Below are 124,889 nucleotides of genomic sequence, written 5' to 3' on the forward strand. Positions count from 1 at the left end.
ATGTGCTAGGCTTTCACCACCCTTCTAATATATGAAGACAAAGAGCTGGATATACATATACTATATTCATCACATTAAGATGGTATATTCAACTTCTGGAAATCAGCATAGAAGAGTATGCCCTGGTCAGAGTTTGCAACTAATGTAGGTGGACTGTATCATCTGCTACAAGATCAACTGGAAAATCTGTTTTTTCCTGTGTTCCCTGGTCACTGAGGATCTAGAAGTGATTTCTGCACAGCAAATGTGAGTAGCCATGATGTTAATTAATGTGGGTTCTCCGCAGCGTGATCATGAACTTACATCAGAACTAGCTGTCTAGCTTCTGCCTGCTGCACGAAGGACAGATTCTCTCTGAAGAGATCTGTTTTCCTCACAGGAGAGCTGAAATGGCATGAACTGTCTGCAGTACACCTGCCATGCTTTCTCTGTCAATAACCTAACATCAGTCTTGCACCATCTCTTCAGGAAGGATGCTGAAGTTCTCCAAAACTCCAGAATTATGTGTGGCCACTGTCATTTAGCAGAGAATTTGTTTTCCATGGGCAAAAGTGACAGCAAGCCTCTATTACTCATTCAGACCAGACTTTAAGAATTGCACATCGATAACAAGCTCCATTGCATGAACCATGGACCCTTTAACAAAGGAAACCTACCTTGCCCTCATTTTTCCACTCAGGACTGCACTGGATTGTGCTGATTTGCCGCCTGTTGTTCTGCCCTGGAAGAGAGCTGGTGTAGCCCAAGGGCTGCCTTTCTTCCTGTAACCCACAGGACAGAGAGACCACAGAAGCTTGTGTGACCTCCCATATTGCAGATAGGATATAAGGCAGCATTTTGCTGCAGTTTCAGACATTCAAATTCAGACATCAAGGCTGAACTTGATTTTCTTTAGTTCCAGCTCCAGAGGATGTTTTCAAGAGTCTCGTGGGCACTGTCTACAGTGCAGCAGAGCTCAGTGCTACAATTTCATTTCACAAAGACCACTATGGACTTTAAAAGCCCAAAGCTGGGCCCAATGACTGTATACTGTCTTCTCTAGTCCTGTTCAACTAAGTCCTTATTAATGGAGCAGAGAGCAAAAAAGCTGACAGGACCCATGAGTGCAGTGCAGTACCTTTCAGCAGGTTTCCATTCATTCTCCCATCCGCAGGTATGGATGCCCACAGCAAATCAAGAGCTGGGTTACAACCAAGATTCAAGTCACTTCCTTGCCAAAGCAGGACCCACTCATACCAGTGACGGCCCACTTACACTGAAGCCACTTTTATACTCCAGGCAACTGCTCAAGACTCCTTAGAAAGGATTTTTAGGTCATCTTCAAGCCTAGATTCAGTGGACCATTACACAACTCTTCATATAATTGCCCTTATTGTGGTCTTTGGTTCTCAAGAGCCAGAAAAAATAGCAAGGATTGCCACTGTCTTCTTGCTGTTTTCTTTGCAGTCTCAGTTCCTACTGCTTCAATTGCTGGCAAAGTGGATCTCTATAGTGCTTCTGCCAAGCAGAATTACTGCTGTTGCCTCAGGGTCTGATACAGCTGTTGGTAAACTTCCACCCTGCTCTCCCAGCTATTTTATAAGGAGCTTCAGATTATCTTCTGGGCACAGCTACTGTGTTCTCATTCTATGTCAGATACAGAAATGATCTGATTTTCCTCTAGCCTAGATAAAACACTCCAACAACTGCTATAATTTAAAAAAAAAAATCATTTTTATTTTACGTACATAAACATAACAGAGGAATCCAAGCCATTACAGAGGAAACAATGCACTCCTTTAGATCAGGCACAAGCATTTTTCTTTCCCTTCAGATCAGGGAAAAACCCATCCTAACCAGAAGAAGTCCATCACCCCTGCAAAAAAATGGTGGAACCTCTACCCACTTTGCTTGCTCACTTCCAAGAGACAGTTAAACCACAACAGAGGCTTACCTCAATCACTCATCCCTTCCTCTGGGTAGGAGCCCTACATAAGTCTATTAAATACTGCTCCTACCTCTTGACTGATCCTGAACACTCATACTCTACCAGAGCAGAGTTAGCTACTTTGATAAAGCAACCTGTACACTTTTTATACCAGCTCTCACATATTGCTTGAAGTAAGCAATAAGTGGCCAACAAGTGTGGAACTAGAAGTACTATGAGTGCTTAGATTGGAGTTGGATAAGACCGATGGAGAGGAGCACAGTTTGTTGGAAGAAATGCCACATAAATCTGAGGTTCCTCCTATGCAATTTGTGTGTTCATGAGACATCAGACCGCTGTGACATCAGTAATACTGCAGTATTGCAATGTACAAGCCAAACTAACCCAAAATATGTTGTTTTGCAATTTTACAAACATGATGACACAACTTCAGCAGGAGAAATGATACTATCACAACAAAACTCAGTCTCCGAAGACTAGATGGACCTTAGGAGTTTATATACTGTATATATGTAAACAGTTTAAGAAAGGTCATGTAATTTCCATTCAAGTAATGATAACAGCTGTTATCTTTGAGGTACCTTTATGTTTTGGTCCAAAATGTTTGTAAACTAGATAATGCAGATTTTCTTGTATCAAGTGATCTTGTAAGACATTGGTGAAGTCAGGCTCTGTTTTTCAAGATATTTGCAAATTTAATAGTTGTCAGCGCTGTGCTTATTATTTTAGTCTGTGACTGATCCTTAAGAACACTACAACTATTATATGGCAATTGTAATAGTAACTAACTGAATAAGGCAGATTAAGTGTATTTAGAATTACCTATCCAAATGTATACTTTAGAAAGGCATATGTAAGTTTTATAATTAGGAGATTAAAATGACATGGCTAGAGAGAAATAAACTGTTTTCTTGAGATCTCTGGTACCTGTTTTTGTCTTGGTTGAACCACACCAGAGAGAGACTTTGAGTATAAAAATTGGTCAGGTTCGAACTTTGTTCAGAAACTTGCCTGATAATTAGATGCAAAGGCTGTTAAATATATATCATTTTTCCACTGTGCAAGCATAAATTATTTCCTGTAATAAATTTCACTGTACATGTTACTAGGCTGTATATAGATCAGAAATGGATATTTATAATTAGCCTGTATTTGTCTTCACCTCTATCTTTGTTTCCAAGGGTTGCTATGGATAACTGTTCTTCCACCTCCAGTGTTCTCATTTTGCAGGTCTTGTGAGTCTCACAAGGATGAATCCTCTCTTCCATAGCATTCAATATTTATCCAATGACCTGATGAAGCAACCTAGGTGAACATATGGGCAATACTGCAATAAGTATTACATCTTCTTGCTGTTAAACCTTAACAAAAGCATACTGCAGCCTTCCTGTGCCTTCCTAGGACAGATGCCACAAGCAGCGTAGGCAAACTGAGAAATACGCCAACAACAGAAACATTTTCAGGAGTTTGCCTCTTCTCTAAACTCATATTTCCTGGGAATGCTAAAATTTATGCTAAGAACTATGCCCAATAGTTACAAATGACAAAAATGTCCACTTTCATTTAGACCAAGCCAAGATACCGTATCCCATTTTCTTCAAAGGATATTGCCACAGTAATCCATTTATGAATTATTTCAACACATATCTGGGAATGGTAAGAACTGCAATGAAATACGTGCTACAAAATATTTCTGCCTAGCAAGGAAGATCGCTTTCAGCTCAGCACTTCATGCTTTGAGAGACTAAGTTCTCTCAAAAAGAGACCCGTGGCCCCATGATGGCTCAGGGGTATTGCTGCCAGAGGGACCTCCAGCCCTTGTCCGTGATGGCAGGATGACATATGTTCTGCCCTCCCAGAACCTGGAAGTTGCTGAATGATAGCTGAGAGGCTGGGATACTCATGATTTTGAGCAGCTGACCTTGCCCTGTGCCATTAGAAGAGAGCAAACTTTTTCCTGGAAATAAATGTAGATTCTGGGATTTACTGCTAGACAAAACTGGAGCGATTATGGATCCCACAGTTTTCAGGCAATGTGCACGACCCTTGGCAGTGGCAGAGCTTTCCCAGTGTGTCGCCACACACTCCCTTGCTGATTCTCCAGCTCTGCCCGGCACATTGACCCAGCCAGTGGCGGGGTGGATCAAGCCGCAGCTCCGGGTCACGGGTGGGGGCTGCAGCGGCGGCCTTGAGCCCCTGCCTGGCCTTCGGCTCACTCCTGCCCTGCTGCCACAACGCACCGTGCTCTCGGCCAGGCCAGAGAGCCGACACAAATTTTAAAAACCCCAAGGGAAAGCGAGAGCGCTGGAAAGCAGCGCTGCTCCCACACCAGAAACCGTGGCCTGGCGGGGCTCCCTCTGTCCTCCTGCAGACCACGTCCCTCTGCACACCTCGCATCCCTCTGTCCTCCCGCATCCCTTTGTCCTCCTGCTGCATCCCCCTGTCCTCCCGCATCCCCCTGCACGACCTCCCGCTCCTCCCTGCCCACGAACGCTCGCAGCTCCCTCCCGCGGGGACCGCAGCTTCTCCTCCGTATTTCCCCGCGCCGGGGACCACCCCCCCGCGCCCCAAAACGCTGCAAGCCGCCAGCAGCGCACTGGAGCCGGCGCGGCAGCTCTCTGCCCGGTGCCGCCTCGCCCCCCCGCGGTGCCAGCGCGGAGAAGGGAGGCACAAAGCCGTGACGTCAGAGCGGCGGGGGGGGAGAAATGCCATTGTTATGACGTCATCCTGCTGCCATCCCCGCGCGGGACGGGCGCCAGGAGCCGCGGCTGCCGCCGCTGCCCGCCCGGAGCCGCCCTCGGCGGGGCGGGTCGCGCAGCGCAGCGCGGCGCAGCGCAGCGCAGGGCGGGTCCCGGCGCAGAGCCGCTGCCGGGTGCGCTGGGCCCGGGCAGCCGCCGTGCCAGCAGCTCTCGGCGGGGCGATGCGGATGGCGGTCGGTGCGGCAGCGGGCGAGGGGGCAGCGCAGAGCCCCGGCCCCGCCGCCGTGTCGCTGGGCTTGAGCGTGGCCGTGGTCTCCAGCCTGGTGAACGGCTCCACCTTCGTCCTGCAGAAGAAGGGGATCGTGCGGGCCCGCGGGCGAGGTAGGGGCCCGGCGCTGCGGTGGCGGCGGGCGGGAGCCTTCCCCCCCCCCCCTCAGGTCTCCCGAGCATCGCCCCCGGCACCGTGCGGGACGGGTCCCCCCGCCCCGGGAGCAGCCGGCCCTCCCCCGGGCCGCTCCCTCCCCTCGCCCCCGCGCAGCCCCCGCGGAAGGGCCGCGGCTGCCCCGCGCTGCGGCGGCGCCCGGCCCGGGCGGGGAAGCGGCGGGGGGGCGGGTTCTGCCGCGGGCCCAGCCCGTCTCGCAGGGGCGCAGCCCTGAGGGGCGCGGAGGACAGGCACCCCCGGGTCGTGGCAGACCCTCTGCCTTGCGGGGCGGGGGGTGGTGTGTGTGTGTGACGGTGTCGCCTGGAGCAGGGGACACCTTCCAGGCGGCTGGACCGGGGGAGCCGGCCTTAGTTTATCATCACCTTAAACGTCTTTGACATCAGAGGTCGATGACTGGAGCGCGGCGTAAGGGATGTGATAAATTACCGAAGAGACGGCAGGTGGGGAGAGCGATGAGGGTATGTTAACGTAGTCATCAGCAGCAGCTTCCCGATGTACGGCCAGCTCACTGGTCTTCTGTCACGCTGTAACACAACACTGGGGACTCGTGTGTGCGTGCAGACATAGGTTTCTCTTGCGGCATTTTCATGTACTTGTGGGACTTTTCGACCCGTTTCCTTGGCTCAGATAGTTTCTTGCCGTGAAGAGCGCCAGCACATCTTGTCACTTGTTTATTCTAGCTCTTCCACGGACACACACGACAAGTTACATCAGTCACGTGGTGGTTTCCTTTTGTAGAGAAGAAAGGCACACCAGTAACATGAAATAATGTCTTTTATTTTTCATATTGAAATCCCATAGCTCATGATTGTTTTCTGAGATTAACATGTTCAGGAACTGACTGTGCTAGCTTGACAGTTTAGCCGAAACAAAGCTGTAAATTCAGAGTATGAGTATCTTCTGTATTTTATTCTGAAATTGGAGCTCCCCAAAGCATGCAGCCTCTGAATAGCATTTGCTAGTTGCATCTTGATGCCTTGAATATAGGAAAATGCAATATATTTATTTGTTCTTAATGTCATGCTTTTATGTGAGGGGACAGTTGTAAACACAGGTTGCATGAAGCCTTTTAATTGTATTTCTGTGGTCAATAGCCATTTGTTTTGTAGGTGATGGTGTCTGTGTATGTATAAGCATGTGTCCATAGGTTCTGGAACTCTTTCTTATGAAAAATCCTTTTTAGGGACCAGGACATGCTAGGTATTTTCTCTGTATACGTGTGTGTGATGTAAATATATATACACATACATGTATTTGAGATGGTTAGTGTTAGAGCAGCAGTGCATTTCCAGTGCCTGCTGCATCTAGCGTGTTCAGGGTGGATGCAGTGGAGCAGAGCAAGCTTGCAACTATGTTACTACCAGCTGGCAGCCTGATCTAACAAGTTTATTTTGCCTTTCCTGCACTGACCTCAACAGTTAAGGGCCTTGTTTTGTGAGCATAGTCTCCCTTTCCCTCTAAAATGGCTGTAATCCATTTTTATTGTCCACAGAGAGATCACGTTTGCATCATAAATACGAATCTTTTTTTGTAAGGCTGTGCTGGTTTTGGCTGGGATAAAGTTAATTTTCTTCACAGTAGCTACTATGGGGCTATGTTTTGGATTTGTGCTGAAACAGTGCTGATGATACAGGGATGTTTTAGTTACTGCTGAGCAGTGCTTACACAGAGTCAAGGCCTTTTCTGCCTCTCACACCACCCCACCAGCAAGCAGGCTGGGGGTGCACAAGAAGTGGGAGGGGACACAGCGGGACAGCTGACCCCAACTGACCAAAGGGATATTCCATACCATATGAATGCCATGCTCAGCATATAAAGCTGGGGGAAGAAGGAGGAAGGGGGGGATGTTTGGAGTGATGGCGTTTGTCTTCCCAAGTCACCGTTAGGCATGATGGAGCCCTGCTTTCCTGGAGATGGCTGAACACCTGCCTGCCGATGGGAAGTGGTGAATGAATTCCTTGTTTTGCTTTGCTTGTGCGCGTGGCTTTTGCTTTACCTATTAAACTGTCTCTATCTCAACCCATGAGTTTTCTCACTTTTACTCTTCTCATTCTCTCCCCCATCCCACTCGGGGGAGTGAGCGAGCGGCTGGGTGGTGCTTAGTTGCCGCTGGGGTTAAACCACGACAAGGGGAAACAATGAGAAAACGCGAGAGAAAGGAATGACTTTCCATCCCAAGGCAGTTGGAGGAAGTTTCCATTTTGCAGTATAGTTGGGTCTAATTCCTCCTGAAGAGCTTTCAGTGGAGCACTGGGTTAAGTGGGTGATGGGTGTGTGCCTGCCTTCTCAGCGCTGACAGCTGTAAAACATCCTGTTTTGAAGATATTACTGATGTTTATTTGTGCATCTTGCCGAGCGATTCATAGTATTTCCTAGTGCCATGCTCGGTGTGGAGACATCCGGGCAAATACCCTAGGTTTCTCTCTATTTAATGTTGTGAAGCAGTGCGGTTCTGCCTTGAATCTAGCAGTCGGAGCTGTGAGCCCGAGATCGTCAGTGTCAGATGATGTCTTTTTTCCATTGGCTTCTGTAGGTGTTGTATAATTAACAAGGAGGCACTTCAAGTCTTTTCTGTCTTTTCTATTGAATCAATAATATGGTATCAATGCAATTAGTAATCCTTGCTTAGTTAGAAACAGCAGCCGGTGACAAATATTTTGCAAAGTTATCTTACTTGAGTCAATATTTTCTATAATTTGTGCCCCCAACAGTGTTTCTATTTTATGTGCAATAACAAAAGTCTAAAAAATGATTACACCCACTCTAAAGCTGGCCATTCTCATTAGTCATTTTCCATCTCATTTCAATTATATAGTGTGATTTCCAAGCGCTTAATATTTCATACGTCTCCAGAGTTATAGATTACTGTTTTTCTTTCATTTGGGATTTCAGAGTAGGTACAATATTGCCTATTGCTCCAGCAGCTCTTGAGAGAGCATCTTCCCAAATAAATGCAGAGCTGAATTGCTAGAAAGAGGAGCAGAACATAAGAGCATAACGTGATGCCAAGGTCACGCTCGGTGGAGGCTAGGCTTTAGTTTAGTAAGCGGTCATTAGCCTTGATGTTCTACAGAAGCAGAACTTATAAAATGTGGCGCACAGGCTCCCCTGGCGCATTCTAAGGCAAGAGCCTATAATCTGACGGTGAAAATAACCATCCTTGAGCTTGGGAGGCACTAAGGGACAATCCAGAGTTTCTACTCCTCTCTTTGAAACGGGGCAGTATGTCAGGAATTCAAAGGCTTCAGTCGTAGCACTTCCCAATGCTCAAATGCAGGAGGATCGGTCCATGCTACGGTACTGCCAAAACAATTTCTCTGCTACAATTTCTCCGATACAATTTCATTGAGGTTATATTAGCAAACTAATTGATCCAAATCATGTTTTGTTTCCATAGGTTTCCCATTCTCCTAGTAGTGGTTCTAATCTGTATGTTTGAATGTCACCCTCAGAAGCATTTGGTGACACACTGGGATGCTTTTCTACGTAGTACCTCATTAGCATCACATAGGTACTTCAAACTGGAAATCAGAAGTTCTGACTAATACGTTGCCTTAAGAAGGTCTAACTTGGACACTTAGGCCAAATCCAAGCACCCTCTCTCTTTTTTTTCCTCCCACTCAGTTGCCTTGAAGAACAGGGTTAAGATGAAGGTGCTTAATAGTTGAGACTGTTGAAATTATTCTGTTTCATAGTTTCAATATTGCAATTTCATATTTTTCTAATACGTCTTCCTATACTTCCTCTTCCAGGTACTTCGTACTTAACAGATATAGTATGGTGGTCTGGCACTATTGCAAGTAAGTATCTTAAAAGGTTTGATTTTTATTGAAGGGAGAAGTTGCGCTTAGATGGTGAAATGAGACATCAGGAAACTTGGGTTCTCATCTTGAATCTCATGCTCACTTGTCACGAAATTCCCGTCCTTCAGAAATATCCCACTTTTAGTAAACTCTCACTCTGGCTACTGTGTCTGACGGTGTTTGAGGAGGCAAAGAGCTGGGACAAACCTGAGGCAGACATCTTTCCACATTGCCAAACCATTTGGTACTTACAGCCCTTGGCAGCCGTGCACTGCTCTGACTCTGGGTTCTTGCACGGTTTGTGTCTCTGGATTGCGCTGGTCTGCTCAGTTTTTAATAAAAGTCAAAGCTGAATAAGAAATTGTCGCTCTGCACAAAAGGGCTCATTGAGCACATGTTATTTTTTAGATCAGAAAGCCCTTAGCCAGCCTCAATTAAAAAAAAAAAAAAATCCTCTTTGATTTCTAGTTTGACAGATACAGTTTCAGTTTTGCTTTTAATCTACCAAGATTAATGTGAAGCCTTGTGTGGTGCTGATATGAGATCAGTGTAATTTTACTCTTAGTATCTTTGTAAACTCTGCTCATACTAAGTTCACTCTCTGATGTGAATCCAGAGCATGGGGAGCAGCTAGCTTTCTCCTCTTGCAGTTCAGCCCTCGTTCTACCCACGAGCTTAAAATCATACCCCACTTTTAGACTCTAATCCAGCCTTTTGTGAATTATTTGGAAATGTTCTGATGCTGTTTGAGAACTATATGAGTCCAGTTGTGCCCCTTGTTTCGTGGCAGCAAGGTAAGTGTCTGTTTTTGTTGTCTTCAAGCTATGCAAAAGGAATGGAAACTGATAGATTCATTGAAGGACAAAGTTCACAGCAAACGTAGAAGCCAACAGAGCTTCAGAGGAAAGTCCTCAGCTAATTTAACCTGAGTTTAAGTAGTTCTTTGTCAGCTTCCTCCTCTGCCAGGATCACTACTGCCTAAGTAGCGATAAATCTGTGCATTAATCACCGTTGTTTGTCACTCATGAGTCTCCCATCTTGAATCTCCGAGCAGAAGGAGTTAAAATAAGAAAGGTTTTATTACAGGAGTTTATCTTGGTGAATCAGAGAAAATGATTTCATGCTTAAAACAGTTGACTGAATTGAATGAAGGCAAAACAGCTGAAGGGAATGGTATCAGTTGGCTTTTGTCCAGTAGCTAGGTGCAGGTATTTCAAAACAAAGCCTCAGTAAGTTTACAAAGGAACCAAGGGAAGAATTGCTTAAGGATATTGTAGATTCAGAATTGCAACAGAATCACAAACAGCAATAGCAAGGGCCAGGTAGGCACCTATGGGATGCAGAGAAAGGCAATGTTTGGGGAATTACCAATATCCCCAGTTATCTGGGCGAAATTATAACAGCTGATATAATTTTTTCAGGCAGGGCATTTGGAGTTTGGATGACTAACAAAACCCACATAAACTCTATCAACTTGTTTTCACAATATTTGTTCAGATGGTGAACAAGCATTTCTGTGTTGGCATGCTGACTCAGCATAACACTGCCTAACCATTTTGGGGCCTTGGGATCCACTGGATTACTGAAGACTTCAAAGGAAGGGCTACAGATTCTGCTAAGGGACTTTTTCTTACACTGTAGTTAAAGGAGTGATTGCAGCATGTGTACAGGTATTTCAATGAGCATTAAACTAATTAATTGGCTAATTAATTAGTTTCAGTGCAGGTTTTGATAGCAGTATAGATGTGGCTCGTTTTTATAGTGGATACATCTATGTTAGTGTTTTATTGCAGATGGGGAATACACTTGTGAAGCGAATCTCCTTGTCTCCATGAATTGGGCTTTATTTCACGTTGTGGAGCAGTGTTGGAGCTCCTGAACTGGACTTTAAGATGAAACTAGGCTGGAAGATGCACTCTAGGAACATGCCTAATGCACACCAGCTGCAAATAGACTTTCAGTCCGTGGGAGCAGGCTGAGGTTAGTCTAAAATAAAACCCCTGACATGCATAGAGCAGACATCTTTTGCTATACGGATCTACTCCTGGTCTCCTTGCTAATGTAGACATGTCAGTGTGCATCGAGTTTTGTGTTGCAATAACTTTGGGGATGCTGGTACTCCTTTCGCAAGTTTAAAGCTTGGTCTGCCTTCAAGAACTGAAGCCATGTCTTGACTTACAGCATTGATGTATCTGGAGAGGAATTTCTATCCAGAGAGGACTGGATAGGTTGGCAGCAAAGGTCCTCAACATCAGGTAGATGGTAACAATTACTGAGATTCTTTTTTTAATTGGTCTTAATTAGTCCTGGTCTGTCGTTCGTGGTGGTAAGAGACTGTTACTATTACTCCATGGTGATACTGAAAACCTCTGGTAAGTTCAGTTGCCTTACAAAATGTGCAGTTTGACTGAAGCTTCAGAGACCTAATTTATGGATCGGTGTTGGTGCCATCTGTTAGGGTTCTTCCAACAGAAAGTTAAGGCACCTGACCTCCAAAAAAAGCAACCTTTTGTCAGAGTCACTTGGAAATGGATGTAATCTGCAGAAACACAGCATGCCAACTGTGCCCCGTCCTCCGTGCAAGATCTGCCCCAGTGCTTTTGGATGCCTTGAAGATAATGCCCAAGTTGCCATGTACGTCTGCTGAAAACCAAGCCCGAGGCTGATAGCTGAGCTACTCTGTTCCCAGGGGCAGGGAGACCATCACTGACTCTTGTGCTCTAGAAATGCTGCTCATTAACTTCTCTGGCTCACTCCTGCACGTAGAGAAAGCCTCAGTGAATTGAGTTAGTATAATTTTGCAACACTCTGCAGTTTTGTCAGTTTGTTTGTCTCCTTCGTGTTTCCTATAGGTTACACAGGTCTTCAGCTCTGCTGATAATGTGAGCTAATTTGGTAAATTAATTAATGTTTGCACAGTGCTTTGCAGGTGTAAAGAACAGGATGATGGTAACGATATTTGATAGTCGAGGGCAAAGCCAGCATGAGCATAAAGACAACCTGGATTCTTGAAATGTTTTTAAATGCTGATAATGGCTCTTAAAATCAACTGGGAGTTTGAGCTGTATGTAATTTGTGTTCAGTCTCAAGGTTCTTGCCAGTTACCACAGACCCTGTAACTATGCAAGCATCATGTTGACCTATTATAAACTTGCCAGCACTTGCAAAACCATGCAGCTTTTCTTTTTTAACTGAAAACTTGAACGCATGAACTGTTTATCACAGCTGTGATGTGCAATAGTGTGGTACATCTTGGAATTTGCTTTTATTGGGGGAAAGAAAAAATAAGATATGGAGGCTGTTATTGTGACTTGTCAGGGATCTGTTCTTTTTACAATGGTCAGGAATTACTTTTGATGTTATATAGTGTTGTGAAAATTTGATGTGGTCTACTGTGTATTGAAGAGCCCTTATGCATGTGCTTAGTATTTCATTAGTAGATTCCTTTCCTCAGTACTGTCCTTATTTTCCCCCCAAAAGGTAACACTGCTGTTAGGAACTATAACCAAGTGCATTCATGTTACACGTATGCACGTTCTAAAGATGAAATCGTGGGTTATATATACTTTTAGCCCTCATATAAATATTTGAGTCTAATATTGAGATATTTGAGTGTAATCCATGAGTGTTTCTAATTCGTAGTCTTATTTATATTCAACTAAGAGAAGTTGCAAATGAGATTATTTACTGTGCCCTCTTGGATCTTCTTGTGTGGCAAATATAAATCCTATATTAAAAAATAATTTAAAAATATAGAAAAATTCCAGCCATTTTGTTCAAGTGCAAACTTAACAGAGCTAAGCAAATCTGTAACATCTGTTTTCCAGTTAGGTCAGTCTTTCCCAAACAGTATTGGGTAAGTTTTCATTACTTGTTTTTACAAAGGGATTTAAAGGCTTATTTCTGGTTCTCTTGACAGTGGCTCTGGGTCAAATAGGGAATTTCTTGGCCTACACTGCAGTCCCAACTGTGCTAGTGACGCCCCTGGGAGCTCTTGGCGTTCCATTTGGGTAAGAGTTTGCTTTTCTTGTTCTTATCTGAATGTTGTTACTACTTAATAAAATGTCACATAGACTCAGTGATCACTGGGGGTCCACTGAGAAGATGTCAGGCTTATGACTGTTAATGATGTGTTGTAATATCACCTAGTCCTGTTTTCCCTGGCAAAGTGGCGGGGAGCTGGGGGGGGAAGGCAATGGTGAAGAAAGGGTTCCTGAGTATCTTCTGCTTTAACTATCACTATGATCTGGAATGCATAAACATCTTTTTTTTTTTTTTCCCCCCTTTTCTTTTTTCCCCTTCCCTATGGTTATTCTGGACTCTTCTGCCTATTCTCTTATTCACAGTTCCTTTACTATGTAGATCTTTCCTTTTGTCTCACATTCTTTCTCTCCCTGCTATCCACAGCCCACGTGTTTACTGATACTGATTTTCATTTAATTGGATTTGGCCCCTTTCCTGAAGCAAGGGAGTCCCCTTGCATATGCATGCCCCCAGCTTCTTGAATGTTATATTCATGCGGGGGGGGGGGGGGGAACAAAAAAGGCAGTGAGTGTTCCTAAAAGGAGTTTAATATGCAACTAAATGTTTTGTGAATAGCTAAACTACAGTTGTGAAACTACTGCAGTGAAAAAGTACAATTCTTTTAAAAACAAAGCTGTGCATTGCCTCGAGATTTTTCTGTTGCCTGCTGTTGGCTGCTGAATTGTGTATCTGACTGCACTGGTCATCTACTTCAGAGTGTAGATTGCTTTGTATGGGCTTTGTGGCTGTCTTTAGTTTTATACACTATGAAGCACACTGATGGTGCTCTACTTACCACCTATTATTGTATCCTAGGCCACATAATTTTGTGTATTTTGGTCAGCTACGTGTCTGAACTGAGCCCTGTGATCTTTGTAACCAAAGGTCACTTTTATCTCATGACTACGTAGCACCTATAAAATGGGGCTTTGACAGCTCACCAAATTGTTAATGGGTAGATATCTGCCTCAGGTGCCAGATGCCTGGTTTGGGAGTTTGGGTTTTTTTGGAGGGGTGACGTGGTGTTGTTTTTTTGGGGTGTTGTGGTTGGGTTTTTTGTTGGGTGGTTGGGTTTGTTTTTTTTTTTTTTCCCTGAGATGAGACATCAAGGATTGATTAAGACTGAGACTGGATGAATCTTTCCTAAGATAAGTCAGAAATGCATTTTGAGGATCCACCAACATTTGGTCGAAGATCCACCATTATTTGATACTATTCCTTTAAGAGGGAAATTCATGTGGCACATCACTGTTAGAGCATTAGTAACAGGATGTAGTCAAACTTTTAATTTTTTCCTCTTTGTGAAAGGTCCATTTTAGCTTCTTACTTACTGAAAGAAAAACTGAACATTCTTGGCAAGCTGGGATGTTTGCTGAGCTGCGCTGGGTCTGTTGTTCTCATCATCCATTCCCCGAAGTCTGAGAGTGTAACAACTCAGGCTGAGCTTGAAGAGAAGCTTACAAATCCAGGTACTTTGTTCTTTTATTAACTCATAATGATTTTGTGAGATTGATCAAGAGCACACAGGAGGAAGAGGCTTACCAATTCTACCAGGTAGGAAAATTGACTTCTGAAGAAACCATGACATGACAGAGGCAAACCAGTACAGCTTTTGTCTAAGAAAACTATGCCTTGCTGTACTTGGAACTCATCAGATTTATTGATACATGTGTGCAGAAAGGAAAATGTGAATACTTTCGAAAACATTATCCTACACAGCAAGCTTGGAACAATGGCCATTTGAACTTGTAATTTTCTAAAATTATGAAAAAGTGTATCTTGCTACTTAGAGATGAAAGGTATAATTCTAGGATCTCAATTTAAGTTGTTTTATACAAAGCAAAAAATACTGATTGTCTTTTGTTCTTTAATTCTGCATTTGTTTTTTTATTAAAAGTTTATACTAGATACCAGTTAGGTTCCAAGCAGATTTCTTTGCACAATAAAGGTGTGTAGAAATAGGCTGTTGAGACATGCTGAAATGCCTGTTCTTTCTCACAAACAATGTGAAGCCCCACTAGCTAGCTGCTAGAGGACACATACTAGTGCTAATACGTGCCAGACCCACTTTTATTTTTCTTGCATAAGAGCTAAACTGCTAACTATTAGCATTTTCTTTAATTGCTTTAGGTGAGAGAAACTCAAACCGAGTAACATCAGCTATCCAAAAAATCTGCAAACCAAGAAAAGAAAACATACCTTGGTCTAAATTTACCATTTCAATCTGATCAAAATCAATTGGAAATATATTTCTTTAAAACTGTAAAGCATGAAATGTTTTTCACCAGTCTAATCTGTGTATTGATGCTATAATGTAAATTATATGGCGTCCTGGTTCTTCCAACTGTCCCTACTCATCTTGCTCACCTTAATGGGATCTAACTTTATGTTTAAGCTCTTTGCTGGATCCACACACCATGCTTTATTGAACTGGTTATGAACGAGGTATTATCACCACTGTCTGTCGTAGGGGGCTTTAAGGGGTATAGTCCTGATGGAAGAGAGAATAAAATAAAAAAAGCCATCTTAAATCCAGTTCAAATGTGCAGCAGTGTGTATTTTACTACACGATGATTTGTTTTAACCCAAAGAACATGACAACATCATCAGTTGCAGATGCCCACAACATCTCTAAAAGCTCGGTGATTTGGATCTATATTCAATAGCAAATCTTAATCCTGGTGTATACCTGAAGTTCGCTGGTATGACATGATTTGTCTGCTAAAATCTTTAGAAGACCAAGAGTTCTCATCTTGCTATTATCTTGTTTTCTTTTTGCTTTCCAGTTTTCGTGGGTTATCTCTGCATAGTGCTGCTAATGCTTCTCCTGCTTATCTTCTGGATAGCTCCAGCTCATGGACCTACTAATATCATGGTTTACATCAGTATTTGCTCTCTGTTGGGCAGTTTCACTGTTCCCAGCACAAAAGGCATTGGGCTGGCTGCTCAAGATATCTTTCACAATAACCCATCGAGTCAAAGGGCTCTGTACCTCTGTCTGGTACTTCTGGCAGTATTAGGATGTAGCATTATCATTCAGTTCAGATATATCAATAAGGCACTGGAATGTTTCGACTCCTCTGTGTTTGGTGCCATCTACTACGTTGTGTTTACCACCCTAGTCCTGCTGGCTTCAGCCATCCTTTTCAGGGAATGGAGTAATGTAGGAGTGGTAGATTTCTTGGGAATGGCTTGTGGATTCACCACAGTATCTATTGGAATTGTTCTTATACAAGTCTTCAAGGAATTCAACTTCAATATCGGGGATTTAAATAAACCTAACATGAAGACAGATTAAAATATTTTTTGAGGGGAAACTGGATGGCTCAGGGAAGGATGCAGAGCCTTTCATTTCTAGGTCACTGATTCAAATATGATTCAGGTTGGTAGTTACCCTCTGACGATTTGGTGGCCTATGTGAAATGAATTGGAGGCCTCCATCCAGTTTCAAAGGAACAGTTGTCCATGTACCCCAGTCAACACAATAAATGACCTTAATTGGAACCACTGATTGAGTCAGCATAGAGACCGATGTATTTCCTTACTGTAAAAGGTAATCCATCAGAAAATATCTGGGGATACTCCGACAGACCTGTGTGTGAAAGCTTGTATTGTGGCTTCTGAGGTACTGTTTCTGTGGGCAGAGAACATCAGTTTCTAATGCACTCAATCTGACACCTTTAATGAGTGATGTATACCTTAAAATATAGGGAGGAAAAAAATTGAGTGGAACGATTTGTTAATCTCAATATAGCAATGTGTTCACCGTCAAGGCTGTGAATTCGGAGACAAATGTTGGTTGAACCATGGACTGCAGATTTGTCCTTTTTAGTGACTGTCTCGGCAACTTGGTCTGCCATGCGGTGAAGACACTGGGGAGTTTTAAATTGAATTCTTTATACAGAGCTGTGGACCCTTAAAAATCTTTCACTAATTACTTATCAGCTGATGGTAGTGTCCAGGTATGCATTTTTCTTTGTAACTTACGTGCATTAAGACATAACCGCATTCATCTGAGTTTTTAATTGGGAGCAGACAGAAAGACTGTGAAGGATGTGGAAATGATGCACAGACTCATTGCCTATATGGTGGCTTATTTGTAAGCAGCTCAGAACTATTTCAGTGCCTTTGTAATCCAAAAATACTGCGTAAATGTGAATGTATTTGTTTCAGATGGCCTATACCGGTTTAATAATTCAATTTCACTGTCTATAATATTGGACTGTATTCAAATTCTAAACACGCAAAGCATCCAGAAGGAGCCACACATTTTTTGAAGAATTTACAAACCCGAACTGAAACCCTTAGATGCCTTGACAGCTTCTGAAAAACCCATAGTCCTAATGGGAAGAGGTAATCTACGGGAGGACTGTTTAAAGCAGTCCAGCATACCTTTATTTTAGTTAAGTGACTAAATTCAGGAAACCATTTTGTGAAGTAGCTAATAAGCAGGGACCACAAAAAAAAGCAATTTAAGAGAGAGAAGAGCATGAGATTTCTCATAGCTCAAAAAAAGATAGTCTGATCCTCTTGTAACATGGGAAAAGGTGGTTAAAGACTGAAAAAGCATAGGCATTCAGAGAGCCGAGTTTCAGATAACCAACAGGGATATACATTCAGATCCAGTAATTTACAGACCTGTGTGAACAGTACAGCCATAATGTTTTAACAAATAGTACAGATAGCTTAAGCTATGATTGGAATGATTCTGAACTGTTCAGTTTAAACCATTTAGAGAATATTGACATGTCAAAGAAAGAAATAGGTAATTTTCATGTTCTACTTAAATTTGGTAGTTAAAACAGCACGAGTCAAAAACTTGTAAGGAAAGCTTGAAAGTAATGAATGTTGGTTTCCATTTAAATACAAAAATGGAAGTGGAACTCAACATCTCTAGTTCAGAATGTCTCTTGAAACAAACAAAAAACCCCAACGTGATTATGAGACAGTATTTGAAAAAGTTCATGACACTTTACCAAGAAATCATGAATGTAGCTTTGTGGCTGGCTGACAGGAATACAGACGTCGATTAATGGGGAGTAATACTGTCCACTCTTGTGATGTTTTTTGTTGACCTGAATTAACGTTACCTTAAAACTCAGCCTGCATTTTCATTTAAAAGGAATGTTATAAGCCCTTCTGATGGCAGCAATAATCGTGAACAGTGAATCCTAAAGATTTAGTATTCTGAAGAGACTGTTCTGAGGGAGTAAGAGCCCCACTGTGTTATTTGGAAACTTGTTTTATAACTCCAAACTGGGGGGAACGACTCTGAGTTGGCAGAAACCTACGTTGTTATAGGCCAGCACAGAAACTGGGTATCTTGGTGAAATAAAGTAGTGCTAGCAGAGGAAAGGCCATCTTCATGGATTTTCAAATATTGTGTATGGTTTCTAGAAAGTTTGAGCATTGTACATGAGGGGAATTGGACTATGAAAGCTGGTTAAAACTAACTTCTGTCCATTATTGATTGGAAGATGGTATCCTGGTTCTCAGCAGACAGTTATGTTTTGTCATATGAATTCCCTTTTTTCTGATTGAAACTGGAATTGTACATAGGTTATGAGACCTGTAGTCACCTACTTTTTAAAACAATGTTAGCTGTTTTCTGAAGCAGTCAAGCTGTCTTTTCAAAATTCAAATTCAGAGTTCATGAGTTGCATGTTGGTTTTGTACTAGCCTTTAATCTCTGAAGACGTCTGTGAAAATCTTTAGGTCAGAATGGAAATGATTGTGGTCTCATCTTAGTCCTCCTTTGGCCATATTTGTTTGTCTTGTTTTGTTTTAAAATTCATTCCTATTTATTTAGAAAGTGCCTATCCTAGTATGTTAGGTGCGTATGCAAATTATTAGTAAATATTAGATCCAAAATAACTTGACTGCCCTGTCTAAACCTTGCCATTTTCTACACCACGCACACAAGTTTACTTGATAAGCACTCACTATGCAGAGTAAGAATAAAGTAGCAGCCGTGTTCTGTGGTCCTCTGACCATCCTTACAGCTGATAAATGTCTACATAGGTTTCTTCTCTTCTCCCCAGCTGCTCCTCATCTGTGATGAGCTTTCTAGAAATGTCTAGTTAACCTTGTTTAAAACAGAGATGTCAAAAGCCAGCACATAAGGTGAAAGAAATTCTCGTGGCCTTGCGCATCATTTATATCTGCAGCCTTTTATGTCATGAATGCTAAATAATGGAAACCTTTATTTTTGCTACTTTGTTCAGTATGTAGCAGTGTTCTTTTGAGTTCTGCTGTACCTGAATCTGGTTCAGTTCTAACTTCAGAAATACATTAGCGTTTTCTGTTGTCACTGTTGGTATGATTCTTCCCCCTTCCATCCACCCTCGTTCTAGGTGTCCTACCTTTTTTAGTCCCGTTGCTTTTCTGATTTAAAAGGAGGCACTGTTGAATTTTAGCCGTTCCCTCTTTTTTTTTTTTTCACACCTTTGACAAGTAAGCACTTTGATTAAGACAGATATCTGAGTTCCATCATCTCAGGGAGCAAATGTGCATAGTTGTCTCCTGAGCTTTGGTGTCCCTCACGGGTCTGCCCTTTTCATGTTCTCTTTGCATTATGTCTGTTGATAGCTACGAGCCAGGTGACTTCAGTTCTGATTCCAAAGTAGAAGTGGGAGAGGCTACGCATACAAGAAGTGGACTCATTACAGTGGAGGGATGCATTTGAATTAAATTCAAATCCATATGAAAGGCGTTTCACTCTGTATGTCTGGCTTCTGTTATACTTGTCAAACATATTTACTTGGTACTCACTTGAAGATAGTTCTTTAATCATTATCCCTTCAGTGTATGGAGGATTTACATGTATCAGTCACTATCTTTATTAGGTGTCAAACACAAAAATCCCTCAAATGTTCAGTAGGAGAATAGAAACCTTTTTGATACAACCAAAAAAAAAAAAATTTGTTACACCTTAAATACTTATGTAAAAAAGGAAAATATCTAAACAAGTTATCTGCTGTATTGACTTTCCAGGACTCTGTATGTGTAAATAGAGCCTATTTATTAGTGAGCTGCAACTAACATTAATAAGAACCTGTCATATCACAGTTTGACAAGTGAGGCTTCCTATTAATAATCTTGGTTTATATTGAACATATGTACTTTTCTGAAGTAACTAGCACTGAAAAATGAAAACACTGGATTAATTTGTTGAAACACTAGAAACTGAGGTTTAGCTTTCCTTTTTATTTAAAAAATCGAGGGTTTGTATTTGAAGAAAGATTTGGGGTTAATATATATGGGGTGCTTTAAATGAGCAGTTGTTTGCATGTTGTACCCCTCTCACCTTCTTGTTTCATAAATATAAACCATCAAGGATTCTACAGATCTTCCTCAGTTGTCTTGAGATGGTGTAACTGCTGAAGTTTTACTGTTAAATCAAATGTTATCAAATGTTTATCTATTACCTGTTATCTTTTCTTTACAGAGATCAGACTTTGTAATAACTCTTTGGTGCAACTGAATATGGGCTTAAAAGTGATGCAGAATTTTAGTGTGTACTGTGTTAGGCACCAATGATGTCAACAGTTATTATGACTAGTGCCCAAGTGTTTCAGACAGCAGTGTTGAAATGTTACAGATTAAGAAATCTTTTTTTAACGCTGCAAATCAGTTTGGGTTTTTTATTGTTTTTTTTGTTGTGTTGGGTTCCCCCCACCCCTCGAGACAGTTGCTCTACAGAGTGGAAAATATTACACAAAAGGGGTATTTTTAAGTTAAATCCTTTTTCAACTGTGGAACTTTCTCTCTTCCCCCCCCCCCCCCCCCCCCCCCTTTTTCTTTTTCTTTTCCTGGAACGTAAAAACTAGTTCTAATGGGATATAGGGAAAAGGTGGATGGCAACAAACATACGGTGTCAGGTTTGGTTGCTTCAATGCTATTGCAATATAGTTACTACAGATTACATAAAAATGGTTTATTTTATTAGCTTCCAAATAATGTATATATAGATTTGTTAATGGCTTACAAGTCAAGCTTACTCTCTTTGCTTTTTAAAAAATAATTATAGGCATGTTGTATTTGCCTTGTGTAAATTATAAAAGGCTATTTATTAAGTTTTCTGATAACTAATCTATTTATTAACCTGTATTGTTTTAAAATAAATGATTTATTTCTAGCTCAATGCTTGTTTTGTGACTCCTCTTTATCACATGGGGGGGGGGGGGGAAATATCAGTTTCCCACACATCTAGTTGCTGTACAGCCTAATCCCAATTCATAAGCCCAAACTATTTCCATTACCCTTTCATAAAATAGCAGCCTTGCTTTTACTGAGAGTAGCAGATTCTTTCATGGGTACAGATCAGTTGCGAGACGAAGGGCTCAGTTGTCGTATAGCGGTGTCTACCAGCAAGCCGTAGTCTTAATGTCTTCATTGTACTGAAGTTTGCTCACAGGTAAAATGAATGCTTCTCTGGCAGAAACATTTGCTGGGGCCTGAGTCACTTCAAACTGTGTCTTAAGGGTTATCACGTGCTCTGTTCATGTATTGCTGTACATTGGCTACTTGCTAGAGCTTTTATTTCAAGATCTACTACTCCACAGTTGGGTGTGCATCGAGTGGCAACAGCTGTAGCGAAGTCTGTGTCACCAGCCTAATTTACTGTCACAGGAGCTTCCTGCAGAAAGAATCACTTGGAAAATTACAGTGGCTGCCCATCTAATCCTTCATCTGAAATTCCTAGCTCCTCGTATCGGGTACTGGCAAATACATGACTTTGAGGCATGGCTTTTTGGGGGTTGTTTTTTTTAATGGTGGGATTTATGATTAAGAACTGTTTCAGTCTTTGCGCTTGTGTTTTAGGGGATGCATCAGTATTACTGCCGGTCAAAACTGAAAGTTATTTTTAAACAAGGAAATTAGCTCCTTTCCAGTATAAAATGTTGTATGCAGTGGAAAAGATTGGCATGGAGTCTTTCCTGGGTATGTCATTGCAATTTTATTTTTAAAGGTGGTGATGATGATAATGCAACATACAAAGATAAACCAGAAAACTAGAGAGGCTTTCCCTTCTACATGTAGCATCTCTGATTTTTAAATGAATAGGATAACAAGTATGTATTTTGAGAACACGTTTTTAGCAGGAAAATTCAACTCTCTATTCTTTTCTTGAGCATCTCTAGAGTTAGGCCTCTAAGGCAGCATTGTGGTAAAGGCAAGTATGGTATTTACACCACTGTTATGGTTGAAAGTCTGGGACATAACCAATCCTGAGCGTATGTATCTCACCAACACAGTTCATATGGGAAGAGTGTTAAAGACCAAAATCTGATAGTGCCAAAAAAAAAAAAAAAGTCCCATTGATTTTTCTGAGGTTTTTTCAAAGAGCTTAAGCCTTAAGCAGAGTCCCTTAAGTTCCTTGTATGTGACAGTGCAACTGTTGTACGAGCAGACTCGCAGACATGGCTTCTTTGTTCTGCTCAGCTGTCTTTGTGAAATGCAGCAGGGACGTGGCCACCAGAGACCCTGTTACAGCTGCCTGATTCCCTAATCAATTTTCTGCCAGGTACAGACCTCACTGGATTCCCACCCTGGTGGGATGCTTTAAAACTCTGCCAGCTGGCACCGTTCTGCCCAGGGACCATGTACCAGAGAGCAGCTCCGGGCAGCTGGCGCATGGTGGTTTTCATCGCAACCCCTTCACTGTGTGTACACAGTTGGAAATTACTGCACAGGAATCCGTCGTTATGCAACACAAGCTAGGCTACCTGCTAACCTGGTAATGTTTCCCGAGGTTGTATGGGTGGTAGTTTTGCTTTTTGTCCTTTTAAACCTTATGAGGTGTTTATACACATAGTAGATATTAAGCCCTGCAAAACCATGTCCATAGCCTTGCAAAAGTACCCACGCTAGCTGGCCCCTCTTGTGAAATTCATTGAGCACAAAGATGGCTTGCGCTGCTGAGTTAGTTACCCCGCAAGAACGGGTTAGCTTAGGCAGGTTACCACCGTTCTGGTGTTTGGAGTTCTTTCCAGATACTCAGCAAACATGCCTAAAATACCATGCTGTTGTAAATTATTCAGAGATGCTTTGAGTATTTTCTGTTACTGAGCACAACCCCTGGCTTTGAAGTAAACATTTGGTGATTTGTGCCGAATTGAGAGCACTTAAAAAAAAATCGTATTTTGTGTGAACAGGTGACAATACGTTAAGCAGAACTAGCAGTTGAAGACACATGAGGATTAACAGATAATGACTGAAGTCCCACAGAGTCTGTAATGTTTAAAGGAGTCCAGTTAATATTTTCAGGTGTTTATTTCCTTCACTGTTTTAGGTTGGTTGCGAGGTGGTTTTGAAGGGAGGAGAGTAGAAGGAGAGGAGAGTGGAAGAGAAGACTAAATTCACTTGCTTCAGACATTGTTACTGTTTAACTCAGGAATATGTATGTGTATGTGTTTCCAGCATTTGGCATGATCACAGGCACATTAATTTCTTTAGCTCCTTTAAACTTTGAACTGTCTTAGATATTGGTACTTAGATGCTCCTGTTTATACTGTATCATTTTAGGTGGTACAGTTGTTAATTTTTTTTTTTTTTAATCCATTTGAGGAACTCTTTTGACCAGCTGCAGAGCTTTTTCAAAGACTTCACAGTTTTGGTGTCTCTAAAACACAGAAAAGCCAGCCTGCTACTGTGTAATTACATAGGTAATAACTGCATATTACTTAGTGGGTTTTATATATTAAAAATATATTGTTATATACACACACACATATATATAAAACTACTTCACGAGTGCAAAGTTGGTGTCATGAATACTAGACTAGTTTTAAATTGGGGAATGGAATATTGCCTTAGAGAATAAAATAGGCCTAAAATTTATCCATTTGCTTTGAGTGGTGTAGAAATTTTATTTTTGTGGCAGAGTGAGGGACCACTTTTAATAAGAAAGAACACAGCAGGTAGCGTGATGAGGAGTAGCTTTGTTATGGGTATCCTGTGAGGTAAAGCCAAGATTGCTTCTCTGGTTTTGTTTCCAAGTTTAGCAAAAATGAAGCAGCTGCTTGCGCAGACTATGATAATGTCAACACAAATCCTCAGGCAAGAAGGATAAAGAAGTAGGAAGCGTTGTCACTAAGGGACATGACAAAACAGTCTCGTCCTATTTGAAAAGGCAGAGTTGCATCTTCCATGTGGAGCTATCCCATGTATTTTGGCAGCGTTGGTTATCTAGACCTAATGTTACAAGGCAGCTGCGTAAAGCCAAATAGTTTTGAAGAAACGGAAGAGCCCTCTGCGTCTGAAGCTTGTTACGATTGTTTCAAAGACTCTTCACCGTAAGCTGAGGAGAAATATTTGTCTAACCATATATATCAAGTCTACTTCGTATGAGATTAAAGCATTTTCGGTTGTAAAGCATGCAGTAACAGCGTAGGACCTGAATTAAACAGATTAATAAACCGTGCCGTTTACCCAACCCTGTAAAATGTCTCTTTCCCGTACCGCATATGGTTTGTAAGCCTAAGTATCTCTTTTCTGTGAGAGTGTAAAAACTGGGTAACGTGGGTTTTGGCGGGAGTGCCTGGGGTAAGACGCGGGAATGACCGAGGCACGGCTGCAGGGAAACAGCGTCGCTGTGAGACGCTGTCCGCCATCCATTACAGGCTCTTTCAAAAGCCGAAGCTGACGCTGAGTAAGGCAGAGCCCTTTCCACGGCGAGTTTTATCCCGTCCCGGGGGGAGGCGCTGGCCCGCCTTGCCCCGGGCTCCCGCCGTCCGGACGCTCACCTGTGACCGGGGGGGGCGGCGGGGCCCAGGCGGGCCGCTGGGGGGAGCCGCGGGGAAGCGCCTGCGGGCCGTTAACGGCGGCGGTGACCCCCTCGCGCCCCCGGGCAAGGGAGAGGGAGGGGTTACGGGAAGGGGCACGTGATCCGAGGAGGGCGGGGCGCCCGGCCCCGCCGCTGCCTCGCTCTGGGCCGGGCCGCGCCCCTTCCGGCGGGCGCTGCCGGAATCAGCGGGGAGGGGGCGGCCGGGCCCAGGACGCCGCCTGCCCTCGCCTCCCGCCGTCGTTGCCCGCCGCGCCCCGCTGCCGGTCCCACCCCTCCCCTCATGGCGGTGGAGCGCGCGGGCACCCGCCCCTCCCACCGCCCGCACCGGCCTCCCCCTCCCCCCTCTCCTCCTCTTTGTCCGCGCGCGGCAGCGGCCGCGGGGCCCCTCCCGGCGGGGATGTGAGGGGCGGTGACCGCAGGTAACCGGGAAGAGGCAGGCGGGCGGGCCGGGCCGGCCCGCCGCGGGGAGGGGGCCCGGCTGGTCGCGGGCTGGCTGAGGGGCGGGGGCGGTGCCGGGCCGGGCCGGGCCGGCCCCTCGGAGGGTGGGGTGAGGAGGGGAGGTGGCGGTGGGGGGCGCTGGGGACGTTGTGAGGCGGGGGAGGGCGGTGCCTGCGGGCGCGAGGCGCGTCCCCGCCCCCACGTGCGGCCGCGGCCCGCCCGGCCGGAGCGAGGGCCCCGCCGCCGGGAGGGGCCCTGCCCGCGCCTCCGGGCTCCGGCTCGGCCCCGCCGCCCAGGGGCCCCGGCTGTTCCGGCTGCTGCCTGCCCTCCTGCATGCCGCCTCGGGAGCGCCGGTGTCGGGGTGCCTCCCGCCTCGCTTCGGCTCCCTCCACCTGAGCCGCGCAAGGCCCTTGGCGTTCGGCACTGTGGGGAGGCGCTGCGGGTGAGGAACGAGCAGGCCGGGGCTAGCCGTGCTTCCTCCGGGTGGGTGGCGGTGGTTGGGTGGCTGTCACGGCTCCGGGCGTTGAACCTGGCTACAGAAGCCCAAGGAGGCCTTCACCGTGTTGGTTTCTCCGTCGTGGGAAACTTGCTGTGGTTAAAAAAAAGCCAAGATTAAAAAAATAGAAATCTGGATGTGTGTTCGGTTCTGTAGCTGGACAAAACTGGCAAGTTACAGTATGCTAGTTCTGCCAGAGCTCCAGAGCTGTTGTACTTCTTAATGGAGTGTGCATGTTGTTAATCAGGGAGCCAAACCAGTTTGTCTTCGGTTTGGTTCAGGATTGAGTTTAGCTGAGTTTGAGGGTTGTGCAGCTTGGTTCCAGATCTACTTCAGCAGAACTTCAGAGCCCTGGCAGTGCTTTAGTTTGAGGTGGAAAAAAATAATTTTAATTTTGCATTGTAGTTCAGAATGATGATTTGTGTTCGTTCTCATACTGTGAAGACAGAGGCAGGGTCTGACTCTTTAGTTCCTGGTATTTTTCCTGATCTTTTTCAACCAGTCAACTTTCTCCATTTTCCAGCAATATCTTTGACATTAGTTTTAATTAAAACATAATAAAAATACGTCATCATGGCTATGTCTGAATGCTTTTGATGTGCCTCATTGGATACAGTTGGGTTTTTTCCCCTGAAAGCTATCGAGTTCGTTGATAGGAAATTATTGCGTAAGTTTTCATCAGTATCATTGTATTTAGAATTGTGTCACACCAATTCTGCTTTCGTTAAAGTTATTAATTCTCAGGATAAAATCCTGGCAAATAGAAAGCAGGTTATAACAGATTATCACTCATGTCAAAGGAAAAACAGTGACTAATGTCTAGATTTGACTTTAACTTACTGAGTTATCTTAAATTTGAAACTGCCCATCTTAAATACTAAAGGTAGAACTTCATTGAACCTGTGCTGGTTGGTGACTCATCCTACTGAGAGTGGAGCTAGTGTGCTAGGTACAGCAAAGATGAAGCAAGTCATATCATCTACTCTTATCTTAAGTCTATTTTGATAGACTTCTAGGAAATACAGTCCATACAGTATCAACTATAAAGCACCGTCTGTACTTTGCATTTAGTTAATGAATAGCGCTCTGTTTTAGTGAAGATACTTTTTAGTTTTATGTGAAAATGCTTTAACTGAAGGTCATTCTTTTTATAGAAGAGAATAACTACAAATAGCAAATACAAAGAATAAGATGTACAAAAATTTTTAGTGTGGCATTTTTCTTGTTTTCTCCCAGTTTCTTGAAATGGAATGCTTGTTGCTTTGGCTTTGTTAATAGAAATATGCTATAAAGGATAAGTTTCCCCACAGTTTAACTAAAACTTTTAAAATAGGCAACTTTAGAACTGTTAACGTATGTTTTGCTTTCTGAGTGCTTCTGCTCGTGCCTCTAACGTTGTATTATATTTATGCATATGTATAACTATCTTTATAAACAAATTAAATATTTTTTTCCTTGCCTATGTAACATGTAACTAATTATGTGTATAAGTTTGCACACTCATTTGACTTTGACAAAGCTGGAAAACTATATCTGTATCGGGGCAGACTTACAGTGCAAAATTGAAGGCGTATACATAAATAATGTATACAGAATCTTTGAGTACTGTATGCATACATCTTGGCCTTTTGAAGATGCATGTGACTAGGTTTCGAACCAGCAGCTCTTTTATCTTAATGCTATGTTAGATCTGTCCTTTCAGTGTTTTCTCTATACCTGTGTTTAAAAGATATGTTCATGAGTGGACAGAACATAACTCAGGAAAAAGACTTGGATTAAAGAGTTAGCTATATTTTGGGGATTTTAGTAATCTTACTGAGAATATTTCTGTGTTCATACTCCCTGCTGCCCTGGAGTTCTGTATATAAATATCCTCTAAAAACTCACTGTACCAAAGCCAGTAATTAAAACTTTTTTTTTTTTTTGTAATAAAAGTGCCTTAGCACATAGGTTACAGAGCAAAACTGAAAGGACTTGGATAGTATTTCAGTTCAACTTCAGCATGTTACCTTCTAAAGAATAGCTTAGATGGCAAGGTAGTTTGATAAATGAAGTGAAATGCAAAGGGATGAAATAACTGTAATGCTTCAAGTGAGACATACCTAAGGAAGATCAAATTTAAAATCACACTACTTATTCAAGTGTTTTTAAAACAAAAAGCCTCTCCCTTTCTAAAGCATGGATGAGGCAATGTACAGTCTTGTGTGTTATGCATGAAAATGAGATTAACTTGACGGACATGATTTTTTTTTTTAGCTGAATTCTTAAAATGCCAATTAATATTCTTTTTAACTTACATTTTAGAAACCTAACATTGAAATATTTAAGAAGCGAATGTCTCTGGATTTTGGAACGAAATTGGTATGTATAATGAGCCTTCGAAAGGCTCATCACTGAACATTTGTATTTTTGTTGTTAGGGAGTGTTTCTGTTTTGTGTGGTTTTATGCCTGTGGAACGGAAGAAGGGAACACATAATAGTCAGCGTGACACATAATAGTCAATGTGTATTTGTTAAAAGCAACTTGTTGATTCAACCCCTTTTTCTTCCATGAGAAGCTTTATGGCCAGGAAGGCATTAAGTAGGTGCTGTTTCAATGTTAGAAACATAAAACTTCTCATTGAGCTCTTGTAAATAAGCAGAATTGAAAATAAAATACCACAGAACAGTTCAAAAGATGGTGAATGGCTGTACCTGGAGTAACTATTACTAATGTCTTGTCAAAACAGACCTTTGTTTAAAAATCCTTCCGTGTGAGTCATGTCTGAATCTTGTGCTGTTTAGTATTAGTGACCTGGCTGAAAGGACAAAGAAATAATGGCATTGAGCAGGGAAGGGTCACCAGTGTGTAAACTCAGATGAATATTTTCAGGAAACATTTCTGAAAGAGAGATGCTTTTTGTAGGAGTAAATGAAAGTTATTACACCCAGGCAGGAATAATTTGCTACACAAATACATTTTAGAGAACAGTAGTTCTGTAGAAAAGAATTTAGAGGTCATACTAATAGAGAAGTTGAAGAGTCAGCAGTAGATGACTGCTCAGGAAGGGCTAAGAAAACCACCTGTTATGGGTTGTATGAAAAGAAGTATAGTCTTTCACTGTGTTGTGGAAGTGATAATAACTCAGCTAAAATACTGTATGCAGCTTTGGGAGTTGCACTTCATAAAAAAAACTGTGAGCTATTGGGAAAGGACCCAGAGGGTGGCACAGCAGGAGGTGCCAAGCACTTAACTTGCAGAGTAATGTTAAGATGTGGGTGCAGAGATAAAGGGAGTTGTATCTTTTCCAAGTCCAGAGTGGACAAACATAACGGGCTTTGGTAGTCAAAGTGAAGATCTAGATGAAGATCATTAGATAATGAGAGTTCCTGACAGCATCAAAGCATGGCTGCAGTGTTTGTGATGTTTCCTTCGTAACTATTTCCTGGGAGAAGCTTGGCTGAATTATCTGTAATGAGGAGCAACAGTGAATGATGCTGTACATGGCAAAGGGTTGAAGTAAATGGTCTATTAAGGTCCTTTTTAGTTTAGTGACATCATCTTTTTCACAGTTAAGATGATCAGGTTTTAGACAAGAAAATAGTGAATTCTAGCATTTAAATAGTTCAGCATATGTCTAGATTACTTCTAGGAGAAAAGATGTCTACTGAACTCCTGGGGGCTGGTGGCCAAGTAGGCAAAGTTGGAACAATCGACCAAGTTTACTTTTACTGACTATAATAATTGCTTCTATACAATGTACAACTTGTGGAAGTGATACTAATTTTCTTTGGCTGATAACTCCCTCATACTTATGCTTCTCTGCTTTTAAATGTAAAATATTATTTCATCTCATGACACCATTTTTAGTGTTTCTGAATATTTAGATAGCTTATTTGTTACAATAAATATATAACATCTTTTGAGTGCTCTGCGTGTGCTGCTTTTGGGAGACAAGGACTTTTGAGCAAAGAGACAAAGAAGTGTTTCCTTGTGTTTTAGACCAGAGAGTCTGTATCTTGTCGGCATTTGTGATACTTCTTGGTTACATCTTAAAAATATGCAAACAAACTTTGTGGCTAATCTGGACTTGCTTATGTCACGCAGTTTTTTCAGAAAGCTTTTTCTCCGTCTCTCCTGGTGGGATAACCTTCAAACTCAGTATACGTTCCCTGTGTTATCTGTCATTGCACTGTTGCACACTGAGAGTTATGACTCATGATACCAGAAGATCCGCAGGCAGTTCATAAATGGGTGGTTCTTTGAGGCATTGTAAATGTTGTAGCTTCTGTGGATAGGAAAGTCTTATCCCTTCATTACACCTCTGAAATCAGAGCAGCAAACTAGTATTCCTCCATGAAACTGCTAGTCTTGGATGGATGACATATTCTCTGTGTTAAAATCAGCTGTGAACTTGATTAAAGAACCTTTGTAGAACTACACCAAATACAACTAACACCAGTGCCAGCTTTAACTCCTACATTTTCTGGCTTCTCTCCTGTTTATAACTTAGTAGTGGCCGTGGCTGCTGGAATGCGACAACTTTGGCATGTCCCAAAGCTGAAACGTGAGAGGAGTATTCATTCCAGAAACTGCTCATTTCATGGCATTTTTTTATTTCCAAAGATAATAATTTTTCTTGATGATATTTATGAGGACGCATTACTTCCTCTTCTTTTACTATGCCTTCGGGTTAGAATTAAACTACTGATTTCCTGAAGTGTAAAACTTCCTGTGCCTGCTATTGCTTTGACTTTGCAGCTATACATGTCAGTTCTATACAAGCGAGTTACATCTGCCCTGTATGCAAAGTGAACCAGATTTCTTCAGAGAGAAGTTGGGTTCACCATGACTGTGTGGCAGAAATGGTCAGCAAATGCAGATATCTGTATATATCTTAGATGGAAGTATGGCAGTCCAGCCCAAGCAGAAATGGGACTGGCCATGTCTGTGAGGACAAATAAACTTAGCCAGAAGAGCTAGCGGTAATTTATGTGAAGAAGAGTTTAAGATTTGAGTCGTTTACAAGATTAACAAAGTGGTCGACAGGGAGTCAAACACTCTTTAATGTATTTGGGACATAGGGGAGAGTAGAACTACTAGTTTTGAAGTGTAGCATCTTTAGGGTGTTTTTAAGTCTAAATTCAGAAAATTACCTGTTAGCTTGCAAGTTTTCCTCATTGTTCTGCAATCAGATTCTTCATTAGCTGCAAAGAAAAGCAGCGTGTGCTTCTCCTTTGTCTCTGAAATGCAGTGGGTGGAAGATGTCAGGATGGGACTAACTGATGCTCTTTACTTCTGTCAGAAATGTTTTCATGTAGATGAAGCTATGCAAGGCGGGGGGGGGGGGGGGGGGGAGAAGTGTTTTTGACAGTATGGTGAGTTGTCTTTTAGTAAAAAGCTACACTAGTAAAAATACTCCCATTAGTAATATAACTAGAGTAACAACTCTTGAAAACACTGGTAGAGTAGAAAAGCTCAGCAAAAGAAGCCCCTCTCCCCCAGGTGACACTATACCAGCATCACATTTTGCACCGGCTGGAGCTAGAAGAACACTCTTAGCTTGATTACCTGAACAGTGTGATTTATGACTGCTAGAAAAGATGGTAGAGAGAACAGTCGCAGAAGTCTCTTGATGTCTTTTGCTCACATTAAAAAATGCCTTTACTCTTCAAGGGACTGAAAGTCTTACTTTGAATTCAAAACCAGAGAAATATTTGATGCAGTTAGTGAGGTGACTTGTTCTGGTCTGTCTCCCGCACTAATGATTTGTCTTTTTTGGTTTTGTTTGATAGGTGGTTTTGTATCATGCAAGAGTCTACTTAAGCTTATTTTTAAAAGTTGCTAGAAAATGAAAGCAGACCCTTGCAGTTCATTTACTTAAATTTTTCCTACAAAATAAGATATTAAAAATTACTATGCAAGGATTAAGGGAAGAGGATTTGAGAATTTTGAACTGTGGATCTTGCAGCATTTTGAATAGTGCCATGTTGAGTGCTTATTAAATGGGACTGTTTTCCTATACTTTTTCACAGCCTAACTGGATGCAAGTAAGAGGATCTGTGTTAAGTTTTAATGTTAACCTGCCTGTATCTCTCTGCTAGGTTTTTCCTAGGGGTGTAGCAAATTAATCAAAATCGGAAGAACATACAGGGAAAGGTAGTTTTGGAAGAAAACAGGTTTTGAAGAAACAGATCCAGGAATCGGAACTGTGAACTGGCATGGCAGATCGGAATATGATTTTATCTAGTCCTGGACTCCCAGTGGGTGCGTCCATCTCTGCCTGGGCATGAAAGAGGGTGCTTGATATTGCAATGCCTTGACACCAGCATTGTACTCCTGCTTGGGGAAGCTGCTGCTGTATCTCAACATTAAAGCTGTGGAATTCAGATTCCAATAAGCACTGAAATGGAAACATTTTATTCCATCCTCTTCTTTCCCCCCTTTTACTTTCAAATCAGAAGCTTGTTAATGCAGCTTACATCATATGCCATGTTTCTGAGTATCTGGAAAATAATTGCTTAGGGAACTAAATGCTAGTCTTGGCATGTCTGTGATTAGTGTTCCCAGGAAATAAAAATTGTTTTATCTATGGGTGTTTTCTTCCTTTAGAACAGTTCTTTATACTGTCATAATTATCAGTTGTCTTGAAATCAAAGCCTAAAAATAGTTTTCATTTCCCTTCATACTATAGACAGGTTAATCACCTTGAAAGTACTTTGACCTTTTTTTTCCTTCAGTTGAAAAGTTATTTATAGAGATACCTTAAATTCAAAATCTTGTGTGTTAGATGGAATCCAGGATATCCTCACTGTAGCTTGTAACAGGAGAAAAGACGCACTGAAATTTCCTTGTTAAGCTGGAGGTTGAATATGTAAAATCTTGATTTCTAGCCTAAAAATTGCTATCTTCTGCTACGCTGTTGTTGAAGGTCTTGCCTAACTAAATTTGGAGTCTTAGCAGGCTAGGTGAAAGCTTTTAAACCGTAAACTCATAATAGTTACTGTAGCTAAGCTGAAAAGGTGCTTCATACAGGTATGGGAAACTATTTGTAAAATATATCAACAGATGCATTATTTCTTGTTCCAGATTTCCCCGTTCGTTAGAGGATAAGTGCATGCGCATACATCTCAAGCTTGTTTGTGTTAGGGAAATTACTGTATGTTTAAACACCCATTCTAATCTTCTCTTTCATTTTTCTAGCGAGTTTATATGGAAGAAATGCTGTGGCTATTCTCAAACTCTCTTACAAACTGATTTCCATGTAAGTAATTGTTTGATCAGTATCGTCAGTTACATGGTGTGCGGGACATAGATCTGTGTACTTAACAAAAACAAAAATAAATCACACATCTTCAGGTTTTCCTGAACTTTTTTCAAAGAACTTTTATTTGTTTGGGTTTCAGTTTTTATATGCCAGGTCAGAACCCCTTCCTTCTGTGTGTTCAGACTTTTTAGGCACTCATCCATGGTTCAAGCTTACACATGCTTCAAAGATTGCCTTTTTTTTTAAACACTCATAGCAGAGACCATTCACAGGAGAACCAATCACATGAGCTGTTGAGGATTTTCCTATACAGTATGTATTTCTACCAGTTTAATTCTGATGTGTTTATCTTGCTCAGGTTTCAGTGTTGCATCATCTTGCGTTGAGTAACAGAAGTTCTACTGTTCATTGCTCAATGTGACAGTCTTCAGTAGATTACGAGATGAGCCAAACTCGTGGGAGATATGACTTCTGTATTGGTCTGGTGTTGGCTATGAGTTCCAGCATTTTCATTGGAGGAAGTTTCATCCTGAAAAAGAAAGGCCTTCTCCGGTTAGCTAGGAAAGGCTCCATGAGAGCAGGTAAACACATGTTTAAGAAATTTGCTGGTGTTTAAGTTTTGCTGTTTAACAGAAGATTACTAAACTTATGATCTTGTTTTGACTTTTTTTGTTTGTTACAGGTATATGAAACATAAAACATACAGCTGATGTGGTTTTTCTCTGGTGTCAGATACACCTAACTCTGTGTGTGATACATACTATTTAATTTGCATGTAATGCCTTCTAGGGACACTTGTTGAAGGATTCCTTCGCATGTCAGTTAAGTCTAAATTGTACTTCCAAATTGAACTTGGAAGCAGCACTCTTAACTACATCTATGCTCCTGAATGAGTGAATTTAGGAGAATGTTAACTGCATTTGAGTGTCAGGAGATTGCTTTAGAAAACTAAAAATCACATGTAATAATTGTGTGTAATGAGTAGTGTCCCTCAAGGGTTCATGCTGGAAGCAATACTATTTAATATCTTCATCAGTGATATAGACAGTGGGATTGCACACATGCTCAACGAATTTGTGGATGACACCAAGCTGAGTGATGCAGTTGGTGCACTAGAGGGAAGGGATGGCATCCAGACAGACCTTGACAGGCTTGAGGAGAGGGCCTGTGAACTCATGAGGTTCAACAAGGCCAAGTGCAAGGTCCTGCACCTGGGTTGGGGCAATCCCCAGTATCGGTACAGGCTGGGGGATGAAGGGATTGAGAGCAGCCCTGCGGAGAAGGACTTGGGGATACTGGTGGGTGAAAAATTGGACATGAGCTGGCAACATGCACTCGCAGCCCAGAAAGCCAACCATATCCTGGGCTGCATCAAAAGCAGTGTGGCCAGCAGGTTGAGGGAGGTGATTCTGCCCCTCTACTCTGGTGAGACCCTACCTGGAGTATTGCATCCAGCTCTGGGGCCCCCAGCACAGGAAAGACATGGACCTGTTGGAGTGGGTCCAGAGGAGGGCCACAAAAATGATCAGAGGGCTGGAACACCTCTCCTGTGAGGAAAGGCTGAGAGGGTTGGGGTTGTTCAGCCTGGAGAAAAGAAGGCTCCAGGGATACCTTACTGTGGTCTTTCAATACATAAAGGGGGCTTAAAAGAAAGACTGAGAGAGACTTTTTACCAAGGCCTGTAGTGACAGAACAAGGGGCAATGGTTTTAAACTGAAAGAGGGTAGATTTAGATAAGATGGTTGCAGCATCCTCAGATGATTCAGAAGGTTGAATCTGAGTATTTTTAATTCAGTACCTGTCATCTCTGCTTCTAAAAGGTGGTTGGTCTTGAGATACGTAATTCATGCTCCCTGGTTTGGAACCGGAAAGTGTGACTACATTTCACACGTTTGTACGTATAATCAACGACATAAACCACACATGATTTCCACAAAGTAGCACTCTTGTAAGAGACAAAAAACTTGGCTTTTCATGTCATTGCAATGAGCTGAAAGAAGTGTTTTTCAGGGTAATGCAGATATGGTCATTAGTGCTATTTTTAATACAAAAGAAAATAACTAGTTTTCAGAAGTAGGCTGTAGGAAGCATATGCATATCAGAAATTTGAAGATTTTATTTCCACACCTGTAACTATAAAGCCTAAGTATCAAAAGATTACCCATGTTTTTAAGGGCATGGGCTGCAAAAATTATTTTGGTGATGTCATCGGTGACAGGGCTTACTGTGTCTTGATGTATGTTTTTAATGGAGTAGCAAACATTCTTTCAATTTTAGGTCAAGGTGGTCACGCATACCTTAAGGAGTGGCTGTGGTGGGCTGGACTTCTTTCAAGTAAGTATCAAAAATATAATCTGCTTTATATAATTTCATTAAATGGCAGTGGCACAGTGGTTACAACAAATGAGCAAGATGGGGATTCTACAACATATGGTAATGCTATCTGGTGATTTGATGGGTGCAGCTCTAACGATTTCAATATAACATCTCTCACACCAGAAGTTCTTTCATTAACTTTATTTTCCTCTTTGGGCAGTGGAACTAGGCAGACTTTGGACTTCCTGCATCTCTTTGCTAGCACATGCATTCTGGTTTTTGTCTTGGCAGAGAAGTGCTTAGGTATACAAGATTCTTTAGAGGGAAGCATATTTTGGGATGATGTCTATTTTCTGAACTTTGTTTTTTTCATTTCTTAAACTCTGGACTTGCTGGCTGTGTTCAGGTAACTGTAGCTTAATGTATGCATTGCCCTGTGTCCTGCTGTTGCAGATTTCTCCATGCAGAAGTTCATGACTCAAGTTGGCAGGCTGGGGAGCTACAACATAGACACCAAAATAAAGCACCTTTTAATCTGGCTAAATTAATTTTAATACCTGTTGTAGTTCCCCAGCCTTGTTTTAAGATATAGTAACAGGGGGGTTGTGTTCTGCTAGTACTGTTAGCTGAACGCTATAATTAGAATTTTCCATTGTTTCCTTACTGCATGTTTGTGTCTACAACAACACTTGCACTGCTTCACAGGTTTATTGCGTAAGACAGCCTAACTCCTTTTTTTTATGACTATTATTACTCTGCAGTGGGAGCTGGCGAAGTAGCTAACTTTGCTGCCTATGCTTTTGCACCAGCTACGTTAGTGACTCCTTTAGGAGCTCTCAGTGTTCTTGTAAGGTAAGAAACACTAACAAACAGCAGTGTGATTTCGGAAAGAGAAGTAAAATATTTATTTAGAAATGTGTCACTGAATTATGCTGTAATAAATGTGGTTTATTCTTAACTATACATAAAGTGTACTTATAAACCTCAGGAGTAACCTCAGGTTTCTCCAAATGTGAAGTGACTATGCTCTAAAAGGGTTCTAGCAATGCATCTACACCTTGATCTGTGAAAAGCTGTCATCTTCTGTATTTCAAAAACATGGTGTATACAACAGAGTAGTATTTTAATTCCTAATTAAGAGTTAAGATTTTTGTCTTTTAAAAATAATTTTTAAAAGTGCTTAGATACAGAGGTTTTGGGGAGGCAGCATAAAAAAGGGGTTCTGGGGAATGATGCCAAATATTAACAGGTAGTCTGTCCATAGCAAGTATCCTGAGATAGAAAAATCAACGATGTAGCTATTCTAAGTAAATGCTCAATTAGTAGATTTACCATAACTGATTTATGGACATGAATAGTGTTCCCACTCAGCAAAAGCTGCACACTGGGTATGCTAGTGACCTGTACAGTCAAAGCAATGTGTAAGTTGATGAGCCAGTGAATGAAAGATTACTAATTCCATGTTTGCTGGTGCATTTTTTTTCTTCTTAGTGCCATTCTGTCATCCTTCTTTTTAAATGAAAAACTTAATCTACATGGAAAAATAGGGTGTTTGCTGAGTATACTGGGATCAACTGTGATGGTAATTCACGCTCCACAAGAGGAGGAAGTAGAAACTTTGAATGAAATGTCCCACAAACTAGGTGATCCAGGTAAGAAGAATGCTGGCTTGATATGTACACAGCCCATCATTTCTTTATTATAGTTTCATTACTGCTGGTTTCAAGTTCCAGGAAGATAGCCCATGTCTGCTTCATGTTGTCAAAATGAAGTAGAGATTTGAGTTCTGTGACATAATTCCATAGGGAGCTTTGCATGATGCCAGTGAACCTGTCTGGCCTTGAACGAAGTGTCTTTGTGAACCACTGAGATGACAGTTTAAACAAATGCAGTAGCACAGTTGGGTAAACACAACTTCTGTAATTTCAATTTTCATTGAAGTGTGTCAGTCTCTAAGCCCCACTTTGAGCTATCCTTAAAATGAAAAAGCAGGTGCTGTGCTAAGTGTCTGCTGAGAAGTGTAATCCTGGAGACTAGCTCCTATGCTTACGTGGAAGATGAGGCACTCAGAAATACACGTCTGCAAAATACTACATATGCAAAGACAAATCCCATTTTAAACACGAGGAAATAGTCAGCACAGAGATTAAAAAGCTGATCTTAAGGAATGACCCGATTATTGGAAATCTGCCGACGAATGTAGCAGCCTGCCAAAACCTACCTCCCTAAACAGCATTCAGACACAAGCCTGTATCCAGTGGCATCTACACCTCAGTGACTCTCTGTGTAAGGCAATATAGCAATCTAATCGTGTAGTCATCTTGCTGATGGACTGGTAAAGGTAATACAACAGGCCTGAGTTGCATTCTTTGTTTTAGCTAGCTCACTCTAAAATCGCTCTAACTTTGATGTTGGAGGAGTAATGAGAAACATGGTGAACTCTTCTGTTTAAGCTGAGCTGATCACATTGTTAATGAGTGTTTTTTTGGTACCTCATAAGATGGTTTTGATAGTGTACATAAATAACAAGATTTTTTTTTTTCCTTCCCCAACCACAGGTTTTGTGGTCTTTGCGACTCTTGTTGTCATTGTGTCTTTAATTCTAATATTTGTGGTGGGACCTCGCCATGGACAGACCAACATTCTCGTGTACATAACAATTTGCTCTGTAATTGGAGCATTATCAGTCTCCTGTGTAAAAGGTTTGGGCATCGCTATAAAGGAACTTTTTGCAGGAAAACCAGTGCTGAAACATCCTTTGTCTTGGATTCTGCTGCTAAGCCTTATTGTCTGTGTGAGCACGCAGATCAACTATTTAAACAGGGCTCTGGATATATTCAACACTTCGATAGTGACTCCTATATATTACGTAATCTTTACAACATCTGTTTTAACTTGTTCTGCCATCCTTTTCAAGGAATGGCAACACATGGCGGCTGATGACATTATTGGCACCTTCAGTGGCTTCCTGACGATTATTGTGGGGATCTTTTTATTGCATGCCTTCAAAGATGTTAATTTCACCCTGGCAAATCTGCCCCTCTCTTTGCGGAAAGATGATAGAGCAGCAAATGGTACTTTGCTGAGCACGTACGACTGCTTTAATCATGATGAAGAAAGTTCTGCCTGTCTAGGTGAAATACAATCCACTGAGAGTCTTTCAGCCAGGAGAAATGGAAGTCTGTCAGCCTTCTGAAAATATCTACGTGTTACTTAAGAACAGTTCTGTAACTCTGGAATTTTTTTTCTGCTGTGAAATGTCTGAGCTTGTCTGGAAAATCATGTACTTTTTAACAGTATGTGTAGACAATCGTTAATTTTCAAGTTCGATTAGTTTGGATAAAGAACACTGAAGGGGTTTTTATTTGCCTTATTTTTACTTTAAAAAATACTAAAATGACCTCAGACCACAGTTGGTTTTGTTGCTTAAGTTATGTGTAAATACTTTCATTTCATTCTTCTGTTTTAAGATGTATTGCACTAATGACAATTTTATCAAAAATAAATTGCTTTATTTCTGCATTGGTGGTAAAAAGATGGCCGTGAACCTGGATCCTTTGTACTTGTGCCCTGACTGAACACTGAGTGACTTGTAAACAAACATACTAGAGCAGGAGCTGCAGTAGCTACTCTTGTCCCACTTTTTGTAAAAGAGGAAAGGAAAAGCTACAACCAAGCAAGACTAATCCTTTGAAAATACTGCTTAACTAAAGCTGTATGCTAACCTTGCAGGATTTGCATCAAGAAAACCTCAACCTTACTAAATCAGAGTAACTGGCTGGCAGCAACAGCAAGGCAGGAGCTTCTGCTCTGCTTGGACAGGTGAGGTGGTAGCTCCTGCCATGCCACTTTTTATCCAGGAGGAAGGATTTGAGCTGTTAATAGTAGCCAAAAGCAGCTACTCCCTCTTCTGTAAAAGAGGTCAGGTTCTGCCTGTTTGCCGCACCATGCTGCCCTGGCTCTGTAGAGCTGCTCTGTGGTTTTGATGTTACAGCTTGAACTCACAGAACTGCGGTTTTGTTTGCAGTAACAAACACAGGTGCTGGCTGTGACACTAAGTTTTTAAAAAAGGGCCCAAAAAATGGGAACATAATGTTATTGTGTAAAAAAGGGGTGAGGCAGGTATGTGGTCATTTAAGTTTGTAAAGGCAGAAAATAAAAATTAGTGATACAGTTTTTATAAGAACGTTTCTACCATAGATGTGAAGGTTAGAAATTGTTTGGGAGAGACAACTAGTTACTGCTGTAAGTTGTCCTTTTTAGTGCTTACTCTTTAAGAGTATAATTTAAGATTAGTACTAGGACAAAAAAAACAGTTCCCAGTTGTGAAACTAACTCTGCTGTGTTCCTTTGGTACATGTCATATGTGCAGGAGGGGTGAAGGTGTCAAGCAAGAAAAAGGTTCTTTAAATTCTGGTTGAAGAACAGGATTTGAACTTCTACCTAATTTTAAGGGACATCATGTCAGCAGCTCTCAGTCACGGAAACACGTTCACTCTAAGGCTTACGCAACGAAGAGCACAGTAACGGGGAGGGGCAGGGAAGAAGTCAAACTGCCGAGGAGTCGCTGAACGCCGGGTTGCCACTTCTAGTACCAAAGCACTGGCCCCTCCAAAGAGCAGGTGACAATTTCATACAGCAGAGTCTGTTACTTTATGTTGTGATAGGCACTTTGGCCTCCAGACCCACCACTTTTGATGAGAAATAAGTTATGCCTTTTGTGCACCTTGCTGCATTTTTTTCCTTTTAGGTAGGAGAAGCAGTTATGCCAGGTTTTAGCTCCCATCAAGTCTAATAATCCTGTTGGGAAAAAAGTAACCTGCCTTTGAAAAATGGGAAACAAGCATCTCGTAGGACTAATGTCTGAATTCTCTTGAACGCATATTAAAGGGAAAAAAGTAATCATAAAATATGTATCAATGCTAGGAGTTTAAGATGTTAGAGACCAGTTCTCTTACTGCTGAAAGTTCACTGGTGAGAATTAGAACTTACTTCACTCACATCATCATTAGTAGTTTTTAAATAGTTCTTAAACAAAAAATCAGGCTTTATTAATTAACCACTTCTGCACCACAGTGCCAAGCCAAAGCCTCAGGTGTGTGAGACATCCCTAAACCAATGATTATCCCAACAAATTAAGACAGTTGTTCATTTCCTTAATTGGAGCCTGAAGCACAGGGAAGCATTTAGTTGACCAGAAGTCTTCTAACAACTAAAAAGAAATGTCTCTTAAAGAAAACTTGTCTGTTAAGCACCTTGTAAAAGAAATCCTGCAACAAGCTGGCGTAACAAAGCACAAGCGTTTCCTACTTCTGTCTCCCAGGCACCAGGCAGCCTTGTGTGCGCTCTCACCACAACAGACAGCTCTCCAGCGCAGGTGTCCTGGGAAAACCTGTGGTAGTGGAAATTTGCTTATAGGTTGCCTGGCAGATCTCTGTCCTCTGTTTTGCTGAGGAATTTCAGTTAATTCCTTTCTTCAAAATCCAGTTCCCTGCCACCCCAGTACCTACACATTCCTCATCTCCTGCACACCTCCTCTGTCAGACGCTCATTTCTACCCATTACTGGACTCGATTCCGTTGCTGTGAAACATGTGAAAAGAGCTGAGCAGGAGAAAAGATGTGCTGTAACCTACCCTTGAACTAGTAAGAGGGAAGGGAGAAAAACAGGTTCTGAGAGGAATGCATTCTTGCTTTCACACTATGGGTTAGAAACATTAACCAAATAACATCTCCAGAAATCCATATCCTGAGTAAAACGTGTAATTATCCGTCTGTGTCTGTTCCAGCTGTCTTTCTTAACTCACGTTTGTTTTGGGTTGATCCTAACAGCCAACCGAAAAGCTCTGCGAGGATCCTGCAGTAAGCAAGCAGGAGGTACTACTTTTGGCTGAACTGGTTGCTTTAAAATTCAACTTTTACAGTTGCAAAGTTTTAGAAACAATTTTACTGATGCAGTGTTTGCATAATACAGTAAGTGTAATTAAACAAATACTTCCCGTAAGTAAATCACGATTAACATCATTAGAGCTTATGCACTGGGATAGATTACACTTGATCACTGTAGTCAAGATTCTTGTAGACAGGAATTCCTTATCACTTGTAAACATGTATTTTGGTACACAGGTATGTATCGCCAACCAAAATATAAATTGTGTTAGAAGCTCTCATTAGGAAAAGTCAACAGTCCCCATTCTAATCAATCAAACTACTGCCTTTTAGAAAGATCAGCATACTATCAGTCACCTCCATGTTAAATAACTTTGAAACAATCACCTTAATTAGCTTTCATTTCCATAATTGCTGATCTCAGAGAATAGTTTTGCAAAGAGGAAAAACAATCAACTGACTAGAAAAATTATTCACAAAGCACCAGCAGAGTTTGTTGGTTGTTTTTTTTTTAATAAAGGCTAATTAAGCAATTAATGCTCTAATACAAACAATTAGGAATTGATTTCTAAAAATTTTTTTTCTACAGAACCCAGTTTCTTACCCTCCACAGCTATTATTTCGATAGCTTCAGGGGAAAATTATGCCAGTCCAGTCTAAAATGGCCACCTCAGTACAGGAATGCAAAGAGATTTAAAAAAATCTTTTACAGGCGCAGGTTTTTAATCAAAGTGTATAAAATTTTAGTCTGGAAAAATAAGTATGGATTGTATACAGTTACTGTGCTTGGAGACTGAAGAGGACAGTGCACCACTCAAATGGCACAGGCATACTGAAAAATGCAGATGAGAGTATTCCTTAAAACTGTTGGTGTGGTTTTTGTTTGTTGGGTTTTTTTCTCATACTTTTAGCCTAAATAGGTGCAAAAAGTATCGTTAGGTAGGAAGTCTAGTTGCTGGCAAGGGACTGATGAATCGGTGGCTGGAAACAGCGCACGTGTTCCACAGGTGTGCTCTCTCCATCGCCGGACTTCAAATACTTGTCCAAAATAGCAATTATTTCATCATTCAGAATCTGGAACTTGCGAATTCTCTCAACCATTTTCTTCAAAGGCTGCAAACATCAAAAAAACAGACACACAGGAATTAGCTTTGGAGGGAAAAAGCCTTAGACACAAAACCAGCAAATGCCATTACCTCACCTCTCCCAGCAATGTTATGAAGGTCTCCCCTTCTGCTGCCAGTCCAGTGAAAACCCAAGGTGCATTTTGGTTTTTGACAGTGCTGCTTTTTGTACAAAAAAGGGCAATGTACAGAAGCCTTGTCATAAGCTGAATGCACGTATATGAGATGGAAAGCATTAAGAAAATCCCACACATTCAGGAAATCAGAATTCCCCGACCAGTCTTCAAAGTCCACTACTAATGCCTTAATCTTTTGTTCCTAAAACCCCTGGTGCCCTCATTTTCAGCATTTCGTTCTAAAAAGCGATTGCTGCATCTACACTGCATCCCGGTACAAACAGCTCTGATTTGCTGTTGTCTTCATTACTACAGCAAATACAGAACAGATGTTTTCAACTCACCACATTCTTTATAACCTCGTCTTTGCCGTCATGCTTTTGGACTTTCAACAGGTGGTAGCAGAAATCCAACACATCAAAGCGACGCTGCTGTCCCAAAAGCACGATGATCATACAGCCAGCCCAGTGCAAGCCGTCTCCAAAGCACTGCCTGAGACAGGAGACACACCACATAAAGCACGTTCCGCCTACATCTTCAGAAACACATCCACAGGAAGTGCTCAGTAATCAGCCATTATACTAAACAACATATATGTCACTCTAGAATATGTTAGACATTAATCTAGAAAATACTGCAAAACCTCTGGGAAATTAAGTTCTCTTTCCAGATACCACAAGCGATGCAAATGGATGCTTAAGAAAAAACACAGAAGCCCGCCCCCTCCCCCCCGCCCAGTTTTACACAACGTAGAGTTACTCCAAAAACATTTACTCCCCATTAGACTCCAGCAGCATTACATTTTATTTTCAAAGGAAACAACACTTTCAAAGAAAACAAAGTGGGAATTCAACACCACTCTGCTCCTTCGGGCCGCAGGCATTAAAGGAAGGAAATGTCCTATGCTGTTGCCTCCATAACTGCTCAGTGAAAAGCACGTTACAGCTCAACGGGTTTTCAAAATAAGGATATTATCAAAATTAACAAAACCAAGAACAACGGTTCCTGGTTAACTCATGTTAATCACGTTAACTTCCAAGCGCTCGTTCTTGCTCTTAATTCAGAGATGAAATACTTGTTAGAAATACATGCACGAATGTTCAGCTATTTTATTTAAGTTCAGCGTCCGCAGGGGTCTGACTACTATTGAAAGACGCGTGCTAGGGCCTTGTTTGTCATGGGAACATTCGTTATACAGTGGCGATACTTAAAATAGAGGGTTATTTTTGTTAAAGATACAATGGTATCTGTGTTCAATGGATTATGAGCCCCTCCCAGCCATCGCAGCACTTTCCCTTGCTTTCGCACTAAGCTCTTGCAGACGGGCAAACAAACCCCTCCATTCTAACGCTTTGCGCCCCCCTGCCAGTTGCAGGGAGGACAAGCGAAGTACTGTTGCCCAGAAGCGGACCGCTGGCGGTACGTACTCCACAGTGAACTCGTGCGTTCCCACAGGGATGCAGTAGACGAACTGCATCGCGCTCCAGAGGCGATGGAATTCCACGCACTCGTCCACGTGCATCACCCCGTTGCTGGGCAGGGGCCCGCGCCAGATAGGGTCGTCCAGGAAGGAGCGGATCCTCGTCAGGATGACCTCAAACATGGACAGGCCGCAGCAGAGGCGTTCTTTGGTCAGCAAGTCCCCTTCCCTTGCGATTGCTATTTGCTAAGGTGGAGAGAAAGAAAGTGCAAAATCCTGGTAAAAGCCACTTGACTACAAGACTTCATTTAAAAAAAAAAAAAAACCAACAACAAAAAAAACCCACCACGTTTTTCAGTTTCACTTGGTTTATTCTAGGAGCAGTTTCTCCTGACTTTAAGTGAGGTCAGAGGCCACTAACCTGGGGTTCAATTCAGTGGAAAAAAGCATTCAGAGAAAATTCTAAAAGCCTTTCCAAGCCGGCAGGCTTGAAATTAAGTAACACTAACTGCGGTAATGCTAATCCTGGACTAGTCCCAGGGAGGTTTAAAGAATTCTTTGCCTGAATGGAGGCAGAAAGCAAACCCAAAGAGTTCAGTGCTCTGCTGCTAGTACGGGCAGTAGCTCCTGCCTGCGCTCTCCTGCACATCTCCCTCGGCTGCTGCTGTTAGAGATGGGCAAGCTCCAAAGACAGCACAAACAGGCTCAGACAAAACCCGTAGGAGGCAATGCCGGTTAGGGCTTGTCCCAGCTTGTGCCGTCACATTGAGTGCGCTCTCCTCCTGCAGCAGCACCTACTGAACTGCCGCACCTATGATGACAAAAGCAGTCTGAAGTCTGCTTCAGAGCACTCCGCTCTTAGTTTCTACTTTTCACATCTCAATCGCTTGTAAACTGCTAAGGTTAGCAGGCAATTAATGTACCCCTCACACCGAGAGAAAGGAAAATAGTGCTGAAGCTGCAAGGGCAGTTCAAGAATGTTCTCTTTGGTCACTGTTTCCAGGAGAGCTCAACTCAAATGACAGCTCATTTTCCAAGAGTTTCTAATCATCTGGCTGAAAGAGGAATAAATTGTTTTAAAAATATATATACATGCACAAGGAAACTGATTGCTTTTGGTGGAATTTGCACTAGGACTTCCTAGGCTGGCTCTCATACTGAGAGGGTATCACATAGCAACATACATACAAATTAGCATTTTCCCCAAAACGTGTCACCTCCACGCCAGTCTCAAATGTTTTAAACTTCTGAGCTTTAACAGCTTACCAAATCCATGGATCTAAAAAAAAAAAATCCTGTTGTGTGAACAAGGTGGATGTGCAAGTTGAAGTTCTGACACAGCTATCGGCACGTGTGAAAGGAGAGGCTTTCTAGTGCTCAGAAATTTCTTGAACTGCCTCTGACACAAATGAGAGAGATTACCTGGGGTGTGCCTAGTCTTTCAATGAGAGGAACCAAATGTAGTGGAGCATATTTTGATTCCAGTCTCTTCATTTTAGCATCAAGTCTTTCACCCTCTGAAAGGAGGAAAAAAAAAAACAAACAAAAAAAGAGAGCACTGATAAATTGCAATTAACCAAGAAAATTCCTATTTTCAGACAATCTTTATTCAGTGCAGAAGAAAACTGCGTGTGTTATTTTTATAGGTAATTTCAGTTCTAAATAGCTGGTTAATCTTCAATGTGCTTTTAGCAAAATATATATTTTAAAATGTTGAATGTGCAAACAGAAAGAAGGATTTGTAGTAGAATACATTTAATTAATTACCTAAATTCAAGAAAGAATATAAGGCTCTATTATGCTGCTGCTGCTGCTAACACATTTGACTCCCACTTGTACTAAGCCAAGCAAATTGTCCTTATCATACATAAAATGCTTGACTCTAGAAGGTGGGGTATAATGAGGGTGGAATCTTACAGCAAGGCTTAAAAAAGCCATTGCCACCCCCTCATCACTGGCAAGTGGGAAATGTTCTCTGGCAAATGGGAAAATACTGGTTTACAATGGTCTGGTTAGTTTTATGCAGAGATGCAGGTAGCTATGGTGAGTCCGGAAATATTCTCAAAGATTTTTAGCTGACGGGATTTCTCCGAGCAGAACAAATCAGCTGCTCTGGCAGCGAGAAACGGAGAGGAAAGGAGACAGAGGAGCAACACAGAAAGAAGAGAAGCGTGAGAGGAAAAAAAAGGCTCACTTTCTGATGATGAAGGATGAGGAAAGCAGATACCAAAGGAAGCAATCCTGCAAACATTCACCACTGCATGCCTAGTTTAGTAAAAAGGCATGTGAAAAGTCTACTGGGACCAGGGCCCACTTGTATTTACTTACTTGCTGACAGACTTCCTATACCCTGTATGGTCAAGCTTACCCCATTTAATTGACAATCATATAAGCTAAACAGCACCTTTGGAAAAGCTTCTCACTACATCCACATAGAGGGGTAATACTGCCCTGGGTATCCATCCCATTTCTCCCTGTCACGGCATTCCTCCTCTTCCTCTTGCAATTTGCAATGAGCCTCGCTAAGAAGCTGTATTTTTCAGCCAGGCAAACAGGCCTGAAACCTCTGTCCCGTAATTAACAGCGGTGTTGTAAAGGATGGCTGGGGACGGTCACCGAAACTGCAGCGGCAGGCAAGAAAAGTGGAAAGCATTACTCAAGGAAGGTATTTTCACTTAGCCGATACCTTTGACGTGAACTCTGGGCAGGATATTTTGGAATGGCGCTGCGTGCAACAGGTCACACACTTCCTCTAGGGACTGGAACGAAAAGGAAACGAGAGGCATTTTAGGACCAAAGAATCCCCAAACCACACCAGATCCCCAAAACGGGCTTCCAAAAGCGCGCCGCTGCAGAAACACCAGAGGGCAGCCAGCCTCCATCGCCACCGCCCGGAGCCGCTCCGAGCCCTCGCTCTCCTCAGGGGACAGCTCCCAAAGACGATTTGATTTCACCAGGTTACCTTGGATCCCCAAATAAACTCCAGCAGCTCTCCTCCCACCCTCAGCTGGCAGTTCGTAAAGGACAGGGTATTTATTAAAAAGACTAATGCCGAGTGAGTAATTCCGGTGTGAAAGCGGCAGACGGCTCCTGCGCAGACAAACAGAGCGGTGAAGAAGATGACTCACTGCTTGGTTATTTTTACCAACGCTATTCCCACAACCCGTTATTGTGGTGGGGGCATCTCCCTGCCAGGCGGGCTGAGACACACGACAGCAGCGGTGAACCACCTCTCAGGAAGTATTCTACATCTTTAGGGACAGGGGGGAAGGAAGATAGATGTCTCCTGTTTCTTGGCTGCCGTACATGCAGAGAAAATGCAGAGATGACCAGAAGCGGATGCATGACTTTGCTAAGCCCCTCTCCTCATTTTTGGAGCAGAGGCCCTGCTCATTTGTAGTCCCTCAGCGCTAGTATTAAAGAGATGTTCATCAGCCATACCCTCAGCAAGGCCAGGGTACTGGGGCTCATGTGCCCTTCCCACATCTAGTTCCTTATGGTTGAACTTGATGCTCTTAAAGGGTCTTTTCCAACATAAAAATGATTCTATGATTCTATGTCAACACTATGAAAATGCATATGCTAGGCAGTCAAGATTAACAAGACCCACCTACTAGCAGAAATGCACTACAGACCTACATTTTGCACCGGGGTCAAGTCTAGTTAAGTTATGATAGATGACCACAATGGAAAAATACTGAAATTCATGACAGGACATCGGGGCACCACCGAGGGCAAAAACAAGAGGAAGGGCAGCAAGCAGGGGTGTATTACTAGAAACTGTCACCAAGGCGGCATCCCAAAGAACGTACCTCCAGCGCTGGTGTCACTTCGGTACACCCTCAAGCAGTGAGGGCCTTCACCTGCCTGGCCTTTCACTAACGTACCCTGTTAGCCTGAATCCAAAGTAATCCAGTTTCTCATTTTGTTTCAGCTATCCCATTACTGAATACGGTTTCACTGCTTGTCACCTGTCCCTCCAATTACTCTCCACCATGAGGGAGGGATCCTCTAACACCATGAACAGGACTCTGAGGAACAGCATGTCTTCATTACCTTATCTAACATCAACAGCTTTAATATACCCTAGAGAAGGAGCCTTACGTGAGGGTTTATTTTTGTGCAGTGGCAGGCCCCCAGCCAGCTTGCTGAGGAAATGACGCAGCTGGTTTGCAGTCTGCAAAGATCTCTACGTGATGGGCAGCCCAGCCTCAGCGGCAGCGCGTGCTTGCGCAGCGTGGGCAGAGCATCCTGTACACACAGGCAGGGGAGAGACTCCCCACCCAAGTTTCAAAAGCACGACACAGGTAAAGAAAGGGAAGACAGCACACCTGTTGCTTTTCTGGTCCATAAGCAATGCCCGCCTTTCCCTCTGTAAGCACCCAAAAGCATGAAGACCAAGAAATTACAAGACTGGCCATTTTGTGTGAACAGCAGATTGTATAACGTGAAACAAGAGTGGGAAAAGGAGAGGTAAGGATAAAGAGCGATTGTAGCACCATGCCCTCAGTAGCGGGCAGCTTCGCATGCTGTAAGGTAGAGGCTAGGCATATAGGAAGCAGCTGAAAGACTGGACATATTTCACAGCTTCGTTCAAACTAGGACAGATGAATGTCTGGCAGGGCGGGCGCCACTGTCAGCCATCCTAACAGCAAGAAGGATGTCCAAGAAGGCCATGTTAACTTTGCAATGTTTCAGATGACAACAGAAATGGCAAGCAGGGAAGGAAAATAACAGTACCAGATGCACAACTCATTGACATAAAGAGAGTAGCCACCCTGTGACTGACTGCAGGAATACTATATTTGATCATAATTTATGATGAAGGTCATAATATTTGATCCTCAGGTACCGCACACAAGGCAATGTCTCTCACCCAGCGAAGTCAGGCATCCCTGCTATCTCGCAGACATGAAAGCCCCTGCAAGACTGTAAGAGATCAGAGCAGGGAACTGTTTCTACCCATCTGCGGATCAGCAATAACAAACTTGCTATTTAATCTGCAAGTTTTCTTTAATCTGGTTGATTTCAACCTTGTTATTTATGACGTTAGTAACAAAAATTTGAGAGTACGTTTTGAGAGACAGATGGGTTTTAAACTAGCACAGCAGGCACCTACCAGACTCTGTTCAATGAGGAGGCAAAACAGGACAGCATTTCCCACTTCCCGCAAATTCTGGAAGCAGACAGTCTTCAGTTCTGCGTATTCAACGATGTCCTTCAACTGATGGTGAAAAAACTCCAAGATACCTGAAATCAAAAGAGAAGCAAAAAAATGAAATCTCAGGAGCCAGAACGAAATCTAGTGATGATCACACAGGCACACCTGTTACCTTGGGAAAGCAGACAAAAGATTCTGGTCGTGTGGATAAGAGTCATATGGATCAGGACTAATTTGTCTTTCTGCCTCAAAAGCACTCCAATTTTCTAACCAATTTGCCTATTCAAAAGTTGCCCTGAACGCACATACATACATTGTACCAGAGCACAACTAACCAAGGGTGCAGGATTAGAGTTCTCTCGCCATGTATCAGCACATGAGATTTTTTATCTCCAGACATGCAGCCTAGAGGAAACTGAAAGGAGCAGTATTTAAATACATTAAAAATCAGAGGTTGTGAAGTGTTAAGCCCTGGTGTGCTGACCTTTTTAACTGGATAAATCATGCAAAATGGAGTGCCTTGCTTCTCACTCCTGGAAAAGGGAGCCAGTATAAGAGGTAAGAAAAAAATTTCTAGGAGCAGGAAGAGAGACTAGGGCTCTCGTCTGCTGTTCGTCCGTTCCAGCCTCCGTCCCCCATCCTGCCACGCCACCCGACACGTTCCATTCACAGCTGTTATTTTCAAGGATGACAGAGCCAGCAAGGAGCAGAGCGCTAAGGACACAGGGAACAGGGGTGGTGTCAGGCTACGACTCTGACAGTGCCGCAGACGGCCAGAGGTGATCTGCAACCTCACAAAACAATTAAATACAGAAATCACAAGTCAAGCTCTGCTGGCAAGGGTACATCAGATCCTGCTGACAAGCACAGTCAGAACACTGTTTCTGTCAAAGTTTTGCCAAAAGCTGTTAAAAAACAGCTAAAATTATGATTTTCAAAACAACGTAATTTACATAAACATATGTCTTTTCCACCAAACCTCTCCCAAACAACGGTGACGCGTAACATGCTGGTGGATTTCCAGCTCCTTTCCCCTCAGCCCCAGGAAGGTTGTGCAGTCCCTTGGTTAGAGACAAGCCCAGGAAACCCTGGGTTCGGCAGCTTCTGCAGAGACCCGATCTGGTTAGCACCGCGGAGGTTAATGCGATGTGCAGGATGGGCAAGGAAGAGCAGAGAACTACAGTAGGTCAGACAGCTCTCCGTCTTTTTACAAGTTAATTTTTATCAGCATTTTTCCATCTGTCTTCTCAAGCCTGGCCCTTTTAAAAAGCCACCGAAAACCTCGACTGATGACAGAAGAAAATACATCGTGCAAAGCTTTCGAATTGCGTGCTACATACGGCAGTTCATTTCCATTACACTGAATTAAGTCAGACAGTTCAATCCCCACCCAACCACATCTAAAGCAAGTGAGAGGAGACAAGGAAAGAGAGCAGAGATGCCCCCCCCTCCACCTTCCCATGTGTTCCTTGGACGCAACTGATGAACACTTCCCATGCAGGAGATAGACTTGGGTATTCACCCAGCAAGGCAACGGCTGAGGGGAGCGCACAAACATCAAACACAGCCTGGAGCGTATCTATTCCAGGGAAATCCCTCAAATTCGGCAGAGGAACTTGAAAACGTACAGTGAAGGAGGGAACTGTGTAGCTAACCCACACACTTCTACAGAAAGCCTCACATCATTAAAATTAGTAACACGAAACATCAGTAAAGTGCATGGTGAGGGGATGCAGGGCTGGCTCTGTCACATCTCAAAGAACTGTTTGTCAACAGAAAATCTGCAGTAAATGAGTGTTCCCACATGCATTCAGTGGAGATAAATTTCAGACCTAACTTTAGTAGTTTAGCGACTCAATAGAAAAACAGAACTGAAAAACTAATGGAGAAAGGTCAGATGTGGTGAGTGCTTGCTGAGCTTGATTTATTCAAAGGAAACACATTTAAATCTAGCTAACAAGCAAACAAGTCATGCCAGCACATCATCAACTCCCTCCTTCCCACAACATGGGGACTATGTAATGAAAAGCTCTGGAAAAGACTGTCGGTGTTCATTCAACACTGCGGTATAAAGGCCAATTGCAATTCCCAGCTGTTTGAGCAGCAGTGACTACTTGTGTTTGTTGTTTAAACACACCTGCCCACCATGGCAATGGGATGCTGCAGTGCTGAATACTGGGACTCCTATTTCAAAGATGAGGTTGAAAAGGCAGATTGATACGGCAGAAGATTTTTCATAAAAAAATTTTTGATGCTAGGAAAGAAATGCAAAGTGAGGGAACTGAAGCAAGCTTTACCACAAGTCTACAGTGTGTTTTAGTTACACGCCCTAGTATTTCCTTTGTGTTTTTCTCTGTTGATGAAAGGGCTTCCACGCCTAGCAAGAAAGGTCTTCTAAGGATCAACTGCTAGAAGTCAAGTCAAACACTTTCCCCATACCAAGACTTTCTGGCAACAAACGTCCATTGTGTTTTCCTGGACTTAGGTCTGTGCCATAGAGGAAATTCAACTAGAATATCTACCAACGCTTCTGGTCTTAGTATCCATGGCATGTACACAGAGATTGATGGTGAACCAACAGAAGGGCTGGAAGACTCCCCGAAACACAGTGAGTAACTGTAGACTTCTCCACATAGTCACCGTGGCGAGAAAGCACTATCTGAGCAGGTAGGATACTGGCGACAAGGACAGACAAGGGGATGTTTTTCCGTTTAGCTTGTATGGCGAGTGGGGAGCAACTTGGTGAGAAATAGAAGCTGAGCAGAGCAGCAAGGACAATTCTGCCACTGCAACATGGAAACAACCATCGGTCATGACAGGGTTGGAAAAGAGGGGGGTTTTCAGACTCCCCTCAATCCCCTGCCCAGCCTGTGGATTTTGTGGGGAGTTTCAGAAGAGATTGATGTCCGGAAAGACGATGAGAAAATTTTATCAATGTTATATGGGCAGTGAAATCCTGAGAATAATCCATGTCACCTACAGCAAATATAAAGAAGCAGGATGGCACAGAGAGAAACCAGGAGCAGCACAGAGGACTGTGACCAGCAACAAGGAACTCATACTGAAGGTACAACTGAAAGCAAAGCAAGACAGTAAGTCCACCCAAAAGCAGCAGGATAGCAGTAAAGAGGCTTGAAGTTCATACCATAAAAATTACATATTGTCTTTTACAGTCACTCCAGGTGACAGAGTTCCTCTCGAAGTCCTTAACAAAGATCCTTATTTCATCACCCAAAACCTCAGTCTCCATATACAGATATATAAATACACACACCCACACACATACATTCATGAACAAATTGTGTCATTACTTTGAAAATCTGACACCCAGTATTTAGCATGCAGGTGTTCCAAATGCTGCCATCAACAGTGTATTACTTCCCCTTAGATGAAGAGCTTGATTTACCGGCAAAACAGATGAAAGTTTACAGAGCTACATAGGCTATTTTTGATGGAACAGAGATGACACTGAAAGCATGATCTGCTCCCCAATGGAGTCATGTGGCAGAAATACATCATCGTGTTTTCATTAATGTTTGAGCAATGGCGTTCCCGATTACAGTTCCTTATACTGTACAGTACAGAGAACTGTATTTTTATGAAAGACTACACATACATACAGAAGCCCTGGAAAAAGAACAAGTGTCTTAGGAAAGTTAATTTCACTTAACTGCATGCAACCTTCCCCCTTCCCCTAATTTTACTTGTGGGTACAATTCATAAGTTACTGAATTAGTTATATATACATAGCATTTTGCAAGGCAAATGAATCAAGATTTTCTGTTCCTTCTCTCCAAGAAAGCAATTCTAATTAAACCCCTCTATTCCTGCAGATGGGATGACGTTAGGTGTCACAATAATCAATCTTGTAATCCCAGTTTCTGATTTACACAGATCTCAACAGAAGCAAAGGCTGCTGATCCAGTATAAAAGATTAGTAAAGGATTAGGTTCCATCTCTGCTTCCAAAATCCTATCTCAACAGCACTCAGACAGCAGATGCCAAGTTTCAGCTGTGCAGTCTGTACACTAATTAATTTAGGAAGTCAGATCAAATCAACACACGTAACACAAAGCTGGTTGGATTTCTTCACTTTGATCACCTTTCACTTTCCATAAAACAATCTCAATTCACACCTACAGACTCAAATCAAACACGTTCCAGAGCTTGTAACAATTCTGGTACCTAAAAGATTAGGACAAAAATTAGCTATTAATTCTAGAACTGAATTACTGACTAACAACAAACTAGATCTTGAATATAATTCTTGGTCTAGTTGTGTTTTGGGTTATTTTCTGCAGAGTACCAACTTGACTATTGTCAAGTAAAATCTGCTAATATGCAACAGCAAAACTGCTCCCAAGAAACTGGGTGCCATAATGACCTTTAGTTTATGTTCACTTTCACACAGACCTTGAAATGCTAGCTACAAATACTTCTCTGGCTCACAAGAGACATCATTAACTCTGCATATCAGCAGTCATGCCATTCCTTTCAACGGAAATGTTCGTAAGGTGTAAGCATATACATGTATCTGGTAATTACGATCATGGAGCCTGTGCACTGTGTTTATTTTGCTAGAAAGAAATATCCTATTGTTCTGCATGTCTAATGAGTCCTTATTGCCCTTTCGCAATCATCTAGGTGATTTGGGTTGCCCTCAAATTCTTTCAAATAGTCTGTGATTCCCTCCCAAATCTTTCTCCAATGGACAGGTTCCAGAAAAACCTATGAATAAATTCCCTTCCATATTCTTCCCAACAGGGACTCAAGCCATCGCACCCTCACCAAGAAATCAACTTATTCTCCTACTGATCCAAGTTTGATCAAAAACCTGGGATAACGGGAAGCATTACTAGCCCTTCTGCTGTGCCCCAAGCGATGCTTCCTCAGCAGTCTCTAGCCACTACTGCCCTCCACCACGCTTCCCGGCCCAGGCTAGCTCCGGTTCCTATTAGACTCTGACCCGAAATATTACTGAAAAAGGAGGGGTGGAAGACTGGTTTTTGCCAGGTTGCTGTGCTGAAGCAGCTCAGAAGGTGTTGCCAGCAGCACAATCAGCCCAGGGAGAGACAGGAACAGAGTAGCCGGCAGCACGGGGCACCGGGAGGCTTCCCCAAACTGCCGTGCAAACACATGGGCTTTCAAGAGATCCTGGCCTGGGGTAACGAGTGTTTTGCCCTGCACCAGCTTTGGGTGTTTTGTTTCTTTGATTTTTTTTATTTTATTTTATTTTAAAAGAAGAAACATGGAAACGCTATACTCAGGAAAAAATACACACTTAGGCTACTTTCTCACCAAGTTTATATCTTGCTAAGCTTACTGAATTTTTTAAAAAACTTTCTTTTGGAGGGGTGATATACCAGTGACAAAAATCTAAGCCTCATCTCACAGCAGAGCTGACAAACTACTTTCCTCATCGTGTCCAATGACACTTCAGAGTGGCAGGACATGAAATACTCATTTATCGAAAGCAGGAATGCCGTATTCAAATACTTGAAAAATAGCAGAAGAAAATGTTACCTCCAAGATGAAATTTCAAGTTTAAACTCTTATAGGCCAATATTCCTTTAAGAGCTTTAGCGACTTTAAAAGGTCCCTTTAAAAATCCTTATGCTTAATGTATTTTTAGACAAATATTTTTATGACTTCAAGATGAGCAAGTTCCCCACTGCTTTAGACTGTTCCTATGGAAACAAACCCATTGGCAAACAGGAGTCCTGAACAACCCTGATGCCACTGTCTGTACCCTGCTCCTTTTAGCAGGAATAAATCACCGTTTAGAAATCCACAAGTCTAGAGGGCTGATTATGTAGGGCTCAAGGAATTGCAATCAACAGAGTCCAAACAAAGCTCTCCAAATGAAAACTCTGAAGTGTATGAAATAGCTAGAGGCTTACTTACTGAGCATACTTAAATCGCTTTGCATATGGAGAATGGACTCAGGAAATTAATTCTGAATTGATAAATGCATGTTACATCAAGACAGATGAGAATCTACATATTTAATCTGTAGATCAGAATCACAGTTTTGGTCTGTATGTGTAGGTTGTGCCAATTATAAAGAAGCGCTTAAATGATTTGTTATGAAAGAATAGAAGCAGCATACAGACATGCTCCATAGCACTCAGACTTACTACTAGAACTACTAACTTTTGCAGGAAGCTTTCGGAGGCAGAGGAGGGAACAGACAACAGTTGGCGTGTATTAGCTTGCATTTTCTGTGGCAAATCAAGTAAACAAGGTGTGGCAAAGACTGCTACAGAGGAGAATTTAGCACGGAAAGGAGAGGACAGTGATTCAAATCAAGCACGGTTTGAGCCTGCCCTTCTGCCATCTGGCAGTTCCTCTCAAGATGCCAGATGAGGGCTCAAATCTACAGCATGTCCCCATTGGAGAGAACATTTTGCTTTATCAGTCAGAGCTGCTCCAAGGGCAGACAGCTCCATGATGGGGAGCCGTCAGAGAGCACAACACGATTCTTCAGTGATGTGAGAGAGGGATGGAGGTGCCCTGAGCTTCCACACACCTTTTCTGTCTAGTGTCTTCGAAAGGAAAGGGAGAGTGCTATAAAGGCTGTCTCTGCCATTTCTTGGAAGACACTCTCCAGGAGGTTATTAAGTGTCCACTGCTAGAAATAGTTCAGAACAGGACAAGTACATGTGTCAAGACAAAACCTGCCAGGAACAGGGGCAGTGAAGGAGCAGAGGATCAGGTGGGTTTTTGAGATCCAGTCCAATTCTAGTTGCTATGATCTTCCATTGTAAAACCAAGAGTTACTCTCATCTCTCGTTACAGTAGGCATCTAAACATATGGGATTTCTTTTGCACGAGTAAATACGAGGTCAAAGCGGTTTGCAATCTCTACAAAACAGGAAAGTGATGAAGGATTTTAAAATGTTTTAATCAATCCTGTGAAGGCTACCATTGGACAAGTAAAGTTTTGCCTTTCCTATAGGATGGATTGCCTTTCAACCTCAAGAGAAAGTTTCTGCTTAAGTCCCTGGGCATCTCCTGCCAAATACTTACTCCTTACAGGTGAGGATTTCTGGCAAGAGCCTATGAGCTTCCTAATGTCACCTGTAGCATCACAGACCCTGGTGATGCATAATCTATATTTGAGAATACCTACTGCTTTTGCGGTCAGACCTTAACGAGTGGCTAAAAACCTCAGATAGATTATTTTTATACTGCTAACTACCATGATTCATCCATTTCTACGCTCCAGGGAGAAAAACAGGAAGGAAACACTTAGTAAGTCCTCGATTTCGTTTAACGTTGGTAATAAGCGTCAAGCAAGCTGTGGGAAGCAGGAAAAAACCAACCTCATTCCAGTTGGAGTGGCATTTAATAAACCTAAGCGACTCTGGAAAAATAAAGATATACTCAGGAGGTGGGTGGCACATGGAAGGATTAATTTGTGTTAATTAGAAGTTGTGGAGGAGGAATATTTTGAAGGGGGGGAAGCAGTTTCAGAGTTTCAGTGAACAACGTGATAAATACTAATTAGCCAATTATTCCTCCATAGTGGCAAGCAGCTTTCAAAGTCATTTCTTCTTCTGCAACTGTCACACCTCCTGTTAAGTGGCTAAGATGCGCCCCACACAAGCCTCAGACATAACTATTCTGGCAGGACCAGTTTGCCTCTCAGCAGTATCACTCCTTTTATCTTACATTTGATAAAGGCAAAGGAAGAGGGAATAGAGGCTTTTCCAGAGAATCAGGGTTATCTAAATTAAACAGAACAAGTGTGAGAGGCTAACTTGCAGAGGGAAAAGCTCAACATGCTTATGAGAAAGACTAGAAATAGAAACTACTGTGAAACAGCCCAGCTCAAGACCATTTCTGTTGTAAGGCTGTCTATATACAGACTGTCATCCTTTTATTTGCCCTAAGCACAGAAGTCTTAAAACTTTATTAAGTACTTTCAGAAAGCACAGCATTCAATGATTCTTGTTTTTAAAAAACCCACCAAAACAGACTAAGTGCTGATTATCGGGAGAGAGAAGAGAGGGAGGGAAAGACAGAGGTACACATGATCCAGAAGACAGTGACTAGTATCGTCTTACTAAGGCTGCTATGGTAACACCAAACATGAACTAACCTGGAGAACCATACTCATGTCTTGGTAACCTACAGATCTTAGGCATCACTTCCATTAGGGTCTTGACATACTGAAGAATCGTCCCTTGTAACTGAGAGAAAACAGATGTGTGTAAACAGGTCAGTGTTATTGAACTAAGAAACTTTACAACAAATTGCATTCAAACTACACGTGAATTGAACAAGCTCTAAAAATCTTGCATTTATTTCTGTCAGTCATCATCTTCAAAAAGGCGGCTTTTTCAAATGAATACAGTTGGACTTTCCTTCATATGGCATTAGCCACCTTTTGCTACAGGAACAGTGGCACAACAGCTAAGGCCAGGAAGGTAAAAAAGAGGAAATCATGTTCTTCTCTTGCAGGCTGTCTCTATTTTAGATTTTTGGTAAAAAAGTAGCATTTGAATGCTTTCAAAAGCAACAAGAGAAAAATCCTTAGCATTAGGTATGTCTGTAACAGCTCAAACTGGCTATTCCGGACATACCAGTTAAGACACAGTCCCAGCCTCCAGTCAGTCTGCCTTCCTCCCACTAGACACCTATCTCATATCTGTCTCCCTGCATCTGAGCATCTGCATCAGGCATCAGCAGGATACCTCCCCCCAGGCCTTTTAACCTTCTTTAAAAATGCCCAAGCATTCAGTGCTACCTTTAATGAATTGAGATGACTTACCACCTAAATAATTTTAAAAATCCCCCAAAAAACAACAATCCAACCCTCGACCCAAACCACGAAAAAATATCTGTGTTTCCCTCTTTCCCTGAAGATTAGACCACAGCACCCCTTCAAGCAGGCTCCAGCCTTTCTAGAACATCAAAAAACGTACTTAGAACATCGTGGGAATTACTGTAAACAAACTGCCGAATGTGTCAAGTGTCTGAAGTGAGATTATGAATACTACAGCTATCCCCCGGTATAGTTGGATTATTTTGGCAGCATGCTCCTTACAAGCAACAGGGACAGGGAGGAAAAGACAATTTCTTTGGCTGAAACTTAACTGCAATGCATTAAGACTGTATACATAGATACTAATAATACAGCCAACAGCCAGCCCCTGAACTTCCTCCTAGTTACAGAAAAGGCCCTTTCCAATACAAGATACCCAGGCTGTATGGATAACTTTTTCAACATCTGGTCTGAGCACTCTTCTAAATAGGCTTGATGCTATCCATTGCTAAATCAAGCAGAGATTATACCTTCCTTGTTATTAAGGCGTCATCTGTCAATGATGTTATTAATGAAAGCCCTGAAGTTAGGCAAGGCAGAAAGCACACTCCAGCTGTTCTCAAAAAATATCGAGAAAGTGAATTTACAGTACAATCTTTAAGTTGAAATCAACTAATTTGAAACATTCATACTTTTCCAGAGTTTACCCAGGACCTAACAGCATAGGTCTCCACAAATTAAATTCATCTCCAATGAAGAATCCAAGGTTTTCAAAACACTGCTCAGGCTACCAAGGCACATCTTCTATTGCTCTCACAAGACACTGACTACTCTCAAACACAGCTTATACTGAACTTCAATGGAAGTAATATTTTAATTAGTTTTATCTGAGATCTTACTTTCACTTTGTTTTTCTTGAGCATTTCCTATCAGAAACTATTTGGAATAGCAGAAAATGAAAGACAATTGGCATACCAGGCTCTTGACAACTTTCAGCAACTCCTCCATCACCACGGCAATGCCCTGATACCCAAGAAGTCTACAGATGACTTTAAAGTGAGGGGGACCAACAAAATTCCTGTAGTTGCTGTAGATGCTGGAATATGCCAGATTCAACGCCTAAAACAAGAGAACAGATATGATTAATGACAATTTCAGCTGACTGCATCTTTATAATAATCTCATTTAAACAGTATTTTAAAGCATATTAAAAATAAAATAATAACTTTGTATCTCACTCTTTCTCCAGGAAGTTAAAATACAAAGCTTCCCTTTTGTAAGGCAGAAACTCCAACCAAAAATCTCTGTATTAGCAAGAAAAACTTGTAAACAATTTTTTTTACACAAGGCGTCTTCCACTTACCATTTATAAAGTCATGAACATTTCCTCTTTCATATTTTTTCCTATTTACACTGGTACAAAAGGATAAGAGTAGTCAATGCCAATGTTCAGATCACTGAATTTAAAGCACAGCTTCTATTCCTGAATCGCCCATTTTATGTACAAAACATCTTGAAAGAAGTTACTTCAATTTTCAGTTCATAATAGGTGGTTTAAGTCTCTGAGGACTCAACTACAAAAAACCAGCCTTCTGCAGTTACTGCATTCTGCAACTAATTAATAAGGATCTCTCTTTTTCAAACCCCTTAGCTGTACACAAGATTAAAGCAAATCTAAGTCTGGGATGTAACCTCATGGAAATTCTTCCAGAGTTGTATAAATAGGACCAGGTGCTTTGCCATATGAATGACTATTTCTTCAAAGCGAACACAACTGTACAGACTGATGCTGTGTAGGGATTTAGGAACTGTTTGCTGAAGCCGCGGATCAAAGAGGAGTTAGCTAACTTAACATCCTCCATTTCTGTAAGTGGGTTGTTCTCCTAATATCCTGAAATTTAATTTTAAAAGGCAACCTTGTCAACCTTTCTTGCAGAAGGTTCTGTTGTGTTTCCTTTTCTTTTCTGCAGTTTTCATTCTCTCTAATACACGCATGAAAGACAGCATACTGTTAGACTTTCAACTCCGCACACATCAGCTGTAACAGAAAACTTTCCTTCACCAGTATCCAGCAAGAACATTGACCTTCCCTTCAATTCAGATCCTGCCCCAATTATCCACACAAGTCAATACCAGAGACTGTAATACATGGCATTGCACAAAGAAACTACGAGGAATTCAACTCTTGAAACTCTACCAAGCTCTTGAAGGATTTTAGTCTCATAAAAGAAAAGGACTTACAAATCATCTTTAGAAGAGATCGGGATAAAAGATACACATTTTTATTTATGTTGTAAATCTCTGTATAAACACCAGTTTCCAACATGTTTTGAACTGTGGTCTTAGAAATTTAAAAATTGGATTCTAGACTGATATATAGCAAATGCAAATTTGGCAACAGGTTAATGCTTCTTGGCCACCTTTTGTGGATGCCTTAGGTGTACTTCACAAACCCTTATGGGTCAAAAATTGTTGCACTATGAAAGAAATACACAAAAGCACAGGCTCAGAAGAGACCATCTAGGTCATAACAAGAGAGAACTAGAGATCTAAAACCAACTTTCTGAATCAGGCAACTCCTGACCTAAGTGATAAACTTTGTACATGTTATTAAAACACTCACACGTAGAAAATTACATAAATTTTATCATGCTTCAACAACCACAGAAAGTTATAACCAGCAATTTATTTCTGCAATGTGAAAATTCAAGCCAGTACTGAAATCTGCTTAAAGGTTTAGTTATATTTCTTACATGCCTGAACTTCTGTCTCCATCTGTGTGACGGAACTATACAGCAAGACAGCCTGACCTGCAGAAGGTGGGGTTTGGGGTTTTTTTGTTTTTCTTATCTTGAGGGTCCTGGTGAACAAGAAGCTGACCATGAGCCAGAAGTACATCCTCGCGGCAAAGGCGGCCAACAGCCAGCAGGGCTGCATTAGGCAGAGCACTGCCAGCAGGTCGAGGGAGGTGATCCGTCCCCTCTACTCAGCATGGGTGAGACACACCTGGAATACTGGGTCCAGTGGTGGGCTCCCCAGCACAGGAGAGACACATAGAGACGTATGGGAGAGTCCAGCAGTGGGCCTCGAAGATGATTAAGGGACTGGAGGCGCCTTTCGTATGAGGAAAGGCTGAGAGAGCTGGGACTGTTCAGGCTGGAGAAGAGAAGGCTCAAGAGGGATCACATCCACATGCATAAGTAACTGATGGGGGGAGTAAAAATGATGGAGCCAACTCTGCTCAGTGGAGCCCAGTGACAGGACAAGGGGCAATGGGCACAAACAGGAAATCCCATTTAAACATCAGAAAAAGCTTCACTACTGTGAGGGTGGTCGAACAGAGAGGCTGTGGAGTCTCTGTCCTCAGAGATGTTGGAGACACGGCTGGACACGTCCCTGAGCAACCCGCTGCAGGTCACCCTGCTCTGGAGGGTCCCCTGGCCTCAGCCGTCCGTCATTCCAGGAAGCTCTGTTCTAAGGACGGTGGGCTTGTGTTGATTTTGTGGAGGAGGGCTGTTTCCACATACTCAGCCATCTTTTCTGTGAACGCAAACTAAAATAGACATTCAGCTAATTATTAGACTCCTAATACACTACATAGTCCTGCTATTAGATCGGAGCTGGCTAAAAGGCTAAACTCCAAACAGACCCCACCGGGTGGACAGCCTAAAGCTGCATCTCTCTGTGTGCGTTTCCATAGCGCTCCGCATACAGAAAAGGGTCTGGGGCATCGATGGGGGAGAGAACTGGTAAAATCCTAAGAAAATATGTGCAGATGAATGTCCCAATACACTAAGCATTTATACAATTGTCCCTAAAAGGTGAGATTTCGTCTTTTGCTTTTGATGTTTCCAATCAGGTAAGTCTCCACAATAAACGTGTCCAAACTATCTATTTCGGCTATAGCGCAAGGAGAATTTACTTCAGTAGGTTAAAGCATTTTACTGCCATGAGGTTAAGGGGAGGAAACTCCTCTTCACACAGCAGAAATTTGTCATAGAAAAGCAAGCCCTAAAAACGTGATTTCAGTATTGTCCTGGTTTCGGCTGGGATAGAGTTAATTTTCTTCCCAGTAGCTGGTATAGTGCTGTGTTTTGGATTTAATGTGAGAATAATGTTGATAACACGCTGATGTTTTAGTTGTTGCTAAGTAGCGCTTATCCTAAGTTAAGGACTTTTCAGTTTCCCATGCTCTGCCAGCAAGCAGGTGTGCAAGAAGCTGGGAGGGAGCACAGCCGGGGCAGCTGACCTGAACTAGCCAAAGGGGTATTCCATACCACAGAATGTCATGCCCAGTATATAAATGGGGGGCAGTTGGCCAGGAGAGGTGAATCGCTGCTCAGGCATCGGTCAAGCGGGTGTTGAGCAATTGCATTGTGCATCACTTGTCTTTTCTTGGGTTTTATTTCTCTCTCTGTTTGTTATGTTCCTTTTCATTACAATTATTATTATTATTATATTTTGTTCTTATTACTGTTATTATATTTTATTTTAGTTATTAAACTGTTCTTATCTCAACCCACGAGTGTTACTTTTTTTCCCCAATCCTCCTCCCCATCCCACTGGGAGCGGGGAGGAGTGAGCGAGCAGCTGCGTGGTACTTAGGTGCTGGCTGGGGTTAAGCTACAACAAATATTTAAAAACTCACCAATACATAACAATAAGAAGCCAGCCAACCTAAAAATACATCTTTCTTCAGTGTAACCCTCATGGGGAAGTACCTAAAATGGTCCACCTGTAAATGCCGGATTAGTGGAGCTTTATAAACTGTGACAAGGAATTTAGAAAACACCATCACACGCTACCGCCATTTCCCCTCCGTGATGCACAAAAGCATAAAATGCTTCAGGAAGAACCCACTAACAAAGGGGGGGTGGGGGTGGAGAGGGAGAGAAGGAAAGAGGGAGTTCATTATTTTTTAAGCTATGCTTGCTCCCTCCCCTACTTAAATTAAAAAAAAAAAAAAAAAAAGGAAAAAAAAAAGAGTTGCTAGTTGCTGATGTCATCAAAGTGCTAACATTAATCACTCACAGCATCACTGGTACACGCACAAGAGCATATAACAGGGATGTTCAGGCAGTACACTGTCCAAGGGGAGGCAAGCAAGAGGGGGAAAAGACATTATTTTTCCTCCTGTATGTTCTTTGAAAAGCAAGGCAACAGCATCTTTAGACAAGATGTGCGCTTGCATGAATTTAAGTGGAAGAGACAAAGAAACCATGCCACCAGCAGCATCGGAGAAAAAACCTGAAAGCACCAAGCAATGAGAATTCAGCCCAGGGAATCCGAGAGGAAGAAAAAGCAAACTGGCAAGCAAAGATCAGGCAGGAAATAACTCATGTGAAAAGAGATACAGAAAACTTAGTGTTTATATCATTTTCACAGCAGTATCACCGTATGAAAATTCTGTTCTGAAATCTCCGTCAGGAAGTGACGGTAAGTACTGACTTTATAATCTGTAAAACATCAAATGGGTTTTCGAAACATTTACATGTCAGTAATTATGTGTCTTCTAATAACTGATGTTTTGTAACAATAGAAATGTATTATTGTTATTTAATTAAAATCCAAACATTCTACTTACAAAATGCTGTGAGGGTGAAACTATTGTTTCTAGACTGTGTTAGGAAGTGTTCTATAAAAAATAAATTATAATTTTAAGTAATTGGGATCTACCAGCTAAAGAGAAGACAACTGAGCAAGTAAAAGCTCTGATCTTACTAATGCGCCTGATTTTAATATCTGCAAAAGTTGGGTAGATGCCAAAATGTGTCTGTCTAATAAGTTTATTTGATAGCAAACTCAGTTCCTTTATATTGTTGCTGTATCAAAAAGGGTGCACTTACCACACGATTAGAATGGCAGCATCTACCCAGATCAGTCATATCCAAGGTTTTACATCGTAATGAAAACAAACATACATCTTTTTCTTCCCACTTCCCAATAAGTATAATCCAAAAGCCTCAAGCAACAATTTTCATACATAAACAGTCACAGAATTCTTACTATTAATGTAATGTAACTCTCAAAATCCCACCAAAAGAATATATATTTTGTCAGCCTCCTATCTAGTATAAAATACAATAAAAGTATTACAGAATAATTTCAGAATATGTTATGAGCAAATCTTACAAGCTTTCTTCATCAGGAGAATTTTCAATACTCAATTGTTATTTAGCCAGGAGACTTAACATGTTAAACCTGATCATAAAAAAAAATTAATTTTTATAATGCAGTCATAAACAATGAAATACAGTGTTACTGTCATGGGCATTTATCTTCATAAAAAAAGTAAGAAACTTTCGCAGTGGAAAAAACTTTCACATGAGTGCCACTAGAAACTGACTATTAAACTACAAGAATCAGATTAAATTGCTGAGGTAGGCTCTTTTTCAAAAGTTACCCTCATAACAGCAATAGCGAAAAACCCATGCCAAACAAATGAAAATACCCACTGGCTGTTATTATATATTCTTTGATAGATGTGTTTAGAAAATTGTGGAAAATAGATGCTTTCCTTTCACTATTTACAGTGGTAACACAAACTGAGAATCTCAAAATACTGGCAGTTTTTCTAATTTTAATTTTATTATGAGGAGGAGTATAAATTCAGGGCAGACAGACTATGGAATTACATACAATCACTTAGAACAGAAAAGAGTATTAGTCATTTTTGAAAAACCCACTATTTATCCAAAAGGTATGCTATAGGGAAAGCTGTGTTTCACCAACTAAGCTTAGCTTGAGAAAGCTTTTCCAAGAGGCTGACTAGCATCAAGACTAAATATTGTGATACTGATGCCACCAATGTACAGTTATCACAGCCGCTGCTCTAGCACTGGCTACAGATGTGCTAACTCACCAGCAAAAAATGGAAAGTGTCAGCGAATAAGAAACTAATGTAAGATGATATCGGAGACAAAATAATATCTGATGATGTTTCCACATACTGTTTTGTTTTTCAATTGATTGTGACTGGCAAAAAATGAAGACTTGTGGATGGTAGAGGAATTTATCCCTCAATATCTACTCCTGCCACCCCTCTCTTGCCACTTAACATAAGAAAATTCATTGGTCACAAAAGCAAGCTTTGAGATTATGTAAAACACCAAGTAAGTAAAATAAAATGCAAGATATTCAGACTAGGCAGAAAAACAACTGCTCCATTTCTTTTCCAGTCATCTGAAAAAAACCTGTGAAAGCAAGTGGTTCCCCAGTTGCAAATTCTGCAAAACACACCGTCTCTCATGGAGACAAGATACAACTGGTCACCTGCACAGGCAGCAGCTCCGGTTGAATTTCTATAAGCATACGTTTATCCTTTCACTTGGGAAAGAAATACACAGTTTAAAATACTCCAAACTTTATGAACTTCCAACTCCCACTTTTACACAGCAGTACCAAAGATAAGAGCATAGTTTCCTAATAAACGCCCTTCCTAAATTACAGAGCACTACGATTAAGATCCACACGACATCCCCAGTGCTGCAGCTTCTCAATTACCTCCCTGGGAAACGAACATCTTCCCTTTCCACAGCGAGATCAGCATCGGGAGAGAAAAAAACCACCTGAGCAACCATCCAGATGGGAATAACCGTCCAAAACATCACAGGAAACACGGCAATGGTAATTTGGCCAAAAATGGCCAGTTGTGCCGACAGCTTTTACAGCATCATGTACCACCCTAACTGGAACAGCATGCTATCCAGTTACTCAAGAAAGAGCTTTCAGAAGGAAGAGAGGGTGCCCACCAGTCGCTCCTCCTTTGTTGTTGAAAACCTAACTCCGCTAACGACATACATCGTGTGCGTGACCTGCCAGTCCGCAAACCCTTCCAGCGACCAGTGCAGAGTTTTTAACACGCTGGAACGAGACCCGGCATCTGCAAGCAACACCAAGAAAGAGCTGGCGCTGGGCATCTGGCTCACCAGCAGTGTCCTGCTCCTCATCATTGCCGCGATCCTCCTCTACGGCTGCCTGCACCTCCTGTGCCGCAGGAGACGCGAGCGTTTGCAAGGGCGAAACGGGACCTCCAAACAAGACCACGGGAAGGTGTGGACCAAAAGTGCGGCGTACGCCTCGGAGGAGCTCAGCAGGCAGAGCCAACTGATGCAGGACACCCAGGAAAAGCATCCAGGTGGCATCCAGCTGGCCACAATCATAGAGAATCCCTCAGCATGCAAGGAGCCCATCACGCCAACTTCCAAAAGCCGGGAACGAGTGCCAACAACAGGACAGTGCTCTGCTATAAGTTAGAAACCTTTTGTCAGGGAGATTTTTACTACATACGACATCCCAACTGCTTCAAATGCATCACATGCATTGTCGGCGCTCACAATGGGGAGCTCCAACTGCTCACCGCAGTGCTCCCGGCTGTACCTCCGGCGTCACATCCCTTTCCAACAGCCCGTACGCAGCCAGAGGTACTCAGAGGCAAAGGTTCAGATTCCCAAGAAGTGAGTACTTCAGCCGCACTCCGTTATTTAAAAATGAAGCATGTAGCAAATAATTGGTTTACATTTTGAGGGGATTTTTTGGTTGCTTTTCTTTAGTCTAAAACAGCAAACAAATATAAAAATGAATGAAAAGTGACCAAGAGACTTTTTTTTTGTACTAGCATAAATAAAACTGAGAAGAAGTTCTCAGATCGCAACCCAAATGCTACGCTACAGGCAACTGGAACATACACCAGTGGTTTGCCAGTCTGAGTTTTACCCCCACAATCCCGACTGCTTCTCAAAGTACACACTACAAACTACTACACTCAGACTACACACTTCGCCGGCCACGGTGCTCCATAGCTCCCACCTGAATGAGCACATAAGCTAAACTCACCAGGATTTTAATGTTATCCTTTTGTCTATCTTTGAAATTTCCCTTCGGTCTAAAAACATATGCAAGATAGCAACTCTGTAAGGACACTTTTAATGAAACTAAGGAAATATCCTGGGTTATCGTATTTTGCACTCTTCTGCACCCACCACAAGCCACCTTCTGCTCCATGGGCGAGTGACTCCCCATAGAGGAAACGGAGTTCAGAGAAGCAACTCCTGGCCCTTCCTTCTCTCTTTCTCTTTCAGTTTTCATGACAAAACTCATTCACCAGCTGCAAATTTCTATCCAACCGCGCAGTATGTTTTGGGTAAATGAAGGGGCAAGGAAGTAAAAACATGCCAAAACACGTTTTATTTTTGTAACAAGAAAATCTGCCGATCATCTCACTCTGCCTTGAGCTTCACGGCAAAGTGCCAAGAAAGGCCCTTTGGACAGAAATCTGTTCACCCTCACAACATGACAAGTCTTGTCTGGCTTACATGTATAAGTCACCCTGTTTTAAATCTCTTAAGTGCATTTGTGTTCCATAAAAACATAATAAATCTTAGTATTGCTGTACAGTATGGTACGTCTGAAAAACAAAGATACACTGTGACTGCAGGCATTTTAAACTGCTATTGATACAAATGTATGCGTAAAGTCAGCTCTTGTTGACACAGCTCGGTTGTACCAGTAAAGGCTGGAGAACTGCTGGCTGAGCAGCTGCCACCCCTTTCCACCGCGCCCTGGAAGCCAAGGGGGTGCACAATTTTGGCAAGAGAGCGCCCACCGAGTATTTCACAGCAGGCAGTGGGTCTTTTCAGCTACTGTATTTTGACATTTCCCACGACTTCTGAAAGACGTCAACTCTCATATTGCTAGGAAGACAGGAGCTGGCATAAGTTTGATGCATCGTCTTTACTTTTTTCTACTAGGATAGGTATGACACACAGAAACGCGTGCTGAATGGGGGCGAGTGTTACTTTTAGAAAACACTTCAAAAGGCGTCTTTATTGTGTTAAGTTAGCAATAACGTGTTCTCCACCCCCTACATAGCATTTCCTCCAGCTGACATATGTTTTTCTTTGTCTTACACATCAGTCTTAAATAAATTGTGAAGATGACCACAGTTTACCCCTGTTTCAAATGAAGGTGTTTCATGAACCAGACACTGAAAAACTCTCTTCAGAGCATGCAGCCAACACTACAGGTTTACCGACAAAAAGGGGCGGCTGGGTAGCAGGGACAGAAAAAAATGCTTTAAAATAATCTTGTAATCAAATTAACGGTAACATTTCTCTGACTAGGATTTCATCAAAGAGAGAAAAAATTATTTTAATGTTAAAGGGATGTAGCCAAGAGACTTATATTCTCATCTCTGCCAACATCTCGGGCCCTTGAAAACCTGTTTACTTCTCTGCATCTCTGTTCCTTTATGTGGGTTTTAAGGCAGCCCAATACATATATTTACATGCATTTATATGTTATGCACACGTGTATATACCATACTGAGAACAAGGAGCATTTCAGTCTTAAAGGAGTTTTGAGGCAATTCACCTACTGAATTTTGTTATTTATACACAAACACATATATACTAAAAGACACATGTATATATCAGATTAAGAAGGCAAGGAGCTACCATGGAAGTGCTCCCAGGAATGGGATTTACCTCATCTAAACATAAAACCATTCCACCCAAGGAGTTTACTGTGCACTACTTAGATAAACATTTATATCACCTCACAAGCAATGGACCATCTCGCATCTGCTGCAAATGAGCAATGCATAAGGAGTGTCATCCGACTTCTGCACTAGTTTTGAAGAAGTCATGTCATCGCACATTCACAGAGCTACACGATTCTTTGTCTCTTGCTCAGAAAGTTTTATTACAGATTCATTCAGGTTCATTCTGGCAATTCTGTGTTTTGGTAGTTCACTGTCCAGTTTTAACAGTGATCTAGTAAGGGGCAAACATTCTAAGTGATTACTAAACTGATAACAAGATGCAACATAGTGCAAACTGATGTTAATTCGTGCACCAGCAGTAGGTAAAAACCATTATATTCACTTTGAAAAGTATTTTCCAAAGGGGTCTTTTTTCACAAAATAAATGAGTTAGCATCTACAAAATGCAGAAGACATACAAACATGAAAATCTTTGGAAAATGTTGTATAAGCCAGAGAGGAAGCTCTTAAATTCTGGTCTACACAACCTCTATAAAACCAGGTACTTCATTAACGTGCAAAGTTAGTTTCAAATCCCCAGAAGAGACTCTGTTATATGCACATTATTAAGTATTTTATGCATCCAGCCCTGTTGCCAAATTTCAATCTGCTAACATTCATTTCATTAATCCTACACACACTTCACCTGAGTAAAGGGATTTCAATGACCACGATCAATGAGCTTTTAAAATACTCCAGCTCACTTAGAAGGCTGATGAGCTTTTGCAGGTCAGCTCCTTCCCACCTGACAGCTCTGCTCCCATATCAGCCAGGAGAAGTTGTATCCGTGGGTTGCTATTTTGCTAACTGGATGAAGATACCGCTCAGAAAACTTTAGATGCAACAGAGAATATGGACACAACTGTCTATGCTAAGCATCAATACGCATTAATATAGACCAAATGCTTTGATCCATTTAGAAATATCTAAGAATATGTGAACGCTTTGAGATCAAAACTAAAAATTTCTTTAATTATTCTTAAGCAAGCACATTGCTCATGCAAAGCTTCTGCACGGAAACTGTTTAGCCATTACAGTCCAATACATGCATCTATGAGTGTACATATGCACAAGAAACCACAATGCTCTTGTCTTGACCTAAATAAACACCATGGATTGCTAAAAAAACCCCCAAACGCCAAAAAAACCCAAAACCAACCAACAACAACAAAGTCCGATAAGGAAAATAAAAAGTCATATTCCTTGGCTACATGATCAATATGAAGTGCTCACCTGAATATCTTGAGTAGTTCAAGAACTCAAAAAATGACAATAAAATAAAAAACACATAGCTACTCCATACCCTACTCCATACCCTACTCCATACCCATGCCTCCAGTCAGGAGGCAATTCAACAATATAACCGTTAAAGGACCCAAACAAGGATGTGTTCTGTGACAAGCCTGGCTATACAGTACACAGAATAATATCATGCAGTTATATCACACGCTAGAATGTGTAGCCTCTATCACATAAGAATTACTATCTGTTACTTGCTATATACAGTAGAAATGTCCTCCTGAAATTCCATTCAGATATCCTCAATTCCAAAACACATTAGATTCAAGAATAAAAACACACTCTTGTAAAAATTTAAAACTACAGAGAGTCAGGAATATTTGCTAATATAGGCATATCTAGTTATGGAACTTGCTCCAGAAATGCGTCTAAAAACTCCCTCAATTGCTTCTGCTCATACAGAGAAATAATCAGATTTCTGAAAATCTATAGCTCTCAGAGTAAAGATTACTAAAATAATTTTAATAATGTAACCTGACTGATAAAAAAGGATTCCCCAGTTAATCCTCTGTCACTCACCCCACTGTATCATCACTTAGATAAATTAAGTTAGCAAACTGTACTAAATTCAGTCGGGTTTTTGCTCTTTACACTGCATCTGGTGAATTCCTAAAATAGTAAGGGACACAATAACTCTAATGTAAGAAAATGCCACTTTCCTATAATTTACTGTTCCTTGTTGGAGAACAATTATATAAAACACTATTCACAGTACCAGACAATCAGCTGTTATTTTCCACATTAAAGACATATGAATTCTTTACCACTTCCTTTACATTTTAAAAGCATGAAAGTTTTACAAATGCAGCAGATATATTAGGACTGAAATTTGTAACTTCTGAGCTATCTCTCCAGCTCTCAAAAACTAGCTTCCTGGGCAAATCACTTCACAGAGATTGCACCGTGTAACTAGGATATGATGTGCAGAAAATAACAGTGAGACAAGGACTAATTATGCTTATGTTTAAGTAGGAGCTAGATAATGAAAGTAGCTAGACATGAAAATGACACAGCGCACTTGTATAAATTACAATAATTGAGTACATCATTTTAAAACTTTTTTTTTAGTCAACACTCCTCTAATTTGATCCTTATATTTTTATTGATCTTTTCTATACTTCCATTTTGCCTCCCTGATACTCAAAAAAACAATGCAAAATTAAGAGTGCTAAATATTCTCAAATGATCTGCTGAAGATACCGCTGCTGGTTTTTACTGCTGTTGGAAGTAGATCAATATTTCTGACTGGATATTAAAAATGCAGATATATGTTAATGTGCTATGCCTTTAACTGTCGTTAAGACTCAGGTAATAATTCTGAAGCGTAAGAAAATAAATCTGCAGTGATCAGGGAGACTAAATCTATCCGTTCAACACACAATACTGCACACATGAGCATAGCGTTGGTCCTGTGAATACAGGCTAACTTTCCTCACTTGGGTAGCTCCATGAAAGCCCACGACTATTCTCTTGTGCCAAGTACTCTCTCAACTCGTCACCCATGTAAGCTCCTTTCCAACCTCAGTATTGGGCATTGCCTTAAGGCACAGAGTACATGACTGCATATCATGTACACTTCTGTTGAAAACTTGCATAAACCTTCTAGGCACTCCTAATCTGCAAAGCAAGAAAGATGATGCTAATACAGGAGATGAGATGGCCAGAAGGCCAAGTTCATCACGACGACTTTGAGGTCCTTGGGTTGAAGATGCCAAAGAAATGCTACCTTTTTTTTTTTTTTTTAAATAATTTAAGCAGTTTGGTATCTGATAGTTTAGGATGGTCAGAATCTATATTCCTTTTAAGTCAGATAACATCTGAAGCAGTTTTTCCTATCTGTCCCCTTTTCTCATGCCATCACAGTAACAAGGGAGTTACATCACTGTAACAAGGGAGCAGCTGCACCCAAGATGGGCTCTTGTTCTCACTTCACCAGATGACTAATTAATCTTTTCTTTGAGTCTGCTCTGCCACTATAAGCAACTGTGCAATGCAAGGTGGTTGAGAGAAGGATTTCTTTTTAGCTATGTCAGATAAGACTAACCATCAGACTAATAACTTGCACTTTGGCTGAAACATATGGTGTGCTTCAGCAAAGTCTGGGAAAAAAGCGTATGTTGAATTTTGAAAACTCATAAAATGTATTTAAGTCCATTTTTAATAACTTTCATGTTCCATAATTTCTATAATTTAAAAAGATACTTTTAAACATTAGCAAACCATAAATATAAATGGAATTAAATCCAACCTTCGATCCGTAGAGATACTGCGGCTGTGCATTAGGCTGCTTATCTCTCTGAAACTCCTGAGAAAACGGTAGCACGGTCCGAACAAATCTATAAAAACAAAATAAAGAATTCATTAATTATACTTAGCTTAGTAGGTGTGTGCCTAATGCACCTTACCCTGTATAATACTGCTTTTGTCTACATATAAAATCAAAGCCAGACCGGTAGCCTTTCAGCCCAAGTTGAAACTGGGGAAGCACATAGCCTGCATTGCCCAAAAGCCTAGACACAAATCATAATTCTTCATCACTTACCAGGACTCTCTTCTTCCAATGGTATGCGGGGTCCCAAAATATTTCTCACCTCTACTCTAGCCTAGCCCAGCAAAAAGAGAAGCAACTAACAAAGCAGCAATAGCCTCCCACAGAGAGTAAGGAAGTTTCTTGCGCTTCCAAAATTAAGTCCTTGAGAATGAACTACACCTTCAAAGAAGAACATGACATTTCTATTTAATGTTTTGGAGCTTTTCCCTCCCAAAGAAACTCACAGCAGGAGAAATACTTTAGGTTAATACCTTTTAAAAAAAGTCAGGAGGAAGGGTATAATCCTTGTAGCAAAATTAATGTTTCAAAAGTTTGATCATACTTTAGTGTGAGCATGCACCCATACAAATCATGTTTAGCTTTACCTTTGTATACTGTTAAGCGGATGACAAGAGAACTACAAAGATACGGAGTACTGCAAAAGATAGGATCAAACAGCCCACTCCAAACTGAAGGCCCCAGAGTTTGAAGAACAGTGCTTGGGCAGAACTCTGCAGGCATGAGTCCTCTCGTGAACAAGCAGCACAGACCTACTCCCTTGATGTTGCCTGTTAACTGTGTAATGCACATTTTGCAGCATTACAGTTTCAGTGCAGAAAGAAGTTAATCAACATCTACTACGATTCTGATTCTGCTTAACTTTTCTAAACCAAGCAAAATTATTGGTGTGTGTGTTTACGGGTTGGATGGCTACTTTATTTTTTTAACTTGATAAAAAGGATTTCTTGGTAAATGGTGCAAAGCTGTATATACACAGGGAAGAGCCAAAAAGGCTATTTAAGAAGTGTACATCAAATGTTTGTATCAGATCAGGCTGTTCTGTGTCATAGCTGAGTAAAATAAATGCATCTAGGAAAAGGTTTCAGGAAAGGAAGTTTGCAGTACATTATAATATCGTAAGATACAATTATATCTTGATCTGTTTTTGTTTAAAATATGTTTGAATTTAATCAGCACACAAAATAAATGATTCATTAATAATTTTTCCTAGAAAGAACACAGAAATTCTATTTTTAATACAACCCATTTTCTAGCTGAAAACAAAACCAGCCATGCTAATCAAAAATTGTCTCACCTAAACATGTATAAAACGCACCATGTTGCTTACAATTATTTCCACTGTGGTTTATTTCTGAGTAATCTGAATCATTCTTGCGAGAATCTATAACTTCAGGACAAGGTTTTCTGTATTTTTTTAATCTGCTCAAAAATAGGTATACCCACAGTTTCAGCTACTTGTTCATATGTATTTTAGCCCTGTCTTTCCAAAAGTACTTGCACCTGAAGTCCAGAAAGTGCTTGCATTTAGAGCCTTTGAGGAAAAAAAGATCATTTATGTGTATTATTTTTGATACTATATATATACAAAATTTAAATCTCCTTACATTTACATTTCCTCAGTTTACAAGTTCCCCCTCCCCCAACTTACATAGCAACTGAAAACTTCCTCTTGAGATTACTTAAATCTGTTCTCTGCACAGATACTTCATTAATGAGTTTACCAGAGATGTTGTAAACATTTGATGGAATTCAAAGTAATCTGCAACATATGACAGTCCCAGAGATTACTCTATTCCCCCTTCTTTCTCTCCAAATCCTATTCCTTTTTAAACTGACATCAATTTTCAAGCCCTAAGAAAATCTCTGAAATTAAAGAAATCAAAAGAGATACCATGTCATTTCAGATAAGACTGCGTTCCAGTGTGCAGACGTATTGGGCAAGAGCTGGTTTGTTATCACTAAATTAAAACCCTCACAAGGAAATGAGTATTTCAGAATATAAATGTGGGTGCATCCCATGACTTTGGAAGCTGTAACTATAATTCTTAGTCTTTTCAAAAAGGTATTATGAATATATTTGAATTACGATGTCATTAGTGTCTAGGAGCAAACCAGTGAGACTGTATTTGGATTGAGAAGAAATCACAGCCTCAGAAATCAAATACTGGAGAAATACTTCTGAGACACAGTCCCTAAGTTTCACTAGCTCTGTACAAGCACAAGCAACTCTTGTGTGTTCCCCAGTGCTCCTCTACATTCTTGGGGGCTTCTCCATCTCTAATGTTTTAGAGTAGTAGCAAAATAGTCTTAAAGCTTTCTTAAAGACTTGAAGCAAGCACCCATTTTATACTTTCTTGGGTGAAAGATGTCGAGAGAGGAAGATGTTAAGAAAAGGAAGTAGGAGCAAGAGATACAGTCACTTGTTATGTTACGGAGGGGCTATGGCTAAGACTGAGGACACAACAGGTTAAAGAGAGTGCTTCGTCCTAGGAGGTATGTGGCTAATCCCAATATATCATTCAGATAAATACTAGAGATTTCTTCCCTCAAAACTAAGGGCTATATAGAAACCTTTACAGTTCAGCATCATCTGCCATTCTTCAAACTTTTTCAATGTGTGCGTGTGTTTTCTTTTTGACATCCTGCCACTTGGCTTCCTCCTGCTCCTCCTCCAAGAAACAGAAACATCTCCTTGAAGGACTGAAGCTCTCTGAATACAAATGCTAAAGCTGAGCAAATTTTTACTTTCCCTCAGATACTGCTGGATGCAGGTTTTGGCATACTCCAAGATAATCAGTTCTTTTAATTTTTAATCAGTGTTGATGATCTCACAGCAATTTATCCATTTTAATCAATGCAGGTTGTAAACAGTCAAAGTAGATTAAGCAGATGAAAAGCCTGCTGGCTTACCAAAGCTTTGCAACAGTGATTGCTAAAGGACAACATGAGCCCCAAAATAAGTATTTTAGGGATCAAATCATTTTATATTGGTGTTTCTGTGATACCTACCAGGAAGGAGTTCATATTGAGCACTTTACAAACTAACCCAAATGATTCTATGATTCTAATTACTATAATCTATTTAAGAAAATAGAGAAATCTGAAAGAGACCACTTCGGTCAATGAGCCTGCCGCATTGCAACTGCAGGCACCAGATCAGACAATCTCATTCATAAACTTTCTGAGCTTCATCTCAGAAGTAGTAAGATATCAGAATCCTCCCTCCCTGCTCATACAGAGAGTGTCCCTCTGAACTTCCCTGTCTAATTGGTATGAACTTTCAACTTCCAGCCTTCTCAAATTAGTTTGTCCTGTCTACCAGATCTCAGGGTAGCCCTACACCTTCTCTCTTAGTGAATGCTAGATCTAACTCACCCTTCTTGAACATGAATGTCAAGATAGAGAGAACAGGAGGCTACAAACTGAAGTGTGAGGAAACAGCAGACGAAACAGAACATGAGAGAGTAACAGATATCCTCCACTCCATTGCTATCATCTTTCCTTTTGGCAGAAAGACTTTTTTTTGTTGTTGGGTTTTTTGTTCAGGTGGGGAAAGGTAGTTGACTACAGTCACCTCGAGTTTGCATGAGCCTATATCCCTGCACCGTTTGGCTCTGTAGCAGAAACTAGGCAGTTTTCACTGCCAGTGCTGCTTTTCAGGTTTGCTCTAGCAGTGTCTGAAAGGGCTGAAAATTCTTCTAAACAGTGACTGTCAGAGTATATGCAAGACAAGAAGACACAACTGTTCTTTTGTGAAAACTAGCCTCAAAAGCAGTATGAGAGAGACAGAGAGCTTGCAAAAGGAAAGGGGAGAGGCAGGCAGGCAGGAAGACTGAAGAATAAAAAGCTGGTCTTTTTGTTCATTCTGTGACAAATCTGTATCCTCAGAAGAAACATGTCATACTGCATTTGGAAGAGTGCTATACACGTGAATTTTTAGCAGAGAATACAGATTTGGACAATGTGTTGAGAGGAGATGGAGCTACAAGTCTGACTACTGCCTCCGGAAGCTTGTATCATTTGTGTCAAGAAAGCACAGAAAATCCTCAATCCAAATAAATGTCTAGGCTGTCTCACACTTGCTCCTCTGTTAGCCCTCAACACAAAACACACTATCATGGAAGGAAAAGACCAGCTTAGAATTAGTAAAGAAAATAAGGCAGAAAAAGGAACACTACAGACAGTGGAAAAGGAACAAAGAACAAAAATCAGGAAGTTGTCCTTGTGCCATTTGTATCCTCTGGACAGCCCTAGTCCTCCTAACTCCACAAAGATACAGGGGAATGAAAAAAGTACAGATGCAGCCATAAGCATGACAAAGATTCCTGGTGTGGAAAGACCTCTGGCTTGGAAAAACATGCAACTGAGGGCCAACATGAGAGAGGGCTCTTAAAAAAAAAATCCCAAGCAGCACAGAAAAGAGAACAAGTGGGAAATGGCTGTTCATGGTCACTTTCAGTATAAGAACTGTCAGGCAACAGCTTGAAAGCAAACTAAGAGAGATACTTTTTTGTGCAGCACACAGCTGCACTGCAGACTCCTCACTACAGAACGTCATGAATGCCAAAACCTCACATAGCTTTAAAAAAAGGACTGGACAAAGCAATGGAGGAAAAAAAAAAGTACCTGTAAAGGGCAAGAAATGCACTAACATCCCACCATTTTTGTTTTACAGAAACACCTGATCGTTGCTAGAGGCCAGCACGTTTCCTGGGAGAAAAATCACCCCAAGCCTCTCTTGGTTTCGTACTCGGCCTCTGCATGGCTGCAGCTGGCATCAGGACACTGGACTAGAGAGGGCTTTGACCTCACCTGCAGTTCATATGTTCATGCCATTATCCCAAAGTTTGTTCTCTTTTGTGATCAACAACAGGGGGATTAAAAACACCCTTGGATTTCACTCCTAATGCCCATCTGCAGAGGTCCCCTCGCTCATCTCTCCACTCCTTCTCCACAAACCAATGTACCCAAGCCCGGACACAGCTGTGCAGCTGGCCAGCATTAATGAGACTAAATTTCAGAAAACCAGCAACTGTAATTATTAAATTGCTAAATCTTTTAATAGCAGCCTCACTGTTTAATCTCAGTACATTTTCAGATGTAAAAAAATTCCTAAGTCCCAAATAATTAAACATGCAATGTGTTTCAACACTTCTGCATGAATAGCCTTAGCCTTTGAACCAAACCTGCACAGTTTCTAAACACTTGAACTCTTTTACATATGTTTGAAATCATCACGTTCAAGCATTCTTGGGAAATGAGCTTCAAAAGGTACAGGATACAAGTTAATCTGACCAAAACACTAACTTTAAAAGAGGGACCCTTACACCTAGCCTGCGGTCAAATTAATAAAAGGCAAGCCACAGGTATTACACATTTCCTGGGAGTTCTACCTCCAACCCCTCACCACCAAGTAACCTCTCTGCTTTTCATCACGCTTATTTCTCTTTCTTCCAGCCTTTCATTGTTACTTTTCTTCCCTCGTTTACACGTAGCTTTCATGCAAGACATTACCTATCAAGAGCCAAGAATTAAACTAGCAGCTCTCACAGAGTTCCTCACTGTGTACTCCCGTATTTGCACACAATAATCTGTAGAGTTGAATGCAGAGCGCACTCATCAATTTAAAGTTCATGCTAACAGCAATAGACATAATGAATATACTTAAGAACTATAAAACAGCTAGAAACTCCCTGTTCCCTCTCCCAGCAAAACAATCAGTGGGCACCATATAGCATGTGCAACACACATTAATTCTCTCCACACTGCTGTTTTTGACTGAAACCAAAGCAATTCTGTGATGAAATTGGACACATGGTACACATACTGCCTAAGATCTGGCACCCTTTATCATCTCTTAAATTAATTATCCTGAATTAATTACCCGACAAGCTTGAGGATCAGCCTAACTCAATTTGTGCATACAGTTTTTAAACAGACAAGCAACAGTCCTACAGGACCCTGCTAGTGTCCTTTGGCGTTCCACGCTCGCTTCCCAAGCGCTGTCGTCTGCAGTACGGCAGTCGTTATAGCCAGGATGAACACAGACTGAATTGTTACAGGACCTATTGAATGTCTTTCATTAAAGCTGACAGGTGAAGGATCAGCATTTCATCACGATTTTCTCTTAATATTATGCTTATATGATTCTTAATATATTGCACTGAATATTCCAATATTGATCTCCAGATCCATCAACTGCACAGCAGCTCCCTCGGAAATACATTCAACTCTCCTGTGCAAACAGATTCATGTAACAGAAGTTTCTTGGCTAAAACTTAACCACAAAAAACACTCCTTTCTCCCCCCCCCCCCCCCCCCCCCCCCCGACAGAATCTTGGATCTAAAATGCAACATAACCATCACGGAACATGTCAGACAGGGAAAGCTCTCCAAGGAGACAGTGAAATACGAGAACAGGCTTCCTCCTCTTTCTACAGCTCAATATTCAGTATCACTTTACTGTCACTTCACAGTGCTTTAACCAAAACCTGAGTAAAGGCTAAAAGCAACACAAATCCTAAAAACAGCACACAACAGGAAGTTCAGAAATGCAAAGTCCCAAGCACTGCGCCTTCCACTCATTCAAACTTTAGATCCTACCTTCCTCTTTCTATTTCCATTACTCACTCTCCTTAAAGGCTGCAACTGTAGTTGCAGTGAACATTGAACTCTTCCCTTCTCCAGCAAACAATCCTTTTCTTCACATTAACGCAGAACCAGGAATATAATTTTATTTCCATCACCTCACAGTTGAGGATCCTGTTTACCAAAATATCTTCCTGATACGCACTTTGCAGTATTTTTGGACTCACTTTATTTTTCAGCGTATCATAGCTAAGTCATTAAAATGTCAGAATTTGTATGTGCAGTTACATTTGACTTCTATTGTGGACAAATAACAGGCTTTCATACATTTGACAGTACTTAGTAAAATGACTCATGCTGCTTCATTTCAAGTAAAGCATTGGAAGTAGAAAACACACTAAATGAATGGAGATGGACTTGTCAGCATTTGCTAGGAAAGAAGTTGCAGGAGGGTGGTAGAAGAACTGCTGCAAACAAAAGGCTGCCATGCTAACCTGTTAGTGGATCCATTGTAGCAGTAGTTTGGAAGGAAATCATAATTGAGTTCCCAAAACACATGAAGAGTGATTCTTCCATAAGGGGCTGACACATTGTGATTGGCTTCTCTGAACATGGCATCAAAGCTGTCCAAGGTCATATATCTACTCAGAAGCTTGTGAGTCATTTTGTTTACCTCTATCAAGCCATCCAGCTCCTACAAAAAACAAGAGGAAAGAAAAATGAGCAGTGCATTTAATAAAATGGAGAAACTCAACAAAGTACATAAATAACCTTGACTGAATAGAAGACTAGAAAGAAGTCAAAATGAACAATTGACTCTCCCCCAGTCTCTTACTTTAATGATAAGAGCTGGCAAGAATCAGTGCTCTCGGGATTGTTTTGTAACTATCTCCCACCGAAACCCTCTGAGACTTTAAGGGTATTCATTAAATCGGTCCACACTGCAGATGGGTCTCACACACAGATCTGTGCCAACTCTTTTTCCACTGAGCAAAAGTTAAAACTCCAACATTTAAATGGGGTCAGACATAGGCCAAGAAGGATCCTCTGCATTTCCTACTTTACAAGCTATCACAAAGTAATTTCTGCTCAGTAGGGCAACTGGTGAACTAGCTTTTGTAGTAGTACTGGTAGGGATAACATCACATTTATCATAAATCCTTCTCATGGTTTACTCCAGCAAAGAATGTACTAAGATGCAATGAAAGACCAGACCAGACATATAGAAATGTTGTGAAGGTATCGACAAAATCTCTAGCTGCAGAATACACAACTATATATGAGCACTGCCTTTCATGATGTTTCTCTTCTTGACAAGAAATTCCTAGTATGGTTCCTGGCACTTTAAAATAAAATAAAATAAAATAAATCCACCTCTGACATCAGACACTGAAAACATCAAACACAAAGAACACAACCTCTCACTCCAAAAAAACCCAAGCACTGCTTTTAAAGATTGTTGTGCAATGACCTAGTGAAGGAATGTCTAGTGGCTTTGTTTAGCTGCGCATCAAACTACGGGTTTGTACTTCGCATACAGTGCTGTCAGATTTAACTGCTCCATGTTTCAAAGAATTTTCAAACCTGTGAGTAACAGTTACTTTAAGGAAAAAGAAAAAGAACCACTATGATTGTTATTACAGTATTGAATCCAATCTGAGGGAAAAAAAATAGCTCAATCTTTTAACTACCTTCATTTAATTTATTTAGCTTAAAAAACAGCAGAAATTACTGATTAGTTAAACTATTAGTATCAGTTTCTCACTGACGAAACCAAGCAGTTTTCAGCAGAAATTATTTTGCATAAAACAAAATAAAGGAGAAAAAAAAAAAGGAGCATGGTGGAGGGACAACACCTTAGCCCTGCCACTTTCTAACTCAAGAAAGAGTGAGAATCTGTGACCTAAGAAACACATCATCAACGGTTTCTGTTCACCTAGCCACTAAGAAAATCCTGCACATAACAAAGAAAAACTACATTTCAATAATTCAAAGGTTATAACACCAAGCGCTGAAAAGTCAAGATGCTCAGTATTTGATTTATCTTCAGTAAAGAATGAAATTAAATCAAGGTAGTTAACTGCATGACAAAATCTCACTGGTAAAAAACTTATTACAGAAAGACAAATGGTAAACTTCCTCGCATAACTCTCAATTTATTTTTCCTTCCAGCATAACTGAATGTGTCTGATATTTTTCTTGTTGACTGCATATTTACTTGTCAAATTCATGCCGTCTGGAAATAAAATTTGGTTTTTAGCATTTTAATCAGGAAACTAACTCAAAAAGACACTTCAATATTGCACAGATGCTCTTCTTCCACAGGCACAAGTCAGATCTCGTTCCTCCACAAAAAAATTATTTTTGTCATGCTACAAAACCAAGCTGCCTGGGTAAATAAACTCATTTTGATTCTACCAGGCACAAGGCTGTTTTGTCGTGGTCTGCAATTTATCTATAAGCACAGACAGAAGTGGGCATTTACAGAAATTTAAATCACAAGAATGCTCATTTTCTTTGTTTCCTCATGGCTCCCAGTATATGCCTTCTCTACAGGTGATGTTTACACCTTACTCCCAATGCCCTCGGTTGCTGCAGGGCAAGGAATTTTTTTTTCTGGGCAAGGAAAGAACAAGATTCTCAGTCTCAACAGGACTGGGACTTGCACAGTCCCACGTACAGCAGCATACTCCAGAGTACTGCATCAGGTCAGGCCAAAGCACTGTTTGAACAGAGATGCAGGTTAAGGCATGGGGAGAAAAAAAATCATAGCACATCAGAATTAATGAAGTCCACAATATACTACAATGGCAACAGAGGATTTGCCAGTATAATTTCTGATGTAGCTGGAGGTGACTAAAAGAATGCCTTTTGCAAGACTAAGCTGCTTCTCTGGTATGAGGTTTTGTCAATCTAGACTTAGTAAATCGGACAAACTTCAGCCATAGCATTGTATGATTTCACACTTACAGAAAAATTAAAACAAAACATCAGAGGGAAAAGTTTTGTTATTTTTCTAATAAGACTGCTTAAATTATTTCCCATTTATATATATTTAACTAAGGTTAAGGATAAAACAAGTTTGCCTATTAGTCATTCAGCCTCTTCTCTTTTCAGGAGTGACTGTACAACTATTCAACTATTTGCTGAGAGAATACTTAGAGGACTTCTAGCAAAGCCAGAGAAACCTTTCTTGCTTCTGCCATTAAAAAGCAAATACAGATTTATAATGGGAAAAAAAAAAAAAAAAAAGGCTAGATGTCTATCATTCTCAATGCAAATAAAAGAAATAAAAATTAAATTAGATTAAAATAAATTAAATTAAAACAAAACAAAACTAGCATCTAGACCCCAACTGCAGTGTTAGTGCTCTGGCAAAACTTCAACACAACACTCACCACAATGGAAGTCAAATCCTCACTTTCAAATCGACCAATTGCCAGTTCCATTGACCTGTACATGGCTGCTGAAATTCGCTGAGTGATCAGTCGGTTCAGGTCTATTGACCTACCAAGAAGCTAAAGAAAAAAATGCTATGAAGTTTTGAACTGAAAGTCAAATTATGAGACAAGCTGTAAAAGGACTATGAAACTCCACTGATTAACAGACTCTCACGTGGTGAACTTGCGTTCCAAACACACAGAAACAAAGCAGATGGACAAAATTTAGAAATCCATGAACAAATGAGGTACTACAATTTACATCCCAATTCTCACAAAAAGAAGTAAAATCACATTTTGCATTTACATCTAAGTATTTATCCCAACATTTTATGCTTCCATGATATTGTGCCGACAACATAGTGAAAACTGGTGAAAGACATTACCAGGAAGACAACGCTACCACATGTGACATTCCTATTTGGCTTGTGTTCGCTTAACTGCAACAGACATTTGCATTAAAACAGGATCTTTTAAGTTTTTTTCTTAATTTACTCCTTCATATGACAAAAAAAGCTCATCTCAAATGTCAGTTATGCCACTTAGATGACAGAACATAAAGCACAGAAAGAGTTTTATATACCTACATAAATCAACACTATTGGAAGATTGCCAAGCAACTCGAATACAACAGAGTATGAGTGAACTCACTTGGACATGTCTCTGTTTCAGCAGTGTCTCGTAGCGGTTGGACTGTAGCAACTGAATGGTTGCTCCCTGATTCTTGCATTCTGAACGTAATCGTTTATCCAGAAGCAGGCTATGAAGAAAGGAAGAAAATGCTTAGAGTACATTAGACAACAAAGCAGAGCAGAAATGCATGAATAAAAGTTCTCACTACTGGAATAGCTACCTGCCAGCCATTGCCTTGTAGTACGCAAATATTTGGTCTGCCAGCTTGTAGACAAATTGGTCAAAACATAGGTTTACCTTGGGGGGGAAAAAATTGTGTGTTTAGAGATACTTAAAATTAAAAGAGGGGAGCTTATCCAAGACCTCCCACTGTTTATCAAACATAATTAAGAAAGTTAATGCATCCAAATTTCCCAGTACAAGAGAAGATGACATTTAGTTTTCAGCATTAATGTGAGGCAATTTGCACAGGTCTACAGGTTTCCTCACAACATGTCCCCCAACCAGTTACCCATCTTCTGGTCTTTCTTCTCAGTTTGTTTATTATCTCCAACTGTTCTGAATCTCTTATAATAGGTCTTGGTCTTTAGCATCATTTTCACATTCAGACTATTTTTCTCCAGTAGGTAAGGTTACTTTACCTCTGCCTCAATCTCATCGTAGAGGAACTGCTTCTTAAATTTAGTAAGTGCATAATGAGCACTGTCATTATAAAGGTCCAAAGAATACAGAACATACCTGAATGAAAAAGAATTAAAAAAAAAAAAGTTACATGTCTATAGAAATTATGATTCTTTAGGATAGTGCAGTCAAGATGATGTAAGCCAGTCAATATTGTAACCTACATGTGGTTCATGCAAACAGGATCATTTTTTTATTTGAGTTTATATAAAAAGTATCACAATTTCTCCTTTAAGAAAGTGTTTTGTTAGTTAGAAAGTCTTTTGTTATTTCAAGAAATTGTGTAGATAAGTTTGCAGTCCGAAACTTGTTTTCTCGATGTAGCTTTCCATCACAATGGAACAATGTTTTTACCACTATGCATTATATTTGACATCTTTGAGGAGTAAGTAAGGAGAACTCACTCAGGGAACAACATATTTGGCTCGTGCAATGATACTTATATGAAAGGGTTTGTATTTCAATTATTCACTTCAAAAAGAAAACTTTGAGAATCTGGAAATTGGCAAATGTAAGAGGAAAATTTTATAAAGGTTTAGAATACCTTCTCAGTGACTGCTTGTTAAAACCAATTAAAGCAGTAACATTGTAATAAGGAATGGCAATCATTAAGAATAATCGTTCAGTGGCAGAGCACAAGTAGGTCTTACTCCATCATTGATGCCTCTTTGGTCTCCAAAATATGGTCTGTCAGAATCCAAGGCATGGACATCTCAATGGGAAACTGGATTCTTCTGCCCATGGTCAGCTCTAAGAAGAATTCCCTGAACCACAGCTGGGATAGATCACAGCATTGCTGCAGGGTTTCTTTCAGAATAAATAAGGAAGAATTACACTTCTTACAGAAATACATCAGGAACAATACAACTGTGATTCTGATGATGCAACGTGAAACAAAAAAAGCAGGCGTGAGTCACTAGAACTATACCTAGGCCAAATATGTAAACCAAATTCAAAATGTAAAGCCCATGGCTTTTTCAAAGAGTTTTGAACTCCACGTTGGCCCCCAAAGTGGTGCCTTATTACAGAAAAAAGCGTGGAAGTGGATCAGACTACCAGTTAAACAGAAAAACTATGTACACCAGGAAAGGGGGATTTCTAGTTTAATTTCTCAGTTGGGGGCTGAGAAAGCCGTACACTGAACTTGGGAAGCAGCAGGCGAAAGAGACAAAACTGTACCGGATCCACCAGTACCATCTCTCCCTCTGGAGGACTGAATCGCTCCACACATTCCTGTTGATTTAGATGGGCAGGAAATGACAGACAGACACATGAAGGAGGGATTAAACCAAAAAGTTTCTAAGGCCACTGTCAAGGACGTGGAGGTGTGCTTCCCACCTCTCCAGAAAACACTCGGCACAAGCTTTCTTTTGCAGAAGGCTTGAGAACCAAAATGGGAATGAACATTTTACATTAAGATCTTCTGAAGACCTTTTGAAGTGCTGTTGCCCAGTAGCATTATGACTGACATTAACAGACTCCCCCTTCTCTGAGGGTAAAGGAGTCCGGTAGCAAAACAAAAATGAAAGACAACACAGCATGGTGATGACAAAGACTAAATACATTCAATGTCAGTAGGTGAATTCTTTAGGACAGCATGTTTCCGATTACAATTAACTGAATAGTAAGAGTAGTGAAATGACATCAAATTTACCACAACAGAGAATTTGTCTCCTCTGTAGTTAAAACAAAAAACAAAAAAACAAAAAACCCAAAACACAAAAACTACTTCCTTTTTAAAATTTCAATGTGTATAGGCTTATTTGTCCCTTGTTTATATAAATAAGTACATAAAAAAAAAATAGAAAAGGGAGGTAACAATATGAAATTTGACGCATTATAAACAAATGTATAACAAGTCAAAATAAAAATCCCACCACAATACTGAATATCACGTCTCAGAAAAAGTTTGGACAGACCAAGTCTTTTGATAAATAAACCAAAGGTAAGTTGACTTAGGCAATCGGAAACATTTTCCAGGTCGTGTTAGAGGTGTTAGGACATGCTAAGCTGGACACTGATCATCTACATATCTTACCACTGAAATTTATCAAATGAGTGTAGAAGAAAGACTCGCGATGGAATTTTTCTATGTCCAATATGGTGGGCCCCTCAAGGCTACTTCTCAAGGTTTTCTTGGAACCACTTTTGTCAGCAATGAGGGACTCTAACATAGTTCTCACCATGTAAAGCTGTATCATTAAAGGAAACAATTGTGGTGGAAAGAGGGGGGAAAAAAGGAAAATACACATGGTACATTAGTTGAGCAACACTGAGAATTACTATCAGTAAGCGACTGCTCCACTTCAAATTGAAAACTGGCACTGTGTGGGTAAAAGCCTTTCAGGCGAGAGGAACAGATGCAATGCTAGCCTACACACCAGCACAAATGCCTACCCATGCCAAGGGGACCTCCACTGACACTTAGCAGCACACCATTTGCAGTGGAACAGTTCACATCACCACAAAAAGTAAAAGTAATAAGTAATGTCTTACCACCAAAGTTTAAAAGAGGCGGATAGATGTAGGACTGCCTCAGAAACTTGTGTGTCACATGCAATAGCTTTTCCAATCCCAGAGACTTGAGCTGCTTCAACAGCTCAGCAGAGTTTAAGGACTCTGTCATAGTGCGAACCATGTAGAGCTAAAAACCAACAGACAGGGGCAGGCAGGGAAGAGAGAATCCGTTAATAAAAACACATGGGTAAATAAGGAAGGGGAAACAGAAGCAGAGAAAACGTGTTAGTTTGTTAAAAATGAAAAGCAGCACAGTAAGCATGCAGAGGAGGACATACAGAAAGGTTTCGTCATTCAGAATAATCACGGCAATCCGGTGCTTCCTCAAGCGAAGGGAAAAGTTCCCGTTCATTTCAGAGGATGCTCAGAGAGCCATTAGCTTCTCAAATGATTTTGCAAAGATTTCCAAGTATTATCAATTCATACGTAGCCATTTTAGAACTGCATGAAACTGAGAAAAACCTATCTAAAATCGATATATTTGACCTCCCTTCCTCCTGTCAGCCGAGACAGACAAGTGCGCCAGCCCAAGAGCAGAAAAAGCAGACAGAACCACGTACTCTAAACAGCCTGTTGCAGCTAGTGAAACAAAGCCCTTAAACATACCAAGCACAGGAGAAGCACACTGGTGGTGATATTTAATTTTTTTTTTCCCCCCAGAAAATTAGAAATCAAAACATTTTTTTCCAATTCCCAAAACAAAAATCTTCATTAAACCCATCTTACCACAATTTAAGCAACTTTTTATTACCCAAGATTATTATCCATACATGCTCTCTTCCCCACAGATTTTAGGTATTAAAAGACTGTCTTTACAAACCACAGTTGCCTTCAATTTTTCACCCAAAGTGCTCAGTACCTCATTTTCTCAGATGAGCTATGAATACCAGACCATACACTCTCCAAACAAATCCACAAAGAAAATAAAAAGATAATTATATGGAGATAACAAGAACGAGCATCTAGGTATGGGATTTCAATGACTACCACAGAAAACACACTTGAAATACCTCTTGTTTTAGTGGCAGCAGCAGATAAAATAGATTTTAGGGAGCAGTTTTATCATTCATTACTGAACAGTAAGAGGGGTCTTGTCAGAAGTCAAACATTCTCCCATATTTCACAGGCAATCATTTATATTTTAAACATATTTTACAACTACATAGACATCTATTGAATAATGGGATTTAACAAAAAAAATCCACCAGCCATACCAGAGATGGGAGTCAGTGAAGAAATAATTCAAATAGTTCAAAAATATTATTTAAAAAACATTAGGAGCTCAATGAGAAAATATTTCTTCCCAGGAAGTCAAATTAAAGAGATTGAACACTTGGAAAAATTATGCATCAGAGTAGAAAGTAAGAGCAACCCAAACAGAGGATTTTGGTTAAGTATATATAATTTTGTAAATATAAATCTAATCAGAGTAGATTTTCAGCATTAAAAAAAAACAAACCAAAATGCAATTTTTAAATAGTTCAGGCCAGAGAGAAAACATTTCATGCAATAATTGTTGACAGATATCACAACCACCAGACAGGAAAATACCTGAGTGCTGGAGGGTCCCACTGCACGCCTTGGGACCTTGATGTCAAAACCACTTTTGGGGTCCTTCTCTCCCCTTAGAGCTGGGTCATTGAACGGCTCGTGACCCGCTTCCCAGTCACAGACTGTCTTTCTGATGGCCTGCAAAACACTGAACACAATTCACACTACTTCAGACCGGCACGCATCCAAGTGCACTGGTGAGAACATTTTACTTTTTTTAAGCACTCTTCCACAAGCACAGAAACCTTGCAACAGCATTCGGGAGCTTGTGGTAACTCAGAGCAACTGCAAACGATTTCACCAATAACTTCAAGAATGCCACATCCACGAAACAATCGCTCCACACTGTTTATCAAAAAGGATAGTCCAGAGCCCTTCTCCTCTGTCAGAAGAAAGTTGACCTCTGAAACTGGTTCACCAGAGACAAAAGTCACGTGTCAAGAATTCACCTCTGGGATCCTTAGCAAGCACATCAAGCCATTTTGTTCTCCTAAACCACAAAAAGCAGATTATTAAATCAAACCAAAGCAGATTATTAACCAAACTAAAGAGAGACAATTCCGGCTTGAAATGAAAAGAAGCAGCAGAATTCCTGTTCCCAGCAGAACTCCAGAATTCAGCTGGAATTTATACAAACAGCTTCATACTTCTAACTCCAAATACTGAACTAGACTTCAGGTACTTGTCAGAAACACAGCCAGCCATATCCTGTGGCGTGCTGAATGATCAAGCAAATGTCTCCTCCCAAATCTAAGCAGGTATGAAAGTAATACTTCGCTATTTCATGAAAGTCCCTGGGACAAAAAGAGTCTCCCTGAAAACTTGATAATGTGGAGTAATTTGTTTATTTTTAGCTTATGACAGTGTTTTTGTGGCAGTCAGAGCACTTAGCAATAGCCTAATTAGCCAAAGACTTTCACCTCTAAGAACTTTGCAATGAAATGTGGGAGTAAACAAGCCAAGATTAAAAGCAAACAATTAGAAACAAAAAAATAAGGTCAGGAAATGCCACCAATCAGTGTGGGCAGATGGAGCACTTGGAAGAGAAGTGTAAGGCTTAATAAGCCAAAAGCAGCAGAAGCTGAGAAAGAAGGCAGGATGCTAAGAGGGCAGAGATAAGACTATGTAAGTGGGATGTAAACATGAGACACAAGGAGAGGAAACACTGGAATCATAAGGAAGGTGGACAGTAACACCTTTCTTCAAAATAAAAATATTAGTCTTGCTTTCAATATTACAGTACTTATCTTTCCTTAAAATAAAAATAAACTACGGGGAACAAAAGAATTCCTGTGGTAGTCCTAAGTGGCTCAAGACAGCCTGGACTCTCACCATAGCCATGTTGGCAGCCATTCATTCTTGACTTCAGAATTCTTCAACTTCCAGTACATATTCAGTCAAGCTAACTTTGAATACCAGACAGACTAGGAGGGGAGTACAGACTTAAAGAGGCAAAATTTAACAGCTGTGCAATTCTGCAACAAATTTGGTAAGATTTGCGGGAAAGAATGTAGGAGAAGATGAAAACAAGAATGGTACCTCTGAATGACATTTTTCTTCTTTTTAATGGCTTGTCTTAACGGCTCTCTAAGCGTGACCTGGGCAAAGTCCTGAAGAGCTGCATAAATGGTATGGCGAATGGCATGATTGAAAACACTTTCCATCCTTCCCATCAGCACCTGAAGACCTTTGATCATGGCAATCACCTGCAAAAAAAAAATATTGTGTATTTTTCTTATTTTATTTGTATAATTGTTCAAAAATCCCTTTTTTAAATACAGAATATGAGAAAAGGGGAATTAACAAGTTCCAAAAGATAAAGGATAGTTTTCCTGTGCTGCTCCTACATACTGAATGGAGGAAAACACGCTCTTTCAGAGCCAACACAGGGCATGCACTGCCTATAGAATATGCTTAGAGAGAATGTTCTCCTTTGTATAGAATTAATCTTTGGAAAATCCCTGTAAAAAAAGATTTACCTTACCTCAACCAAAGCAAACTTCTCCTCACTAGTATAATTGTATCTTGTTGCTCTTTCATACTCTTCTGCATTGTCAGGACAATCTTTATTAGAATATTTGTCAGTTGGGTGTACCAGCTTCCACGAATACTGCAGTTCACGCAGCAGAATAGGGAGAAAAAAGATGAGGGAAAAAAGAAAAAAAAAAGGCCTGAGAAACACAAAACATAGCTGGACACAAATAACATGCTTTAAGAAATACTCCAGTGTTTTCAAGAATATCTGAAAAATATTTGGTACTATTCTCAAAACCTGCATAAATTCTGAAACTACTATCTAGTGGAAATGCCAAACAATAATTTGCCTAACAAATTTTCTTGAAAGCCAGCGATCCTGTATTAGCTCAAAAAATGCAATTCACACTCAGCAGGTAATGCACTTCAGGGTATTTTTTACTGAGCAAATGCTAGTGTAGGTATAAGTTTCTTCTCCACTTCAAGCACGAGAAACACAGAGAGACCTCAGAGCGTAACAAAAAAATCCATCACACCCACACACAAAAAGAGAAGCTTCCAACTTGGCCAAATATTCACATTTAGAATTCAAAAGACAGCTGAAAAACTACACAGTTTGGGGGGGGGGGTGTGGGGGGTGTGTTAATGTTTACTAGGCTTAAAGGTGTGGAAATAGCTGTATTATCTGTGACAGTGTCATCTGTACAGCATGCATTTCTCTTAAATACTGCCTTTTCAGTCACTGCAAACACAGCTCAAAACGTTCCTGAGCGGTGTCAGGCTGATCAAATATCCATCAGGGTACATCTAGTGAAAAATCCTAGTCACATTCAAATACAATTTTCTCACAGTTTGAGTCCAGCGAATAGTAAGGTCTGGTTGACATTACCTTTGCATAAGGGTTAGATTACAGAGCAATATAAATTTGTCTACTATAATGGATTAATATTTGCACCAATTAACCTATGGCAAAGCAGAGCATCTCACCTTGCAACCTAAGTACTACAAAGAGGACACTGGGAAAATTATTAAACAAAGATGAAGCATTTGGGGGCATTAAGTTGACAGGGTTAAGCTGGATATCAAACATATGCTGAAACTTTTTATCTGAACATGACGTATGTGACAAAGTTCATGGATACTGAGTGAATGCAGAAGACAGGTAAATAAGTAGCATACTCCAGCTCAAAATAAATTCTCAGTAGGCGGATAGGGAGAAGGTGAACACGAACTTACATGAGGAGTACTTAAGGGAATCCATACAAATCAGAAAGACAAAGAAAAGCAGTGATAACAGGCAAAAAAACTGCTGTGGTCCTCAGAGAAAGTTTGTTCTGGAACTGGGAGGATAAAAACAGAGCTAAGAACAAGAGACTTTCTACAGAGATATAATAAAATAGGAAGATTGTCACTGTGAAGAGAGAGCCTGAATGCAGCAATTTGCAATGACAGAAATAAAGGGAGTGAGTCTGAGAGTTGCAGAGACCAGGAACAGATGACAGCAACCTCTCTTAAGAAAGAGAAAAGGAGAACAAGATTTTCACCATAAAATACGCTGTTGATTTAAACAGGAATAGGATAATACAGGAAAAAGCATGACTCATCTACTGGCTTTTAAAAGAGGCAGTTAAAAATACAGAAGAGAAAGAAAACTGGGTCTCTAGCTATGCCCACTGTGACTGCACTGGATTCACACAGTGCAAATGGCTTGATGCTCCCTCAGACATCAGAGGCAGAGGAGGAGCCAGCCTGGCTTCTCTCATACAATACGTCATCTGTTTCAAGCCTTCCTAGAACATGCTTTGGTGCAGGTAAGACATGCAGCTTTAATCTAAGTGTCTGCAGCATAAAAAGGACTCCTGCATCCTCCTCTTCAATTTCTGCCCTAAGCAGTTTCTTATTGGAAAAAAACAGTCACTTTTCTAACTGGCATCCGTTTTTAAAAAAAATTATTAAAATATAGAGAAACAACTCTGCAGGTTCTTTATTTCCCCTCCCTCATCTCCTCTCAAATTTTCCTTTCCCCACATTTACTTTCCTTTTGACTAAAAGCCTAATCTAAAGCAAATGGGGGCCTTTTCGTCCATTTTTGTGTCTTTGGTTAAGACCTTACATGCTTCAATTTACTAAGCGATGATGTCTAAACATAGCCAGTTGAAGCTGTTCTATCACCTCCTGTGTGGCTGCATGTTGGTATGGATATTTCTAACAGAATATGATCTTAAACAATGTTTAGAGGAAAATAATGAAGTCTTAGTCTACATAATGTACGTATCAAGAGCAACGTAAAAACATCTGGTCAAGGCTCACAGGTGATCACCTATCCATTAAATATAACAAGTTGAATGCACTCTATGAGACTGTACATGCTACTGGATCTTCAAAGCAGCAACATTACTCCTAGCCTCTGAGAACTTCATGTGCCTTCCTCTGAGAACGTGGTTTGGAGCAGGAGGAGAAAAGGAGTGAAGGAAGAAGGAAGGAAGGGAATTAGGGGAACAAAACACAACACACATTTTTCATTCCATTAAAGCAAAGCCTGTCCAACCTCACCACACAGCCTCTTTTTCATCTGCTTTTATTCCCCAGATAACATACCACTTCCATGACATGTGCACTCCACTGGGAGAGAAGCTGCAGGCCTTGGAGAGAGAGATCAAAGAGCTTCCGATACTCCGCATCTGTTTTTTGAGCTTCCTGTCGACCAGATCCAGTCACTACCTAGAACATTATTAAACAACAACAAAAAAAAACCCAAACCCACATCAGAACATGTTGTATTCAGCATCCGTAGCCAAATTTCTACATAGATTTTTTTTTTAAGCATTAAAACAGCATCATGTACCAACACCTGCATTAATATCAGCTTTTTCTTCTAGACACTTACATAGTTAAACTTCACAGATTTTGGTCAAGTGATGGAAACCACCGGTATCCCTAATCACCAAAATATTGTTGCAGACGAATTCAGACACTAATTATATATATGTTATAGTTTCTATGTATGTATACATGTGTGTATACATGTGCATTTCTTTCCTTTCTTTTTTTTTTTTTTTGTAGCTAATCTCTTAACTTTTAGTTTCATTTAAACTGCTATGAGCACCTGTTTGGAGTAAGGGCTAGACAACCTATTCCAAAAGAGTCATGCCAAAAGTTCTAGGATATATATCCTAGATAGATAGATAGATATAAGCAGAAGACTACTGTAGTTTGTATGATGTATCATTATTATTTTAAATTTAAATAGTGTAAATATCATGCAGAGACTGAGTACTAGCCCTGCAGCCAGCTTTTCTTGACTCAGGTGATCAAGCTTTGTCATTTACCTAGCCTGAGGTTTACCCACTCTTCAGATATTTAACAAAAACTGTTAATCAGTGATGTGAAATTTGCATGAATAGCTCTAATCCCACACACCTCACTGTTGCTGTAACGAGCCAGTTCTGATATGAAACGCATATGATCTTCTCTGATTTGGATCATCTGCTCACATATATTGTATTGGGGACTGCTGCTGGAAGATGTGCATGTCCATCTGTTTCAGACGACAAAAAAACCCACCTAAATCAGTTTAGGCAATAAACAGCACAACTGATACTGCAAAGAAAGACCTACAATGCATGACTTTTTTTAAAAAATCTTCCTTCTCCTCTATTTGAGGCCTTTCCTCTCCTCACATCTCTACCTCTGACCCTGCACAATCCATTACTGATAGATTGCCCTTCTGAGTTCAAACAGCACTTCTTCCAAGTCTTAAAAAAACCCCTTTTTTCTTTTCTTCTCTGTATTTTTTTACAGGCTGCTGCTATGAAATACAAACCAGCATCTCTCTTCAGGAGCATACACTTTGGGACAGGAGCGAAAAGTATTGAAAGGCAGGGCAGAAGTATAGGTACAGGCTGTAAGATACATCTAGCTACCTTCAGATTGTTTTTTGTTATTCTTGTTTAACTATAAAAAGCCTACAGTATGCTCCCAACTATTAAAAAAAAAAGGCATTATTAAATACTATCAACATGTTATCAAGAGGGACACAAAAGACATGCTACCAAGAATGTCATGTTAAGTAGCCTCATATTTTTAGTAGCTCAGTAGGCCCACTGCTGTTGATTTTCTCTTAGCAATTACATGCAGGTTATGTGATTTTTCTGCAGGAATTAAAATGCAAAGCACTACATTCTAAATTCATGTAACTGCATGGAGGAAAGGTCTTGGAGGAGCACAGAAACGTTCACTAAAACAAAGCAATAACCATAAACCATGGAACCATTTATGTAAAAACTGGCTGCATTTTCCAGCCATTTTGCTGTATTGCACACCTGGCCAAAAAAAAAGAGGGGGAAGACAAGCTAAGTTGCTGCTCCATATACAATATACACATGCCTATTTACCCATGCACTACTACTGCTCACCTTGCTTAGTAAAATCCTTCATTTCTTTTAAAGAAAGTTTCATATTTAAAGGAAAAAATAAAAATGAAATTAGTGTAAGATAAAATTCTTTTCCTCCAACTCAGGTGATAACAAATGTCACAGATGCAAGAATGAGCTCAGCAGCATAGAAAGGTCTTTAAACAACCTGTTTCTTTAGATGTATTTATTACGTGAAGTACATTAATAGTAAAATACCCACACCAAAATGTAGACCAAGGCAAAAATCCTATTAAAGTAATTACCACAGACACACAGACTAACGTGTGATTATGAAAATACACTCCAAGGGTCTGACCTTCCCCAGCCCAGATGCTCCCCTCTTTGTTTCCTTCTCCCCCTTACCTGGATTTATTTTCCTCATAATGGGCACTGGTCTTAATGTATCTTGCAAGTTCAATCTGCATGTCACCAAACAGTGGGACAACCTGCAACTGCTGTACACAGGGAATAAATCAGATTAGATAAATTATTAAACACGAATCTTAGAGAAAGGAAACCATTATTTACCCATATGAAAGTCCAAAGTGATCCTTATTCTATTTAATTATATTTACAACGCAAGGGGAACTATCTTTAAAATCTCATACTAAGAAACATATCTCTTAACCAACCTTAAAGAACTTGTCTATCTTGGCTAAATTTATCCTTTTCTTTGCATCCAGCTTATAGATGTTACTGACACTTCCATCCATCAGGTACAATCCAAAGCCCATAACCTGAAAGAGAAAAAAACCAAACCTCTCTGCAAAAGGACCTCAGAGGTAAAAACCTGCTGCAGTAAGACCATTCTTCATGTCATATACTTGTTTGTATAAATGTTTAGCATACAAAAAAATCTCACTGAAACTAGAGTCTGGCTATTTTTAGACAGGTTTTTTTTTTCACTTCTATTTGATTAAAATTCTGTATGTGCAAACTGATCTGTAACAGAATTTTAGATCTAACATCTCTGAGCTATTGCTTTTTATGGCTTTCAGTGCATCTCTGAATTATACACTCAAGAGCTCAGAAACATCCAAAAAAAAAATCTAATTACATTTTGTCCATGTTATTCATTAACATAAAGTTATAATTCAGTATTTACAACAGCAAGAGCTGAGCATCAGCAACTTAATGTGTTCTAAGCATGCATTTACCAAACAAAAGGCCTAAATATGAAAGACCCGTTGCACATCCCTGCAGACAGAATGCAAACATTCTAGAGTTCACGTATTGTTTCATGATGCTTCAGTTTGGTTCTAATAAACAGAGCTCTTCAGAAGTTAAACACTGAAGAGACTCAAAATATTTGCCATGAGGCAAATTTTCAGTTCTTACTCTATACCTTTTTTCCAGTGCAAGACACGCAGCTGATAATATCAACCACACTTCATGTTGCCCAGCACCCTCTTATTACATGTACATATATATTCCAGCTAACTAATCTGCTTACTAACCCTAATTTTAAGCTGCTGCTTCTCTGAAATCTTGGATACACCAAAAACACTTTGATACCTCCAAAAGCCTTTTATACAATTTGCCACATATCTAAAACTAAAACATAGTAGTTCCCTTCTGTTGTCATTATACTTCATAGAAACACAATTCCATGGAACTGGTTTCCTAACAAGGCTGCAGTTCAATTGGGTCAACTTCAATTTATGAAAAACAAAAATGGATTAGAAACTTTCTAAATAGATTTAGCATGTAATAAAATAAAAAGACAATGGAGAGAGAAAAGAAAAGAAAAATGAATCATTTGAGTTATTTGGTTAATTTGCTTCCTTTTTTTTAAAAAAAACCAAACCAAAACCCCCAAACAAACAGGAATTCAAACATCTGTGTCCTGCCTCAGCCATTCTTTTTAAATTTTGTACCAAAAAGAAACCTACTTTCAAAAGCATATGTTTCTCACTGGGCGTTAGATACATTTTGTTTTCATAGTAGTCCACACACAAATTCACAATATCTGCAAGTAGCTCTTCATAGCCAACGATCACCTCCAACTGCTGCTGTAAAGACTGGAAAAAAAAGAAGAAAAGGATATTAGTCAACTAGTTATATTCCCTGGGGATCAACAGTTACTACCAAACTGCAAGAGTTTTATTTTAAGAGTTTTGTAAAGCATTAGGTACTTTGCAAAAAGACAAGTAAAGCTTACTTGTGTTATCTTGTTGTGGTTTGCAAGGAACATGGAGAGGTTCTGGGATTCTTGAATGGACTGAGGATCTGCCATTTTCCGCAGGAACTGAGCAGCTCTTTGAAAACAGAAGAAAAAACAGTATTTCCCTTCAGCGGGACTGCTTGTAAGCAAATCTGTCCCCTCTCAATAGAAACATGCGCGTCCCCAAATCTGCCAGGGGAACTGTAAGGTGTCAGCAGATCTTTAAGTTGCCAGTACAATGGCGTATCATTCACTGCTTGTACAGGACTGTCAACCTTGGTGCATAACCCACCTCCAAACTCCTGAATCAAGCAGAAAGAGAACTTGGCAGACACAGCCAGTACTTTTTTGCCACAGCTTTATAAAAGTGAGTTATCTAAACACAGGCTATGGACTCAACAAATCTCTGCCAAGAGCCTGTTTCATAAAAGATAAAGGGAAGGCTTTTTAGGAAAAGAGCTGAAAAAAAAGGTGAAAGTTCACTGTAAGAGAGATATGGACTTAATTTATCCCAAATTAACTGTTTTCCAATCCCAAATCCCCCACTGCACCCTAGTTAAAAGACCCAACCCAACCCAAAAACCATTGGGTATATCCCTCAACTGATGGGGGCAGCAATGGCTCTGTAGACCCAAGCCACACAACAACCCAGGAAAAGTCAGCCTTCCAGAAAACAGAGTTTGTCCTCCAGAAGCACACCTCCAAAGAAAAAAAAAAAAACACAAACCAAATAAGTTTAAGAGGTCTCCAGGCACAACAGCAACTACAAAAGGCAACTACTGGTAGAGGTAGAAATTAAATCTCATGTAAGTGGAAGCAGCATAGATAAAATTGGCTAGTCACTGCCTGAATGGTTTTCTTTATGAAAGACCACAGATGCCACAGCTGGCATAAAGACTGTCTTCCCCTGCTGCTCTGACCACCGTGTTTGACAAAAGATACCTGATACCATCTGGCAGCTCAAGCCCAAAACTTGGCCACTGATATCCCACCCTCCTCCCCTCCCTGCTACACCTGTGCTCACAACGAACTTGAACAGCAAAGCTGAAATGTCTTAAGAACAAGTGTAACAACTCTCAGCTACAAATGTCAAAAATGGATGCCAAAAATAGAATAGAATAGGATAGGATAGAATAGAATAGGACTGGCACAAGCAATCAGAAAGCCAGTTTCCTCTCAAACTTAAAAAGAAAAGCTTTACTGAGCAAAGTATATTCATTACATTTAGCGTACACCAAGACAGAAGTATTTGACAGCTTGGCATTAAAAGGCAAAAGAACCTTTTGCTGCTGGAAGAACAGCATAAAGAAAATAGATTTACTCAACTGCCTAACTGCAGTCAATGCATCCCTAGTTTCAAGGTAATCTGTCCCACACGTGAACAGACTACTTTCGAAGAGAAAGCTGTCAGAAAAAGAGCAACTGCTGCCATCTCGTGGGAGGCCTGTATCCTGGCAGCAAAACCCCGGGTCCTGTTGCTCCTTGCCACTTACCGCTTGTAGGCTGAATGGTCGTTCTTCACGCTGCACTTCATATTTTTCAACTCATCCAACACCGCAAACATGTTGATGAATTTGCCCAGCGTGATCAGGTATGCTTCAGACACAAAGTCCTTCCTCCTCTCCGCATGGCACAAGCGTCTCACCTCCCCACAAAATCGTTCAATCGCGTTTCTCTAATGGGGAAAAAAAGAGAAGAAACAGGGAGTAAAAGCCATGACGTTTCCAGGAAAAAAGTTTCATCGTGTAACTGTAGCTGGTGCAATGAAAAGTGCCACTGAAGCAGAAAAATGTTTAAAGCATGCAAGGCTAACAAGGCATCAGCACAGGCTCTTCAGCTCCACCTCTGTGTACTTGCTGCATGCTACAAGTGTCACCAGTGATTTTTGCCACAGAGCTTGCCTCGCACAAGAGCCAAGGGTCTTCTTTGCAGATTAAAGTCATAAAGTTTAAAATCCCTTTGAAGCAAGTGATTTCGTGCTTTTTAGTGAGAAACTGTATATGCATTAAAAGGCAGATTATAGGTATAGATATACCTATAGATATAGATATGTTCCCTTAAAACAAAAAAATTCCACAGCACGCTACATGCCAACTCTTAAAATCATGCTAGCACACGTTTATTTGAGGGCTTATTTCCAAGCACACATCAGGGCCATTTGAGACGGAGATTACAAGTACAAAAAAGACAGCAACTTCGAAGGTAAAGAGGAATCTGTTCTGACTTTAGACCACTAATCTCCTTGAATGAAAGGAGACTGTTTGTAGTCAGTAAGATCTGCCAGTTGGGACGACGACAATACTACATTTCATTCAGTCTCCTCTTCCTGTGTGCTCCGGGGCTCGCAGGCTCTAGCTGCTCCGGCTCCCTCTGAATAATGCCTGGAAACATCCTCAGTCCATTGAACCAAATGGCAACTTGCCAGCACGGGAGGAGAAAGCAAGACAGACTGCTATTCTCCAGCACCCGTGTAGCTCGGGTGGCTGGTAGGTCACAACAACTGGGTTAGCTTGCCTGAATTATGAATTTCCATAGCAAAGTTGCACCTGCTGCTCTGGCGTTCAACTTGTGGATCCCTCACTCCCCAACAAATGGTTTCTGTGCTGAGATGCTTTCATGTATACATGTGAAACATATTATATTTCTATTTCCTTCCTAAAGTGGCAGAACTGTCCCCATGTGCTGTGTAGGAACCATATGCAACTACCTTTGATTTTATGCTGAAAGTCTTAATGGAGATCACCTGAAGTTTTTAAGATAGGTATTAGAAATTCTGCCCTTCTGTGAGACAATACGGGTTTTTTTTCAAAGTATAATGACTAGGTTCAGTATCTGAGCACAGAACATCAAGCATACAAAATAGGAATATAAAAATACAAGCCTACTGACAAATTTTGTTTCCATTCCTTTTACCTGAAAATACATAAAATTCATCAGTTTTGTGACTTCTGGCTCCAGAACTTCCACTGTTTTCTCATAAATTTCTACTCTGTTAGGCTGCTCGTTGCACTTGACCTGAGGACAATTAAAGAGATCATTACACTTGGAACTTTTCCTGATAAAGCCTCAGAAACTAAGATCCCCAATGACAACTTGAGAAAATGTATTATCATCCTAAAGAGACAAACTTAAGGCATAAATTGCTGGTTTGGGTAATTTTATGCTAGTCTTCTAAGATTAACTGTGTGTGTTTAAAAAAAAAGAAAAAAAAATCTAATATTTTTCTCTCTATTACCTCACAGCAAATAATTTCGTTTTCAAACACCTCTGTATGGTTAGGACAATATTCTTTCCACATTATTAAGCCACTTGCTGAAAGTCATGCACTAAAATAGGGCCAAAACCAGAAATTAAAACAGATTACCTGATTTCCACTCTAAATATTTAAACCACACGATAAGCCTTCCTTGCATTTCAGTACAAAAATAATTAAATTACAAACTCCTTATAAAGCAGGCAGGTGTCAGCTCATGGTTATAATTTTGTTCAGTTTTCTGATGCATCTTAACATTCTTCCCACCCCACCCCTGTACAACCATTCCCAGACACTTGAGGCTGCCTGTGGACTTCTCACCTATTAAAGGGTTTTACTTCTGTCTACAGATCAATAAAACACTGCGTAGCTCTGACATTCAGAAAATTACTACCTAGGACGTCTAGAAACTTAAATGTTTAACCTGAATTGTAATTATTACATGCTATGCCACCTGTTAAACCTGTTCTGAACTTAAGTATTAAGTTGGGGGGAGTCTATTCTCTTGAATGAAATTAATTAAATTTTGACCTCAAACAGATCTGACAATCAAAGATTTTCCTTCTAAAGCACATTACCGCTGTACTACTCTTGAACCATTCACTAAGATGAACACAAAACCCATGAGGCATTGTTATAGCTCCCTTATCCAAAAAAAAAGGGGGGGGGGGGGGCGAGAGGGGGGGTGAGAGAGGGGGAGGGAGAGGGAGAGGGAGAGGGGGGAGAGAGGGGGAGGGCAGGAGGGGGGGGGGGGGAGGGGGAGAGGGGGAGAGGGGGAGGGGGGAGAGGGGGAGAGGGGGAGAGGGGGAGAGGGGAGAGGGGGAGAGGGGGAGAGGGGGAGAGGGGAGAGGGGGAGAGGGGAGAGGGGGAGAGGGGGAGAGGGAGACCAACTGCTAAAAGACACTATGGCATGCCCAGCTTTCCTATTCGGGAGTCAAAGTAGACTACATTTCACAGCTCCTTGATAAAGCTATATCTGTGCAACTCCACACCAAAACAAGACAGAAGTTCACATGATGCATGATAGTTCAATTTTCATCCTTTACCTGAGGAATGGCTCTTGAGCAGCTTCGCCATGTGTATAACATGACTGCATATTCCTGACCCTCTTCTAGCATTTCATTCTGTAAGAAAGACACGCAGCATAATTAGGCATTGTAATACAAAAGGGTTAAATCCACTTGTCTTCCATCATTCCAAAACCTCGTCCAAACAAACCTATTTCTCTTATCAGAATGTATATGTACAAACACAAATATATTGCAAGCTGAATGATACATCATACTGTATGTACGTAAAATAATATTACCATAATTCATAGGCTCACCTGGCATATTACATGTTTTAGAGCTGACCAGCTACTGATGTCCAGCTTGGCTATAATCCAACAGCTAAAAAAAAATTTCATTTATTCTCAGTCATCTGTTTTAGAACCCAACCTAATTCTGAGAGAATTCACATCATAATCTTCATACCACGGAAGCCAACAAACACCTACCAGATCACTAATCAACAACTGCAGCAATTACGCCTACCTAATGATAAAAATTATTATCTCCCCAGATCAGATTGGTTTTTGTGTTGTTCCTTATTCCCAAAAACTAAAGACATTGTGATCTATAAATAAAAATGCTGATCTGAAGGGGGTGGTGGTGGTGTTTTTCTTTTTAAACTTGAGTACTGCAGGTGGAATGGTCAAGGATGAAAGAGTCAGCACATGCAGAGCAATATCCTTTCTTACATGTCAAAGGAGAGGGCTTACAACATCCAAACAATCAAAACAGATTAAGGAGTTGCCAGAGAATTTTAAGAGAAGATTGGTGCAAATTTACATAATTTTCAGTAGCATGTAATCAGGTGCTTAACCTGCCCGTTCCACTGTTTGTGAGTTGGCTTCTAGAATGACAAGACATACTATTCCTCGTTTTCCAGGAGTGCCATGAAACAACAACAAGTTCAGTACAGACCAGCATTTGCAGCCTGCAAGTTCTTTTGTATCCCAAAACAGCAACACCATCAGCAGAGATGGATGGAGTTACTAGTATGAAGTCTTGTCTTATATTGTGGAACTGTTAAAAACCACAGAATACCTTACACAAAAGCATACCAATAAACCACTAACATACTCCACAGTGAGGAAGCCAACAAAAACCCTTCAACACCACTAAACTTACAGAGAAGTAGTGGAAATTTGGGAGGATGGAAGGTAATTTTTCACTCAAGTTACAGCAGCTACCTGTCAATACAACCAACTCACCTCAGAATACTGTAAAAATGCACAATGAAAGCAAGAAACTTTTGAGAAACATTGATCAAGAAGAAAGGCTATTGTAAAATTATCAAGAAGCACATGTACAAAAAAAGAAAAGCCACACACTTTTTCATCTCACTGCCTCCTGGAAGTGTTGTAGGTAACCTGGTTTGTGGTTTTCTGTGACCACAATTCTTACAATGAAATGCAAGAAGACATGTTCCTCTCCTTTTATTCCAGGTTAACACAAAAGTATATATCTGAACTTATCTACTTACCATGCTAGAATGGACTGTAGCTTGCTCAATGTATCTTGCAATGCCAGTGACAAATGCATTTCTGTCTTCAAAATTAGTGTTGAAGTTTGGCTGCAGAGAAAGCAAAACGCAGAATTTAATCCTTGGTAGGGAAAAGAATTTTTATATATATTGCAAATATAAACACATTTTGGTTTGGGTTTTTTTTTTTTAAAAGCACATACTCTATTTCTTAACAGCAATGGGAAATGGAAAAACTCTTTTTCCTACAATGAGAACACACCTGGTAAAGCAGAGATGATGGCGGGGGTTCAATACACGGTTGCTGATCTGGCAATGGCAATTCTTCCAAGAGATCCACATTGGACAAGGCATCCTCCAGTGTTACTTGAGCAGTCATTTTGTACCTGGTTAAAAAATACATACATACATATAGACATTTATACACACATACATATAACTTTTTATATGTTATTATATACACAGAAAACAAATGAGTAATATGAAGAGTAGGGAACTACTTATGTTGTGGGAAATATGCAGTTTCCCTTCAACCGTAATGGAAGGGAAACAGTCAAACTGAAACCCAGTTGGTTGTAGTATACAAGTTTAAAAAAGACTTCTAGGACTAACATCCTTCTCCTTACTTTTATGAGTTGAGAAGTGTTTCTCTTCCCCCATGGCTGCACACCAGAAATACACACAAAATAGAGGAAAGGATGACCTCTAATGCACAGTAAAGACAGGAAGACTACTGTGTAACCTTCTCTGGTTAAACTAGAAGGAAAGTTATTCTGTGGTCTGCTTCAGTTACAATAAACACAGAAAAATCCTGTAACAAGCAGAGGTATAAAATCTTCCTGTAAGGTTTCAGTTTTGAGCCAACGAGTCTTCAAACCCTTTTGGATACTACTACCAGCCCATCTTCAGGAGACCTGGCTGTCAAAAGGTGCCAGCAGTCTCCAGCGTTTCATGTCCTAGCACATCCAGGTCCGCTTTGAGTAGTTAGTGATAGAGAGGCACAAAACCCCTCAGGGTCACGGCGATCTCCGTATACCTCAGACTGCTGCCACTGCCTGGGACTTTGAACCAAGAACAGCAACGAGAAGAAATTTTAGGAAGAAAGCGTGGGGTGGAACAACTCAATCATCCACTTTTGTGTAATGATCTACTCATCCTCCTTGGTGGAGTAAAAAATTCCTCATTTTTAAGGTAACACCTCTAATCAAGCTGTCTCTTTTTTTCCATAGGGCTTTGCAAGTTATTTTCCCCACTTACAAGAGCAAAACCATGCACCTACTATGAAGGGAGTGTCTGAGCACTGCTCTCGGCTCTAACCAGGAGGGCAGGAACTCCCCCTGAAGCACAAGTGCCTGCACCCCGGAGGAGCAGGGCCCTGCCTGGCACGTGTCACCCCTGTGGAGCCGTGCCATCCCCACATGCAGGGGGGAAAACGAGCGGATCTCACCGCAGCTTTGCCAAAAGTTCACCGCAAGAGAGCTGGGACGGGCTGGCAATCCCCCGACTCGCTGCACTTTTAGTGGCCTGGCAGAAAAACCTCCTCACTTTCTCCTACCTAATTATGGTTTCCTGGGGAAAGCCCCACAGAAACAACAGCTTCACCTCCAAGGAAAGGCTCAGCTGAGAAAAAAAACCCAAAACCCAAAGCAAAGGGAAGGAAGCAGCGAGAAGTGATTACCTATCTACCTTCAGAGACCAACCCTGCGTCCCATGCCATCGCCGTAAAGCTAACGTACCACGTACAGAGAGAGCTTGCCGACAACTTTAAACAACCACTATCGGAAAGGACCACGGGCCTTTTGCTTCTTGAAACCCCAGCCCAAACGTTGCTTCAAGCCTGAGCATATGACTTTTTGTTAAAATAAATAAATAAACAAACACCTATATTGTGCAATTTGTGATCCCTGCCAAAAAACAAGGAAGAACTGGACTGACAGGAGCGCTGGCTGGCAGACCTGCGCTGAGATGCTTGCCCAACATCTGCCTACACCCAGCTCAAGCTCCTTCACAAGAACCACAGTTATTCTCAAATTAGAGACCAGCAAAAACCACGGCATCCTCCCTTCAATAAACAAACAAATGCCAAAAAAATTCCACATCTGGGCAAAAGTCCTGCGAGGAGGTCAGACTCTCAACAGTTTTACCCTAGAGGAAACGGAAGAGAGTTGCCAAGAAGTCAGAGCATTTAAAACAAACAGTATTTTAATTTTGGTCTGAGTATCTATAGATCAAGCTTTAGCTAAAAAAGAAAACAACACAACACTTTACATAGGTGAGTTTAACGGAGAGGCTCCTTCCAACTTGAAACTTTTCCTCCTCTTAGCCTCTCTATCAAAGCAGAAACACCTGGCTGTACGGCTGCTCCGGGACATGCCGGCGGTGGGACCGATGGGCCCATAGTCCTCTCCCCTGCTGCGCTGCAGGACAGGCAAATGGCCACAAAGCGCCGGCTCCAAGCAAGCACAACAGGGGCGTGCTACAAAAAACTGCTCCACCCATGCTCCAAAAACCATAGTGAAAAATGGCTGCCCATTCTACACCAAAAATTACTGCTCTTATCCATGTGAAGAGGAGCTGTCATTGAGTGCAAGAAAAGTATCAACACCCTCTCCCCAATGCACACATCTTCCTTCTCCTCCCAAAACATGGTCCATTGATGACTCAGGTCCCTGCTGCAGGAGGGAGCCAGGCATTCACAAAAGCCAGGCTCCTGACTTGTGTTTCCTCAGCACTACAAGGAAATATTCTGAAGATACGACCCTTAATCCCTGTATGTGCTATTTCAGAAAGCACACCTGCACGCTTTTGGCCTCAGTATTTACAATTGCACAGGGGTTATCCTCCAGCATCAGCTTTCTATGTTCAGACTATCAGACATTAGACTATCTGTGGATTTTTTTTTTAATACTGGGAAAATAATTTAAAAATAGGAACCAAAGCATAAGCAAAACCAAAATCCCATCTCACACTGCCATCTATTTAATAGCACACGTCTGGGAAACCCCCGTTAGCAGGCCAGAGGCACAAGCTCAGAAACAAAAGCTTCCTGCTGCCCTCTAGGCTGTGAAAAGGAATATGGGAAGGCACATTTTTCCAAGCCCTTCGGCGTGATTTCCCAAAGACAGATCAGCATTTTTTGAACCAGGAAAACATAAGTAATTGGGTGCAGACTGTTTACAAAAGCCTTCTTGTTTTAAGGTCACTCGCTGACAGCTCTGCTTTGTAATTTTGCCAAACGTATCCACACGCCTGCTGTTTCGTAGGCCAAGTTCAACGCTCCTGTTCAGCTTTTTACTCTGGTACCTAGCAAGAGGTGCAATAGGAAGCAGCTTCTTCCTGCCTAGCTTTGGCACGTTTGCAAACCTTGCAAGGGCATGATTCGCGCTTCCCCTCTGCCCCCTGAGAAGCGAGCAGCGGAGGTTTGACAGTGGCGGGGGGGACAACCGGAGCTCAGCCACACTCACGCAGTGTTAGCCAGGAGACAACGTCCCACAGCCAGGTAACACCACCGCAGGGTCCTTGCCACCTCCTCGCCTGATGAGGAAGCCCTGGGACCAGGACAGAAAAGATTTCCTTGAAGTTAGGCGTTTTTTCCTCTCTCTTTTTTTGCTGCTGTTGTTAGTAAAAGCAGCTCCAAAAGACAATGGCTATTTCTAATGTACAACGATGGAGGGCTGGCAAAACAAGAATTTCCCCCCCACCACGTCTCAGAAAAATTAATTTAAGAAAACTAAAATTCCCAAGACACAAAATTGGATAGTTTTGCCTCCTTAAGAGTCATTCACTATGAGTTGTTACAGGTGAAATTACTGGGCAGGAGCACGAATATTTTAACAGACTGCCTTTTGGCAGAGAACATAAGAAACTTCAAAGACTGACTGAAAAAATTCAGAAGCTGCATTCTGATTAGGAGTTTACCTAAATGAGAACAGATTAAAACACTGTAATTATATTGATAATTATAGTTATACTAGTAAATTTACCCAAACTGTGAGAATTATTTTCTTACTAAATTCCTATGATGTTGTGTTTTCAGCTTTGTACCTTTTTCCAGGATTTTCCAGGATGGGTTTTCTCAAGTAGAAAACATGTAAGAATTACTTCTGAAATAATCCTCTTTTTCTTTTGTTATCTTTGTAGCATGACCCATCATTATAGCAGTAAAGTCAAAATGCACTCCAAGAACACGTTTTCCTGGACGTACACAACTTAATTAAAAACCATTCATTATCTGACATCCTCTCTCCAGCAGAGAGGATCACATATGCCAGCAAGCTGTTTTGCTAAATTTTGGTGTCTGATGAGCACACCCAGCTTTCTAAGCAGGAGACAGCAGCATCTGTGCTGATTCTCAGCTCCTTTTTCTGGATTTCAAAGCAAGAAAATCCCTGTCTCCTGCACAGACAAGCTTCAGCCTTACAGTGCCAAGTCCCACCACGTCCAAGGATCAGAGGTGTCAGCTACAGGGTTTTTAGGGAAACTTTGGGTATGCTAGTGCAAGGCCACTGACTAGCTTAAATTAAGATATTCTTTTTCTTCAGTTCTGAAGGAGATGAGCACTGGCTGGGCCTGACCTGCTCAGAAAAGCTTGTGCTGCAGAGAAGCTTACTGAGCTGCCTCCATCACATGTTGTCCACAAGAAAAACAAAACAAAAAAAGGCACCAGACCTTGAAGTCCCTTTAACATTGTTTACATTTTGATTTAACTTCAGAGCAGGCTTATTATTCAAACCTATTCAGACAAAAGATTTGCCAATCTTTTTTAAATGTTGTAATTCCATACTGCTGTTCACAGCCATGCAACTGCATGGTATGCCGTGCCCTGCTCACAACATTGCTCTGGTATTTAGAGGAGATGAGTGTCAATCCTAATCAGAGACACCATTTCCACGTCTCCATCCTTACAGAATAATGTTGAAGTCTTTGCAAAAGATCTATATTCTTAATTCCAAGCGTATCAGAAAATGCCCAGCATGTATCTCTCAGCCTTGCTCTTTTAGGCCTCCTGAGGCTTCAGACTATTTGGAAAAAAAATATGAACAGGAGCAAATTATGGGGAAAAGTCTTTTGGACAAAAAAAATAGATAAGTGACCAGAAGAAATCATAAAAAACCAGAAGGTAAGCACTGAGAAAGTAGAGAGTAGAGAAAAGAGCATTAACTTCAGAATCACTGTGAGAGAGAGGATTGCTATACTACTATTCAGCTCTCAAGCTCAAAGTTTAAAAAATTCCCCCAAATCCTAGGGAGTTAAGTAGTTATAAAAAAACCTTTGAGTTTTAAAGATTTCTTCCAGTGACAGAGTTAAGCAGGTCAGATTATTTATAAAAGAGAAGATCAAAAGACAACTCAGGCACTCAGTCTATAAATAGCTAAAACAGGAAAATGATGCTTGATGACAAGAGATAGTTCTTAAACACGTTCAGCAACAGCGCACACAATTCAATGGATTTAGCTAGTAACCAAGTCAAAAAAAAAAAAAAATGGGTAAAGCAAATGAACTTAGGTAACTGTAGTCTTCTTGAGACCTTGTTATAAATACAGAAATTACCACGCAGTTCCTCTTTAGCCTCTGCCACAATCATTTGGCCAAGACTTCCCCAGAAACGGCCTCTAATGGCCTTAAGAATCTACTCAGCTGAGCTTTAAAAAGACATTGATTCCCAACGTAAAAAGTTCAACCTCAAATAACTGGTCTGAGTAATATCTACTTACAGATGAAAGATAAAGCCCTTCACCACAAAAATTATCAGATGACATTCTATGGCTGTGTTAGACAAGATCAGAGATGATGAGGATGGTATCATGTCATCACAAAACACTTTAAAAAAACAAAAAGTATATTGAGTATCCTGAAAATATATAGCAAAAGAATGGGAAGTAACTCCTTGGAGAGGTACAAGCACATATGCCATTTAAATTACTTGCAAACTGGCATTATCCCCTGGAGTAAGATTTTCAAGTGACCACTCGCACAGAAAACAGATAAATAGTATAAGTCAGCCCTTTGGTTAAAAAAAAAAAAAAGCAGAGAGTATCAAGCTACAGCAAGAGCAACTTTTCTTCAGAAGACAGTGCTTTAAACTATTACACAGAGGCATTCACTTTATGTCAGTCCTTGTTCTCCTTTTTGGAAAAAGGAGTAATAATGTTAAACTTCCCTCAAATAAACAAAAATTAAAACCTAAATCCCATAGCTGACAGGCATTTTTTCCTTTGCATCACTCACTCAAAGATTTGACACCCTGGGAACACCTGAGCACCCTCACCTTGAAATCTCTAAGGATTTATCCTCACACAACTGTTAGAGCGGTAAGCCAGCAGTCTTCCCGCTTGAAACATGGTGGGTTGCAGCAGGTAACGATCTGGACACAGTGACAATTTCCAGGTGGTTTTTGCTGTCAGCTCCTTACAGCACAACTTTTGCCATACTGCTGCATACCCAAAAGGTCAGGCGATGGACACAACTGGGTCTATTGCTACCACATGCTCATCTCGTGCCCTGGAAGGTAAACTTCCATGGAAAACAAAAGAAGGGTTTAGCTGATAGTACGGCAAGGGAAAGATCTGAGGAGTGAGCAGGCAATGCCATGGAGAGGGAACCCCTCCCCAGCACCAATAGCACACATGGAGGTGCAGCAGCAAACCTCACCACCCAGAGCACTCGAGCTGATAAGGTAAGCAAAGGCTCATCTCATTTAAGCAACAGCTCAGCTGCTCGTGGACAGTGATTTCCTTTTATCATTAACCTCCGATTAAAAAAAAAAAAAGTATAAAAGAAACAATAACATAAACGATCTGTACTTTTTTCAGCTTAACTTCAGCTGAGTTACCAGAATGTCCCCAACAGTCTGAGAGTAAAACAAGTGTCTTTGCTCAGCTGGGTTCAGCTGGGTCCTCAAGCTGCCCTGGCATGAAGGACTGCAGTAAGCTAGTAGCGGTAGATGAAAAAGTGATGGGTGAAATTACTTTCCTCCACTCGTTCATTCCACTTTTTGGATGGACTCTGAAAACGGGTGCTGAAAAATGAGGCACGTCCCATCTGCTCCTGAACGAACCACCAGCTGCCTAGGCTGTCCCCACGGCAGCAACAGCAGAGCAAACCCCTCCTGAGGTCCTATCCTCTTCAGAGCAGCCCACCTACCGCTGCTTTCTCTTTTGACAGACCCCCTCCCTCCCTGCCCTAAACACACACTCACCACCACCTCCGGCCGCACTTGGCCAGGCAGGCGGGAAGAGCTAAATGGGCAAAGAGTTGAGCCACGCTGAATCTCAGGGTGACAAGAGTCAGAGAAGTAGCAGCACCGGCTAACCTCCTGCTGTAAGGAACGAAAAGCAACAGGCCCCACAGGGAAACACAACAGTGCAAGTGCTTTTCCAGGAACAAAGCATAAAACAAAGTCACCATTCAGATGCAAAAGAGAGGGCTGAGCACTGAAGTTATCATAAACTCTCCATTTTTACAAACCCTACAAGTCAGAGCGCAGGAACTCATTTACTTCACCATTCTTGGACACCAGTATCTTAAACACACATCTCAAAAAACAAAACTAAGAAATTCTCCAAAGCTTATATTTTCAGTCATTTAACCACGAGTTCCAAGAAAACCTGAAGTTTAAAAGCAGCATGAATCCATTCAAAATGCAGATAGTTACACTTCAAACAGCCTGAAACAGTTCAGGAAAAACATATCCTATGGCCACCGTAACTGCAGGGCAAGTTCCCACCACTCGAGAGGAGAGGTTGGGGCCCCCCGGTCACAAAAGGCTGGATCAGCAGTTCTGGGCTGCAGCTGGCAGCCGGGGGCCGCATGCCACGCTCTGAGCCGGGATCAGCAAAGCCTGACCCGCTCGAGCACAGTTTCTCTCTCTTCCTCCACTGCGGGAGAAGTTACCACAGTGTGTTCCGCGACGTGCTAGTGCAATGGCACGTGTGGGGCAAGAAGAGATGCTGCAGCACACCCCACCTCCTGCTGCACAGAACAGGCCGCAGTTGCACCCAGTACTATGTAAGCTCTTGAAACGAGCATACATCCAACACCAATAAAACACATGCAAATATTAGTGTGAGAACACAGCCCAAGAAAGCAGAGGTGTTTTGGAACGTTCAGGGAACTGTTTTTGGTAAGACCATGCTCTATGTAACCCAAAAAGATCTCAAACACTGAAATTTGTACATGGAAAAAATTATTTCATATCCATATAAACAAATCGTGCAATCATCAAATATCATGCCAAAGAGATAATTAAAGTGGAGTTTAAATGACTAACAAAAAATTGCTGGATTACAGAAATTTTAGAATATTTTATGACTTTGCAGATGAGACCACTGTTTCATTTGACTGAAAACAGGTGTTGCAAAGGGATGCCCTGTCCTTTTTGCAGTCCACTGGACACATTTTTTCATTTTGCTTTTAAATAGATGCATTTGATCTCCAAGTGTTTGTACATGTTCCTAGGCTCAAAATAAGACAAAGAGGAAGTCTGTCTGCACTTTAAACAGCACTTCCTTTGACATTGCCTCTCTTCTTTCCTAAGTCTGCAAAAGCATCTTTGAATCTTAAATTAAAATAAAATCTCAAGCCTGGCATGAACACTGAAGATTACAATTGCCGTGCAATCCATGACTTGAAATATGTATCCACATGAGTTGTTTTGTCTTTTTAAAACAGGCATAAATAAATAAATAAAGCAAAGCCTACCCTACTTTACAGGACAGAACATCATGATGAAAATCAGGAAAATTCTATGTACAACGGTTAAAGAGAGAAAAGAGAAGCATATCCTTCAAAAAGGAGGAACAAAGGCATTCTGTAGTCCGTGCATAGGAGAGAAATTAAAATAGAGATAAATTTTAAAAGATGATTGAATGGCCTGCTGAACCGGGGTCTATAGGACCAATCTCAGTGAACTCCATGGGAACTAATGACAACATTCCCACAGGAATAGGCTTGGTCTGCACAGCAGCAGAAGTTAAGTTTTATCCCTATAGCAACACAACATTTTCAGGTTTCTTTGGTTCTATTGTGTCATTCTTCTATGTTACTGGCTTGCAGAAAATCAATCAAATCATTTTTCTATGAAGAAAATTTGATTCAATATTGCGTGTAATGTTCCTACTCAAGTTAAACCATGAGACTCTGATCACGAAAGGCCCTTGTGAAGGGAAGAGCTAACAAAAGGAATGGATTTTCTCTTCCAAGAACAGCACAGCGATTACTATAATATTCACTTTTCTTTAAAACCTCCAAGATCTCTCTCAAAAATTCCCTTTTAGTTCTGTTTTGATTAAACTTCAAAAGTCTCAGCTGTCCAACTGCATACCTATCAATTCAGACTGAGCAGAAAACATTTTAACAGACTGATAACTAAAGTGCTTCAGAGAACAGCAATGCACTGGATCTTCTCTGTTTGAATGCTCTTTTTCTGTGCTCTGGACAGCACAATCCGCCTTTTTGCCAAGGGGATCAGCATAAGATGTTCCTTTCGGGACTGCAGCTCCTCTTCGTTCCTAAGCAACAGATTTGCATAAACTGAAGGAGCAGAGAAAAATGCTTTTCACATTATTTACTGGCCTGACTGATTAAAGTAAAAGACCGAAGAAAGCAAACAGCAGCTGACAATCCTTTGTGCAACAGATTTGACATACTGTTAAGCTTTCAAAAATACATCTGCGATTGGAATTAAAAAAGGCTCAATAGGTGCAAAAGAGAAAACAAAAATTCCACCACTGAATTATCCCATCCCAGCACCATAGCAAGTCCCAGAAGAATGGCCACATAACGGAAACAATTAATTTAGTATTAGACTCCTATGGGGTGGCGTGGCTCATATTAACTGCTTTGCCCTGCCGTTGGAGGGGCACGGCGTGGGAAGCAGGCTTCCAAGAGCAGACACAGATTCAGAAAATTCGTGGGTTTTGGTTTTTTGTTTTTTTAGAAAATCTCAACTTCCCAAACTAAAAGCTCTTTGTGTTCAGTCACATGTGAATTTTTCACGCAACCTTCTTCATTAAGGTGGCCTGCATGGCTACCTGTCCAGCTTCTGTCCCCTGCAGGGAAACATCACAACAAGCAATCCCCGTCTCTTTACACAAGCAATACCTACACTACGACTGTGCAACCAAGGTTCAAGTGCTCAGTGATACACCAGTCTTATCACCTTGAAAACCGAATTCTGTGCAGTATCGGATACTTCTGTAAGCAACAGCAGCACCATTAATGCAACCTAAAAGTCACGCTTTCATGAGTCAGTACTGTTCCTCCCTCCCTCCCTCCCACAAGATAATCAAGGTCAGGAGGACACCGCTGCTAACAACGCTGTCATGTAGCTGAAACGGCTCGCTGACACACTGACCACCAGCCCTCAGATGACAATCGGTCACGCTTGTCAAGTAACTATAGGCGTTCCCTTCCAACATCCTGGATGAATTCAAGCACATTTCCAACAACAGGAAGGCCTGACACTCCAATACCATCACAACAGGTTACGAATGGGAACTCCCAGGCTCTTTGGACGAAGCCTACATCAAGACTCGTGAGCCACGGTAGGACAGAATCGCCTTTCTTGATGCCTGCCACCAGGTGCAGGTCTACTAGCCACTCCCTTCTAAAAGCATCAGTAAGAAAACTCTCCCACAATTAGAGAACATCGTGTAACCCTAGCACTCCTATATCATAGCGCAAGGCTGGAGTCACTATATTCTTGCTAGCAAGCTAGCACAAGAGTGGGTTTATCTTTTCCTGCTGTGTTATCAGCCAGCAGTAGCACATGGATGAGCACACACTAATTCTACAGCAGCAGCACCTGCAGTTGTCAATGCAGCAAGTAATCATCGGGTATTTCGACAGGCAGCCTGGCTAGTACTACGCATCTGCAGTATCATTTCACATTTTGAAGCTTTGGAGGAGAGATGCAACTTCCTGATGATAAAACATAGGGTCAAATGCTATCCCCATGCAGGAATCTCAAGTACAGTGCGATGCACACACTTGAAAAATGGGAAACTGATTCTGCTCATCCCCACTCATTTTATTTGAGAATCCATTACGATGATATGGGAGAAGCCTAACCCTGTAAAGTTTGCTCCAAAGGCATCCCATGCATGTGAACAAGGAGGGAGGGCCTGTCACTGCAGCTCAGTCTGCAGCATGCAACCCCCTCTGCAATGGCACTTGTGCTACAAGAATTCACAGAGGGGTTTTGCTTGGTTTGTTTTATCTGTGTACCTAAGCCTGAAGCCCAAGATATAAGTCGCCAATATAAAATAAAAGATCTGCTATTGGTGGGGCTAAATGGCTGAGGGGGTTTGTGCTGATTTACTAATTAATTCTTACAGAGCTGAGTTACTGCTGAGTGAACATGGAAACAATGTATTAATCCTAAACTTACGAATATATTAAAAACCCTTCTGCAATATTTGGCCTCTCTTCAGGCTGGAATGAAGTTAAAGATTTAACTGTTGTCTCATTCTAGGTTAGGTATGCTGAGATCTGTTTTGCTGCACTTATTTGCCTCACCCCTTTAATAGTCCCTGATATTACATCTTTGAGTTGCACCAACTGCAACTTACATTTTGCTTGTCCTTCAACTTCTAGCTCTCTTTCTTCTTACTGCTTCTTGACTAACTCCCTCCCCTTCTCTTTTTCATGTTCTTTTCATCGCACCCCATTCACTCCTCCTCTCCCCTGTTGTTTAATCTTCTCGTTTTGCTGCTTTGGCCATTTTGCTGTGCTGCTGCTGTTATCTCCTGCAGCTGTCCTCAATACGCATTTCTTCCATACTTCTGTTTCCGATTCTTCCTGCTGCTGCACGGGCGTGTTAGGAAGCAACGCTGCCTGGCATTGCTTTGGGCAGGACTAAAGTTTAGCACAGAAGCTAAGCACTGAAGCACAGCGCTTATGGCACGTTCAGCAGTTGTGAAAAGCTCTCTCATTTCTTAGCAAAAGTAAGATTCCCAGTGTAAGGATTCTGCAAAGGACAAGGAAGGAAGCAGCAAGAGCAATAACCACCCCAGAAAGAAGAGGAGAAAGCACGTGCGCATGGAGTTAGCCTGGCATTGCTCAGACACAGCGCCTTTCATCCTGCAGTCACAGATTGCTCATGCTCATGCCTATTCAACATGGGTTTGGCTGGTTGTCCTTTGTGGAGGGACTGCTGCTATTTTAAACAAAAAGGGCACACCTGTGTGCCTGTGCTGAAAGGAGCAGTGGGGTGGTGGGCTGAGCACCAGCCTGTAGCATTACAGCTGAGGGAGATGAGCCACAAAGATCGAGAGAAAGACAAGAGTCTGGAGTCTTTAGACTTCAATCTAAGCAACAATACAACCCCTCAGCCTTAGACAAACTGTTTATTTAAGCATGTGAGTTCTTGAACTGTATTTTCATTTCACAAGACTGGGGAGAAATAAAGAAGAAAACATTGTTTTCTCAGGGGAAGGGAGGATAGCACTATCTTCCTGAGCCCAGTTCCAGACATGGTTGCTCCAGGGTCAGCCATATGGCTTCTCGGTGGAGCCTGCCTGGCAGCAGCCCCTGCCTGCAGGGAGGCTGCAAGCCACAGCACCGCTGGGGGCAGCTGCCCAGGGAGGGGCAGCCCCCCCAAGTCTCCCTTCCGCAGCGCCTCCGCATTATGCATCCAGCTCCATCTTACAGCATATGCCCCCCGATGACACGACAGGCATTAATTATATCCAGCGGGTTTTTTTCAATGCAAACCTGCAGCTGAAGCTCTGGCTTCGGCACTGCCTTATTTTAAGTTTAAAAAGTGAACAAAGGCTTCAATAAAAATGACTCTTTAAAACAGAGGCTGTGCGCTGTCATTCTCACTCCTTCCCTCTACCTGCAAGTACTTAGTAAATCAACAATACAACTCTCAACTTTCATTTAAACAAAAAAAAAAAAGTGACACTGCTTTACCTGAAAAATAAGTTGGAAGATATTTTAGGCAAATTTGTACTATTCATGCTTAAAAGTAGCTTTTTATTTAATATCCAACACAGTACAAGAATAATGTACAATTTTACAAAATTACAGTATTTAAGAAACACAGGCTTCAGAAGCTCTTAAAAAAAAAAAAAGTACCACTGTGCATTTCAGGGAGGAGGGGGAGAATCAGAGAAGAAGCAAGTTATAATTTAATAGTGCTCTTAAAAAATTAAGGAAATACTACAGGACAGGGTGGAGGAGAAAACGGAAATAAGCAAATAGCTTTTAGTTTCTTAAGCTTTCTTTTTCCTCTAAAAGAGCTCATCATCTGTAACATTTTATACTTTCATTTTTATACGATACATGAAAATATGCAGATTCAGTGAAAATTCATCAAAAGCTTTACTTCTGGTATCACCTGATAAGCATCCACATCTATCTTGAGCAATGTGTCATGACAGTTTACCTGAACTTTACATTCAGAATGTATAATTCAGTGTACTCTCCTTATTGATTTAATATATGTCAGTGAACCCACTTAAAATAATTAGAGCTATACTGAAAGAAGACTATAAATCAAGTTCAGGTCTACAGTATTTTTATTTCCTACCAACAAAGCATCTATATCCCTATCAGAATTAAAGTATTTTAGAGTGACATACAGCACTACCATATTTTTATCTAAACCCTGGAAACAAATCCCTTGTATACCTGTAGTGCATAAAGCAAGCATCTCCAAAAGCTCCTTGTACCATTTACACAGCTGGAATCACTACGTAGCATGTCAACTCTTGAGATTCATGTTGTAACATAAAACCACAGTACTGGTTTTGAAATCTGAGTATTTGTTTCTAAAACCAAAAGCACCATTTAATTTTTTTCTTTTACTTAATATTGTATTAATTCATAAGAACATTATTGCGACTCAACCCTGCTAATCATTTGTAGAGAGTGTCATCTAGTAAGCATAAGTCTACACACTGCCTGAAGTCTTAAGATGCCTTTCAGTGGAAAGAGGGGAGGGGGAATGGCATTTTTTGCTCCAAATGAGTAATTCTTGGCTTTAAGAAGTTGCTTGGTCATTCTACTACCTCCTGACCAACATTCCTGAAAAGCAGACCTGCAGAAACCAGCCCTGTGAGAGGCTTGCTGAGAGACACTCCTTAAACTGAGAAAATCTCCCAACATGTGGTCTAAGCATGGAGAAATCCTGCAATTTCCCTCCACGAGTAACTGCTTTGTAAACCAGGAGTGCTCACGAACCAGGGAAAGGAGAGCACCATGGCCTGCTGCCCTGGCATTTACCGCTAATGAAAGCAAGATCAGAAGCGTCAGTTGCTCACACGTTCCCCAATTAGTTGAAATAAGGAAAACTTTATTAAAGTTAGCAGGTAGAACCTCCCCTCTTGCGGAGGACATTCACTTTAAGCTGTGCCTATGCCAGGGCGCCTGTCCTGGCAACACACATGCAGAACCACAGAGCAACCACTCAACTAAATGACCACCATGTTCACCTTTACTTCTCTCTGGTTACTGAGAAGAGTTTAACAGGGACCTCACAGCATGACTTGGAGGGTTGCAAACCGACACCTGGCAGACCACAGCTGGGTAAGTCCCACACAGGGAGTGCCCAGCAAGCAGCTCATTTAGCTACAAAGGGATTTCCACCCTGAGAGCCCTCCCTGAGCTCAATGCCTCACCAGGCCATGAGACTGATGCCCCACTGGGGTCCCTGCCAGCAGCAGCACAGGTCTGGCAGAATGAAACAGCTACAGAAGATGTGGGGAAGGGATATGGCAGCAGGGCACAAGTGCTGCTCCTAGCTATCCCCAGGAACAGGGACCACCACCTCTCAGCTGGGAAGGCTTGGAGAGCTGGGCTCCCTCCCCAGCACCCCCAGCCAGATCTGCTCCCAACTCTGCTGCCCACAACGGTCTTTCTCTAGAAAGGCTACACAGCTATACATTCACTTGCTGTCCTGCTGACAGTCAGCCTGAGGGGAGGGGGGTTTCTACTGAGGTGGCAAATGCCTGACAGTTATTTGTGCCATACCCACCTTTACCATGACCCTACTTTTTACAGTTACAAGTCCAAGACCGCAACTTTTCCCAAAAAACACTGAACTGTTTGAAGACAGGATTTTCTCCACAACACACACATTTATGAATGCACATGTTTATAGACATGAGAGGTAGAGAGCAAACACTACATACTGACACAGAGAAAATCTTTTAAGTCCTATGAAGAAAACAAGCTTCAGGTTTTTTTGCCAGTGTGTTTACGAAAGATAAGGAGCTACCTAAAAGATGAGTTACGACATTTTTGGTGCCAAGAGATAGAAAGATTGTCTGCTATTTTGTACCCTCTGCCTTCCTGTAGCAAGTTGCATCAATGCATCATATATTAATTTTACCACTAGAAAGGCAGCTGATGTGGATTAATGGAATTATACTTAAACAAGCAAATCAATACACACTCTCAGTTATCAGTATTACACAGCAAAGCATACCTGAGCCCTATAAACGTCAGCTTCTAAGGGCAGATGTATAGTAAAGAAGAATCCTCAACTGATGTCTGTAGCTTAAAATATAAGTACCTTTACTAAGTTCTCAGTAAGCTTTTGTAAGTATACAATCATATTTCACAATGTTGAAATGTCCTTCTTTCATGTTACTGTGTCAGATGTGCACACATGCACAAAAAAAGGACAAACATAGGTGGCTTGTATTTGTTATGTATTCAAATAACAATGTAGCCAAAAACTAACAAAATGCCCTGCAAGAGTAAGGTCTGTCAGAGGCCACTTGTAACAAGGTATATGTTCTAAATATCAATAGTTTCCAAATCTGCTATATTTATTACTCCCTCTGTGTGATCTGAGACCACGTCCAAACGGAAGCTCAGGACTGTTCAGATGAACCACTTTCCCAAGTGCATGGATGGATCCAGCCGAACCACTTCACCGGCCATTCATGCCTGGGTTGTGTCAAGCTCCTGCAGCATCCCTAGGTAAACAAGCACTTAATTTGGTTCAAGAATAATTGCTTATTAAGTTGGCGCTTGCCATAGTAACTACAGCTATTTAAAAATATATAAACAATAAAAATTCAGAAACTCGCACTGTCACTGTTTCAAGAAAAGCAAAGTCAGTCATATGGCTGACTTCTGATTCACTATGGTATAACACACTGCCCGACACTGAAGTTTACTTTACTTGTCGGTACAGCAAAGGAACCACATGAAGAACTTGCCCCGAGAAGGTAGAGCAACAACTGTAAAATGGAACCGTCTTGATGCGCACATAAATATGTGTGGAAATTATGCTAAAATTAATTTTCTCTTGTATAGCATTGCAAGTAATTCTAGCAGCTTTCGGGCCAAAGGATGAATAAAACTGAATCCAAGAAAATGAGCTTTGTGGGGATTTTTTGTTCCATCTTTTTGTTCCAACTTTGCAGCTCAAATCCAATTGCCCTGAAGCTTCCACCTCAGCCTGAATATCTTGGAAATCTTTGAGAAACAAAACAAAAAATAAAAGTCAGATGATTCTGAGAAAAGAGTTATGACAAGATTGTGAAACCTACCCTCAGGAACGAGCCACCTTCCAGGACACGCCTCTCACAGAATGAATAAACAAAGCACTAACCAAAACTTAAGGACTATATCAGACAAACTTCTAACATAAAACACGTAGCTGGAACAGATATCTGTTAATTATTTAATTACACTTTAAAGTCTGTGTGATGGGTCATGAGAATTTGTGGGTTCAAGCCCAGGGGCCGATTTCCACCTAAGGCAAACTGAAGAAACAAGAATTTTGTTAATGAACACTTTGGATATTACAGGTACTTCACTAAAGGACTACCAGCTTTTGTGAGTCACACATTCAGAAGTTAAGAACTAAAAAGTCTGGATTGTTTGTGCAACATGCCCTTTCTTATAATGTAGATTTATTTTTTTTTTAAACAACTTATGTAATTCAGCTCCACTTAGGTTTAAATATTGTGATATCTATTAAGTAGGAAGTTTTAAGTTAACACTGCTGAACACATTTCAAATACCACTCCACTCTCCTCATCGTGACCTCAACAGGAATTGACCAAACCCAAGGTCTGTAAACAAAATGCACAAGTCTTACCCATCTTCGGCAAGGCGGAGGGGGGGGAGGGGGGGAGGGGTTTCTTTTTCTACGATTGTGAGAGATTTATTCTCAAAATAAATAAACAAATAAATTAGGTGTAGCAATCTGAAAACCACAAAGTAACTGAGATAGTCCATCAATCACATCGTCCTTTACAAAAAAAAATTAAAAAATAATAATAATTAAAAAATCTAAGCTGCTGCAGAGAAAGACTACTGTACATTTCTTAGAGGCCAAGCCGAGCAAGCTTTGACAATACTGGGACAAAGCCTTCCTGCTGTACCCCAGTGCCGTACAGGCGCTTCCAAATTCCTCCTCCTCCTCCTTCCTGGCAGCTACGGAGACACTGGCTGCCTACACCAGCCAGACTTCACAGACCAGTTGTCTGGGAATGCTTAAAGAGCCTTTCACATTAGATCAGGAGAAACTCTGTTTACAAATGAAAAAAAGAGTTTTCAAAAGGTAAAAGTAGGACTTCAATAAAGCCAAGAACCAGAACACCTAAGTAAGGACTAGCAATGCATTTTCTAGCATATAGCTCAGAGATACTTGGTCTGAGCATAAAACAGTTTGTATAAGTGCAATTAATATAAACATAATCCAGAGATCGCAGAATTGCATTACAGTACTATTAGAAGTTCCACTTTGAAAAACACGCTAACCAGCAACACTGCATGTGTACGTGTTCAGTAAGTTTATTATAATAAAGTTATGGCAAATAAGTAACTGGAATGCAAGAAGGACTGGAGTCACTCATTAGCCTAAGCTTTCCATTTCCCACAGTCTATAGCAAAGCGCGGTATGACCTTCTAATTAAGAAGAAATTCCTCCAGACAGCTTTCCTCCCCCTCCAATGCGCACTCTCCAGCCACCACTTCAGGCAGACTGGCTACATCCCACGAAGACAACTTCCTCCTAACAGCCTCCCTGGCAAAAACAACCATTTACATGTCTAAATGCTACTCAAACCTGTCATCAAACGGTGCAGGAATAAAAATCAAGGCAATAAGAGCCTACTGAAAGGCAAAGACGATTAGCAGAGTTGCTGATGAACTACAGGAATACTCTCACAGATGAAGTGCATGTCTGCCTTCATCTCTTTGCTCGTCAGACAGATAGTAGAGGGACGGGGTACCAGACTATCCATCTGGGGAGTTCCGTGCTTACATTGCCGCTCTCACTACAGCATAGTTATTTTAACTGGATAAAACTCAACTTCCTCAAGAGAAAGTTACTCTATGTCCTTAGACAGACAGTAGATCATCTCCTTCATCCGAAGAGCGGGACGAACTTGCAGAGGGCTTTTTACTTTTATTTTTTCCCCATCTAATCTGCTCCTGGACAGCCCAGGAAGCAGAACTCCGACCACCCCTGCGTTACAGACACAGGGGCTACGCATGAGAGAGAACAATTCAGACCCCGCACCCAGAAGAAGAGACTAAAATTGGCTTTCAGGTAACTACCCCTGAGGCTTCGCCCACTGGCGGGGCCCGCCGGAGGGAGCGGCCACCGCCTTCGCAGCGCCCGGCCAAGCCGCCGCCCGACCCTTCCCGCCGCCCCGCCACAGCAGCGCCTCCGAGGCGACGCCCGGCACCCCGGGGCCCGGCTCCGCCCGAGCAGCGGGAGCCCCCGCGGCGGCACCGGCACCTCCAAGCCGGCGGCCCCGGGGAGGCCCCGCGCCCCCGCGGCGGGGCAGGGCAGGGCAGGGCAGGGCAGGGCAGGCTAGGCCAGGCCCGGCCCGGCCCCGCAGCTCGGCGGGCCGCAGCCTGCTGCGAGGGGGTCAGCCGCGGGGGAGCACCAAAAACAGAGCTGGCGGAATAAATCAATCAAGAATAAGCGTATCGGGCTCGCGGTCACCGGCGCGAGGGGCACGGAACCGTCCGGCGCCTCAGATAAAGCCTCTATAAGCGGGGAGGGGGGCGAAGCCGCACCCGAAGCGGCGGGGTCGCCGCCGCCGCCACCGCCGGGACGGCCCCCACCCCGCGGGCAGGCCGCTCGCGGGCCCGGGGAAGTGCTGCTCACCCGCTCGCCGCCGGCTCCCGGGAACGGCGCTGCCCGGCGGCGGGAGGGGCCCGTCTGTCTGTCCGTCCGCCCAGGGGCTCCGCCCAGCCCGGCCCGGCCCGGCCGGCCGCCGCTGCCGCCGCCGCCGAGGGTCGCGTCGGCCCGGCGGCTCCGCTCCTGGGCCGCGCCTGGCGGGGAGTTTCCTGTCTGAGTCACTTCGACCGGGAGCTGCGCAGGGAAACACCCTTCCTGCCGCTCCAGCTCCTCCTCCCGCCTCCTCCCGCCTCATCCCAAACCTGCCGCCCCTTCCCCCCCGCCCCGCGGCAGGCTCCGGCTCCTCCTCCTCCTCCCGGGGAGCCGGGAGCCGTCCCGGGGCTGCCGCAGGCGGCTCCACTGCCACGGCGTGAGCCGTCTCTTTGCTTTTAATGAAAGCGACCTTTTCTGTGCCATATGCACAGGGAAATCTATACATAAGACGACAAATCTATATACAAGACGGCCGTGCCCCGGTCGTACTTGCATACAAACCGGAGAAAGTCCGATTCGGCGCCCGGGTGCCCCCAGCATCACCGTGAGAGCCCCCCGTAGGGAAATCCAGCGCCCCGGGGACTCCGGGGTCGGCATTAACAGCTCACTTGGTTTTTTTTCTACTTCACAATTTTGGCAGGATGGCGAGGTAGAGAGCCCAGCAGGACGGATGGAGGACCTAACCTTGAAGAATCAAAGGGTATCCCGTAGGAAACCCTTTCAAATGTCCTCTAGAGGGTGCTCGTGCATGTGTTTTTCGTATCCGAAATGCCACTGTTCATTGAAACGAAAAACAGAAAAAACAAGAACGGCTATTTTCCACTGTCTGTTGACAACCTCCCACTTTTATTTTTCTGTAGAACACAACAAACACGTAAATACTTGCTCATTTTAAACTTTGCTTACCTTTTCCATGTAATGTTCTCCCATTCCAAGTTCTGTTTTTGTTTTATTTCTTCAAGATTCATCTAATGAACTTGATGCTGCACCACAAAATGAAACTGCCAGCTCTTTTTCACCAAAGTTTGACAAGATTGTTCTTTCCATCCACTGTTTTATGGCAGACAGAATCCACAAACCTACTGTATGTAGGGGTTACAGTCAGTTGAGAGCATGGGAACTTCCAAACAATTTTTCCTCAAAGCCTACTTGCTTGTATTTGACTGCTTTAAGTTACATCCAACATTTTATTTACTCTTGAAAATCCTCTCTAATCATCAGCAAACTACACAGTATTGCTGTAGCAAGCAATTTTAGGTCTCTGTTTTCCAACAGCTGTTAGCGGGACACTGTGCTAGTAACGATTTTTGTGCTGAGAACAGAATAATTAGTCCTTTACTTCATCTATTGTTTTTTTCAGACAAGTTTCCACTGTATTAAGTTTCCTTAAATAGCCTTTTTGTAATGGCATCTACAAGAAAGCCTTTGGAAAGTGGGAATAAGTTACTAGACCCCCTAATTCTCATTATTTCAAGTACTCTCTAATCCAATTATTCCACCCATTCCATATAATCAAGAATTCCCACAGCTTGCGGAAAAGTTATGCAAAACGTTATTGTTACCATTTCATCGTATCACAGACACATCTTCACAGTCTTATTTTTCCCAGTGCTGCAATATAATCTCTTCTATGAAACAATTTTTTTCCTAGGATGTGGCTGCTTATTCTTCTCTGGCTGTTTGTACATATTCGTAAGTATTTCGAGTGCATATACCAAATGAATGAATTTCACCCCTCACAGCTCCTTATCAGCCTAGCTTCTAAACCCAGCTCAGTCAAAACTGTAAAACGCAACCAGAGCTGGATGCTTCAGTTTCTAAAATGACAGCTGATACTGTCCAATGCAATCCATCCTATGCCCTTTTCCACAAACCCTGCTTGGGGCAACGAGCTCGCTGAAGTAAAGAATAACTCACCTTCGTACAGCAGGATTGGGTTTGCTTCCTTGTCCCGGGTGAGCGCAAATTCAGAACAGCCTTGTCTTAATACAGCCACTTGGCCTACACCAGCAGCGAGACCTCCGTTATCAAGCCACAACGGAGCAGCAAGGACAGGGAACTCGCTCCAAGCAAAGCCAAAAGCTCCCAGCGGGATCTGATCAACAGCAGCTTGCACCCAGACGGGTGACGCTTTGCAGCGCTCCTGTGCGAGACGGCCACTGCAGCTCCCGTACTTGCCGAAAGGCACCTGGCGCCGGGAGCGGCTGCTTTGCGTGAAAATAAGATGCTGCCAACCGGCGCCATGCTGTCCCAGCAATAACAGCCGGTCCTAAGGATTGGCTGGTGCCCCAGGTCTTGCTATGCTCCTTCTAAAGGAATTGAGCAGGCGAAGCAGTTACTTCCCCACTGCTGGAGCAATCTGCTCTTTATCAGCATCCCCATACTCAAGTTTATAGCTACCCATAAGGTCAGATAAAAAATGTTGATGATGATGATATGCAGCTAGTCAAGATTTGTGTTGCTTTTCTGTTATCTGATATTGGAATTAGAGGACAACCACATTTTACCATCTGGATGTCTATGTTCTCATGTAACATGAGGCATGCTTATCAGAACCATTTTAAAAGAGCCCACATCACACCATTCCAGCTGCCTGGTTTAATTCTGTAATGCCCCTACAACACCCTGCTCTTTCCACTTTTGTGGAATTTAAGTATTGCAATGACAGTACTCGATTAAAGGCATTCAGCGGGTCTCCATGACCTGCTTCTCCCTCTACTGTATGCATCCTTCTTAATTACCCTTGCCACACTGAAGGCGGGCCTTCTGGGCCTAGCTAAAGATATATGTATCTACATATTCCTGATCAAGCCATTAACTGATCTCCTATCCACTCGAAGTTAGGTGTGGTTTTTATGAGGCCAATGGCTAGACTTAGGATCTCAAACAGCCCTTTCTTTCTTGGGTGGTATTTATTTAAACCTGATATTTAACCCATGCCTGTCAACAATTTTTAGCGAGATCTATAACACTAATGTATCATGCTCCTGGCAATTTATGTACCCTACACCTAAACCAGATGAATGTCAGATAATATGGTAGTAACAAACTTAATGCAATCGTCTGAAGACTAGGTAAGGCCTTTGTTCAAGGCACTATGCTAGCCACAGACACCCACAAGTCTACTTCCTGATTCCAGCTATTTTCATTTTAATTTCTTTCTTTGGGCTTTACAGTATTTATCCAAAGTCAATGAAAGAAAATCTTCCGCAGGAGCCCACAGGAATCCGCAGAAGAGTTCCAGTCCACAGCAGCCCAAGAGCTTCAACAGGAATCTCGTGGTCCTGCCACAAGGTGTCTGCTATGTCTAAGATGCTGATGTACTCTCTGCTTTTGCACCTTTCCAGTCAGATATTTTAGCAATTAAGCTTGATAGCATATCTAGCTATTAATTTATTTTTTTTACCTGCTGAGTCCACAGAGATCTCTTCATCCTCAGAAAGGAGGTAAGGCAACACAGGAAACTGCCATGACCTGACACAGAAAGGTATTTATGAAGCCACAACGGGCAATGGCCGCAATGACCCCCAGAGTAGGACATAATGCAAAACTACAAAGAAAGAGAATACATAATTGTCTATAAATCAGTTAAAAAATTAAATCCAACCTCTGGTAACATATCAGCCACCTGTCCATATTCTAAAGGACTGGACAAAATTTTTCACACAAGAAGTCAGCACAGACTTCATTTTGTGTTGGACGTGGCAAATGGTTTAAAGCATAGCAAAAGTACAAAACGAATATATGCTTCCACACTGCATACAGCAAACTCGTCGTTTCAGCTCTCAGGAGGAGACAGGCACCTATGCAAAGGACACAGCACTTGGGAGAGTTTAAGCAGAAGAGACAGAGCAGAAAGCAGCAACTGTCTCGCACGCCTCAATGAGCAGCCAGCTCCGAAAGTGAGAACCTGCCCACAGCAGGAAGCCTGGCCAGCTACGTAAAGATGTAACTCCTACCATCACTCCTACGAGGAGCTCTCCGCTTCACAAGGCCTTATGCAAATGCAGAGTGATCTGGTCACCCACAACTACCTCTAACTCCAGGAAAAGCCAGATTCCTACCCCTGAGAGCACATGTGCTGCCAAGAGCACAGCTGACAACAGCAAGCACGCTGCATATTCATAAATAGCCATTAGCACATGACGACACGTGCAGCGCTCCGGTTCTGATTTCCCTCCTAGTGCTGAATGCCACTATCTCAAATGGATCCGAGCAAGCA

At 41.5% G+C, this 124,889-nt stretch overlaps 4 protein-coding genes across 6 annotated transcripts; 3 read left to right on the top strand and 1 right to left on the bottom strand.

The window, feature by feature from the left end:
* The first annotated feature begins 4,643 nt into the window (after positions 1–4,643).
* On the top strand, positions 4,644–17,368 carry NIPA1 (NIPA magnesium transporter 1). The gene is made up of 5 exons (XM_050900990.1): positions 4,644–5,007; positions 8,821–8,868; positions 12,791–12,881; positions 14,203–14,363; positions 15,681–17,368. Exons 1-5 carry the CDS (start codon positions 4,644–4,646, stop codon positions 16,190–16,192), a joined length of 1,176 nt encoding a protein of 391 aa, XP_050756947.1. The 3' UTR covers positions 16,193–17,368.
* A 7,584-nt stretch (positions 17,369–24,952) lies between these two features.
* On the top strand, positions 24,953–38,871 carry NIPA2 (NIPA magnesium transporter 2). 2 transcript variants are annotated; one of them, XM_050915486.1, is made up of 8 exons: positions 24,953–25,101; positions 27,921–27,977; positions 32,800–32,860; positions 33,222–33,444; positions 35,141–35,197; positions 35,941–36,031; positions 36,671–36,831; positions 37,738–38,871. In XM_050915486.1, the coding sequence occupies exons 4-8, from the start codon at positions 33,306–33,308 to the stop codon at positions 38,373–38,375; spliced, it is 1,086 nt and encodes a 361-aa protein (XP_050771443.1). In that variant the 5' UTR covers positions 24,953–25,101; positions 27,921–27,977; positions 32,800–32,860; positions 33,222–33,305; the 3' UTR covers positions 38,376–38,871. The 2 variants fall into 2 exon arrangements, with proteins under 2 accessions (XP_050771443.1, XP_050771444.1); XM_050915487.1 differs by lacking the exon at positions 24,953–25,101 and adding an exon at positions 25,448–25,562.
* A 2,236-nt stretch (positions 38,872–41,107) lies between these two features.
* CYFIP1 (cytoplasmic FMR1 interacting protein 1) lies at positions 41,108–120,748 on the bottom strand. Of its 2 annotated transcripts, none has more exons than XM_050915484.1 (31): positions 120,662–120,748; positions 101,837–101,960; positions 101,575–101,664; positions 100,092–100,169; positions 98,706–98,807; positions 97,286–97,467; positions 95,790–95,886; positions 95,521–95,649; positions 94,261–94,365; positions 93,992–94,083; positions 92,634–92,751; positions 91,812–91,934; positions 89,224–89,349; positions 88,779–88,945; positions 87,240–87,387; positions 85,210–85,363; positions 83,822–83,978; positions 83,132–83,228; positions 82,711–82,787; positions 82,509–82,617; positions 81,816–81,935; positions 78,912–79,111; positions 71,746–71,833; positions 58,634–58,777; positions 56,993–57,083; positions 48,847–48,977; positions 46,414–46,486; positions 45,150–45,244; positions 43,735–43,973; positions 42,652–42,799; positions 41,108–42,180 (listed from the first exon to the last, which is right to left on the bottom strand). In XM_050915484.1, the coding sequence occupies exons 2-31, from the start codon at positions 101,951–101,953 to the stop codon at positions 42,016–42,018; spliced, it is 3,762 nt and encodes a 1,253-aa protein (XP_050771441.1). In that variant the 5' UTR covers positions 101,954–101,960; positions 120,662–120,748; the 3' UTR covers positions 41,108–42,015. The 2 variants fall into 2 exon arrangements, with proteins under 2 accessions (XP_050771441.1, XP_050771442.1); XM_050915485.1 differs by lacking the exon at positions 85,210–85,363 and adding an exon at positions 85,668–85,815.
* On the top strand, positions 65,243–65,914 carry LOC127029710 (fibronectin type III domain-containing protein 9-like). The gene has a single exon (XM_050915488.1). The coding sequence runs from the start codon at positions 65,243–65,245 to the stop codon at positions 65,912–65,914; it is 672 nt and encodes a 223-aa protein (XP_050771445.1).
* Positions 120,749–124,889: the final 4,141 nt, after the last annotated feature.

Source organism: Gymnogyps californianus, chromosome 1 (assembly GCF_018139145.2).
Source record: "Gymnogyps californianus isolate 813 chromosome 1, ASM1813914v2, whole genome shotgun sequence".
Taxonomy (NCBI): domain Eukaryota; kingdom Metazoa; phylum Chordata; class Aves; order Accipitriformes; family Cathartidae; genus Gymnogyps; species Gymnogyps californianus.

Bases quoted from the DNA above. Each gene is read 5' to 3' on its own strand.
- NIPA1 (XM_050900990.1), top strand. From the start codon at position 4,644: ATGACGTCATCCTGCTGCCATCCCCGCGCGGGACGGGCGCCAGGAGCC. The intron at 8,869-12,790 runs GTAAGTATCTTA...TTCTCTTGACAG, and splicing joins GTGGTCTGGCACTATTGCAA to TGGCTCTGGGTCAAATAGGG. The intron at 12,882-14,202 runs GTAAGAGTTTGC...TCTTTGTGAAAG, and splicing joins GCTCTTGGCGTTCCATTTGG to GTCCATTTTAGCTTCTTACT.
- NIPA2 (XM_050915486.1), top strand. From the start codon at position 33,306: ATGAGCCAAACTCGTGGGAGATATGACTTCTGTATTGGTCTGGTGTTG. The intron at 33,445-35,140 runs GTAAACACATGT...TTTCAATTTTAG, and splicing joins GAAAGGCTCCATGAGAGCAG to GTCAAGGTGGTCACGCATAC. The intron at 36,832-37,737 runs GTAAGAAGAATG...CCCCAACCACAG, and splicing joins CCACAAACTAGGTGATCCAG to GTTTTGTGGTCTTTGCGACT.
- LOC127029710 (XM_050915488.1), top strand. From the start codon at position 65,243: ATGGGAATAACCGTCCAAAACATCACAGGAAACACGGCAATGGTAATT.
- CYFIP1 (XM_050915484.1), bottom strand. From the start codon at position 101,953: ATGACTGCTCAAGTAACACTGGAGGATGCCTTGTCCAATGTGGATCTC. The intron at 89,350-91,811 runs GTATGTTATCTG...CGTGAACTGCAG, and splicing joins GTGCACATGTCATGGAAGTG to TATTCGTGGAAGCTGGTACA. The intron at 79,112-81,815 runs GTGAGTGTTGTG...TGTTTTTTGTAG, and splicing joins AGGATTTGACTTCCATTGTG to GAGCTGGATGGCTTGATAGA.